Raw genomic sequence first — 116,428 nt, forward strand, 5'->3', positions numbered from 1 at the left:
TTAGGTCAAAACTTTAAAAACAAAGTCAGCCACACAGTTCTGTCTTTTCACTACTACAACCTAGTACAAGGATTACTCTTCAGAAAATAACATTTTGGAATGATAACTCTTATTTTTGTAGTACAACAGACCATCACTCAAAATACTGACAGGCACATCTCTTCAAGAAACAGATAAAACAAGTGTTTTTTTTTTTAACGTGGCCAGAAATGATCAATTTCGTGCTCCAATTCGAATAGATTTGTTTTATAATTAAAAAAAAACCCATAGCCTGTTTCATATTGTTTACCACATAATGGTGTTTTTAAGCCACATAGTTAAATGGTATTCAAATATAGGATTTCTGCTTCAAGACTAAATTTAAGAACATAAGAAAGATTACAAAAGAGATGAGACTGTTTTGCCCACCTTAGCCATGTTGGTAGTAGTTAGTAGCTAGTTGATCCAAAAATCTCATCCGGCCATTTTATGAAAGAAGCCAGGCTATCAGTTTCAAAAACAAGCTTGTTCCATACTCCCACAACCCTTTGCGTAAAATATGCTATTGTTTTATCTTCATGTCTCCAACAATTTGTATTGTCATATTTTACAAGGGAATATTTAAGGTAGCATTTCATTGTACTCAGGCACACATGACAATAGACTTGAAACCTGCGTAAAAAAAAAAAGCACATCCCCTGATATCCTCTGATAATTGGGCCTCTCAGATTTTAGTTTTCCAGAAGTTTGTTGCAAACTGTTAGTGTCCCAAGTCACCCCCCGTTTTCTAAAAATTGGGCTTCACGTGGTTGCACAAAAAGAAAGGCTCAAAGGCCTCCTATAACAGCTGAGAATCCTTTCCGCGAAATACCACAGATTCTAAAATTAGATGTCAGTTTTGAAAAGGTTGCATTCAAGCCTCGACTGTACCCGGACTTCCTGTCTTAAGGAGTGACAAAGATTACTCTCGAGTCTCGGGGGGAAGGGAATGTGGTTCACAGCAAAGGAGATGCTGGATTGTCAGCACAGACGCCATTCAACGGAGGAAAGCAGAGCAACAGCCAGGATAAGGAAGCGTCTTATTTTTCTCATTTTGTTTATACGTTATCTTTTGTTGATTTTCCTCTACCGAGATGATTTGCCCTTTTGTTTATCCTTACAATTTAGAAACCTCTCAACAGGTTTTTGTGTGGGTGACAAAGCATGCCTATGCTTAAGGACTGTGGTGGTGCTTACTTTACTGATCCATCTTGTCGGAGCTTGAGTTGTGGGGGTTGTCACAGGGCCTTAACCAGAGAAGGCACTTGCACTCTAGTACAGGATGAGCCTCATAATCCAGAAATCGCAGCTGTTCATGATCCCCATTTGTGGTAGCACAACTCCCTGCACAAAACCAGTCCAAATGGAGAGCTGGGGCTGCTGGGACTATGTTGTCATCCCCATCCATGTTCTAACTATTTAATCCAGACCCATGTCACAGGGGAGCCAGAGCCTGTCCCAGCAAGCATCAGGCACAAGGCAGGATACGCCCTGGGTGGGACGCCAGTTCATCACAAGGCACGTACTGTACCGACACAAAGAGGCACGCGCTCACATCAGGGCCGATTTCCCCAAAAGCATCCGAGGACACAGGGGCACCCAAAAGAAGCCCCTGCAAATCCGTGGAGAACATGCAAACTCCACACGGACAGCACCCCCGGTCCGGAATTGAATTCAGGCCCCAGCGCCGTGAAGCAGCAATGCTAAACTGAGACACTGTTCCGTCCTCGTGTCAAATCGTTATTATTAATTTATTGGACTGACACTATTATCCAAAAAAAAAAAGCTGATAGAGAACAGTCTACAATGTATTTTATGTTTCTTGATAACGTATTACGTCTGAAACGCATTAAAGTCGTATTACTTCGTTTCAGCTCTCATTACCTTTCAAAAAGCAATTCTTTAGAGATTTACCATAAAGATGAGGATGTGCTCATATTATTATATTATTTTACCAGGTAAGTCAGTTAAGAGCGTATTCTCCTTTACAATTACGGCTCTGCTGGGGGGAAATTGGCGATTGGCTCAGTACTCATGATGAATGGACCCGTTTTGTGATCAAGAAATCAGAGGAAGTGTCTAAGATAGTAATTTGGTTGAGCCAGAATTCATTAGGACTTCGGCAGTCGTCAACTTACGGTATTTCCCAGTCGTTTAAGTTAAAGGACGCAACGGGTATTACTGGTATTGTAAATCAATTGACTCCATATCGGCCTTATTTTCGTGTTCATCCAGAAGACGACATGACCTGCACATTCTGCGGAGGGTGGGAACTGCAGGCTTGTGACTATTTGACACCAACAACTAGAGAAGGAGAACAATCTCATCCCACACGAGAAGCACTGCGGAATCAGCTGTCAGTGAGGTTTGGCAAAAGAAAAAGCCGAGCCCCGCTGTGCATGAAATTATGTCAAGACGCGTGTCTGTGTACAGTCTGTCCCGTGAAGTCAGTTTTTTTCCCTCTGTTCGACGACGTGCGTGCCCTGCAAATCATGATGTTTAAAAAGGCTCAGGTCTACGAGACTACATCTCCCAGAACTCAAAGCGAGACTCCTCGACAGCCAGCAGAGTCACACCCCCCCTCGGATCTCGCTGGAGCAGGGAGCCGGTGCCGAGGGGAGCAGTAGGGTTGGTGTATTCGGGGAATCTGCATGCATGTACATACTGTAGTGTATCGGGCGCAACTCTTGAGATTGAAGACGAACCCGTATTAAGAAACAAATAAGCACCATTTGTTTTTTTTCCACTGGCGCTATTGCTTTCTGCAGTCCGGCAGAATTCTCTGAGCCAGGGAAAAAAAAGAGACGTGGAGTTTGAACTTAATAGCAGCCGACAGCAATCAATGGTAAGTAGCCCTTCTCTCCCCGTTGATAAGATGCAAACTTTGCTTTATGAAGGGATTTTTAAAAAAATCGCATTTGTAACGAAACGGGTGGTTGCCATAGAAGCACTGATAAACCTGAACTCAAGTGGTTTGTCTTTTTTTTTTACTACTGCTGCAGTCAGTACGGTAGGTGAGGCTGGGTTTTGCTTGGCAGCGGAGGTCTGTAGGAATTCGGTATCATAAGGACGAGGTAACTGTGATCATGGTGCCATTGGGGACGGTGTTGGCACCACTACACAACCGTGCAACCGTGCAATATAATCGGAAAAAAATAAACTGAGCACACGATGGGATACTGTTAGATCCTCCCCGAACCCAACTCCACACTAACCATTGATCCATATGTTTAGAAATGCACTTCTGTGGATAGTTTTGGCAACTTTTATCGGGTAATGGTACTTGGATTATGTACAGTGATTTCATTACTTCTCTACCTTTCTCTATTTGTGTGTTTTACTAATTAGGTAGCGGGTACTGTATTGGTGCAGAAAAACCCAGTTGCTAAGGCACCAAGTTCAGCAGCGGTGTGATGATTGGTGTATTAGAAACAGTCGCACGAATCTGGAGGAGAGGATTAGCTATACAACAGCGTGCTAGCAGCATCCTTCTGCCAAGACACTTTAGAAATAGTTTCGTTGAAAGAATGCATTTTCGTCAAATACTAATAGACGCGTGTAATCTAGTTTTTTTTTTGTCTTCCGTGTACATTTTCTTTCATGGCATTGGGTATTTCTGTTTAGGACTGAAACAACTTTTTTATTTCATGAGCGGAATTAAGCCAGTTTGCGTTTTTGTAAAGAACACGAGGAAAAGCATTTCATGGAAAACGTACAGTAAACAGAGGGTGAACGAGTGTCATGTGTTCGTGTTTGCTTTCTTTGCGTGTGATGTGCACAATCGCTTTTGTCTCATTTCAGAATGTAAGCCCATATGTAATACTGAAAGCATCTTATTCTATTATATTTTAGGATTCGTGCGTTGTTCATTTTTTGTATAATCTCAAAACGATTGTCGTTTTTTAGAAACAATTGCAAATACTAGTGACACAATGTACAAGATCAAATCAAATGAAATTGCACAAAGTATGACAGGTTTTGAAATACAATACAATAAGAGACTAAGAAAACATTTGATGTAAGATTGACCCACATATTCTATAGGTTGTGCTCCCAAAAAGTGGCCAATTCTGAATTCTTATCCATTTCCCTGACTAATGTGTTTGGATCATACTGTATGTATGCTTTATTGTTTTATACCCTATATTTTTCTATACATCCTCTTATATATTTATAGCTTTCCTAAACTGTCTAGGATAAGATGACAGTTATTTACCCAATCCTTCAATATGCCCTCCTTCATCACATTCAGTGCCATCCGCTGTATTCTAATCTATATCCAGATATAAGGTTTTATTTTACTCATCTTTGTGCATCTAGAGTATCTTAGCAGGGGGCAGTAGCTTCTATTTAAGTCATTTACCATGTTTTTTTCTTTTCCCACACATATTTCATTTGGAAATGAATTCAATATTTACAATTTTCTAGCTTTAGACATACATGATATACAGTATATATCTTTGTTCTCAACCGGGTACTGTGTCTTGTTACAAAATGGAAGTGAAAACAAGCTACAGAAGTAAAACAGCCCAAAACTGATAGATCTACCTGAATAGTAGACACAACATGAATACAACCCAATGCCCCTTGCATGGCAAACCATGCAGACACGATTCCTGTACTTACTAAGGGCAAGTTCTCCAATCTAAGTTTACTTTCAGTCACATGTTTCTGCAATAGAAACATTTGTTCTTTCAATCTGAGGTAGCAGAGATAAACTGATAAAAACAATATATTCTAGCTTTTCCTTTAAAACAGGGAGCTGTTGGTAGGTCCTGTTTAAGTGCGTCTGGCTTATAAAACAGTAGTTGAAAAGAAATGTATTCTAATAAGATAAAAAAATAATAAGCTGGAGATCTCTAGTGCTATTTTACGTGCTGACTGTCTCTTGACTGTTCTTGATTTTGTATATTTGCATACACTGTGATTTTGTAATACCATAATCTTTGTGATATTGTTACCAATAAATATTTTGAGTTAGTGCATTGGTGTCCAAATCTTGCCCCTAAGTCCCCAAATCCAGGGAATGCTGAGAAAAATGCTAACGATGATGAATTTGACTTAAGTAATGTAATTCAGTGGATTATGTCAAAAGACCTCCACTGGTACGAAAAACAGATGACACTGTTGCCCTTGGGGATTGAATTTAGGCACCACAGAGCTACTGGCCTCTGGCACTGATTACTTACAGCTTTTTAGGACTGATGTTTATTGACGAAGATGATGTACTGGAAGTACATTAGTCCATGGATGCGATCAGTTCATGCATTTTTCTTTTAAATTTAGGAATATATGTAACTAGGAAGGAGGCTTTTGAAAAGCAGGGTAGGCACTCCCTCCAAGTGTGTTTTCTTCCGGTTGAGTTCAATGGCCAAGATGTCATGGGTATGAGTCCATGGCGTTAGCCAGTTGTGATTAGGATTCCCCAAGTGGTGGGGTAAAACCAGTAAGATGCCACTAGGGTAGGGCTTGGATTGGTAAAATGCCCTAGGGCAGGGCTTGTATTGGTAGGACGCCACTAGGGCAGGGCTTGTATTGGTAGGACGCCACTCGGGCAGGACTTGGGTTGGTAGGACACCACTAGGGTAGGGCTTGGGTTGGTAGGACGCCACTTGGGCAGGACTTGGGTTGGTAGGACACCACTAGGGTAGGGCTTGGGTTGGTAGGACGCCACTAGGGCAGGGCTTGGATTGGTTGTCCAGAACTATGTTCTCCTGTGACTTGCCAAGCACCTGCAGGCTTGGGTCCTCCAGTTGGCAGTAACTCCTCTGCAGGGAGCTGTAAAACTTGCAGTCAGTCTAAGGATGAATGTCTGGGTCTGAGGAGGGCCAAGGTGTGCTGGGTCATCCTCAATCTTCCTGTGTAACTCAAGATTAATTGTTATGAACTGACATAAACAGAAAAACTGTTCGTTTATAAAGGGGAGTTATAGAAAAAAATATTGATAACTTTTTTGAAGGCTGTTGTAACCAGTTAGCCATGCTGTAAGACTTGAGAACCTGATATTTTTTTGTTTAATATATTTACAACTTGAGTTCCAGAATGCAGCAAATCAAAGAGAACATGTGAATGCAACATTATTATGGAAGTGCTAGGATTTATTGGTAATATTTAAATATTTATGATATGGTGCTGCTCAGTGTCTTTTTGAGAAAATCTAACAAAACAAACAGCTCCAAAATATTTGTTTTCAGTTTGTCTGTTTGCCTCTGTGTTGAAGGTGTCTCCCGCTGGAAAGATTTACAAGCTAATAAAAAATAGCAAAGCCAACAAAAACACCCAGTTAACCTTTAGAGCAGTGCTGTCTTTGAAAACAAAGGAGCAGCAGTCAATACAAATTCCATCATTATCCAGTGTACCTTGTATTTGTAGCAGTAGGACACATGTTCATTGTGAAGTTATTTCTGGAAGATTGTCCTGCATTTTGAATAATGCTTGCTAAGCACAGAGGTTGTGTTACTTTGGGTGGTGCTGCTAATCCACCCTTTTTATCTTTAACATTTTTAAGTAAATAGAATTGTATTAATCAGCTGCAGAAGGCTGCTGTTTTTGGTGCTTGAGGCACTGTGAGAACTCTGGGTCTTGACAGGGTTGACTGATGCTATTTGCGTTATGGTCTTTTCACGGGTTGTTATCTTCGCATTTTCCTTTGGTTTTTCACGCCTATCAGGTCACTATGAAGTCCAATGCGAGTCACATGTAGTAATAACACAGTGTGTTTGAAATGCAAATAACAGAATGCAGCGCTTCAAAACTTGTCAGCCATTGCAGCAGTGAGAAAATGAAGTGCTGGACTGAACAGAAAGAAAGCACTTAGTAGACTCGTCTGTTTGTGCTAGGAGTCATGGGATTTATTATTTCCTTCCATAACTCTTTCTTGTTGTCAGGCTTGTGAAGCAGCTCCCACTGCTTAAAATAAATGAGACACAGTGGGGGACGAAGGTTACAGGGTAGGCTACACTAAAGGTCTTGGATCTGGGATTTGATGGATGGGGTCATGTGTTCGTTTCCGGGCAGTTTTCTAAATCTGGGCTGCAGACGTCAAGATTAAGGAGATAATCAAACATACAGTGCTCCCCTAGAACGCAGGTGAAATGTAAAAGGTACTAGAATTTAAAACAGTTGTAGCCTCTGGGAGTAGATTCTGTAGATATTCAGGACTGACTTGTTAGCAGCTCTTTGTCCTGATCGAGTTGTTGAGTTGGAGAGTTTGGCCGTGAACGTTTCACAGATCAGTGACGAAGGACAACAGCTGACTCTTGTGTGGAGATTTTCTGCACAGTGCCCTGCCTGTCATATTGGAATGAGCTGCCCTGACACGGAGATAAAAGAACTGCAATTCAACACCGCCAAAAAATGGGGCTCAGCCTTGTGCGCCATGCAGAGCCTAAGGCAGATGATTCGTGCAGAGGGCAGCTACTGTAGCTACAGATTTGTGCAGAAAGCTATTATTTACGGCATAATAATTGGTACCTGGCATCTGAAAACAAGGTGGATCATCAACACAGAGCAGTAAACATGTTCAACTATTACTTATTTCTCACACCCCATGGGAATAGATGCAGGTGGCCAGAAACCCTTGGTTTCAGTGCCTTTGGCATCAGCTGTAGATCATTGCCCAGCGAGAACAGGGGAACATCAAACCCTTCTGCAGTTTACTGGTGTTGCTGTGAATGACTTGTGTGCTAACGCCATATCACGGGTTGCCAGATGTACTCTTGTGATTTTGGTCATTTGCGTAAGTCTTGGGAGACACATGCCCTTAAAGATGACTCTGAAGTGTTATGATTGTCACATTCAGCCGACAGATGTCATGGGCGCTTGCAGTAGTAAAAGTGCGATCTGGAGGACCACCTGAGTGTCTCACCTGCTAGAAGCACCTGCTGGGATGTGGCTTGGGCTCTGGGAGTGCACAGCCATGCGTTCGGTGCACGATTGGTTGGACACCAGTGAGGGAAGAGGGGGATTAGGATGCAGGGCTCTCTGGGTTGTCAGCAGTATTGACGCCTGTGGCCTCTGGGTGCTTGCAGGCACATGGTGCTGTCAGTGAAGGACTGCTTCTGCAGCATTAACATGATGATGGGCAGGAGGAGTCTGCCGATATATCCGCCTTATCCCAGTGCGTGGAAATTTGGAAAAATCCACGTTCTTCCATGTGGGGGGAGAATTTAAAGCCTTTTGACTCTTTAAAAAAGTCTCTTTTAATGGCCCTTTAATTTGAAATATTCTGCGTACAGAAACCCTACAGAATTTCAGAACTCGTCTGTGGGCATAGATCGCGTCTAAAAACATTGTGTCTAGTTATCTAAATATGCATGATTTAGATTTGATTAAATCCTCCTTGTCATATTTAGATAAGTCATGATTAGTGACTTTCATGACAGTATGGTTTGTTATTTTTTAAGAATTCTAAAATATATTAGTACTCGAAAAATGGTTTTGAAGTATAATTAGACTTTTGCACAGGGGAGTGCTTTAACTATAGAGGTGTTCGTTTGCTAGTCACGTTCAACACATTCGGGTGTACCAAAACTAAACAAAGGTGGTGCTTTCTCACATGCTTGTATTCTGGTACAAAATACAAAAACAGAAATACAGGAAGTGTTCTGTGGCATGTTTACTGCGAAGCTGATAATTACTGTGCAAACTTGTCTTATCCAACACCTGCTGCTTGTCCACGCTTGTTGGAACAGTACATGCTGTTGGCAAAGGGCCCTTAGCAATTGCCAGAGTATAAGAAGGATGTTTTAATTGCACTCGGGACTTGCAGAACTCATGCCCTACACTGCTCTAGCACTAGAGAGGGGCTGTCCTGTGTCACGCATAGGAAAGAGGGATGGGTCAATAGTTTCAAAAGCCCTTCACTGATACAGTTAAGATAAGATAAGATCACTTTATTAGCCCTATACAATTTCTTGCATAAGGAATTCGTCTTTTCGCACACCCCAGCTTGGTCTTCATGAGACACACAGACAGGGAGAGAAGCTGGGGGTCAGAGGGCAGGGTCAGCCATTTATACGGCACCCCTGGAGCAGTTGGGGTTAAGGGCCTTGCTCAGGGGCCCAACGGAGTAGGATTCCTCTGCCGGCAGCGGGATTTGAACCAGCAACCTTCCAGCCACAGGCGCAGATCCTGAGCCACAGTGCCACCACTTAAGTGGTGAACCAGTTTATTCAGTCTATTCAGTTTATTGAGGCACTCATTCTCCTTAAGTGATTTTGTTTTTAATAATAATTGCTCTGCACTTTTCTGGACACTCCACTCGAACCACTTTACAGGTAATGGGGACTCCCCTCCACCACCACCAGTGCGCAGCCCCACCTGGATGATGTGATGGCAGCCATAGTGCGCCAAGACTGGTAAAGACCAGGGGGGAAATTTGGCCAGGACGCCCCTCCTCTTTTTCAAGAAACGCCCTGGGATTTTTAATAACCACAGAGAGTCAGGACATTGCTTTTACGTCTCATCCAGAGGACGGTGCCTTTTTTACACCATAGAGTCCCCACTAGTTATCATTTATTTTTTGTATTTTTATATTCTTATCTTGGAACTATTTTTAGTCAATAACGTCTTCATCCTGTATTGCCAGTAGCTCGACCAGTTCAGGTGCTGGCTTGCACATTGTGCGGATTGAGCCCTGTGGCTCAGACGCTGTTGCCTGCTGCCTGCGTCACGTCACTCACTGGCAGAGCACCACCGAGGCCGGACGGGGCTGAGCGATGCCAGAGTCCTCTTGGCCTTCAGGGTCCTGCAGCTCATGCTGCCACCCTGATCGCCGCAGGCTCTCCCGTAGGGTGTTGGGAAGTCTGCCGTGTGTGTGGGTGTGGGAGAGGAATTCCTCCAGGGCCTCATTCTCCTGTCACTCCTGTGACTGCGGTACAAACAAAAGCATAATGCATGACTTCAGATTGAGGAATTACCCCAGATGGCAATATGCTATCTGTAATTAAGATGGTGCAAGATCTGATTTAAAAAAATTAAAAACTTTGTAAGAACATGGTAACTGTATGTTTGCTAAAATCCCTTTAACTAGAGTGACATGTTTGTGGTACTGGATGGATATATGGAACCATTTTGTAAGCAGATCTATTTGTCACACCTGTGATTGAATCTATTATAATACATTGTTCATTAACACTCTACAATCGTGGGGGAAGTCACTTTATCCCCAGTGTCTTAGCCAAACCCTTTCTCAAACATGACAGATGAGGATCTTGTTAGCATATTTGCAAGTAATCTTTCTCAATTGAAATAGTCTTGACTGTGAAAAACGTGTTTCTCATACAGTATGCCTGCAGTCAGTGGGGTGCTTTGAGTTTTTTTTTTCCCACAAAGCAAAAAAAAAAAAGCATTTATTGTGCTCTTTCTCTACAATCCTCGAAGAAACTTGCCGTTAAATTGTCCAGGACGTTTCTGAGTGCTGTTGGTCTTGGTCATGGGCATCATCGCCTTAAATGTTTCACACAGCAAGTACTTTATAAATAGTTGCTCCCTCCCTCTTCCGTTTCCTAGTGTGTTGTAAGGAAATGGCTCTGTTATCGTGAGAGCAAATCTTAATGAATACTACAAACAAACTCAAGAAACAGTAGGCATGAAGCCAAAGACCAGCTTTGTCCGTTAAATGAAATGATCAGCAGACAGGCACAGAGAGGGACACTTTCTCCTGTCATCATACCTCCTACTGTGACTCGGAGAGAAAACTTGAATCAGGGAAAATGGTAACATATCTGCCTCACTGTCGCATAAATATTAGCAAAATTATCACCTTAGTTGCTGCAACTGGAAAATGATTGCATTCTTTAAGATCACCACATTGTTTCTTGAAATAACCATTAATGGTTGGGATGGTTTAAAGTGACAGATTCCAAGCTGGAAATTGAGTATTAAACGGAGATGCAGTTTCTTGTGTGATTTCGATCTAAATTTAAAAGCGAATGTAATGATTGCCAGTGATTGATTGTGATTGATCTTGCACAGTAGTTCACGCTCGGCTGGCCACAGAATTATTATTAGTTGATTGGGTGCGTCTCTCCCTGCCCTTAAATGAGAAGCTGCTGATGAAAACTGCAACTTTATTAGTGATTGTATGGGTAAATATTTGCTTGTCTTACCATCATTTGATACAGTTAAGCTGGTGCGTCTGTCGTGCAAGAGTATCTCGGTTATTAAAGATCATAAACTCTGGACTCCACTTTGATTCCAGGAAGATACTGGCGCTAACAGTGCCATCACTGAATGTCTGACAGTCCTGATAGTACAGCTGAAAACCATTACCAGTGCTTATTTCTGGAGTTTTCCCGTACCCCAGGGTGGTAATCAGTTTATGTGTGATCTGTTTTCAGTCAGCCCTAATGCCAAACGTGCTTTCTGCCGACGAAAAGGTGACACCGTAACTAGAGCTTCATTTAGTACATTTCCAGGCTTAATCGTTACCGAATAGGTCGTTCATTAACTTAACATTACATGAACATAACGTTCATTAACAGGTTTGCAGACAGTCTGGTTCACCATTATATGTCCAGAGAAGCTGCCTGTGTGTGTGCTTTCCTTGTTTCTGTCTGTGTACATATGCAAAGTGTCATATTCCACGATAAAAACAGAAGCACAAGATCTCTGGAGGTCTGCCTACGAGTCGGGTTCTGTTACACTGGAAGGAAGATGCCAGTGTTCTCATTGAGTTTATCATACTTCTCCTGTAAAGCATTGAGTTTATACCATTTTTTACATAGACCCTCTGTCTGCTTTCCGTTATGTGTACAATGAGACATTGGAATGGCCTCTGTCTGACTCAGATTAATTTCACAAAAAGCAATTGAAAATAAATCTTTTTATTACATGTTTAAATAAAATTATTAGCCCACCGGGGAGGCCTGTGGCTTTGTGTTGACTCTAAAGGGGCGTGTTGTGTTCAAAAGGCTGGGGACTACTGCATTGGAAGGAGCTCGACAACAGTAACCTTAAATCCTGTCCAGATCGACCAAGACTCCTTGGTCTTTTTGTTGTTGGTATTATTTGTTGTGTTAAGGGAGCAACCTGAAATCCAGTGTTACTGTCTGCTACAGCCAAGAGAATGTAATGGTTTTCCTAAGTGCGAAAAAGAAATGAAGTTACATTTCTCACTGGGAAGACTGGATAAGCTATGAAACGTTCATAACCCCCATCAAACGAAGACTGAAAATGCTTCTTTTTCACTCATTCCCAACATCTGCTACCAGGCAGTGCTCAGTTTGGAACACTTCTGCTGAAAGAAACAAAGTGAACAGAAGTTAGCAGTAGTTAAAGTGACTTTAGTCATTAAATAAGGATGGTGAACTGATTTATTGAGAAGTTTCTCCTTTAGAATCGTAATCAGGGGTGACTTTGGTGTAGTAAACTAGCAGTTTGTTTCTACTCTTTTTCTGGTGGGTACCTGATTTTTAGGGTATCATGTCCATGAGCAATGGTGAATTACAGAAACTAATATCATGTACGGTGCTTGCCCTTGTAGTTCAACTTGGTCTTCTTGAACCAGCAGGACCGTACGGTATGTTAGTAGACATGGAAGTTACAGTGAGAAGAAAAAGGGAAGGTTTGCAAAACAAAGAAAACATTTGAGCAACACCATCACGAGTTTCTGCAAAACCTGTCAAACCCTTCAGTTCTGCATAACATATTTTGCATAATTCATCCCACGGGGTCTCCCAGCCAGCTTCCTGATGAACTCCAGTAAACGGATTCAGAACAGTTTCCCTTCTCCAGACCCTGTTCCCTTCTCAAGGTACTGACTCTGTTAGAGATGTGGTAACTGGCATAAGTTTGTAAAATGAATTTGTTTACTTGAGAGCTGTATCACATGTATATTTCCTGTGAACTACAGGGGTGAAGTAATGATGTTTTATTTTTAACTCAAGTACATGTACTGTGGCCTTTTGTAACCAGAATGAAGTCAAATCTGGGTGCTAGGGTATTTATATGAGTTCAAGACAAGGTGCTATCTGGTTCTTTAGTGATGCCACTAAGTTTTTTGTTGCTTCCTGTTTACATTTATGTTACATTTGAGAATGCATGACATTTGCTCCCAGCGACATTGATAACATCATGTCTGACACGGCTGCATACATAAAAGTCCCATCCACATATCGTAACTGGTACGTTATTAAAAAAAACACTCATTTATTTTTCATTACATGAAGTCTTAAAAATGAAATATTGCTCAGAAAGTTAAAAAAAAAAGCTTTATATGAAAACTTATCGGAAGCGTGTGACATTTTAAAAAATATATAATTTGGCTTTTGTAAAAATTGCACATTGCCTTTAATATAATAAAATCTTTGCATTTTGTTTTTAGATATTTCCATAGAGTGAGAATGTGAAATACTCCCACACATGCTTATCAAAAATGTACCCAAAATTTTCACACCTCATTTTCCCATAAAACTGGCTTTTTATCGCGACTTCAGATTGAAGTACACGTGCACACAAAAAGAGAAATGTCGGACACCTTTACTGAAGACGAGGGGGTTATGTTATTTCATACACGATGAATCTGTCACATGCAACCTGTGCTCACACAATTACATTCCAGCTCAGAGTGACGTATCCTGACTACCAGAGCAGACAGAGTGCAACGCTCATGTCACTGCCTGTTGAAGAAATAATAATAATAATTATTATAATAATTGCTTACACTTATACAGCGCTTTTCTGGACACTCCACTCAAAGCGCTTTACAGGTAATGGGGACTCCCCTCCACCACCACCAGTGTGCAGCCCCACCTGGATGATGCGACGGCAGCCATAGTGCGCCAGAACGCTCACCACACACCAGCTCTCAGTGGGGAGGAGAGCAGAGTGATGAAGCCAATTCATAGATGTGTGAAAAATGTGTGAATGAAGCCGTGTTAACGGCCTTTCTATGCCAAGCAAGCAATTCAGCAATCTTTTTAAATCCTCAGCCTTTAAAGATACACATGTTTCTTCCCTTCTATGAAATATGGGATGAATTGTGTTTTGGGCATTTGTGCGACTATTTAGGAAATAGGGCGTTTTTAACATCAGAGCACATAACGTGCTGCATGAGTGAAACATTTCATTACATTCAACTAAGAGACATTTAAGAGGAGGACAAAGCCATGTGTTTATTCCACATGTTATTCTGTCTTGTGACAGCAGTGTTTGTGGATAATAGTGCTTACCAGTTTTTAGGAGCATCAATATTCATGGATTCTTAGTGGATTTGTAAAATACGCAGGTCAATACTCAAAATGTTTTGCTCCAAATAACACTATGGTAAAGAAGTAACTAATTTCTTATTGAGAAGTGTCATGACTAAATGTGACTAAATTGTGGCTTTTGTGGTGAATATATGAGTCCATTTCAGCCAGTTGGTTCATTACAAGACTTAATATTTCATATTTCATCACAATGTTACTGTATCTCTTTGTGAAGCAGGAACTATATTCTTTACATAGTTTTCATACTTCATATAGAAGGGCAGATACTTGTCTATGACTGTACAGTCGAATTAGCATGCAATACATTTTTTGGGGACAATTTTTCTTTTATTACTGCTAACAGTTGAGAAATTGATGTGTGCAACTGAGCCTTTCCCATAACAGACTCCAGTACTGCGCCACACAAAGGAAGTATTTATTCAGAAGTGGGTGCTCTTTCACAATATGGAGAATCACCCGGGCAGCACGCTGTATATATTAAGCAGAACTATTGAATCTACAAAAAAAAAACAGCACAAAGACTAATGCCAGATTTTCTTTTGCCACTTACCTAAATTAATTCTGACCTTATGGCCTGTTTGAAGTTTGACAGCTCAACGTTATGCGGTACCCATTTATCTGCGTGTACTATCATGATTACTCCAAATATACTGTATATTGGCCTAAGCATTAATATGTTTATATTACATCTTGAATGTCACTTAGGGTGTTGTCAAAGGTATGTGGCTTACTTTCGCTCAAGGAGTGCAACTGGAATTCAAAAGATTTTTTGGGGTGTGTGTCTCATTCATAATAGCACCCGCCCTGCTGCTCCTGTTGTGTCACTCCCTCTCTGTATCTGGCTCAAGCAGAGCACTTAGTCATTGTGAGATTCTGCTGCACTCCTGCTGTGACGGCAGACAGCTTCCACATGATTCTGAAGCTCCCGATTGTCTTCTTAGTGGCAAGTGCTGCGAAGGTATGAAACTACTACACATTGATTTAACAAAGAAAACTCTGAACTATTGTGTAGGCCTGGCTACATTTTGCTATTCTAGAGGAGCTGTAGGATTGAAAGGCGGCAATCTTGTCCTGTTGTGCAAAGAGTTTCCCACGGTAACAACTTCAGAGGAGCAGTCATTCATATGGATCTGCTGTGATTTGGGATAAAGGATTCAATCGTCTGCATGTTTCAGCCACACAGTACATTGGAGGGCTTTGTAAATGACCAGGCTCTCTTGTCTGTAGGTTTCAGCTATGGTACCTGAATGAAAAGGAAAGCCAAGGACTGATTAACCAAGACCGTAAAATCAAGTAAGTGTTATATTAATTTTTACTCCTAACTCCGTTTCTCCTTAATCAAAACGTAAACTAACTGTGACATTTCTCTCTCTTTGTCATTTATTTATCGTGTCACTTACACACGTATCGTGTTGTCAAAAGTACTTTATGATTTTGTTATTCATTTTTGCCTCTTTTTATAAAAAAATTGTAATGTATTTTTAAGCAAAGTGTTAGTACTGCTGTTAGCTTTGATTAATATATATCATACATAACTACTGAAGCACTAAAATGAGAGGATGATTAGTCTTTTTTTAGTTAGTACATGGCTTGTTTCCATGAAGAGTGTTTTAACGTTAAAGGAGGTTTGTTGAGATGTTGTGGTTCTTCCTGCTAATTAATTTGATTGAGGCCTCCGTCCAGAGTGACTGAAATGCTGCTCTACACAGCTGAGAATTTTACTAGAGCATCCAGAGTGACGCCCCTTTCTCAGGAATACAACATCATGGGTCCGCCTGGGATGTGAACCCAGAACCTCCCTTGTATCAGTCCCGAACATGAGTCGTTACTGCACCCCACTGCTCCTGATTTTTTCCTTTATTGGGTTTCATTTGGGTAAGAGAAGTCATTCATTCGATTGAATATTCCCAGAGTGAGCGAATGTCCATTTCGAAGAACTTTTTTTCTAGACGAATTGTGTTATTAGAAGTATAGAGAAATGAGCTGAGCTGAACCGCACTACAGAAATAGGAAGTGAAGTTGTCAGGAACGTTTCTGAGGGGGCTTTCACGCTCCACTGTGCATGGTATACTTCCAGAGACACCCAGAGCTGTATGACAATGATTCTGTGGAATAATCATGACAGGAAGTGTTTCTCTATTTGTTTTATACGCATCTTTAAGATGTCCAGCGATAGGTTTTGAGTTGAGCCATAGATAGAGAGATTCCACTCATTATAGTCAACCCTTCTTTGCCAAAAGCATTGCTGTACAGGTTTAGTAACTCGGCTTCGGAAATCTTTAAGCCAGTTTTAATGTCCCTCACAAGTTTATAAACATCCCCACTTCAAAATTGTAAAATGACGGCCTAACATATTAGAGTTATAAAGGCTAATAGCGCAAATCCTTTGCATTCATACCTCTGCCAAGTTCATAGTCAGTAATTAACGGTGTTGAATTGTGAGTGTTAATAAGTTAACAGGATTTTTCTGAGGCATACAGTATGTAACATCTTTTCTTTGACGTCTTTATAACGAATGCTTAAAAAAAACTGAAATAGAAAAAGGCAGGTTTAAATTGCATTCCACAATGACTGAGGCTCGGAGTGTTACCATATTGGATATAAAGTTGTCAGAGTTGATTTATGGCTTTGCATCGTGGTTATTTTTTCTTAATGGCAGTTTTTGTATAGTTCCAAACTGAGGACGTGTTCAGGCAACTTTTGTTGATTTTTCTTTTTCTCATGGTGAGGCTTCTGCGTGGTTTCTGTGTCTGGGTTTCACAAGAGGCTTCAGTTCGTTATTCTGAAAATCGCCGCACAAAGCTAAAAAGGGACAATTGTACTTTCATTTCTCATCAGCAGTGTTGCCTGACAACTAAAAATAGAGCTGTCAGGCATGTGGTGACTCTAGAAAGTGGAAGCTCATGTATTGCCCATAGACTTGCTAAATTTCCAGAATTAACCTGCACCTTCAAAGTGAGAGAAGAGTTTGTCATGTACATTTGCAAAGTATTCGATCTGTAAGTGCTCTAAATATGGCAAAAAAGAATTCTTCTGTATCACCAGGCTGAATTAGCCGAGAGGAATTAACCTCAGTAGCTGTTATAATAGCTCATTATGTTATCATCAGAGCTAAAATGTTAAACCAGCCGTTTACTGTGCAGTCATGCCCTTGAAAATTGAATTGTCGTGTAAATCTGGAATGCTGAAACGATTGCACACAGTTTGCACTGCTTATAGGCTTATGTTCCTGTTTCTCATGAATGCTTCGTAATGACATTTTTCTGATAGAAATACAATCTGGAGGCTCTCTCTCTATCTTTCTCTTGCTTCCCCTCACCATTTATCTGTACTGATTATCTGTCTGGGTATTGTAGATATTATTCATCAGCCTTGCATTGTATTAGGTAGAACAACATACAATAATAGGTCCTAATAAGTGTTAATTACTATATATTCTAAGGTAGAATGTCTTTTTTGTTCTAATGGCTGAAGTTTAATATCGATTAACTAGGCCATCATAGAAAGTAGAGCACTGCAGAACTGTGCACAGAGGGCTTTCTAGGTCATTGTGAACAGGTACAGAATCGCCACTCCGGAGGATCGGCCTATATGAGTAACAGGTCATTTTTTAAATGCGTTTCAGCGAAGTGATTATGAAATGTCTCCAATTTTGAACCGAAACGTGAGCGATTTCTTGCCTTTTGAGTTCTTCTGTAATGGAAACGAGAAGACGTTCTTCGTTTCGCTATGTCTCTGTTAACAAGTAAAGGTTAACCGCGCGCGCTGAGTTGTTGGAAGAAACACCTGAAGAAGTCTCGGCACCCGAAATACTGTATTTCTTCTACTCTGACAGATGATGTCAGGACCATAGGCCTACACCCGTGTCTCCTGCCGTCTTGACACTTCTGTAATATATCAATCCATCCATTTCGTATCTGCTTCATCCAGGTAGCTTCTTCAGGCAAGCAACAGGCACAAAGCAGGGTCACCCTGGACAGGAGGACAGTCTCCTGTCTTCATAAACATTCCTTAGAAGAATCTTCTATAGTGAAGCTTGTTATTCTCATGAAACAGTGCTCGGTTAAAGGCATATTAAGAGCTAAAAATAAAGCCATACTACAAAAGTGAAAAGAAGGTAAGGTTTAAAAATAATTTTTCACAAAACTCCAATAAATCCCTTAATATACAGTACAATCAGATTGTACTGTAGCATACAGCACCATCAATAAGACCCTGGCTAGGGTTAGTACCTTCTGTACTTCATCGACTCTGCCTGATACCAATGCCTTCTGGTTTTCACTGCGAGCACTAGGTCCGTCGGTCTGTACTCCAGACCCCTGTGACTGGAGCTCATCATAACCGTTCAGTCCCATGTGTAGTTTGCATCTGTTCGATTCAGCCAGGAGCCTTAGATCCAGCACCTTACCACCAAAAGTGATCACAAGAAAATACAGGGAAAATGTATTTGTTGAAGACAAAAATTGATTTTTTTCTGGTTTAACCTGATAGGTGGTTTAGTGGCCTGATCAACCTGATCAGCTCATGAACTATTGATAAGTTATCGGCTGATTACGTCATATAGCCTTATCCGGAAGGAGTGTTACGAATTTCTTTGGAGCATTCCCTTACTGCAGGGAACAGCACCTTAAAAAATGATGGCAACTTCCTGATAGTTGCAGCTTCAGATGAAATTCCAATTTGTTGAAATGCAGGTTTGTGAAGACCTCATAGTGGTTAAATCTAACTGAATGAAATAAAATAACAAAGTGCCCTTTTAATTTCTGCAAAACAGAAAGGGGGCTTCATTGTGGATCTTAACATCTTAAAAGTCTTTGCCAACACCCCCAAAAAGCAAATGTGCAAAGAATTGTTGCATAATTCTTTTGAAACAGCATATGCTCTTGTTCTGTAGGGTAAACACATCAACACGTTTTATAGTAACAGTAAGTGAAATCCAAATTATATCCAGTTGAGCTCAGAAAGTTCCTTCTTGTTTTATGTGTGCCTTGCTTTGCAAAATTTGTGAATCTTTTTTTGATAACTTCTAGGTTTCAAGGTTACCACCTCCAGACCAATACACTCCATTCCTGTCTAAGGATATTCATTATGCAGGAACATTTCCTCTCTGTTGCTCAGTTAACTCAGTGTTTCCCAGTTTCTGTTCTTGGTGCTCTGCTGTGCAGTACAATTATTTTCTTCTGTGGGTTCTAGTATCAGTGTCCTACAGATTTTCTAGTTCTCTTTTTTTGTTGTTGTTGCTTTAATCTCAAACAGGCACAGAGAGATTCTTACTTCCATTTTGGGGGTGTGGACGTTTTTCTTGTGTTGCGAGCAAAACGAATAAATTACTTTTTGAACAGCCTTCTGATTTCGGGAGGCTCTGTAAATTTTGCTTTAGATTAAAAAAACGCTTTGCATTTGAGAAACTTTCCCAATAAATGGAATTGCGTGTAATTGATATGTTTTCAGGTATGCAACATCTATCTTCTGCAATCATAAGTAGAAGGTTGTGAGTTTGAAGGCTGTGTCTCCCAGGTGAGACACTGCTATTATCCCCTTGAGGACGGTGTTTCACTTGAATAGCTCCAGTGCCACACCCAGCTCATGGGTACATGACAAATATTTGCTCCTGTTTGCATTGGAATAAATACAGTACATTTTGGATTAATGAGACCCTGCCATGCATTCTTCAATGTCTCTTTGAGTTGAGAAGTTCCAAACTTTTAACTACAGTACACATTCTGAAATTCAGCCTTGGTGATTTTTCTACAGCAGTGTTACACTATAATATTGCTGGAGTACATGAATTAACCATATTGAACCCCTTACTTGATAATTTGCTTTATCAAATCTGTTTCAGCTCTTGAAAGTGAAAGACATTAGTGTCAATTCTGTCCCAGAGCCGGGATTTCACATTCCTCTTGTTGACGGTGGAATTTAAGCAGTAGTCAGAGACAGTATTTGTGTTGGTAATCTGAGCATCAGACAGAGTGTTGTTCTGTGTCTGTATATCACTATTTAATAACAAATTGTTTTGGAAATCTATGTGAAAGCAGCAATTTTTAAAAAGTTGTTAAATAAAGATGGTTTGTAACAGTCCTTGGTTACAAGGAATTCAAATAAACAATATTATTTATGAAAATAAGACTGGAGTGCAGAAAATGATTAAAATCAAAGAGGTGACTCATTTTAACCAACTCAGTATTCAACTGGAACAAAAACCAACGACAGGAGTACTACAGGAGCAGACTTTGGAAACGATTTGTCAATACAAGTCTTTTTCATAGGCATTGGTTTTTAAAACTGCCCTTGTCTTAAAACTTACTTTTATCGAGCATTGGGGAAGGAATGTCACAGCACAACCACTCAACTGTAAGAGTGCAACTTGAGTCACATGCAATTTAAAAGCAGGTATTTAAGGGTGCTGGTTTACAATTCACACTAATGAAAATCACATTTTTACTAGTCTAATGAAAATACGTTTTGTTCCTTTCTGGATCTGCATGTATCTGGGAATTAAATAAATTTTAAAAATCCACTGAAGAATGCAATGCTTTTCTTTGTCTCTCCGCACTGTAAAAGCGTACCAGGGCAAGCCCAGAAATAATAAGAGGAAACCATGTTATAAAAGGATACTGTACAGTTATACCTCAGTAATCTGTCATAAGGGACAGCAACACAGAGCAAAGTTAATGCTTGTCACTGTTACACCAGACACTCCTTTCCCCTGGGCTCTGTGAATGCATTTGTCATAATCACTTGATCTGGGCTAATTAATGCTGAGGCATTAGCTGTTTTTTAACTATTCAAAAATAATGTTCTTCCTGCAAAAATCACAAGCATCACCCTGTCTTTTTTAAGATGAAGAAAATATACCTCATTTGTACCTGACGATGTGGACTGCCCTTTGAAGTTGACAGTACGTTAGTAAATAATTAAAATGAGTCATACACCACTTTATACATTTATTAACTCCAAAACATTCTTCATTTATCCCTGCTGATCATTGTATAAATGTGTTTGTTAATGGACAGAGAATAAACATGCCCCCACAAGTAACAGTATATGGTCAAAGTCCAGAAGAAGTTTAGCAACCAGTTCAGAGAACATTTTATCTGTTTCATCACTGTCCCCAGCAGTTTATCAGCAATTGTATTATATGTTTTATTCTTAAGGAAAAGGATATGGAGATGAAGATAATCTCAACTACACCAAGACAGAGTGAGTCACACTTTGCAGGTAACTGGGAAGTTACAAACAAACTTCACCTCATTTAAAACCCAAAATGCAAAGAATAAATTACAGTCTCAACTCTGAACTGTGATCATGTAATTCAGCAGAAGGAAGGACAGATCAGTGGCTAAAGAATTATTAAGTCTATAAATAATACAGTTTATTAGTGTTTTGTGCTGTCTTTAGCATTCATATTTCCAACGTTGCTCATATGGCTTTAGGAGGCTTTGAGAACGTTTTCTGTCGTTTCTTTGTTGTTTTCATAATATTGTGCTTACTGTGAAGAAGAAAAACATCTCAAATCATAAACATATGTGTGGTGCTTTTACAATTGTCAGACGGTTGCTTTAAGCCACTTGCGTTTTGCTTAAGTTCATTTTTCTGTTAAGTACATTAGTTACTTGATTTTACTTGAGCAGATATCAGTTGTTTTTAAAGAGTATGGATTTAAGCAGAAAAAAAGAAAAATCACACCTCTATGACTGTTAATAGTTTTTCAGGTATCTTTACCATGAAAGGGCTTAGTAGCCAAAACATGTTTTTTTCGTTCCTTCTACTTTTCAGTGTGGAATTAACTTTTACTTGTTCCTTTGCTGCCAACGCATACTGTCACTGCTCCACGCTCGAATTAATTGTTTTTATATGCGGCTTCTCAAACACAGGATTTTGACAGGAGTCGCTGAAAAACGGTCAAGCAAGTCGATCCACTTTCTAACCATATATTCAGTACCGAAATAAAAGCCCAAGGAAGCTTGTCTTGCTTTATAAGTGCTTTCGATTATCCCTGCTGGAAATGCCACTTCAGTTTATTTCTGTGTTGTGCAGAATGCTTTCCTAAACGAAGCAAATGCATTCACTGCTACAGGAATAACAATTCCATCCGGAGGTGGAGCCAGGAGCACCTCTTTAAAGCTGTTCGTGTTGAGCTTTTGTATACTTAATAAAAGATTAAGAGATTTCCTGATTCATGTTCAAACTGGTTAAATAACCAAAGCAGATACCGTTATTGATTTCGGAATAACAATTACTACTGTAATGTTGAGGAGAGGGGTGTTTAACTAAGAAGACATCGCAAAAGTCTACTTTAAAAAAAAAGACTCCTCTGCCTAGAAAAACATGTTTGAAATGGTCTAAAATAGGAATCCAGTCGCACAGTAATCTGCACAACCAATAAACAAATTCTGAAGCAGTGGGTAGTCTTCCTGACAATATCCTAGAAAGACACAGTGTCAGAGTCAGTCTGTCCAGTTGTTTCTTGGGGTGTAACCTTCAAGAAGAATGAGCAGGGGCATATTTAAAAGATCTGTGTTTTAAAAAAAGTGTGTATTGACTCGGGAGGTGAGTCAGCACTGGAATAGGGATTGCTGTCTGGCGAAGTAGTTGTTTTCTTTCCCGCTGTAAATGAGAGACTTTAGATCAGTGTTTGTGTGAGAGAGAAACGTATTTTGAGAGGGAGACATCACAGAGTAAGCTAGATAGTACTCTCTCTCTGAAAATATTTTCCTCTCTCACACACTTACAGTACATTCAAAGGTGTGTGTGTAACAGAAATTCGGTCTATGAGAAGTCCTAAAGTGTAGAGGAATGAGAGTGCGATCAGTGACTCGGGGGAAGAGAGTCGTGTGTGTCTGTGTGTGTCTGTGTGTGTCTGTGTGTGTCTGTGTGTGTCTGTGAAGATGTCAACGCCTAGAGGGAAAGGGTGTGATTTCTAAGGCCAGGTGAAAAAAGGAAAATCGAGGATCTCCTTAGCACTGGAAGGGGACAAAGGTCTATGATCATGGAGGGGATCAGTAATGGTCATAGCCAAGATCGTGTGGAAGCAGTTATAATGACACTTTGGCCTCAGGGCACTAAGAACGCCAATACAGTAACGGGACAATGATTTAGGTCATGGATCATATTGTTGTGGTAAGCTAGGGGCTGGTATAAAGGCCTTTCAAATGTATAGTTAGAAGCAGGACCAAAGGTTGTGTCAAACATAGCACTTGACTCTTCTGGTATACCTGGCACATGTGTAGCGGATATCCGTAGGCCTCGAACATCAAGTGGGGTATGACGTCGTGAGAGAGGGGGCTGCCAGAGTTCATACCCCAGAGTCAAGGCAGCCACCTGTCAGTGGAAAGAAGCTGCATTATGTGGGCTGAGCACTACCAGTGAGCAGAATGTCACTTGGCAGAACGGAGCTGTCAGAATACACCCTGTGTGGAAGCAGCCTCTCTCCGGAAGGTAATTAAGAGGTGAGAAGAATGGGATTCGGTCGACGACTAGGCTCCAGCGGTGAAGGAGAGAGAGTGGGCGAGCTCCAGTGGGGAGCTCTTACTGGGCAAATGTGAAACACGGCAGCATACAAGGTAGTCTAAGGAAGACGGAGCCTAGGCTGTACTGAGGAGGCACACAGGCGCACGACGCAGACGGGCTGCTCGGTAGCTCGTCAGCTGGGCCCTACGGGGGATGACATTCGCTGCCAAGGAACAGGGCTGGCTTCCTGGACCAGCGCTGACTGGACACATGAGCACCCGGAGGAGTGGGTCAACGCTTGGCAAGGTACCTGCTTCTGTTCTCCTCACGAGTGAGAGAGTGGAGCCTTGACAGCACAGGCTGAGTCTCCAGGGCTCCCGGCGCTTTCGGAGCCACGGGCTGATGGGCGGGCTCTGGGAGAGAAAAGGGCAAGGCCCTACCAGGCTACAGCAACCACCACAGCGGCACCGAGACGGGGTTGCAGAACAGCACCCCTTGGCCTAACAGGACCAGCTAGGAGGAGAGAGGCCAAGAGAGAAGAGAGCAAGGGCGAGCGCTAGCAGTTCAGGAAGAGGACAAGGAAAGAGCTGCGAGTCGCTGATGCGTGGGGAGGGAAAGCCGGGCGCCGCGGTGTGAGAGGGAGCGAAATGGAAAGGAATCCCTGCTCGTGAAGAACTGGTGAGGAAACCGAGAGGGAGAGAGCGTGTGACCAGCACCAAGCGAAGTGTGTGTGTGTGTGTGTGTGTGTGTGTGTGTGTGTGTGTGTGTGTGTGTGTGTGTGTGTGTGTGAGCGGACGTTATGCTCCAGCAGCCTTACAATCATAGTATTTTCCTTTTAATTTAACTGCTTATCACAGGGGGAAACGGAGAACAGAGCCGATCTCAGTGAAATTACAAGAGCTTGTGGAGGCTGGAATTGAACAGACTGGCTGATGATTCGGAACGAAACTATCGGACCAGTTGGGGTTTCCGATAGGAAACAAAAGGCAGCTACTGTAGACTCAAACCGATCTCAAAAGATTCAGAGGCATTGTTGTCACCGATTATATCTCCCAAAATTGCGAAGAGACTGAATTAACCTGGGGGGCTGCGTATGTGAACAGAAAATCTAAAGGTTAAATAATGGAGTGGGTCACCTGAGGATAGAAACACAACTCTACTCTTGATTTGTGCTTCAATAGAGCAGGAATACTCCCTGATTCGTGGTTATCTGATCTGGATGTTTGAGAGGCAGAGCACTCTGTGAATGTATCGGGATTCCCTTGCGTTCCCTGGAGCGTTATGTGTAAACTTTTAGGAATGCTACAGATCCCAGTCCTCCTCTGGCGTTCCTCAGTGTTGAGTGTATTCACAGACCATTTTTTGTGGAGTCTAACCTTGGACTAATTCCTAAAAATAACCTTGTCTGTGTTTTGTAGGAATGTTGCTTTAATCACCTGCGAGTACACCCTGTTGACAGAGGCTGTGCAGGCAAACTCATCTTTCATCCTGTTTATCTTTATGAGTTCAATTCCTACAGGAATCGTAATGCCTAAATATGCAAGCTAGCAGCTGGCCACACAGTGTACTTAATCCAATCAATATCTAGCTGTCACAGAAACAGGACTCTTTTAAGGTGGTATTAACCATTTTATTTTGCGCTGCCACTGCCTGGGAATGTACAGTAGGATTTCTGTGTCTACGAGACATTAATAAAGGGATGAGCTTCAATCAAAAATTGTAATACAAATGTTGAGGAGTACACAGTATAAGCATCTTGGTTTGTAGATGATTGTGAAATATATTTAGTAATCGATTTTTTGTGCAAACCACCTTTCTGCTCCACCAGTACATTGCTACTTGTCTAGTGGGAGGTCCTGATGCCTCACCTCCATATGATTTAAGGGGCAAAAAGTAATTTTGTTTTATTCCAGTTGAGTTAAATCTTACAAAGGACCCGTTTTTCTTTAATTTTCCATGTTATTTCAGGAACCCGTCGAACTGGTTCCACTAGTCCGTGAATCACAAATGTATGCATCTTCAGCTATCATCTAGTGGGCTTTTATAAATTTTAGATTTTTTTTAAGTGAGGAATATTGTGTATTTTGTGCTGCGGTAGTAATTTACACAAGTATTTCCAGCACCATCTTCAGCTACAGAAAACTAGAGCTGTTGTGTTCTAGAAATGGACTGGTCTTTTTTAAGATTCATGTGAATTTCAAAATTTACTTTGTATGAAAATATGTCCTACTACTTAAGCATTAATAATTCTCCGGATTTTAAATTAGCCTTACATCTGCAAATCACATTTTAACCTCCTGAGCCGAACTGAGAAACCTCCCACCAATGTATTCCACAGCTGAAATTTTTAAAGTACACTTCTTTATATATCCCTGGTTAAAGAACTCACAGTTAGGCCCCTCTAATCTCTTATCTTATCACATTTGAGTGTTTCACTGTTTATGTACTCAAAATGTAAAATTACCACTTTACATAAATTTGTATTCCACACAGCCCACCATTAAAAGATAAGATATAATCTTATCATTATCTAGATTATTTCAATTTTTCCAAAACCAGCTGTGAAAATCATTGTGTGAACAGTGTCTTGCTGCTGATAAAGCTTAAAGGAAAGTTATAAATGTTGGGAACCAAAAGACTTAAAAATCGGGTATACAGAGTTTTGACTTTGGTTAAATGTTTCCTTTTGTTACTTTGATTAAATGATCTTTTTCTGACTTATTGTGGGGCACATATGTGTCCTTGACATTAAATAAGCATTACATCACCTGTAGCATGTCAAGCCTGTTGAAAAGCCCATGTGCTCTTGGTATCAAGAGAGCTGTGCTTTCATTTCATTGCTGTTTTGGAGCAACACCTCACCTGGAGTTCCCCATAAGGGGAACCAAGTTCTCTTCAGTAGTTACTCAAGGTTTTATGTCGACCACCCTGATCAGCGTCACCAGCTGTGGCACAGTCATGCAGAACACAATGTAATGGTTGTGTGCTCCAGGCCCATCTAGGGGCAGGTCTGACTAGGAGTGAAGAGTCACTACAAAGCCCCACAAGTAGCGCTTGATGGCAGGTTGACTCGCTGACTCCCTTCACCTGGGCTTTCGTTGACGTAACCGTCAGTGACAAGGCAGTCCTCGTGCTGCTCGTGTTAAGTACTGTAGCTCTCTTGTGAGGTGGGACAGTGACAGCGTCCACACCAGAACCCCAGCCTCGTTGAATATGCAGGACGAACGCGGATGATGTGTGGTGTCTTTGTTTCGCGGCTGACCCCTGTGGATGAGTACTAATCGGGAGTACGGATTTTCCTGTGTTGTGCATATTCAATGAAAAGTCTGTGCACCTGCTACAAAAAGCTGGTCACCTTTTCTTGATATCTTTATGAATTTGATGGGATTGTAAGAAGTTGGGTTCTTTTATTATTCAGTATAGTTTGTTTTAGATGCACGTTTCACGTTCTAAAAACAGAGAAGAGATCATAGAGGCCAGATCTTTTCAGTCTTTGATTTCAATTTAAGCCACCAGAGAATTCTGCTGTTTTTTCTTTTTTCTCAGTTTTTTGCATGTGCAGGACACTGTAGCTTTCCACTATAATAACGCAGTCATACATCATTACAGCATTATCATTATTCAGATGCCCCCAGACTAACTGAACATGCTGTGAAAACTGCTTTGTTCATCCAAGACAATATCTGGGGTGACTTTTTTTGCTTTAATCATCAGAGACAGAACATTCTTCAGTGGATATTGCATATGTTGGACAATAAGCCCTTCTACATCTTAACAAGCCCCACCTCGAACACATTCCTCACCCTCAGCATTTTCCTGAAGGGTTAAACAGTTGTCTCTCTCTCATTGTCTTGAAAAAACCCCCCGGCAATACTCTATACCATGACAAAAGCTCCATGTTATGGGGAGACATCTTGTTATTCTGCCACTGAGCCATAAAGACTGCTGTGAGGGCATTTTACAATTAAATAAGTTATTGTTTTTTTATTACTGTACATTATATTTTGAAGGTGGCATAGCTCACAATGATGAAGAGCAGGAGATGTACAAAGGTGTGCTGCGTAATTATACTAATAGCATATAAACCGACTAGAGATGGACTGTTTTAATAGGGAAAAGCAGGCAAATATTGAAACATAATGGCCTTTCTAATGGGAATATTTCTCGAGAGCAGTTAACGCAAGGCCTTTTTATGGGTATAATGTAGGCACTTGGATGCAATAAACTGATTCAGAAAATGAGATTAGGCAATATATCAAGAGCAGGGCTGTCTCACGAGGGCTGTAAATTTAACAGCAGGCCACTGCAGGAATCAGCTTTTGTGGTCCATGAGCACAACAAAAATCAATTGTTGACCTCCTGCGCCACCAGCACCAGGCTGCAGTCTGGGAGGGTGGTTTTGCCTTAATTAATGTACCTCTGACTGCATCACCCCTTCAGATAAGGTAAATTATTATTTCTACGTGTTGCACACCGTATCTGGTTAGCCTTAATGTTCGTTTTCTACCCTTTCTAAAATGCTTCGACACCAATTCATGGTGCTCGCTGTTCTCAAAGCCAGTGTAGATACAGCTCTTGACATTTTCAGGCAAGACCAAATTGAACAGCTCATGGCTTGAATAATATTTTTAATTTGAAGGCTAGACAAAGGAGATATTCTGTGCAGCATTACCTAAGAAAATATACAAGAAATACATGAAAGAAAATGCACTGGAGAAGAGAAGGAGCCAGGGTATGGGGAATGCTGGTAAACCAATATCTTTGTAGCTTTTTACTTTCTCACAAGGTTTCAAGTGGATTTCAGGAATAGAGGCCTCAGAACAATCAAATGTGTTGGGTCTCCTAATCCTGCAATGAGCTAAGCTACTCTGTGCTTTTGCAATCCAAATGAATTGTACTGGCAGTTCCCAGTGATTAATTCTTAGCAGGCAACGCGTTTCCTTTTGGAGAATGGCCTGTCAGACCTGCTTCTGTAAATAATGGCTCTTGCAGCAGCATGTTGTCATCGTACTTGGAATGCGTATTTAATGGCGTGATGTTGCTGTGGTTCATCAAAGTCTTATTAAACAGCAGTTGCAAAGTAGTCTTAGATCAGAGCTGTAGCGGCTACTATACTGTATATCAAATCATTTTTACCTCTGGGTTTGGCCACCTTTCATTTGCAGTACATACTCAGGCTCTGCACGCAAGGGGAATGAAGACAAGAGATAAGAGTCCAATAGGCTCCTGTTCCTTCTAGTCTTTTAGTCAGTAGTGGTTAATATCCACAATCCCTCTCCCGCAGGTATGAAAGCTTCTTGAAACCCTCCATGAAAAGTGACAATTTAGACTAACCAGTCATTGTCAGACATAACCTGCTTATCCCTGGGAGGAAGGAGGAAAATCATGCAAGAATGAAGATGGGCATGAAGAAAATAACACCTCTGTTCAGCCAGGCACTCCGAGCCACACTCCAAACCAAGATCCTCACCCATTTGTACAGGACAGGAATAGAAGCAAACCCAATAATCATCTCCGAGCGCCTGAACAAAGAACTGGTCTTCTGCATGATAAATTCTGCCACTGTGAAGCTTAGGTAATAAATTACACAACCCAAAGGTCAGTAATCACATCGGCATAGCTGCACAGTGTCTATTTCTTCTTAATCAAGTATATCGCCGGCCTGGCACAGATACAACCAGCAGCATATAGAACAGCTACATTTAATAAATCATTTGCATGGTAATGGAGCTGAAAGAGCCTCATAAAGAGGTATCCTTTTTACATTTAATTTGTCTGTGGATGTTCTCTCCCATTATTAATACTTAATTCATTTTTAGGTTATTTTGAACTAAGAAGCTATAGTGCACAAGAGACGCTGGGACTAGTCAAAAGATGCATAACTGGGCAGATCTTTCCTTGGACTGACTGCAGTCATTTTCAAACCTTCAATTCACCCATCAGTCACAACCACTGGTCCTTCGGTCACAACAATGCATGATTATCTGACTTAACCAAACGCCTTAATTGCAGTTGTGCAGACTGTATTACAGAGGATTGTATACTGTGTCTGTCTGAAAAGATGCACTAACCTTCTGCAGATTTTGTTTTTCCTCAGAGGAGAAAAAAAGGCTCATTCTCATTATGTAAAACAGTCGTGGCGAGAAGCTCAAGTCAGTCAACATGCTTGTTTAAAATGTTCGCAACTGCTTCTAGTATCACTGTAGATGTGAATGATGAATTTGAGTGTTTCCTGGGACAGTGCCCTGTTAGAAATAGCATATCGTACTTGATATAAGGGGTTTTCTTCGTTGGTGACTAACATTGATGAGTAACGGTTTCCTGTGACTAATGTACAGTATCATGCTCATGTGTGCGTAGAAACTATTTTCTCTACACATGCATGGAGTTAGAGAGGTCCTCTTGAAAGTAAAGGTCACTCACAAGCCAAGAGAGGCAACGAATTGTGCAGGTGTTCGTGTTGACAGTAGGGCTGAGATGATGTTTTTTACCATCAGTACATAACATTTTTCTTAATGAGGCATTGATGTATTTTTTTTTTCCATAAATCTCTGAGATAAACAAAGGGCAGCCCTGGTTCTGCTTAACTCTCGGTCCTTTGCTGTTGTGCCGGAGAAGTGTAGTATCCCAGCAATTTCGTTTTGTCGCTACTGCAGCAGTGTGAGGACATGGCTGTAAAATCATAACGATAAAAAGGACAATACATCTTGCTGGATGACATGTTAAGTCTATAATATATGAAACAGGGAAGCTTTTTTATTTATTACTTGTCAGTACTCTTAAAATATGCATAATGTGGAATAATCATAAAAAAGACGAGAACTTGCATAATTCGGCTGACTGGTTATGCATCCCAGACAAAGCAATTGGATGTTGCAGCTTTTTGTTCTAGATAACTGAGCTACTGCAATTTTTTTCAATGTACTAAAAGGGAATAAAAAATAGTCATAAAAGGCTCTCTGGTACTAATTTTATTGCACATGCTTTTCTCTGCTGCAAGGAAAGATTTGCTCCTTAAAAAGCCTTTAAAAACAACTGGCAAATTTTGTTCAGATCAGTTCTTACTTGCTTGAAATTTCAGAATAGGAGATGAAGCAGCAAATGAAAAGAACAAAATATTTCCCCCTCCAAATCCACAAACATGTGAGTTGCTGGGTAGAAAACCAAACTAGATTTCCGATTCAGTATTTAGTAAAGACTAGATTTATGTAGTTGTGATGCAAATGCGGGAGAATTTATCTTTAATAAAGCCCTTACCTGTGTCCCAAAGAATGAGAGGTCATTGACCCTAACTGTGGCTGAAATCCAGAAACTCTTCTATGAAGATTTATCAATAGCATATCTAATGACATCTTATTGCAAATGAGACTCCAGTATCCTAGTAAGATCTGGGTTTCTCCTTCACAGCAAATCTGAAGAGCTCATATGTTTGCCCACTTCGTAAGAGAATGAAGTCTGCGTGCATTTCACTTCTGAATAGAAACCTTAGTCCAGTGTTAACGAGGAATAAACAGTGTCTTGAATGGAGTGTGTTTAGGGATACAGTGAGAATGGAGAGAGAGAATAAGGGTGATAGTAAAAAGATCTTTAAGTTTGCTTGGGCTGCGGTGCTCACAGTACCCCATTCCTCCCTGACCCACAACCTAACAAGAACATGAAGCCCTTCACCCACACAGCCCCAAAAATGAAACACTGGAAGAGAGGGTACCCTAACTTCAAGACCCACTAATCCTCTCGTAATGTCAAAGCCATGATACAAAGTTGAAATACTGAATGCCCTGCCTTTAAATCAGTCAAAAACATCAAAAGCAAATACAAACCGATTAAAAAAAATGATTAAAAGAAATAGGAAGATCTCACTCTTCCTACCCGTTGGAAAGATTATCTTCATATACTAAAAAATTAATGACATGCCGTGAAAAAAAACTGAAAAGGGTGTTTCAGAATGAATGCATGGAGGGTCTGAACCGATTAACACTGGAGGTGAAGTCACAGAGTTGACTGTTCCTGATGAGAGTTGCCAAAACCAGTCCTACCAGTGGTGTCCACACACCTTCAGACCAAACTACAAGTCAGCCTGTCTCGACAACGGCATGAGCCAGTCAGGAACAAGAAAAAGGTATCTTATCTTGCCATCCTGATTGGCTACAGTACATTGAGCAGTAACGGAAAGAGGAGAATATAGGAACTATATGAGAATTGAACAGATAATCAGAAATGCACATATAAGAACACAAAAAATAGAAACAGGAAAAGGATTTAGCCGATTTTGTAAACAAAAGAACAGATCTGCACAATAGGGTCTAGCCGTTCCTCTTTCTATAAGAGCAGTTTCTGGAAATGACTGCAGTCAAGAGTGGCTCAATCTCCACCCAGACTCACAAAATAGATTTTCTTGGCTGCAGTTAAACCTACCAGCAAAAGGCATTGTGCCTGAGGATTGATAACATTGTGGGAGTTGTCACTGAGCAGGGGCAGAGCCTGTCAGCCACATTCAGCAGTGCTCGGTCTCAGTAAACGTCCACAACTGTGTTTTATTCGGAACTGTCGATATAGTGTTCTGTACATGCTGTGTGGAAATCTGCAGTGGATTTGCTGGAATGTGACATTTTTGGTGGGGGAAAAAATATTGTCCCAGATCACATCAATCCCAGTGAGGACTGTTAGCTGGTCTAGTGCTGTGTTAAGGTAACTGGGAGAGGACTGAAGCAGGAAACCAAAATAGTTTCCCCAATTTCTCACTGAAGGAAAGTGCTGAATCTGCAACCGTGACCTTTGTAGTAAACAGCTGTGTGTGAGTTACCTCATTTCCAATTAATCCCATTTCTCAGGGGTGTGTACAGTGGAGTGCAGCTGTGCAAATCCCCTTCAACTGAATTTTGTCCGGTTTGTTTTTTCAAGAAAATGGGGTTTTAAGTGCAAGAGCATCTTTATTACACCACTAACCTACTCAGGGGAGAAAGGAAGTCCCATTCTTTTTCTAGACTTGAGTTCTTTTATTTAGACAATTCAGAGCAGATCTAGGTGTTGCCAAGGCATAAGCATTTGTACAGTATAGCCCATTTTCTGTTTTTAAAGACTAACAGGTGAAGATTTATAGAAGACGGGCAAAAACTGAAAGGACGTAAATTCAATTTAAGTGGTTGGATTGTCTCACCGAGAATCCAGCCAGAATGTAATAAAGGACAAAAGTTATTCATGCCTTGTAGTATTGGTTCCATTTACTACCGCTGTCATAAGTCAGTCAGAAGAAATAAACGAGAGCTTGCTGGCGTACAGGAGATGTGTTTTTATACCAATTTTTGACGAACATCTGAAAGGCGGTTTAGTGTTTAAGTGGTATCAGTCTGATGCAGTGCAGTTAAATCATCTACAGCAGCAAGTTACCTTCTGAAGTCACTCGCACTGTGGAGCTGTCACCCGAAAAAACAACTTTTAATTCGAGGGGACACTGTGGAAATGAAATAAGCTTCTCTGGTTTCTCCTGTTTAAATGTCCCCTGCCATCATCAGGTGAGACACTGAATCGGGCCGTTGAGTTTTAAATTTTGTCAGACATGCCTCAGTAGCTGTAGTTGCTGCTGGTGGCCAAGAACAGTCCTTCAGATGGTCTCTCTAGGGGAGATACATGCTGTTGACCAGGGATGGCCCATAATGGGAACTTTGTACTTTGTACTTAGAGCCCATGGTGGACGTACATGTATGGGCTCTAAGTACAGTAGCAATTTTGTGCCATCTCTCTCTAACTGTAACCTCATTGCATTATTACTGAAACTGGCAAATGACCAATGTTATCCTCATTTTTACAAATTCGCAAGCATCTTTCCAGGCATGTGATGTCACAACGTGCTGTTGCGTGGACAGAAGAAGAGAGAAAGGGTGTGATCTGTAACATTTTCTCAAGGAATACCACAGCTTTTCATAATGGGCGATTGAAACGGGTTAATAGTGGCAAATAATTAACAAATAGAGGTAAATGTTAAGTGATAATTTTATCTACTTTTTGAGAACTCTGGCAATAATCACAGAGATCAGCGTTAAGGACACTTTCAGAAGACCAACTCGCAATTCTTTAACAAGGGCAGTGGAAAACTGCTTCTTTATCAATCCTCATGGCACATTGTCAGCAGAAGTGACTCTAAACTCACATTTTGTAGCACTGTCCAGCTCTCTCATGGAAGAGTAGGGTCTGGTTTGCAGGGGTTAGAATAAAGTGGGCACAGTTACAGTTAAATTACAGTTAAATTATATTGTAATATTGTAATTATATGTGTAAAAAGTAAGTGGATACCAATGGGATGTGCATTTAAAACTGAGAACAGGAGGCACTTTTAGATTTTGATTCAGATGCTTCCAGAAGTTTCAGATGTGGACTGACTGTTGTTTCTGTTTTTCTACCCTGGTAAGGATTTGCACTTAGTTGCAGTACTGTCCATCCTGTTCTCTTGCATGGATTAATCTGAAGCTGCCTGACCTTGAAAAAGTTATTTGTTAACTTTCCCCTGGTTTTCCTGCAGAAGAAGAAAAATGGCAACTCCCGGTAGTATTTCAAAGCTTGACACAGACAGCATTGTTCAGTGAAAATAGACTGACAGGAGCTGCTCAGTGCTTTGCATACAGAAATGGTAGCTGGAGATAAGAGCAGGATGGAAAGAATTTTCTATTTGCAATTTTGGTGATCTAAAAAAGTAGATGGTGATGCTTCAAAAGTTGTGCTATTAGGGGGTAACATCTGAAGTTTACCTAGCCCGCTTCAGTTGCAGCTAATGCTTTCTACATGTACGCTAAGTGTCGCGCTAAGATTAGTGTAACCAATAAAAGAAATGTCTTGAGTCAGGCTCGCAGACAGATATCTCTTAAGAACCCAGAAAGCTTTTGCTCCAGTGTGTGAGGTGTTATAAATGACAATACCGTGTGAATGAGAAAGAGTATAGACAGTGTGGTTTCCCCCCTGTGCTAGATTTAAATAGTTTTCCTATTTTGTATGCAGTTCAGCGCTGCTGTGGATACATACTGTATGTGCTTTTGTCATAGTGATTCTTTACATTTCAGAGCTCAGAAGTAAAGACATCGCAATGATGGTGCAATTTCAAGATGTATTCTTTATCACTCTATTAGTATTAGCGTACATTAATGAAACTGCACCTTTAAAACGTTTAATTTAAAAGCTTTTGCCACAAAATTGCCAAAACAAGTATTGAACTTGTTAGAGTTCTTAAGTACTTTCATCTCAAAACACACCCTGTAATTTTCACACCTCTTTGAAAATCTTTGCCTTTTCTGTTGACATAATTATGTAAATTATCAGGTATGCTGTAATTTTTCCACAACATTTTTCCATAACTGAATTAGACTTATCTTTCAACTAGTTGATTAAATGGTGTCTGTTTACTCCATTACTTGCTTGGAAACGAGGCTGAGAAAACGGGTTTGCTCCTCATCCGTGTTTCTGAATCATTCCTTATCACTTGGCTGAACGTTCTGAGGTGCCACTTGATTGAAATCGTCTCTGCTAATTGAACTAACTCCCGGCTGCAAGCTGGTAACACACCCCAGTGAGCACAGAGCTGGCAAAATCGACTGATACAATGGACTCAGGGGAAAGGGGCAGATTCCCTTCAGCTGCTTTTAAGAGTATTAGGGAAATAAAATTAGTGGCAGTTAATTACATGCCTTGATCATGCTCTGTCAGATGGCACCTGGAGCAAAAACTGGCCTTTACACAGAATTCCCACAGGGAAGATCCGAGTCGCTCTCACAGGACTGAGGTAAAGGATTATCCATGCACAGACCTTATTGAAATTTTTACTAATGGTGTCTCCATGTTGCCATAAACACATGATGAATTGCAGGGCAGGCGACTTACATGTCATCGATTAGAGATGCTGACCGACCTCGTAGAACTGCATTTCAAGAGCTCCAGCAAAAAGGATTGCAGCATGTAGTCGTCATGTTTGTGACGGACAACGGTTGTAATTCAATTTCAAGAAAAATCTGAAAAAAAATATTTTCCATAAACCCTCGTCTAAAATCACTTGGAGAGGTAAACAAGTGTTAAATGTGAAGATACAGGTCCAGTGTTAGGAGCTGGCCTGGCAATGGACAGATTTTTGAATTTGTATTCCGAATCACAATTAATGACACACTGCATAGAATGTAATTGATTTTCCGATCTGAAGCATCAAATGCACATTTGGAGGTACAGTACTCGTTAAACCTATTCTGTATGTTGTGGCTTCTTTAAGCATGGCCTATTTTTTTTTTTAGGAATAACTTCCCTTCTGTAGTCACATGAGAATCAGGCTCTGGACATGTTCTCAGGGTCTTCCAGCTGTGCATTCCTAATGTTCAGACATTCCCTTGGTTTTCTTCAAGATCATTTGGGAGACACACTCTGTGCCAGTGTGCTTAGCACATACAGAGTCCGCCAGCCACAATCGGAGGTTACTGACACCCAACTCTGAATTGCCAGTTATTGCTAGTACAGTAATTCATGGTTCAGCAAATGATTTTTGAAGCTGGGTATATATTCGGTATAAATGTGGCTCTATGACTTGCCTCCAACTTTCTCTATCCATTTTCCCTTCAATTCTGACATGTTTCCCTTGCCCTGTTGATGAAAAGCAGTCCTGTAACACACATAATGCTTGGCAGTAGGGTGTTTGCTTTTTCATTTTTTTGCCACATATTGACACTGTGACGTAAATGCTTTATTGTGAACTCCACTGGTTTTGAGATTGACTTTTTTCAGCAATGTCCTACTGTAACTTGTGAAGTGACTGGGATACTACTGACTCAGAACAATTGGAAGAACTGTATTGCTCTTGGCAGTTGTAGGAAGGTATACCTTCCTCTTCTTAAAGATCGACCTTGTCATGCTCAATCGAGTACTTACTGTCTTTGAAATTATTTGATGCTCTTCCCCTGATTGAGTTCCACTCCTCGTCTTCTACAGTTTAACCTCCGAGGTTGTTTTAAAAGCTCCTTGGTGTTCATGGTTAAATCCTTGCTTATAATTCACTACCTCACTGACTGTGTAGAGACTGATGTGAATAACTGTTATTGCAAAAAGACAGAGGCCTTTCAAATAACCGAGCAATTTTGATGTTTTTCCAGTTTTTGCTGACGTATTTTCTTTCTGTAAAGAGAACGGTGTAGCATGAATATACAGTAACGCATCCATTCATACACTCCTTCATCAGTGGTTCAATATGCCAACCGGTAGGTTGTTCTGCAACATGTCAAACTGTGTGTGTGTCTCCAAACATGAGCAAGTGATCTGTGTTAGCGTGAACTGGAATATACTAAGAAAAGAATATTGAACTTGAAAGATTTCGTTCGCATTAAATTTCAGAGCTGTAACTGCGATGATTATGTGAACACCATGTACTTCGTGTTAGTTGGACAGAAAAGTACAGTATCCTTTATCCCAGTGGGATAACGGTAGTAGCTGTATCTCTTTTATTTTTTCTTCTCTGTCTGCCACTTTAGGGTCAGGGTTTAGCAGGTCATTAGATGAATAATTTAATTAGATTCGCTGTAGAGATCCAGGCCAGAATACACAGCAAACCAGCTTATCAGCATTCACCGAGAATTCAATGGGATTGTTTCTGGTTTGCTTAATGCTTGAAACAGATTTGTTTTGCAAGAAGCAAAATAGCTTTGTGGATGCCAACAGGAGTGCAGTTAGTAGTGAGGAAAGATGATCCCCTCACACACTGGGATGGCAAATTAACAGTAACCTCCCTGAAGAAAATTAACTTGTTCCTTTCAAGAAGTGCCTGTTGTCTTTTGAATTAGGGTGGGGCATGTCTGCGATGATATCATGCAGAATGAAGTCAGCATTAGCACACTGGGCAATGAAGCACGAGGTGTGTAATTGTGCACTGGGACACATGTTCAGTAGGTGGCCGATATCTGCAGTGTAAACTGCTGGGATAACTTTTTTTCTTGCTGTTTCTGTATTTGCCAGCAGGAAGAGAGGTCAGAATCATTTTAGCTTTCAAGGTAAGACTGTGGATTAATTGAATTTTTCTTGAAATCAAATACAGTATTTATTGCTGAGATGTTTGCATTGGCATTTGTGATACAGCAGACGGATGCACAAGTATAATCGAGTGGTATTCATAACCCCAGCCAGCGTGCACTGAAGGCAAAATGATTTAACGTCTCATGGTTTTTCGATTATTTTTTGAAGGACATTGTCACTTTATGTATAGAAGTTGACTTTTGTAGGCAGTCCCATGATTTTGTAAATAAAAATGTATCTGCAAGTATAAAAAAAGGAGTTCTTGATAGATGAGCTCTCTTTGTACTGCTAGAGAAAAGATTTCATTTTATTTCACATTCACAATAGTTGTCTTAACTGCTTTCTTATCTTTGAAAAAGCAACATTGTCACTCTAGAAGACTAGTATGTTGGTTTTCTTACATTTGATTAAAAATATTGTATTTTATGATCTTATTTAGAAGACCAGCTGCTTAGCAAGTTTGGGTTGTTCCACCTTTTCTGCCATTTTCACTGTTCTTTAGCAGAGAGCTCGCCAAATGTTCAGCGAGACTTGTAAATAAGCTCGCACACAATGATAGCCCAGCACATAATAATCGTTGAATATCTCCACAGCAAGAAGGATCAACTAACCCCCTGCTTTGCATAGATGTACTGTGAAACAAAAGACTTCTCAGAAACGTGCAGAGGAATGACTGAACTGCACAACTACAGACCGTCCTCGTGTGATGAATGCAGGTTGTCTGTCGCCCTTGGCATCATGTCTGTTTAGTTTGGAACGCTGCTGTGGTGATTTTCACTCAGGCGAAGTAGCCCCATCCAGAATGGGAGGCCCGGGTGGGTCTGTCTTGAGTTTCTGATCCGGTGGTCTTAACGAGACACTCCTCGGTTACAGGACATCAGCCGGTCTCAGCTTCATCATTGCTCTAAGTTGTTAGGACAGGCAGTAAATTGCCCCCTCCCATTCTCGGCCTAAAAGAAGACCTCATCTCCATCCTGTGAATTTGCTTGTTTGGCTGATTTTTTCAGTAACTGTGCCCGCCACACACACGCCCTCCCTTAAAATAATTGTCTCTGAAGACCATTTTATCTTTTGGCCACACTGATACTTAGAATGACAAGCTATGGGAAAGCAACTACACTGTGTTCTCTGCATGTAGGTGGAGCTATGCAATGAAGTCCGTAATTAACTGAGTGATTTATTTTATTTCCGTTGTATTGTAAGCCAGTGCAAGGACTCCAGGATTGGAATAATATAAACACTTGCTCTAGACCTGGTCAGTTTTCTGGCTGCCGAATTTCGGACATTGTTTAATGCAGATTTCGATACCCCAGCGAGTACAGCATTACAGTTGTCAATTCGGGAAAACACAAATGTGTTGATCAGCTTTTCAGCCACAGTTAGTGATAGCATAGGGCGCCGTCTAGTGATATTTCTGAGGTGGAAAAAAAGATGTTTTGACAACATGCTGCACAACAACTACAATTCAGTTGTTAAATAAGATACTCACATCTTAAGGATAGAATAGTTGACTAAAATCACAAAAATTCTATATACTGTTGTGTTAAGTGTCAATTAAAAACTATTTTACAGTGATGGGAGTAAAATTTCAGTGAACGATACCTGTGCTGCACTGACCTCTAGTGGACTTCTTTACATACAGTATGTAAAACCTGGACGAAACAGGACTGCACCTACCTGTAAATAAGATCATGCCAAAAATAAGAATGTGTTGCTTTTATTCAAGCAACTGTTGAAGAAAGAGAAATGAATTCACTATCAATACAATGAAAGAAAGGGGGGAAAAATGTGCTTACTAGCAACCACCTCTAGAGGGTTAATTCTGCTACCTCTACTGCTCTTTCTTGTGTGGTCTAGTACATCCACACTATAGTGACGTGAACTTTATAAAAAGTTGTTGGGCTCTATGGCAGAAGGAAATATTATTGTATTAAACAACAACTGACTGAATTTGAGTTTGCGGTGGCCCTTAAAGTCCTCTGAGTGGGGTGTCCAGCCAGATTCGTTCAAGCAGTTATTATCACTGGGTTCGTTTTTCTGTTTTTAGTACTTGAAGCAATTTTAGCTGTAAAGCTGTAAGCTGTGAGGATGTTGCACGCCACTTCTTTCTTACATCAGCATTCCGTTTGTGAAGTTCTCTCATCTGCATGTTTTCTACGCGAGGAAACCACACTTCGGGGACTTCACAAGTGCTCTGAATTTGGTCCCGTTCGCTGATTATTCAGCCTCTCCTTTAACCTTCACATCCCTTCCTGAGATCCGCTGACAAGAGGCTGTTGCTGTGGAAACATGAACCCTGAAGGCTTATTTTGCCCTGAGCAGAATGAGAAGGCCCGGGGAAACTAAACCTCTGCCTTCATGTTTTCCGACTGAACTTTGTATTTTCCATTCTGTCACTGATTAATTAACTGGTTAAAAAAGCCACCTCAATTCCCTGGCGCTGGACTGAACTCCAGGAGTCGTGCCAGTAACTGGAGTAGGAGATTTTTCCGCATGTGGCAGGTAACGGCTCTCGCTGTTGTGGGTTTCTAAGTGTCATTTTTTTTTTTCTGCAGCAGACCGCCTTCCACGGATGTCTGCGCCCCCCAGCAGGCGTTCCCCAGATCTCTGATGGCTCCCCTCCTGAGCGATGTGGTTCTACCAGGGTCAGGGGTCACAAGCGGGGAGCATGCCGCCGTGGTAGGCGCCCTGACGGCAGTGGGCGCCTTCCTGCTCCTGTCCCTGCTCGTCTTTCTGTGTGCCAGCTGCCAGGGGTAAGAGCCGAATCCAGGAAAAATCCGGGGGGGGGGCGGCGATAAAGGCTCTCTCCGGGGCACAGGCTGGGCTCGGGTCCGAACTGGAGCTGTGTCACCAGCTGACTGGGGGCACACAGTTGTCTGGTGGGCTGGCGAGAGGACGGTGGGGTGAGTCTGTCAGTGAGGGGGGCGGTACGGCGCGGTCCTGCCTGCGCTGGGTCTAAAGATCAGTGGCTCGACAGCGGGATCAAAGGCCTCAGCCTGCACTTCCTCATTCTCTCCTGTGTGCGGTCTTAGGGTTCATAGCTGTGAGGCAACTGGCTGTTCCATATCAGGTGGTTAAAGACAGGTGAACGCGTGAGTACTTCATTGGTTTTCAGTGCAGACTGTTATACAACTTAAACAGGCTGTGCTGTATTACTGCTATTATTGTTAATGTGTTTAGCAGATGCCCTTATTCAGAGCAACAGACCGTATTTTACGTTAAGTATTGTAACAAAGGTGAGTTGAAATGAATAAAATGACAAAAGGCTTGCACGAGTGGGCTATGCAAGGAAAGCATCACAAAATCTTACAAACTGAAACAGTAAAAAGGACAGTGTGGCTATAAAGCAGGAGTGTGATCAGTAGGGTATGTATTCCATGATGACAGGGATGAAGTGCAATTAGCACTTTAAAAGTCCGAGATTTAAAAACATGGTGCATTGTAGTGTGAGGGTTACTAAAGAAGGATGTAGCAGGAGAAGAGAGATTACAGGTGTTGTCCAAACACTTCAACCAGGAGCAGGGCACCAGGAGGTGGCTGGGAGCCGAGCCGTTCTGGTTTCTGTGGGTAGTCTGTACTGCCGGGGGTTGGAGAGTGAATTCTGGAGGGGAGAGAGCAGTCAGGAGAAACGGTGCTGTGCTGCAGGAGAGAGTCACAGGGGAGGCCCTGGAGTAATGACATAGCTGGAGAAAAGGAAAAGAGAAAGGGAGCAGCCGAACTCTGGATGACTTGGAGTGGGTGGATAACAATAGGGCACAGTTGTCCAACCACATTCCGAAAAGAACATACACAACTAGGTGTCCCTTTTAATACTCGTTACAAATGATTTTACTCAATGATTACTGTTGTTGAATAATCCACTTCTTAACTCATTTATCTGGGTGTGTGTTGTTAAAGGACCAATAAAACTGGTAAACAGTATTCATGCCTTTCAGCAACTTTCAGTGTGACATTGTATTTTTTAAGACGTTCAAGTAGGCAGCTGTGTCAGCATGTGTAGGACGCAAAGGAACAAGTCACACACACCCGAAGAAGGTTCTACAGCTGAAACGTTGTCTCTCTTTTCTTTGCAGAAGGGAATAAACCTTTACCTGTTCCTTTGTATGTTTTACCCAGTTCTCAGCCAGGTTAAGGAATGGCTTAATTATCAACACAACTTTAGAGCTATTGAAGTTCTGATGGATCCTTTCTACTATGCTGAGAAAAGATGCGACTCTCACACTTGAAGCAGGAAGATTAGAGAGAACTTAACCTGTGCTCAGCTGTACATTCTGGTTTCAAATTATAGGAGAGTGAGGCTCAGCAAGTTGCAGTGGTTCTGACCAAAGAATCACTCAGCTCCTTCATTAGCGCTGCACAATATTGAATATAGGATGTAATAAAGGTCCAGACCTTTAATTTTATTTTTAAATGTATAATATGTATTGTATGTTAAATGTCTTAAACCTGTATGCATATGATCATATAAAATGTTTAAAAATGTACCACACCAGAATACATATGTATATTAATGTCATTATTTTAACCCTCGGGATATTCATTTGATTCATTTTTTTTCTCCTGTTAGAGAAAAGAAAACCTCCAAGTCCAACGGAGACCACGAAAATCTGATAAATGGGGTGAGTTATATTCTATGCATTTTGTTTTTCAGCCCTGAGCGTGTCGAAACTCAAGAGCATCTGGCCAGCGTGTTGCATCTGTTATTTGCTCTGCGTTTCCTAGTTGATCGATATCCTGGTGTCTGTGGCCTTTTCTGTGTTTTCAGTGTACAGTGGGCACTGTTCCAGCAAAAGCTGTAATACCCATAGAGGTAAAAGGTCAGAAACTAGCGATCGTGATGTTTCTGAGAAATGGAGACCAATTTTAAGACCTATTACAGAGACGGAAACTGGGGGATAATAACATTTTTGCTGCTTGGTCAAATATTTTGTGTTTTGATTGGGATAGTTAAAGTAAATGTACTAATTAATAGTTGATTCTTTCTACCTGCTATTTGAAAAGCGATATCCACAAAATATTTGAAGTGTTCTCGTTTTTTGCTTCTGAAGGGATGTGTCATGTTATGCACCTGCTGTCAAGTGCTTGACAGACCTGACGGCACATGTCCAGTGGTCACACCAGGGACCAGAAGGTCCCGGAGCTGTGTTGTGTCTTAAGAGCAGCAAGCCACTGTGTGGAAAGAGAAGAAATGACATTTTCTGGGGGCTCGAAGACTTGGGTGGGGTGGGGTCAGACTGGCACGGCTCCTAATGTCGTTCCTCCTAGAAGGCGTTCTGTTTCGGAATAATAATCGGAAGCAAAAATCTAAACAGACAACACAAATACCAGGAAAACCATAAGAACACAATCAATCAGGACTGAGACAAGTGAGAAATGGCAGGAAAAGGCAAACGACAGGAAGGCAGCAGGGGACTCAAATTAGCAGCGCAGATTAGATGACTTTGACCCCCCCACACACACACAGCTCCTGCTCCAAAATTCAGCCCAGCTGAGAATTTTCAGAAGCTCCTGGAGAAACACATGTGAGGACACCCTCTTCAGAAGAGAGATGTTTATTGACTTTCTTTTATGGCGCCATTAGGAGCTGCTGTAGTAAAGATGTGCCGGGATGTAAAAGGAGGGTTTTATTTGTGTACCCTTGCCAGGAAGAGCTGTGGTGATGTCTGGCTGGAGGTACTTGCGGACATTTTGAAAGCCTAGCACAATTATTGTCAAACATGTGGCCCTGTGCAAGAGTGCCCTTCTGAGGCAGATGGGTTTTATGATGGGTCTGCAAGATGAAGTGATTTAGCAGTTTGATCTCTGTGATAATATCCTATTATTCACAATGTCCCATATACATGTACTGTGTATCCTGCAAATGCACTATTGGCGATTATGTTTTCACTTGAAATGTGGCTGTCAAGTCGCAAATGGATGCCTTTGTTGATATTGTAAGGCTATAAAAGACCCTTTTCCCTATATAGTTTTTCACAATAATAATCACATCAGGAAACTTAAAACGCAAAAAGGAAAACCTTGCAATAAAAGGTCATCTTTGGTGTAATAAACATCAATTTATTACATTGTGCTGTGTGTCCTGTCCTTAAGACCGAGACAATCAACCCAGTTCACGATCTGATTAAACCACAAGGGGGCGCCAGAAGGCTATGCTAGACTTACTAGTTTGGAAGAATTGAACTTTCGCTGACCTAGCATGATGAGCTTCAGATGCGCGGTCAGACCTTTAACAGCGTTATCAAAGTTGCACAGAACAAAGTAATATTTGTCACAATTGACTGTATTCCAGAAAACAAGAGGGACACATGTATCCACTGCTCTAAGTATCCCTTTAAAAAATGCATCAGTTTTCTAAAAACTTTATCCAATTCAGGATCCCAGGGGAGCCGGGGAGCTGAACACCCATCAGTGGCAGTTTTCCCAGAAGCCAATTAACCTACCAATATTGTGAGAGGAAACTGGACCCCAGGACTACAGTATAATAATAATAATAATAATAATAATAATTGCTTACACTTATATAGCGCTTTTCTGGACACTCCACTCAAAGCGCTTTACAGGTAATGGGGATCCCCTCCACCACCAGTGTGTACCCCTGCCTGGATGATGCGATGGCAGCCATAGTGCGCCAGAACACTCCCCACACATCAGCTATCAGTGGGGAGGAGAGCAGAGTAATGAAGCCAATTCATAGAGGGGGATTATTAGGAGGCCATGAGTGGTAAAGGCCAATGGGAAATTTAGCCAGGATGCCGGGGTTACACCCCTACTCTTTTCGAGAAACGCCCTGGGATTTTTAATGACCACAGAGAGTCAGGGCCTCAGTTTTACATCTCATCCGAAGGGCTGCGCCAGTTCACAGTATAGTGTCCCCGTCAAGCCCATATTGAGAAAAAAAAAACTGTGAGAGACTGTGATCTTTTAAGTATTTTTGGGGTTGTTTTATGTCCAGGATGGTTTTGGACAGATACCTGTTTTTTTTTTTGCAAAGAAACACAAGTTTGGCCAAAAATTTACCTTGAACAATTTCCTTCCTGCAGTGCCAGAACCACATAGAAAACTACATGAGGTGTCTAATCAATGTATTCCCTGCCAGAGGAGGATTTACAAAATACTAACTAGTATTTTGTAAATCCTTTTTTTGTAAAACTAGCTGCAGATAATTGTGACCCTTGTGTTTTATGACGAATATGACTTTGCTTTGAGCAATGTTATTAACATCACCTTATGACATTTTTAGACCTTTAAAGCAAGAAACATTATCCAGTCTGTAAATCTTTGTTGTAGAATTTCCTATTCCACCATGGGTATGAATACATTTGGCATGCACTGTAATATTGTTTGCACATTACTGTATGTAATGATGAAATGTCCTGTGATTTAAGTTCTGGAGCACTGTTTCACATAGAGCACAGCCTTTATTCACTTTAACAAGGAACTCATAAATTGTGCACGAACTGTAAGCATTTGTTTGAGTCCAGGTGACGAGGAAATGTCTTGTTTTGCAGGTGTCTGAAAGAGAAACACTTCGCCAGTCTGCTGGCAGTCATGAGCACATCATATCAAGAAGTTGCTCTCAAAATGGGCCGCTGACCAGTGGCACTGGTGAGTTTGAAAATTGGAAGCTTCTACAAGCTTAAAAAAAGAGATGGAAAATTAGGCGATTATTAAAAGAATGGCCATTTCAATTTAAAAGGGGGCTGGAAGTGATCATGTTATTCTTATTTTTAGATCGAGCTGATAATGTTTCATTTCACAAGTTCGACAGGATAAAGGTGCTTCTGAAACCTTCCCATTCGGACCTTGAGCCACGTGTGACTGATCCACGCGCTTACGATGTCTTCTGTGTAGTTCTTTCAGACAACTCTGGAGACACCAGCCCCCAGCCATCTGAAGAAATGTTGTCCAGCCAGGAGGAGGTCCAGGATAGCCAAGGGAAGTTCTCCAAGGGCCATCAGGATCGGGAGCTTCCCAGCATACCCCCTGACAGCGCTCTGAAGTGTGCCCTGGACGCTGCAGGCGCTGCTGCGGACTCCCCCTACGAGGTGGTGAAAGAGAGCACCTCCCAGGACGCTAACATCGAGGACTCGCTGTACGAGACATTGAAGGAGATCAAGGGCCAGGACCCTGTGCCTCACAACTGTCCGGCTCCGACCCGGAGCCAGGCCGAGACTGCTCCCACCCAGGGGGACGAGAGCCCCGGCGCCGTCTCCGAAAGCCCGGCCGTCGAGTACGCCTCCATCGACTTCAAGAAGAAGAGCCGGCGCTCCGTGAACGCAGAGCCCCCCTCCAGCCAGACGGAGCCGGCAGACGACGCCGCGCCGCCCCTCCCCCACAAAGCCCCGGACGAGCACGAGAGCCGGGCCCGGCCCGGCGCTGAGGGCACAGAGCACGAGGGTGGAGAGCCGGAGAAGGTGAGTGGCTCTTGAAAGATCTGCGAAGACCACAACAGAGCTGTGTTGCCCTGTGCCCGTTCTAAGTAATTATCCAAGTTGAAAAAGGTTGTTCTTCTGCACCTAAGGTGCACAGTGAACTCTTCGCCCCATGAGTCGTATTGGGTTCCAGTTATCTGCTTGGTTTGCTTCTGAAGGTTTACCGGTAGGTGCTCCGTGGATCCAGAAACTGGCACTGGGTGCAAAAATGGGCATGGAGCCACTTGTTTGCAGGAAAGCATCTAAGAAGGAGATACAATGTAGGAGTCCGTTTCCGAGTACGGAATACTTCTGACAGCTACACGTCCTCGAGGACAAGTCCGTTGGGCATTTTGGGAGGACGGATTCCAAGTTCACCAAATTCTCCAGGAGGGCACTTGCCCACTCAGATGGGATAAGCAGACCCTCTGGCTCAAAGATGAGCGTTTCTGTTTATGCGTTTTGATTTTGCCAGCAGCCATATCACCCTGCAACTCACAACTGGCAGCCCACTGAAGCCCAGCAGGTGTGAGCCTAGTCAGTACCTGGATGGGAGACCTCCTGGAAAAAACTAAAGTTGCTGCTGGAAGAGGTGTTAGTGGGGCCAGCAGGGGGCGCTCACCCTGCAGTCTGTGTGGGTCCTAATGCCCCAGTATAGTGACGGGGACACTGTACTGTAAACAAGCGCCGTCCTTCGGATGAGACGTAAAACCGAGGTCCTGACTCTTACATTACAGCAAAAACCAAAGCCAAAGCAAAAACATTAAATACAAATTAATAAGCAAAACATAATGCAATAAATAAAACAGATTTAAAAGCTGCTGTATAGACACAGGCTTAGGACAGGATTTAAAGCTGCTGACAGACTTCCACAACCTAATATGGGCTGGAAGATCATTTCACATCCTTTTGGTAACAGAACAGAAAGCACAGTCTCCCAGGGCCCAGACCCCGGTTTTGGAAACTGAAAGAAGGGCCAAAGAGCACAGACAAGGTTCAGGTGTCTCGGAAGGTAACTGCTCATGGAGGGCCTTAAAGGTGAACAGCTGTATTTTAAATTGTATTTTGAAATCCACAGGGAGTCAGTGCAAGAAAACGTGCTGTGTTGTGTCAAAAGTAGATTAAGCTCTTTTCTGTAGCTTGCAATATTTTAATTGGTAAAAAAGGGCCTTCTTCTGATTAGGTAAGCAAGGTATTCTCATCCTTATGTCTGCAAAGAGCTTCGATGGGTTGATTGTGAATATTGTTCAAGTATAGCAGTCCAGCCTGCCCTTGAACGGTAGTCTCCCAGCAGCCTATGAATTAATGGAGGTTACTGCAGTGACCTCTCTGAGGGAATCAATCAGTTAATGACTGATGCTTTCTCTTCATGCAGCTCTGACACACTGCTGAATCTTAAGCACAGAAAGTCTTGTCTCTTTCTCATAGTGGACAGCACCTCCCTACAATACATTTCTGCTATTGCATACTAAGAACAGGTGGTGGGGTGGAGAGATCCAAGTCCACTTGTGTATCTAATAATAATAATAATTCTTTATTAACCCTTTACAATTTCTTGCATTAGGAATTATCTTTTTGCATACCCCAGCTTGCTCTCCATGAGACACATAGACAGGGAGAGAAGCCTGGGGTCAGAGCACAGGGTCAGCCATTTATACAGCACCCCTGGAGCAGTTGGGGTTAAGGGCCTTGCTCAGGAGCCCAATGGAGTAGGATTCCTCTGCCGGCTGCAGGATTTGAACCGGCAACCTTCCAGCCACAGGCGCAGATCCTTAGCCACAGAGCCACCACTCTGCCCAATTTATACAGATTATTATATAAATTATTTAAATTAACTACAATAACCAAAAGGAAGCCTGTGACCTTTTGGTGTGCAGTGGAATGGTTGCTGACAGATGTGTCCTTTATTGGACTCATAACTTGTTCTGACTATTGTCCCACTTTGCGTTACTGACCCTGCTGGGTTAAACATGGGCTTGCCATAACCTTCCTTAGCATTAAGTGGCTTTCTGATCATTAATGGATTACTGGAGGTGTTTAATAGCTGCGTCTCGATTTGCATTTCTCAATGACAAAAGAAATCTACTCAATATCTGTACTCTAATTAGCACTCAAGTTATGCAATTACCCAAATTAGCCAATTTAATTGAACAGGTTGGTTGGCAGCAACGGATTGTTTCAAAGAACAACTCCCCAAGGGATGAAATATTTACACAGTCGTTTTTTGGGGTAGCTGAGGTCATTTTAAACAGCAGGCAGACCTTTGGAGGCATTAAGTTAATTAGGATGCTAAGATAGAAAGGGAATTACAATTGTGTTTGAAGACCAAGCTGTCAGCTCTCTTAATTTAAAAACAAGTAAAATGCTTTGAGAGAATAATGGCGTTTTCAGAGTAACTGTATGTGAAATAAATAACGAGGGAAGAAGCAGCCTCCTCACTGTCCTGAACTTCAGATATCTTCCTCTAAAGTTATCCCAGCTTCTCACAAATCTCTTCAGTCTTAAGAACCCCTGGTCTTAAATATTCAAAAAAGATCTGATTCTGATCTAAAAGTACCTTCAACCTTCATGACTGGTTTTCAGATTAAGTGACTTTTTGTTGTGGTAACTGTGTGGTGTTTACCAGAACCATCTTCACTGTTTGAAAGAACAAATCAGTTCATTGAAGACTTGGAAGGCTTGTTTAATATATTGCTTGTAATCTAATTAATTTATGGTGACACGTGATTGGATTCGTATTTTACAGGTAAAGTGGAACATGTGAATATGTTTTGCAGAGGTCCTCTTAACCTCACAGGATTGCAAGATAACTCTTTTCCACAGCAGGCTGGCACAGTGTGGCATTTTGCCCACACAGCTTTCTGGCAAGTCGATGGTGAAGGAGAGGGCTATGATGATCTTTTTGTGAAATGCAGAAGCACCACGAAGGATTTTTCAAATTCAATTTAAATTTCAGATGTGGTTAATCTGCACTTGTAGGTGTACTTTACTGAGAAAGGCTTCCTTATTTAGAAATATTGGTTTCCTGTAAAAGTTGCATATTTAATAAACAGTCCGAAAGAAACTGGAAGATAGTCCTGAATTCTGCCCAGATCATCCCCAGCTTAACTCGAGAGGACAATACTGAGGTGCCACAGAAAGAAAAGAAAAGCAAAATATGATCACTTTCCAGCTCAATATCTGCTTTGTGGCTAGCAAAACTGAACTCACCTCTTCATTTGCAATTTGTCTTCTCTTTAACTGCACCTGTCTTTGTTTGCAGTTTGTCAGGCACCAGAATATACCGTGTCGAAAGAAGCATAACCTCAACCTTTCTGTGAGCTCTCTTTACTGCCAACAGGAATCCTGAAACTCACGAGTCCTGCCTAGATAGGAACAGAAGCAGTATTCTATTTGGTGGCAGGAATGATGTGATACACCGTGATGGTGCAGGTGACCACTGTTGTTATCCATTCAGAAAAGAAAAATATTCCACTGTTTTAATACAGTATCTCAGCGTCTTTAGGGACCTTCAAATAGTTACTAAGTGTGAAGTTATGGTTGTGATCAGATATTTATTAACAGGTAAAATAATGTCAGACTAGTAGGGCTTAAAAAAACTGTTTTGTTGAGACACAAATACAGTATTGAGGGAGCATGACTTCCTGTCTGAATTAATTAGAAAATTTGTCCAAAGGAGAATTTGTAAAGGGAAGGGACATTTTTAGAATTCTTAACACACTGTGCACAGCTAGTAAAAGATTTAGCTATGTATCAAATGAATTCTCTTTGTAGAAGAGCTGAAAACTTTATATATTAAGATGCTCTGATAAGAGTGAATGTTTAAGCAAAACTGTTTAAAAATTTAAAGTTGGCCTTAATTCTACCCCTGCAGAGTTCCAGCTCAAAAGATGACTGAATGTCAGTATGTTTTTCTGTTATGTATCCTTTCTAGTGTAGAAAAAAAACCCCAGTATAAAATGGTTTTGACTGGTATGCAGAATTGGGGGATTGTTTTTTTTAATGTCTTACACAGAATGTTGTTTATTTTGATTTTGGGAAGTAAAACTGTACCCGCAGTAGAACCCGTGATTTAAATCAGTATTCCATGTACTCCGGAAACTGTATTAACCTGACTGATTTGAAAAGACTTCAATGAGAGCTGAGGAGTGTGGAAGAAAAATAATTCCAAGTTGTTTTCTGTTGTTTGCAGTTCATTATGTAATGTTCTTATAAGACATATTGTTTGTAAAAGAGACCTTGGTATTGCTTTTTACCTTGGAGGAAGTATAAAATATTGTCAATTATAACCGTTGAAAAATATTCGTCTCTCAAACACTAAATATACACAGAATCCTTGAAAGAGCTGGATATCCATAGAAATGTTTGTAAGGTGTCTGTGGTCCTGCAAGGTTCCGCTGAGGTCCCTCCTGTGAAGTCAAACACTTCAATATTGCAGAAGAAATGCTTTATCTGTTACTGTAAATTAAAAAGGGGGAAATGACATGAGACAAACTTGCGAGGGGTTTGTTAAATAACGAAAGCGCTTTGCAAACGAATCTTCCTCTCTGTTATTTTGTAGAGAGACAGTACTTCCAGCTACAGATCTCGGCAGGAAAATCCCTCCCTTTCAGAAGATGAGGTAGGTTTTTTCGTGTCTTACAGTAGCTCGCGGTGCGCACTTTCAGCCCGGAGCGGCTTTAAAACAAATTCAGATTCTCCAGATTTGTTTCTGACACCTGCCTGAGTGGAAAGCCCCACCCCTGAGGTGATAAAGACCGCACACGCACGACCTCAAGCCTTCTGGCTCTCCTCGCACCGTGAGCTCTGAGCCCAGAGAGCATATCTGTCGGAACAGGAGGAGCGACACAACAGAAGATTTCCTAATGCGCAGCATTCTTCCCCCAAACCTGCCTGGCAGCCCCTACCCTACTCCCCTCCTCAAAGTACTCTGGGTTTTTCGACCAATCCGTAACGAATTATTTATTGCAGATTGTATACATGACTCAAGCACACACCTTTTACAGTTCATCGTGTTGTGATGTACAAAACGCTAAGCCCCGTTCATATTAAAATGTGATAAAGCCGGTGAGATCAAAAGCCCGCTCTCGGAGTAACGCCCCTGAGACAGATTTGGGGAAAATCCCAAATGTGCTAAAGTCATTTTCACCCAGATTTGACAGTTAACCGTGCCCTGTGTCCCTGAGACCTCCCGACAGCAGTGAGCTAGATGATATTTGTTAGATTTGAGTTGGCAGCCTTCAGGCTACGCGGCGCGCACTATACTCCAAACTGTGGCTGTTCAAAAGGCTGTCCCACTACCTGAGCCACCACTCGAACACTAATCTGTCAGCATTCATCGGAGAGCTCATAGCAAGCTCTTTGTGTTCACGGAGGTGACCCTCACCAGTGAGATATGGATCTTTATTCCGTCTGATTTTTCCGGCTGTCTCCCGCTCTTTTTGGAAATGCTAATTAGCAAAAGATTTGTCTAACGTCTGAACGCTCACACCACTACGGACGCGATGAACACAACACTCACACACCCTCCTAAATGTGGTTCTCCCTGCTGTATTCCCTGATTATAGCCATGGGGGTCACGGCTGGGCAGCAGAAACAGATAGACGCTGGTCAGCTTTGAGCTCTTGGGGATCCTTAATCACGGCTCTGATGATATATTTTAATCACTATAATAATAATATTAATAATCTTACAATTAAGAGTTCTACTGTACACTCAGTTGTAAAGGAAAACACAGTAAACAGTAGAGCAACATAAATGTCAATTTATGCTTGAAAAATAAAAATGAATAAAAAAAGCTGTAATAAAATAAGAACAATAAAAGATAAAATAGAAACACGAGTACAAAAAACAAAGAACTATTTTAACTAAAAGCTCAGTTAAAAAGATATGTTTTCACATGTTTTTTTCACTGCCTTATAAAAAGCGGTAGTGAGTTCCATAATTTAGAAGCATAAAACCAAAAAGCGGCCTCTCCACTATTTCTGTATTTCACATGTGGTGTTTGCAGAGTGTTTGCAGAAGGCCAGTACAGAACGACCCAGGCAGCACCCCAAAAGCACGCCTCTACTGCGTGAAACAATCACGTGCCTCCTGATCTGCACTGCTTTCCAGTTCCCCCTGTTCAATGCAATTGAAATTAGAGAAATAAAACAAAAGCAATGAAAGGGCAGACATGATATTTCTCCTTAAAGGAATAATACAGTTCACGTACTGTACATATATACAGTCCAGGGATTCACTCGGATACAGAAATGAAAGAATTGTATTCAGTTAGCCAGTATAGTCAGCATGACATTCTTTTTAGGAACATAGATAATCATCACTTCTTTAAAGACATGAGAATGAAATACATCTTTAAGCTAGGCTACAAAAGAGATCAAACAGCAGCAGGCATTGCTTTGCTGAAAAAATAAGCATCCGAACAAGTTTTATTGGGTGTGTTTTGTGACAGTTCTGACCTGGAAGACATCACCTGACTTTCTGTCATTTTTGTTTAGATATCGGCTATGTATTCCAGTGTCGTTAAACCGTCCATTAAGCTGAAGGATCAAGACTGCAGCTGTGCTGGCGGGACGAACAGTTCGGGATCTTCCGCTGTCCCCGGCGATCTGTACGCCTCGGTGAACGATGTTTACCAGGAACCCACCCCTGAGGTTCCACCTAAATCTGAAGAAATGGTGGCAGAAAACACGGACCCTGGCTACGAAACAGTCAGGATTTTAACAAAGGGAGGTGGAAGGACAGGGCCCGAGTCGGAAACTGACCAGTCGCCGGGCGTTCAGGAGCCCGACTACGAAAGTGTGGGCAACTTGGAGTGTTCTCGGTTGTGAAGGTCCCACAGCAGATGTCTTGGACTACGGCTGAAAGAAAGGACTGGGCTGCAAACACTTTCCCCCAATGTGATAAATCATACCTTCTGTTTTTGCTGTTTTATCAATGAAATCCAAACCTGTGTTTCTTTCAGAATCTGGCTTTTAGTGATGTTGCGGTTCCTACAAGGGCTTTTTGAACTTCTCGGAACCTGGTTTAAACTTCACGAGTTTAATTTTTTTTTTTTAGAGAGAGATTTACACACCCTTTTCATGGCGCAGCTTCTCCATTCCTCTCATATTGTGTTTCCTGGATGATTCTCATCTGGTTCTCCCTGCCCAGGGTGTTACCATTCCTACTGCTGTTCCCAGAATGCCAGTTCTTCAGAAACAGCTCTTCATAGCTGGGTGCTTGTATATTGATGGTGTACTGTATGTATATCAGTGGTGCACCTGTGACCTCAGAGCTATGTCAAACTGTAATCGCCCTCCCCATCCAAAGTACTTTTGCTGGAGGAATTTCAAAAGCAAAAGCCGAGAAGAAGCCCCACAGAACGATCTTTAAAAAGCCGCGGAAGGGACAAGAATGAAATGGCAGTATAACTTTGAACAGTCCTGTAATTGTTCATTCTGAATTTGGAATCTTCTAAAGAGGCTATTTTAAACTTTTTCATCTTGGTACGCTGAACCACAGATCGTTTTTCGTCCCCGAGGAATTGCAGTCTTTATGACATGAGTCTTAAACCACGAGATGAGGTCCTCAATAACCTCAACCAGTTGTCATCAGTTAAGTAATAGAGAGTTGGGATTGGAGAGGAAACCACAAAGCCTTGTGGCTTTTCAGAACCAGGGTTTAAGACTCCTGTCATGGATCATAAAAGGAGAGGAATTTCTGACTTGCTTTTGCAGTGAAAACTGTGCTATGTAAAGGTTTTAACAACCTCAGTTCTTCATATCTCAAAATGGCTTTTTTGCATTTTTTTTCCAATTAATATGATTTTGCCAAAGTAATATGGCACTTAATATGACTGGAATGGTGAATCTGGTTGGCTTATTCAGTGCTGGTCAATGGCTGGCTGTTGTGGTACTCTAATGGTAACATGTAAAATTGTATTGCTTTTTAAATAATGGATCTGATTCTTGACGCCTGATGTCTGATGCCAGTAGGGAAACCGCCCTATTGAAACTGAGACTCCAAGAGCTTCGGGCAAAGCAGAAGAAATGGCAGGTCTGTAGTTTTTGGTGGGTACTGTAGTACAACTCAGGACCTGTACAAAATTAATGTAACATGCACTTTACTTCAGGGATGAAATAGGTACGTCATTACACTATCGCAGTGATTACAGTAAACAAGGTTCGATATGTCTTTTTAAAAAACTCAGTGGAAACATCTGTTGTTTTGCAGAGTTGTCCAGAAAACAAAGCCGTCCTATTTGGACTACAACAGGAAGAAAAGTAAAGGTCCTAGAATTTTGTTTGTTTTATTTTGAGCCTGCTAATTAGTTTTCTTTACACAGATGCATGTAGTCGCCCAGAATGATAAAGGTACACTGCACAGCGCTGTAACCGTAGAAGGGTAATATATTAAGTACCTGCAGATCCAGTTCTGTTTTGGGTATTTGTTCTCAGTAACTCACAATTAGGGCAGTCCTGTGCCCTCAAGAAAGGGGCTTTTCTCTCACTTCCCAGCAGGGTCCCCAATTAGGGACACATGAGCGATTGATTCTTGTCGGTACTCTTTTGTGTGTTTTTCAAAAGCCAGCAGCAGCAAACCTCAAAAGATGCAAACATCGGTGACATCTGTCACCACTTTAGTCTCAGTCAGCAGGCAAAAGGCATTTGAAAATACTAAAATTCAAACTGGGAAATGACTGTTGAAAGCTGATATCATCTGCCTTATGACTCATAAAGTATTTAGAATATAATAACATTATGGAGAAGCACTGCTTCCTAGTTTTGTTTTGACAGGAATGCCATTCTTTAGACAAATAGTTAAACTATTAAAATCATTGTTTTGTCTTGGCACACTATTCTTGGATATAATTCAAGTGCACTATTGTCTTCATTTGTTTCTTGTAGGGCTCTGAATGTTGGTCAGCATAATACAGGGTTGCTCTTGCTGTCTTAAAATTCTTAATTTGCAATCCACTGTCAAGTGAGCTTTTGAAATCTCATGTTAAATTTAGGTACTTATGTTCGCAGCAGCCATTTTGACTAATGCAGAGTTCTTTCAATGTAAGGTACTTACATGTAAGTGTCAAGTTTTATTTTATTAACAAAAATTGTATTGATGTTTTATTGCCTTTTTTGTTCTTTGTAGATATTGGCGTTCCAATCTTTTTTATAAGATCACATAATGTTTTGTTTAATACTAGCCAACATACTGAGAGCATAAAAGCAAATTGTAGCTCCTGCACATAGTAAAAAATAGAAAGAATTTATATTTATGTCTCAGATGATAAGTTATATTAAACTTTTTTTTCTTTAACCTCCACTTTATTTTATGCTATGCACTAAATGTTTCCATTTTAACTAAATGTTTATATACAGTAAGAGCCATATATTGTCTTTAGTATTGTCCACAATTTGGTCTCGGAACTGATCTAACATTGATGTCACAGTAATGAATTGAGATGTAGGAAAGAAAATACTGTAGGAAAATCACCTACACTCCTGTATCTACAGCAAAACCACAACACATAAAGGTCTTAGTAAGAACAGTGAAGTCAAGCACAGGTATTTCAGTTACAAAAATGGAGGTCTGGTTTTCCACTGTGGGCAAATAGCTTATGTACATAATTTCAAATGAAGTGGGCAGTTTTCTCCACAGTGGAAAATAAGTGTCTGTCTTGCATGTTTTCAGTTTTTAAATTAAGTAACTACGAAAAATAATATGCCTGCCACCAAGCCAGAAATGTTCTAAAGGCCTAATGGACGAAAAATTGCCTTTTTTAAAACTCCCTGTTCAAGTGGATTTTTGTAAAGAACACAGCTGTTGACTTCTTAAACAGCTCTTGATAACTCTGGAAAATTACATGGTTTAGAAAGGAACGTAAGACCAATTGTGTGGAGCAATTGTTAATGTTTGTTCAGTATTAGCAAGCCAGCAGCTATAAATGTAATAGTTTACAAATGTGGCTGGAAATGATTAAACTAAAACGGGTCACCACCTAGTTAATGATAACGATATTTTCTCATTCGATTTTTCTGACAAATTGTTTTTCCTCTAGCTTTTATGTAAAGAGATTTTAATCACTATGTTTTTTATTGATCTAATGATGATTTAATGATGATCTATTGCTGTTGCTAGACGTTTGTCATACATTTCACTAGAGGGGAAACCCTGAGAGACTGGCATGCCAAGTAGGAGTTGGCAATTCAACTTAAATTGAAAGAAAATCGAACATAACATGTAAAATACTTTGCACTTAATTAGACCGGTAGGCTTACTGTATATCTTTCTGTGTGAAACCTGGGATAAATGTTTTACTCCTTCAATTCGATGGTGAAACCTTAACCAATATGAATCTGAGAATTTGATGAAAACACTTTTCCGATTTGGATATCACATATCCCATTTGCAGGCATTGGAGACTAAGCTCAATTCTGACGAATTTTTCTTCCAATCTTGTAACATTTTTGGGGGGTATTCATGATAAAATCTCCATCCACGTTCAGTTACTGCTTTAACCTCAGGAGGTTAAGGTGAGCTAGAGAAAAACTCCACTGGCACTGCGGCGACATCCTGGGTTGGGGTAGAAGCCCATCAGAGGACACACACACAACTACTTAGAAATGCATGTATTTGGATCATGGGGAAAAAATCTTGAGTTTGCAGACAACACCCACACAAACATAGGAAGACCATGCAAACTGTTACCCCAATCTGGGAATTGAACCCAGAACCCAGGGGAAGTGAGTTGGCCAACTGCTATTCTCTTGTGCTACCCCTCATTACCGATATTCCATGAAATTTAAAAAGGATTTCAATGCACCTATTTTAGAACTATTTCTAAATTCTTTTTCAACACCCTTTCTGTGATTGCTGTATTGAAAATAGCTTCTGTATATATTGAAAAAGGAAATTTTGTGTGAAGATTAAGATGTGTTACAGTGTTATGCTGAGTGTGAAAAGATTGTATTTGTATATGATTGTATTTTTCTAGGTTTTGTTGGTAATTCCATAAAACGAGAGATGATAAAAACAGATGTTTGTAGTGGTACATTAGTATAGTTTAACAGCAAGGGTTATGATACAACTTTAAGGGAAACGTAATGTTCTGTGAGTATCACAGCAAGTAGTGTGTTAATAGACAAGTCTGTCAGAAATGCCATTTTTATTGAAGGCTCATGACCAGTGCCATTTTACCTGTACATGTGGTACGTTTTGCAAACAGTGCACAACTGGCTTCCTGAAATGAGCTGATATGATTTTGCAAAGTCTCAATTCCAACGAGTCAGTATTAAAACAACGTGTCAGCAGAAACACTATGGGTTGGTTGTTGTTGGGTTTTTTTTGGTATTGTTCTGGTACACAAAGGGATAAAGGGAGGTCTTTTCAAGGTGCCGTCCCATTCTTTACTTCATGCTGTGATTTCGTTTGTCAAACGACACGTCCTTGGTGGTACTGTACTTCGTTTCAAGATGGGGGAGCTGGAAGGTACTGAAATGAGGGCACAGTTTTACCAGTGTTCAGACATGACAGTTGAACATCATCAAAATGCTAGGGGTTTTGTCGATAAAAACGGGTATTGTTGATGAGAACATCTTCAGGCCCGTTAGAAAGACATTCAAAATATCAGTAGTCTCTTTATGACATCCTGCATAATGTGCCAAATTACGTTTCCAGGTTAACTAGAAATTATGTCGGACTGTATCCTGTAATCTGTATTGCAATGTTTCAAATGGTTGTATACAATTATCACACAAAATGTTTTATGAACATTTTAATAGTACTATTTTAGTTTACTTTTTTTTGCATTTTTGTAAATCACTTTGCAGTGACTCTTTGAAAATAACTGTACTACCCATAAAATGTTATTTAATTTTAAAGTTGCAAGTCATTTGGATCTTTTCATATAAACACCTCTAAAACAGGAAACTGCTGTGTTCTGTCCAAATCCTTCTCACATGAGCACTTATAGTACAGTATGTTCCATTCAGAATGTATTAAACCTATAAAATAACTTTTCTGAAGTCAAAGTTTACATCTGAAGCAGCTCTACTGTATGCTAGAAAATCTTAAAAGTCGTTTTTATATATATTTTCGCATTCCTCAGTTTCTAGCATTTTCAAGCTGCTCTATGAGTAAATACATCTCATTGCATAGCAGTTTCAACAACTTCGAATTTCAGAAGTCACAGGCTCTCACATTGACCAACACTAATATGAGTTCCTTCATGTTGCAGGCCTGCTATTGCCCAGATCTGTGAAAGTTAAATAAAATTGAACGATACCCTTTCCGTTTCTTTTAGACACATGATAATTTCTTTCTAGCAATTAAATATAAAAATGCTTTTAAATTGCTTTTAGCAGCTCATATATATGAAATGCAGTGTATTAAGTTAGTGTAGCATTTTTCTTATCTTTAATATATAAATATTTATATAATATTTTATATAATAAATATATTAAATATATAATATATAAATGTCTTAAAGCACAGAAGATTTTAAATCCTGAATTTAGGTCTATGATTTTGAATATTAGGAAGCTTAATAATTAGTTTTTTCTCCTTTATTCTGGCCTACAGTTTTCGCTAGCTTTTTTAACTGGGTCATGTTTTCTAAATACATTTTCAATGCACTCATTCGCAAATGATACTTCAAGTAGTGAAAGAGCTAAGGAAATGATTTCATAGATACTGTACGTAAGAGTGGTTATAATTGAGAAGAGACCATTAAGCCCAAGCAGCTCATTTGGATGCTCCCAGATTGATCTCCTCCAGCTGTTTTTTGGAGGAAGGCAGGGTTCCTTTCTGAAGACTCCCACAATCCTTTGTGTAAAAACTGCTTCCTGTCCTTAAAGAAAATGCATTTCTTCATTCCCATTTGTGACCTCTGGCACGGTATATGAAACCTCAAGAGTGTCACTGGTGAGCCTGAAGCAGTTCATCAGGTAGACTACAGTAGGTCAGTTGCCTTTGATTTTGAACATGAGAATCAGGTCTCCTTGCAATCGTCACGGTTCACAACTAAGGATATTCAGCTCCTCTGGCCTGTCCATGTAGGGCACTCCTTTAAACCCCCTAATATATCTGGTTGCTGTACTCTGGACTGATTTTCTGAGCAGCACAATCTATGTATAACACAGACAGCAAAGTAATATAGAGTGTTCTAACATGAGATCTTACTGATGCATTTTACAATTGTAACCTAACATCCACCTGATTATGGAGTATAAACTTGCTATGATTTCACTGGGTGCAACTGTGACTTGCAACCCATCTGCGCAATGAAGCGAGGTTTATTTTCGGAAGCCACACGGGAGCAAAAAATCCCTGCGATCCCCGTTCAAGAAGGCAGCCATACAAAACTTCCGACAGGTAGGAGATTTAGAGCCCTCGTGTACAGAAAACACAGCTCTGGGCTAAGGCTTCATACAAAAGCACAGCAGTTCCTATAGAAAAGCACTCTTGGTAACAGCTGTCTCCAGACCGGTGGTCCGCTGGCTGAAGAAGAGGAGTTACAGTATAACAAGGCCGTGTGTTGATCAGTCTGGGGATCTACGCCGAGCTCTCCGCTGTCAGTCCGCCGCTGCCGCTGAACCGTTCAGCCCTCGTCGCCTCCACCAGCCCCGTTTGGGATAAAAGCTCTAGCTAAATGATTCATTCGTACTGCCGCACAACTTTTCACGATGCTGCCATCGCGGAGGAGGTCATCGAGGGGAAACAAGGGCTCGAATGGACATCATTGTCACCGTGATGCGTTGCTTTGTGCATTTATCTAACATTTGAACATAATGGTAAAGAACGACCCATTCCCAGTCACAATAAAGCAGGTAAGTCATAAAAGCAGCACATACAGTAACTGCATTTATCTGTCTAAACTGACTGACATTTGCAATGATTTATACTGCGTGGCATTATAATAGAGTAATCCGAACAACATACGTGCTGAAGGATACAGGAGCAGTTTCAGGTCCAGACCCCCCAGACAGTGGCCAGAGACTCCATGTCAGATAAAAATACGAATTTAGTAAAGACGTGTAAAGTCGATGTGAAAAGTTTTATTTTGTGATGTACAAGAACGTGCATTTTTGGGGGCGCCCCCCCCCCATACACGAGGTCCTGGCAAATATTAAGGAGACGCGAACTGGCCAGAGATGTGTATTTGTACAGTAATTAAAGCTCGGAAACTGAATCCTTTTTAAAAAAATAGAAAACCTGTCAGACGCATGACGTTAGAGTTAAACGCACCACCTTCCTAACAAGTAATAAGGTATGTCGACAACAATGACTATAAATACATCATTCTGCAAACAAACCTCACCTGTTCATGGGAGACCCGATAGTTTAGCTATGTCGTACGAGTGCCTTAGGTGGCAGCTGAGGTGTTAATGGCCGGAGGCGTCCGTTCCACATTTTCATTTATACATCGCATCTTTGATTATTACAGCAATTCGATTCATATTCTAAAAAAAAAAACAAAACAATTTCAGCCAGATAAGAGCCCGATCTTTCGATTCTGCGTTTCGTGATCGGTGACAATTGTTTAGCAGTCCCACAACAAAGGGGGGGGGGGGTTAGACTCTTATAGTGCAAAAGATTAAAGTTCTCACTGTTATTATACTCACAGGGGTAGGCGCGGAGTGCATTAAAATATATATATATACCTGTTTGGTTTTTTTTTATCAGCGTAGAGAAAAACGTGGTGCACTCAATACCTTTTCTATTTATGAAAAGGTTCCCTACCCAGTTTTTTTTTCTTTTTTCAGTTTCTAAAGAAATTAGTGTCGTTTCCCCGGCTATGTCTCAGCTGCCGAATCTCGCTCGTACCACGATCACAATTTGATGGTTTTCACACGCTGCCTCTCGGCGCGTCACAGGAGCGGCGGCATGCGGTACACCTCGCCTCGGACCTTTTGTTGTGTCTCCCCTCCCTTCACATCTATCCTTGCGTCATTGTTTTGAATGAGCGGTCCTCCCCCGTCGCCTGCCGGCCTGCTGTTGGCGGAGGGAGGCTGACATCTCCGCGGCGAGGGGAGAGAGGGGAGACGGCGGAGGCGTGTGCGCCGCCGGCCAATGGCAACAGCCGACGGCCCCGCAGATCCGCACATGTCTAACAGCCCGCCAGTCCGCCGGCCGGGCTTGGCAAGGCGAGCTGCAGAAAAGCCCGACCCGGAGTTTCCCCGGCTGACACGGTCGCCCGGGCCGGACAGGCGGGTTCACGCCCCGCAAAGGCGCATCGCCTCCGCTGGCCGGGCCGGGTCGCCGGAGGCATTGGCGCCGAACTCCCCCGCGGTCGAAGCGGGGCCAGGAGCGACGCGGGGCGGCTGACGGAGCGGTACCTCCCAGTCCGGGATTAAGGAGGAGATCTACGTCGCGTTTTTCCTCTCGCACTGTCAGGGCTACAGGGAACGGCGAGGAAAACAAACAGGTCGAAGGCAGGGAGCTTGGTAGCCGGTCGCATGAAGGGGCAGAGCCGTGCATTGATACATCGTTTCTCGCAGTCTGTTGCACTTCGGTGGCGTGCATGCTGTGGCAGAAACGGGGGCTCTTGTTTTTTTTTGGGGGGGGGGTCTTTTTGCAACCTCACTGCCCGTTTTTTTTTTAAGCGAGCTCGCAAGCCGTTCTGCGAAATAAGAACAAAAAAAAAAGGTTAAGAAAATGCTGTTTTGCGCGAAAGCGTTTTTGGACCGAGTCTGATCCGCGGTGTTTTATCGTTCCGTATCGATTAATAAAAGCACCTCGTCGTGTGTCTCTCCCTCCCCCCCCCGGTTATTGAAGGGCATAGGTGTAGGCGTTCGCCAAAAGGCAGAAAAAGCGGGCATGCATTCCCGGCGTCTGGTGAAGCGCTCGGTGCCCGGCAGCCGCGTCTGTGCGCCGAGCCCGACCGGGGACGGGGCAGCGCTCCCGGGGCTGGTCCAAGCTGTCAAGCCGGAGAACAGGGACCCAGCCGCGGGACCTCGCCGCAATGTTTACACGGTGCTGATGCAGGACGGCAGCGTGAGGGAGTACTCGGAGGAGGAAATCGTCGTGAGCCCCGCGCAAATGACTGTCAAGGGAGCGCTCAAATCCCGCTTGAAGGTGTGTATGCTTTTTTTTGTGTGTGTGCGTGCGTGTGGAGGGGTGTGTTTGTGTTCAGTATTGAATGATTTAGCGCTCCAGATTAAACGAGGGGGACGTTCACCCCGCAAAGCTGTGCTTTCCCGCTACAGAAGCGGACGAGCCCGGCCCGTGTGAGCCACGCGTAATGCCTCCGTATACCGCAGTGGCGGCACAGGAGGAGCCGACGGAAGCAAAACATAACAATAACTCAGGGCTCCCGCTGAAGTATCGGTAGTCATGCGTTCGCAGTTGTTGTCAAGATGGGCCTGCGTGCTGTATGTATGTCCAGGGGGAGTACCGTCAAACCCCACCGCAAGGGTCGTGTTGCGCCGCGGCACTGCCATCGCAAGGCGCACTTGTGGTAACCTCACAGGGGTCCTGCTTTTACACCCACCCAGCAAGGCATGTTCACAGGTGCCCTGCATTGCTCTGCCAGCCGCGTAATTCTGTGTAATCTGACACGGGCGTTGTGATACTCGCCAAAGACCGCTGGACTGCGTTGTACAGCACCAGCAGCCAAGCGAAATGTAACAAAGGCAATAAAGATTTCTTAGAGCCGTGTCGAGGTATTAGGTTCCTGTGGCTAAGGTGACGCTATTTGTTTATTGCCACAAAAATGAAAAAAAGGCGGGACATGCAGACTGCCAGGGAATGAATAAGGGTGTTATGATGTGGGTGGCAGTATTGTTTGTTTGGTAATGTTCAAAGCTACGTGCGTTTTGACAGGTGTCATCTTGTGCTGTTGAATCTTGCAGCGACGTCGCCGGAGGAGCTCAGTATAAGGGGACAAACATGTCCTGTATGGAAAACAGATGAAAAACGTTTTTGTGTGTGTGTGTACGTGTACTGTATTTACGAAAGCACATGTGGTGGGGGGCGGGCGTGCAGAACTCGAAATTGAAGTTTCCCTAAAAAAAAAAACAGCTTACTGATATAGGCGGCTTTGTGAATTTCCTTTATGTCGACTGTTGCGGGCTTCATATGAGGATCCTATAGCTGTGTCGTGATTGTTTTCATCATGCATCAATGCGACTCTTTGTTTCCACGAAGCAAACCATTCAGAGAGGTTCCTGAAGTAGAAAAGTGTGTTTTTCCCCCGCAGTGGTTCGTTGGCTTGTGTGCACCGACTCGAAGCACTTTTCTAGGCGTCGCGCTGCAACAGGGCGGGCAGGAGGAGGAGGGGAGCGACCGAGGAAAGGTTTTATGAATGAGCGTGCTTTTACAAACGTCATTGCAGATCAAACGAATGCTGAAAGACGTGAATTTGGGAAAACATGTGACCATGAACTGAATAACGTAGATCGAATCGGTGTGAACCTTTGATCATGCTCACGAACCTGCAGGAGCAATATGTTTTACTGGAAAAATAGAGAATCAGTCAGAATCTCTTTGTTTTCTTGCTGTGTGTAATGGTTTATGTTTAGGAAACCGCAGTAACAGGTACTGTACGTTTCAATTGGTCACCTTTGGTGGGCATTTAGAGAACCCGAATAACTCATTAACAGGTTGAGAATAGCCTCTTAGGTCACTGAGCTAATTCTTCGTATCCAGTATGATTTTTTTTTTTGCTGCCCAGTCAGAGGTAATGTAATGTTGCTTTAAAGCATCAGGTGCATTTTCTCTTCTGTTGTTGTTGAAGTGATGCTGTCAACATGTGACAAAGGGTTTTGCCGTCGGGCAAGAGAAAATTGTTGGAACATTTGGGCCAAAATGCAGAGCGTCACATCCGACACAAACCCAGAGCAGTGCATCACACGGTCATCATCGTCCCTGGTACATGACAGGCATGGTAGGGGCTGAATTATGGCCTAGTTCTGCTTCATATCTGTATGTATAGGGAGGCTTCTCAAGACTAATGAGACCATAGGTGGAGCAAAGAGCTGGCAGATGTCAGACTGGAGTGGAACACGAATATGAAAGTGAATGTCCTTGAGTGGCCCAGCCAAAGTCCTAACTTGAATCTTGTTGAGAATCTGCTGTCCATAAGCGATCCTCAAGCACCTTGAGACTGCTTGAGATAATTACATCAATTAAGGGACAAAAAGTGCACCTTCCTGGTGTGTAAAATCAGTGGAGACGTTTTCACCTGCTTCCACCACATACTGAGTTCAGGGGGCTGAATACTTATGCAATCAACCTGTTTCAGTTTTAGCTGACTTGAGCTGTACAGTAACTTATTTCATCTGTAGAAGTCTTCCGTTTGATCGCTGTGGATTTAAATAAAACGTTAAGTTTAAAACCACCTGTGCATCATTCTGTAATTTCACCAAATGGGACATCATTGGAGGGGTTTGAATCCTTTTGCAAGGCACTCTGCGATGAAGAATTTAAATCAAGGGATGTTCATTTAAAAATTGTATATTGCCTGAATTAGAATATTGTGTGAAGTTTTGACCACCATGTTATAGAAAAGATATTTCTGCTCTGTAACCGGTCCAGAGAAGAGCAACCAGATTTATTTCCGGGCTTGAGGGAATGTCCTACCCTCACAGGCAGGAGGAACTGAACCTTTTTAGTTCTGAACAGAGAAGATTACAGAGACCTGATAGAAGTGTTAGAATCCCCAGGGGGACTGACGAACTCAAACCCCTCAGATTTCTTCAGAATGAACAGTGGAACAGAGGGCACAGAACACAATTGGAAACTGCATAAAAGTGCATTTAGAGCCTAGGACAGGAAGCACTCCTTTACTGAAGGTGCTGTGGGAATGTGGAAAAAGCTGCCCAGTCATGCTGTTGAAGCCGAGACCCTGGCTCTATTCAAGAGACGACTGGATCAATTAGTTACTAACAACCAGATGAGCTAGACAGACAAAATGACCGATTCTCTTTTGTGGCTCTACATACATTCCTATGTTTCCTTGGACCAACAGTCCATCTACAGTATGTCCGAGCAAAGCGGATATTAATAGGGGAAATCAAGGTTTGAAGGCACAACAAACTGTCCCGCCATGTTGTTACACCTACATCCTGTATTCCTTCAAGAAGTGGCCAGATCTTCGGATCAATAACTTGCAATCAGCGGGATGGACCACATGGGCTCTTCTTATTTGTAATCTAGTTATATTCCTGTTGAGAAAAGTAGACACTTATTTACAAGCTGCTTCTCAAACAAGATCACCGAACGGAGTGCCCACAGAATGCTAACATGTGGGTAAATCAGCCTCATTGACATCTGAAAGTATCAAATGGGCTGATGAGTCCACAAATGAATTATTAATAAGCTGCAAGTGTCGACAGAATTACTAGAGGATAACTAAAGCTTTTCTTGTCGGGTAAGGGTCTCTGTTCCGTTTTCAGTAACTACAAATCTTTTTTTTTGTGTGATTGGAAGACATTGAAAACAAGCGAAGTACTAAGAGGTACTGCTGTCTGGAACAATACAGACTGGGCATCAGCTTCTGAGATGTGGCCTTTTTCTGAACGCCAGTGATCCATGGCGCACAGACAAGTTGGCACAGTTTCAAACTGTGGAAAGAGAGGAGTCTTCAAACTCTTGGTAAAAGACAATTCCCGTACTGGAATTACTTACTGATTATTTTTAAGAGTCTTTCCAGACGAAAGGGACTTGGCTTAGTCTTTGCCAGTAAAACTGTCAACCCTATAATTGACCCACTAACCTCAACGGGGCCGCCTTTTAAAGTGGACCAGTACTACAGTTAGTGTTCAAATTGTCCAAAGGTACATTCTTAGTGTACTTTCAGAATTCAGCAACACAAATGGGGCAGAGCAGTAGCTCTGTGGCTAAGGATCTGCGCCTGTGGCTGGAAGGTTGCCAGTTCAAATCCCACAGCCGGCAGAGGAATCCTACTCCATTGGGCTCCTGAGCAAGGCCCTTAACCCCAGCTGCTCCAGGGGTGCTGTATAAATGGCTGACCCTGTGCTCTGACCCCAAGCTTCTCTCCCTGTTGGTGTGTCTCATGGAGAGCAAGCTGGGCAAAAAGAAGAATTCCTAATGCAAGAAATTGTACAGGGCCAATAAAGTGATGTTATGTTATGTTAATCTGCTTCATTTTGGTATTTACATTTCAGGAGGATGATACCATTCAGCCGTTAACCTTTGTGTAATATTGGCAACCTGAACTGAGTCTCTCTTGTGTTTTTTCTAGTTGTGCATCATTCCATATCTTTAGTAAATCTTAAAGAACTGTGCAGTAGCACGTTCCTGTGTACGGTGTCACTATCTTTGTGTGCACATACTCAGAATGGGAATAATAAGGCTGCTAATCGCTGAGAACAGAAAGAGGAAGAACTGAATGGTTTGCAATTTCCATTGTTATACCTAAGGAGTACATATTCATTTGGCTCCTTTGTTTCTTTTCGTTAGACTTGCTGAGAACAGCATTTCACACTAAAGCTCTCAATTATTTTTCTGCATTAAGGCAGGTTTTTCTCTTCCTTAAAAACTTTAACAACAACAACAACAATAATAATATAGTATAAGGCCCTATTAGCTGAATAAAAGAGTAAATCTGCAGCATTTCTACGAAGGTTAAAGCTCTTTTAATTGTGACAGTGCCCATAGCCCCACGCTTTCAGGTGAGGCTTTCAGATGAGCTGATACAGGAACAATCAAGGCACAGACTTTAAACTATGAAATCAGTGAAAAATATTAAACATTAATAGGGTTATTTTCTAAGGTTCTCACTTCTAAAACTGTATAAGTGTTTTGGAAACAGTGTTAGAAAAACATTTGTAAGAGCCAACTGTCTTCATAGAATCACAATGTGAGCAATGAGATATTTCTTATCGGCAAGCTGCAAAAATAGCAAGTCAATTCTATACTTTTTGACTCTTCACATTTACCGGCCTTCTGAATTTTACTAGATGGTCTTTGTTTAACACCTTTCCTCTTTTTATGCTTAGTAAATCTAGATTTTGTAAGGTTGTTTTTGTGCATTGGTTAGAGAGTGGTGTTGGCTTAAACCCTTTAAATATGTTGGTCACCTCTCCTGTGTTTCCACTGGAGAAACTGAAATCAATTGCTGCCTGCATTAGTCTTTCAATAATCACAGACGAGCATGATGTTGCATCCATTTAATGTACTGCAGTGCTTTCTGACAGACTCAGAATAAGTCTATAAATAAGGCAGCTCCAGCAATCAATTGAGCACATAAAAACTCACAATAACAGTAATTTTACAGCGCAGGACACTTTACTGAAAAAGATTTTACAGACTATACCAAAAAAAAGACCATGAAACAGCCTTCCTACACTGTACTATCCTTGTGAGGACTTTTGTATCCCTCAAACGTCACTTATCACACCCATGTGAGAGTGTGCATTTTTAACTCATCACTGTTACCTAATTAACTAATTACCAACTGGTACCTTAACTAATTAACTAATTACCAACACCTCACTTGAGGCCACACTTGTAACTGTTCTTGTCATAGTTTGGCCTGCTAGATGGTTAAAGCCAGCCTTTTCAGCTGAAACTGTCCATTACCTCAAATGGTCAATCTGGGTCTGAGCACTTTGCATAAAGTTTGTCCTTTAGGGTAAATGTGAAGTGCGTTTGAAATGCATAAAAAAGTCCTTATTGGTTAAAGAATGTCTAATTTCAGTTCCTCTCTCTCTCTCCATTTTTATACTATGTATTTTCTCACGGTGATTGATACAAGTCTCACTAATAGAATTGGATTATGATTCTGAAACAGTACAAGCAAGCCGCCAACATCCCCATTTGACAGTTTCACCTCAATAAAACACATATTTCTGTAGACCAAGATATTTATAAGTCCTTATCCTCCCCAATGGAGAGTGTTATTCACATCATAGTCATTGTGTTGGATAAAGCAAGTTGCCCCATAGTTTGCCCACAAGGAATGTGATGTGAAAGTCAGTTGCTCTGACATATTACATCAGCACTGCATTTTATGTGAAAAATGTATAATACCTTTTAACGGTTGTAATTCATAAATGTAAAAATACATTGTGCTGAATCAGTCAACACAATCTTGGTGCTTTGACTTGAACCAGCCTTACTGCTTTAAGATACCAGTGCATATAGGTTGATAGACAGTGGAAAGATGTAATTTATTTTGGCAAGAGACTTCTCGTCTTATTGTACATTTTCTAATGACTAGTAGGCATGCCGTCTTCCGGGCAGTGTTCTTGTGCACAGACTGAGGCGCAGTGCTATTAGGCCAGGTGTGATTAATGAATGTAGTATTAACAGTGAAGCGCTGTTGCCGTTCTGTAGGGGTGTAATTGCACCGCTGTCGTCTACGTGATCTTTAAAAAAAGAGAAACGGGCAGTGCTATCTAAGATACAGTAGATTAGGGGTCTCCAACTCTGGGCCCAGAGTTCCCTGTCCAGCGGGGTTTTATAAGTAGTTTTTAAATCATCAATTTTCAAAATCCTGGAGCAATGTAACTGTGATTAATTATACAGGGGCTGTTGTTCAATTAAGTAAGTTAGAGATGGAGCAAAAAGCAGAATATCCTTCAGCCCTCAAGATGACTTGCTTCACCGAGCAGTTGCTAAAACAAGTGTTCCTCATCTCTAATTTACAGTGACCTACTGTATAGGAATAACCGGATTGTGGTTCTCCAGGACCAGGCTCGGAGACCCATGCAGTTGATATTCCATCCATCCATCCATTTTCTTAACGCTCCTTCCAGTTCAGGGTTGAGGTAGAGCCGGAGCCTATCCCAGCAAGCAACGGGCACAAGGCAGGATACACCCTGGATGGGACACCAGTCCATCACAGGTCACACACAGACACAAACATAGACATGTACACAGTCGCACCGGGGCCAGTTTTCCTAAAAAGCCAGTTAACCTACCAGTATGTTTTTGGACTGTAAAAACACGTGAACATGGGAAGAACATGGCAACTGCACGCAGAGAGCACACCAGGTCTGGAAGTGAACTTGGGGTCCCAGCGCTAACCACTGTGCCCCCCGTAATAGTTGATATTTGAAAATTTTCCCAGTTCTGTTAAACTTAAAAAAGACAAGTGATGCAATGCTTTGTAAAATATATTTCAGATATTGAAGGCATAGTGTAACATTTTAAGAATATTTGAAGAATGCAATTGATGGATGTCCTGTTGAAATATCTGCGTTTTCAAAATATAAAAGGTAGACGACCAGTGGTCAGGAACTGGTTTCATTTTAGATTTCTTTACAGGAAAAGGGCTTATCGTCAGACACCGATAGGTGGAATTATTTGAAAACCTGCATCTGTTGTATTGTGAAACTCAATCTAGTTTAACTGTGAATTCTCTGGAAGTAATTAAGATTTTGTAAGTGGTCCTGTGTTCAAAAGGAAATGGGTATTGTAGACAATGGAAACAGCTGTTTCCAACTAGGCTTACTTTAATAAACAGGAAATTTTCTTTTTCCTTCCCTTTTTTTTTGTGCAAAATTTTATTACACTTTTGTGTATAAATGTCTTTTTGTTCAGAATCGAGACCTTTTGACCTTTAAAGTGACCTCTTGCATTATTTGAGTGGGAGTAGATCATATAACTAATCGCACAGAATGGAACTGAGATGGGGCAGGATCCTGGGTGCCATTATTTTTTATAGTGTTCTCGATGAGTTTGGGTGAAAATATTTGCCTCTTAATGCATCGCGGCACATTCATGTTAATGTTATTTTATTAGGACTATTTTTTAATCATTTTTCCATTTACTGCGTCGATGCCTTTATCCAGAGTAATTTAAATTATAAACTTATACTTTTGATCTCAAGGGGCATAGACTGTTTCATGTACCCTCGTTTGTGGATACATCCCTGTTATCTGTTATCTACATAATTTGCTAATATATACAGTATAACCACATTTCCCACATAATGTAGTTATCTTTAACATGTTGTTACAGATAGAAGACACTTTTTAATAGAAAACAATAATGGTTTTGCAATTTTATAATGAATTGTAATATCGATATCACTAAACATTTGCTGATAATTTAAGGATTGCAGTTGTGTCATATTGTCATTCTAGCATCTTTCAGTCTTCAGACGGCCAGGTACAATTACCACCGAGAAGGCAGGTCAATCTCAACACAGTGCTCAGGTGCTAATGAACACTTAAATTAAAACGCTATTTCAGGAAGCATCTCATCGCGTGCAAAGTGATCAGATGCTGAACAGAGCTCGTAGCTGGTGAGCTGCAGCTGCCAGCCCGTGTCCGTCTGAAACAAGGCACCCAGCGCAGGAATGTAAATGACTCATTCTGCACCGAGTTCTCCCTACCTCTGGTGGTTGCTAGGAATTCAGTGGTGCAGTTAGGAAAGCATTTTCATTAATTAACATGTTATCATGTGTTCCTGTTAATGAGTATAAATAGGAAGGGGAGATAATACAGTTACAAACGAGAGGAATCCATTTAGCTCAGTCGGCCGATTGGTTAGCAGCTAATTGATCCCAGGATCTCATCCAGCCATTCCTTGAAAGAAGCCAGGGTATCTGCTTGAACAGCACGGCTGGGCAGCTGAATATTATACAACTTGATAACCACTGATGTAAAAGTGGATAAGGGGCTTTTCGGTAACTGATTTAGGTGTTGGACTTTCCTCAGTGTGGTTTTTAGCAGGAAGAGTTTAGTAGTCGAGTCAGTGACCAGGTCTTTCCGGGGTTATTGCCGAGTGGGAGCAGCAGGGGGGATTCTGCCTTGAACTTTAAGCAGTCACACCAGTGGCTGAAGAGCTCTTCCCCCTCCCCTCCGGGGCGAGAAACAGAGAAGCTGGATTCACGCCCATGTTGCAGTGGTGGCTGTTTGTCTGTTTTTTGTTCCTCTGAGTCAATTCGAAAGTAAGAGCGCTCAGCTGCCAAGGTGGATCGAACAATGACTTGCACTTCTAAATGATCGAAACGGAGAGACAGATCATACATTTGGGAAACCGTAGATATCTGTATACACTGTAGGGGTCTGGTTCTTCTAAGCAGTTTACTGCTGTTTATCTTCTGGATCACATTCCCCCTTTGTGACCAAGCCACTGCCAACAGAAGTTGTTCCCAACATTAGTCCTGGGGAACCCCTGTACCTTTATTCCCGCTAGCATTTAATCACTGTTACCGATTGCTGCTTTTAATTGGTTTACTGCTTGTTTAGACTTTTGATTACCAGCTTCTGAGCTCACTCTTTGGTTTCGAAATTGCCCTACTTCCAAGTGTACTGTTTACACTGGCAACTTTACCATACAGAACTTATGCAAAGTTAGTGACATGGTAAATCATTTTTCCTTTGTGCAGCGATGATCGAATTGGATGCATTTCAGGCAACGAAACCTAATGAAGGGGAGTTCAGATGCTCAGCAAGGGATATACTGTACAGTAGGGTTACCGCCAGCTACAAATCCAAATGACACATTTTAAAAAAACTCAAAGCAACTTTAACCTGCATCTGAGAATAGGCATCAAGTAGTCAGAGGTTTGCAACAAAAACAGAAGACTGGAGGGGTTCCCCGAGACTGGAGTTCCTGTTGAGAACAAAGCTTTCGACTTCCAGTAGGAATTAAAGCTGATTAATTGGGGGTACATTTATGAATTAATATTTTTCCTTGGGGTACTAGATGGTCAGGCTCTTCTGTTTATGCAGTGAAATTAAACAATTAAAGTCATTCAGTCCGTCTCAGTCAAACGTTCTTTGGAGATAATTGGATCGTGCAGCTGAAATACATTAAAGCAACGTTTTTCTCCCAGTTGCAGCTGGACCGCGCTGGGAGGCCTTGTGTTCAGTTTTGCCGTTGTCGTTTTTTTTTTTGGACAGACCTGCAACGGTCGGGAGATCGCTCCCGCCGGCCCGCAGCAGGACCAGCGGAGCAGGGAAGCCGAGCCGGCGTCCCCGGAGCGGCAGGAGGACTTCCCGAACCCCGACGGGCCGAAGACGAGCCGAGCCCCGGACCCGGAGAAAGACCACCCGCGCTCGGTCTCCCTCCTGGAGCAAAAGCGCAAGGTGGTGTCATCGAGCATCGACGTCCCGCGGGCCAGGTGGGTAAGAGCGCCCCGGAAAAAAAACACGACGGCCCCCCCCCGTTTAACAAAATGGGCATAAACTGTATCCTGAAAAATTACAGCCCCTTCGCCGCATCAGTGATGGGCGTTAATGAGGCAGAACCGAATAAGCTGAAACCTCCGGCTGTTAATTGCGGACGCTGTCCTCGCTTACCGCAGCCCGAGGAAAACAAGCAGCCAGTGTCAGGGTTTTTTTTTCCTTCTTCTTTTTTTTCTACCCCTCACGCTGTTAAACTTGCAAACCAGCGCGGAGCTCCCAATTCTCATCCAGTCGGTGTGAGCAGAAGCGGCCGTGCAAGGACACTCGCACGTCTCGCCGGCATGAGTAGAATGGGACAGTGCTCTTGTCCCCTTGCCGCCCGACTGAGCTGTCCTGTCGGGGTTTTCTAATGAGAGAGGGTTTTTTGCCTGTTGTTTGTCTGTGTTTGTCTGGGCAGCGCTGTAACAGGATGTCTGCGTGCAGTTCAGGTGCTGGGCTTTGGCATTCCAGCAGGTTGCGGACTCCTTAACAGCAGTACATGGTTTTGCAAAAATAAAAAAACAAAATCAATTTTTTTTTATATCCTTGAGTCCTTGGTGCAAAACTTTATCGACAAATTTGCCGTTTGCCATGGCAAGCCCAAAGTCATGAACCTTATTAAAAGATCATAATGAAATCGTTTATTATACTTTCGTAATGCTGTTACAAAGAAAACGTGTTTGATAAGATCTTTTTTTTTTTTTAGACAAACGTAATTGGTGTCAGAATAGTCCTTCTGGTTTGTGTAGCTGAGGTTTAGTTCATTGCCGTCTCCTGTAAGGTGCATTGGCTTTGGGCTTGCCACGGGTTTTTGCCGGGGTAGAAACTGGAGGTGAGAATGAAAGCCAGCACCAGGCTCTCTTAAATACTAATTTGCCTGAAAATAATCCAATCTGCAGATTAAGGCCTACTTACTCTCCCCAAGAAGAGAGAACTCGCATGTATTGGAGACTCAGCAACTGTGTCGTTTTTAAAAGTCACTTAAAGACCTATTACTCAGTTAATTGGCTGAGCTTTTCTTTTTTCTTTACTCTTCCTTTTAGCTGGAGTATAACACGAGTGCAGTTGCACAGCGCTTTGAGTTTCTTGAAAAGCTCTCACAAAATAAAATTATGATTAGCTGAGGTAATGTAATCCGTACGTGCAAAACATGTGCTAATAAAACATGTCACATAACAAATGGGACAGCATAGCAGTTGATAACAGTGCAATAACTCAAGATTACTTGCACAGAGAACAACATAAACAAAATCCGATTTAGAGTTTAAGAACAGCGGGGAAATATTTTTGTGTGCAACGAAACGGAAGCCACAAATTCTATTGCTCGGGATTAGGAAATGATTTTTCCAAAACTGCCTGAGGAATGTAAAAAATTCTGTTGTCCAAGAATCGGATTACATCCCCATTCTGGCCACCTAAACATTTTCAGTGCTCTGTAATGAAAGTATTTCATTGCTTTATTGTTGTCAATTCAGACAGCCGTTGTTGTTCCAGTATTGCTCATCTTGTTATATATTTTCATTCTGGTAGACACACACCTGCCCCCCCACACGCTACTGTGGACCACAGCGATTTCCAGATTGCCAGTGTCTAAATACAGACACTTCTGTATTTGACTGAATGTCTTGCCTCTTTTTTTGAAGGTATTTGCTTTCAACCACATGTGTTGAGCTATGAAAACAGTGTGTGTGATTAAAAAACACGTGACCCAAGAAGAGAACTGTGAGCAGTAAACTGCTGTGTGCAGAATCATGCACAGATCGGTTTCTTCAGTCTGCTGCGCCTGAGTGAACTGCCAGAAAAGAGCTGCTCTTACAAATACTTTGCAGCTTGGTGCAGCAAAGTGCATACTGAGATGTCCTGCGATTAAGAGCTACAGTGTTATTGTGTGAATGTGTGTTATTGCTGGCTGTTGCCACAGTACAGATTTGCTTGTAGGCGTGAGTCAGAATGAAGTCCCTTCCAGTCCCTGAAAAGAGGTGATGTCTCACACCACAAACTCCCTTTCATGCCTGGTAGTCTAGGAATTTTTTTTAATAGAAAAAGGACTAAGGCTGATTTAATACATCTGTCAACAGATTTCATCACTGTTGATGAACAAAATCACTATTTTGATACAGTCTTTCTGCATATAACACAAAAGAAATATTCAGATTGTGGTGCTGGATGTATAAGCACGAACCTTGTGGTGTTGCACCCTGTAATGCAAGGCTCCCCGTATTGTTGATGAGTGTGTTGTTTAAGCCACTCATGACATGGGTGCAGCAAGTACCTCAGCATTGTTTCGTGGAAAAGAGTATGTAAAATTATCTTTAAAAAGGGCAAAAGGCCATTTTTTTCTGAATGAAAATAGATCGGTTGAATCAATATATAATAGATCATGTGTATTGAGAAGGTCAACCCAGTTGACTTGTTCCAGGTCAAGTGAAACATGAACCAGAAGACACAAGTAGAAAATACAGTAAAATGCATGTAATGACTGAGAACAGAAGGCACGTCTTTAGCAGGGGGGAGGGTGGATCCTGGAGTGAACTGTGCTGTTGTTGAAACTGATATCCTGGGTTGGTTCCTTCGAGGTACAAAATAAGATCTGTAAGCATGAAGTAAAACCTGATACGGTTTGTTTTTATAACCTTTTTTCCGGATTTTCCTTCTCGGGATGCGGCAGCATACTGTTTCGGGTGTTTTCGTTTTTAGACGAGAGCGCAGTCCTGGATATAACCGATCTGGTGAACAGCCGGAGCCACACAGTTCAGTTGGCACAGCATTTCTAATACAGGAGCAGGGAGGGAGGTGTTTGTGTATGCAATACCATGAGGCAGGTGTGGGCTGGTAGAGACCTTGAGAGAGGCGTCACGCTTTGGTTTTTATTCTACCTGTTAACGTTAATTGATCAATTATTGGAATAACCGTTAAATCTACTGTTAAATCTGCTGTTTTCTACTGCTTTCTTCCAGGTTAAACCCTGGAGGTTATAGAAAGGTACCTATTTCTTCCATGCGACTAAATTGGAGGACAGTTCTTGCCTTTGTGTGATATTAAATACCCGTTTCTATGAATAGTTGATGACGTCTTGAAATGTCTTGCTTTGTCTCCGGGCCAATTCGGTCCCTTATTGACAATGTATGGCATATGTGACACATACATTATCGTAGAAATCCTTGTGTTTCTTTATCTTTGGAATTATTTTCTGTGCCTACAGGATAATGTTGGTTTTCTTCAGGAAGCAAACCAGATGCTGTTAAGGGGTAATTCATCAGCCTTTTATTAAGGCTGAGCTATTTAAGCAGCAGGCACGTTTAGCATGTTAAGCTGAATTTAAAATGACCTGACACTTTTTTTATAGCTGAGGAGAATAAAAACCACGCGCATTAGCAGACAGATAAGTGACAGCAGCTGGAGGAATATTTGCTTATTATGTTTTGTTTGTTCACAAAAGTATAAAAGACACTTGGCTACTGTTTGTCTTTGTGTTGAGGTATCTTAGTGTGTTTACTTCAGAGTGACTTTCAGAAGCTCATTTTCTATGTGCCTGTGGCTACCCAGTAGCACCACTGCTCATATTTCTCACAATGTTGTAGCGAAAGTCATGCATAATGTGTCGATTATATAAACAGAATTAATAACCCTCTAAACACTACTCTGAAGAATCAAAAAGCACTCTGGTGTTTGTTTTCTGTTTCTGTCTCATGTTGCTAACGACTCCATTGGCCCAGAGCCGAACAAAATAGTCAAGGTCAAGTGGCACAGCTGTCATCCAAGCACATGAACTAACACAGTCACTCCCAGCCAGTTTGGTACACTATTCACTTTTTTGTACAGTATCTAGAACTGAACATCACAAGACCTGGAAGAAATTGCAAGCATGCCGTTGTTGTCAAGTTGTTGCAACACGTTCAAGTATTTTAGTACAGATGTGAAATGAAACTTTGGAGACGTGGCAGACTGAGGTTTAACAGTGCTCTTTTACAGCATGCTGTGGTAGTACAGCCCCATAAAGATCTGAATAATTGTATGAAACCACACCAGCTGTGTATATTACAGAGGTGCACAAACGTATTTGCGCTGCAGAGCATGCAAGCACTTCAGTAATGCATCTTAAACCACCAAGCCTGCAAAGCTACAGTATGTGCCGGAACGAGAAACTCAAGAAACCCTTTTCGTTCTCAGTTCTTCTGATGAATTTACAAACGTAGAGTGGAGAAGAAGAGTCACCCGCTGTGTTCTATTTGTATTATAATACTTTTTTTTTATTGCTGTATGAGAAGTTACAGTACAGATGCTAGATCATCTTTTGACTGTAAGTACACCATGAACTTCCCATTACTGTGTTTTCTCCTTGTTGTCTTTTCTTGTTGCTGTAGTTAATTTCTTGACCAGGCAGTTGGTATTTCGGGCCACTTGAGCTGTAATGTTGCAGAATTAACACTTGCCTGTAGGAAAGCACTCTGCTCTTTTTTATAGGGTAAACTCAAATGGGGTCATAGTTGCATTATTTGAGATCTCGCAAGGCAAGAACCGTCAGCTTTTGACTGCAGTCATCCTTTCGGCATTTCTGGGGGAATCCCTGAGATAAATCATTGCAGAAGGCTGTGTGCTTCAGAAATGAGGGCACAAGGGCTTTGTTACGAGAAGGTGAGGCTGCTGAATGTCTGAAATTGTCACGGACGTCCAAAGGGACTAACCGTGGGGAGCAGGAGAGCGGAAAAAGACCCATATGCGTAGCGGCGAGACGGGGAAAAAGGCCCGGGCTCGTTTGTGCAAAGAGTTCGGGAATGCCGTATAGAAACCTGTGCCCTCAGGGAGCGGACGTGGGGCGCCCTGGTGCTAGGCGGGTCTCAGGACATCCGAACGTCAATGCTGAGCCCTGACAGAGTGCAAGACACGGAAATCTATAGCCCAAGGGAAAGAGAGGGACCGGAAGGACAGCAGGCAGGAAACTAGGGACAGGACAGAGAAGGAGCGCCCTCTGGCTGCAGAGGGCGTGACAGAAATCTCCAAGGTGCAGACTGTATTTCTTCTGTTTTTTTTCAGGGGTGAATGGCATTGTGCTTCACACTGTAGATGTTTGGAGCGGTCTCAAAATCCATAGAAAGTATCGTCTTTGTCTTTGCATCTCTTTAAAAATCCAGTTATATGTGAATGTGCTTATACCACATTGTTTTCTGTTTCTCCGCAGTGGGGGACAGACTGCACACTGTGAAGATTACACACTCAATCTTTATTATGTTATCTGGGGGAGTTATTATTCATCAGGAAATTCCATGTTTTTTTATCTCATTACACACACAAAAAACACCATGTCTTTTTTTATTTTTATGCTTCATTCTTTGGTGAGAGTCTTGCACCTTGTGAGGGTTTTCCGGCCTGCACATGTATTTTGGGTGCACTTTGTGCACTGTAGCCAAATGATAGTGTTTCTGGCACAAATCTCTTGCACAAGGTAGACAACTATCTAGTGCTCCATCCGTTGCTTGAGACATACAGTATTGTATGCAGCACTGTAGCAGTAGTTGTTGCTACACCTCCTAGTCGCTTTAGATAAAGGTATCTTCTGACCAAATTATGCTAATAATTTGTATACATCTGTTGCCAGGTTCTTTGCATCCAGATCGGAAAAGGTTTTTCTTATTCTCCAAATTTTTATTCTTCACCCACAGAGCCACCCATCTCTAGTTTTCTAGCTGTTTCAGTGATACTCTGGCCTCATGGCCTGATTAATCCAGAGATGGTTATATATTGGGGTGCTGATTCTCTTGGTCATTACAAAACAGAGTGGGGCCTTGGACCGGAGTGGGCTTTTGTGGATTCAACCTGATTCTGCTGTTATACCATTGAGGAGGTAGCCCAACTCTAGCCCAGTTGCAGCAGCAGTATAAGTGGGAACCAGCATTTCTGGGGGGTCAGTGCTGTGATGGACCACTGTCACATGGTCTCTAGTCCATTTCCTCCAAAACGCCTCTTCATACGTCTTCATACGGTTTTAAGCTTCTTATGTCTCTAACAGTCTGTAAAGAACTGTGGTAGGTTACTGTATAGCCATGGAAGTGCACTTTCCCAGTTTCTCTGGTCCCCAAGACTTTCTTTTCAGATCTTCTGCCAAGGTTTGGATCTGTTCTCGCTGTGGTCATCCACAGGACACCTCAGGGTGAAGGGGTGTGACGGCTACACAAATTCCCCCAGCTCCGGAAATGTCAATGATCTTTGCAGATCGGCTCTTTGCTGCAGTATTAACACATCCGTACGTCTCTCTGTGTATTTTTAAACATTAGGACAACAGAACCGAGTGCAATTTCCAAAGTGTTAGGATCCTGTACCTTCAAATATCTCAAAGTTCAAAACCAAAATATCTACTTCATATACAGGAATAATAGTATTCCTTGTTGTACTCTTGGGACTGATTAGTCTTTTTGTTTTAAGGCTTTTGAACTGTCATTTGCTTTTGAAGGGTTCCAATGTTTTTGTCTAATTGTAATAAAAGCTAGTCAGGAGTCTTCTGACTACCTCTGATTTCCTCAGATCTCCTTAAGGGTGACAGGTGACCTCTGTCGACTTGATTGCAAGCAGAGGAAGTTGAATGGGTTCAGAGTGGAACTATACACAAGAACAGGGTGACCATGACTGAAACCTAAAAGAAAAAGTCTGCTGGATCGGACAGAACTTTACTTGGACTTGGTTCCTTGCTTTCTATTGGTCTGTTTTACCGTACAGGTCAAATGGTCTCTCTCGGATCAGTTGAGATTCGAAGGGCCATATCTGAAATTGGTTTGTGGAGCCCGAGAACAGTGTTTTTCTAGGGGGGCAGCCCATTATTGCCAAAGAAAACAATGCTTTTCAGCAAACTTTGGAGCTGCGAGTTTACAACTGTTTGATTAGCATCAGAAAAGCCCTCGTCTCGGCAGAGTACTGAAATCTGCTGAGTTGGATGGCTTCCAGCTAACCCACAGTAACTTTTATTATAGTTTTCGGTCCTCTCAGAGTCCTGCTCTTAGTTATCAGATTGGATGTAGTCATGAACTGGCTTCCTTGAACTTTAGCTGTGTTTAGTTGTGTTTTTGGAATGTTTTGAAATGTGTATCTGATTGGCTTGTCTGCGCGCTGCTAAAAATGTTTAACAGAAAGCACACGTTTCCTTTCTGTCCAGGAGTGAGCCGACGTTGTTAAAGCTTTTTCTGTATTCGTTGCTCTTGATGGTTTTTGCCATCTTTATTTGATTTCGGGATGTGTTGCAACGCGCTTTTCTTTTCCCAGGACTAAAATGGTGCTGGCCTAAGCAATTCAGTCTCTACACCTGCGTAAGAAGTTGATATGAGGCATTCTTCCCATCTGTGATAGTTTTGGCGGCATAAAAGTTAACACTGCGACCTCATCACTCTTGTGTCCTAGGTTCGACTCTGGCCTGTGAAGACGTCTGTGTGGGGTCTGTAAGTTTCCACCTCATGATATGGGTCTCTTTTAGGTCTTCCCACAGCTCCAAGGACTTGGGGTGTTACCAGGCCTTTCCTAATGGCTGGCCCTACATACTGTATGTGTGTGTCCTGTGATGGGCTGGTGTCTACCCAGGGAGTCCTGCCTTGTGTCCTGTATGTGCTGGTTAGAACTCTGGCACACAGCACTCTGAGCTTTTAGACTAACTGAAAGTAGGTGGATGAATTGAACAAATGAGGCCATTTTTTAAGCCGTTAAGCTCGTTTATTTTCTGTTCTTGTGGAAGACCTTAAAGCACTGCTTGTGTGAACTGTCGCCCTTCCCTTTATTAGATCGTGTGGAGAAATGTCGTGATTTGTGAAGTGGAGCCTGAGATGTCGTAGCCGATATCCCATTTTTGTACATGTGGAGTCATAAACCTGCCCATCAATCTGCCGTGTGCTGAATGTGTGTTTTTGTGTTGCGGAAAGTGCAATCTAAACACCGCTAAAAAACAGCACTTGTGATGCATGAATACAGATGTCACCTGACATGCCCACCCCATCCAATGGAAGAGTTAATCCTTCCTTGACGTTTTCAAAGAAAAGTGATTTTTGCCTACTGAAAACTGTACTTTAGTGTCAAACCTGTATAAATGAGACCTACTGTGACCTTGCAGTGAAGCAGTTCCCATTATAGTGATTCATATTACATTTTGTTCTTTCCTAATTACACTCATCAATTTGATCTTTGGGGGTTAGAGGTGTAAATTATGTAATTTCTGTCATGCTGACGACAATTAAACTGGCGACACGTGCTAATTCAGCTCTCCGTACGAGAGGTGTTCTGATCGTTCCAGTTTAATTTCCATGCCCCTCGTCGCAGTTCAGCGTGGAGAATCTTCCGAGCTGTCGAAGGTTAGCGGCCCTTGACGTGAGGCTCTCTCACCAGGGTAAAGGGGACTGAAGAAAGCAACCAAATCTGACCCCTCAACTGAAATAAAAAAAGTAAACGGGGCCATCAACATTGAAAACTGTTGTTGTGAGGGATGACACTAGATGTGGAGAGCGATCATTCACAGGAAAATGGCACAGGGATGAGTCCTCCCTTGCCCTGGTTTACACAGAGGAAAGTGGAAGACGGTCACAAGCAGAAGTTCAGACTGTCCGAAATCCTGGAAACATGGAATGGATTTCTTCAGATTTTAGATTGTCAAGAGCTGATTGCGGTATGCTCAGGATTTTCCTTCCCAATTTTTTGGCGTTTTATATACGGTACAAGTACATGGGCAAGCCCATAATGATAATTCCTCATACTTATATAGAGCTTTGAGTGGAGTGTCCAGAAAAGCGCTTTACAGGTAATGGGGATCCCCTCCACCACCACCAGTGTGCAGCCCCACCTGGATGATGCTCCAGTACTCTCCCCACACACCAGCTCTCAGTGGGGAGGAGAACAGAGTGATGATGCCAGTTCAGAGATGGGAATAATTAGGAGGCCATGAGTGGTAAAGGCCAATGGGAAATTTGGCCAGGACACCGGGGTTACACCCCTACTCTTTTTGAGAAACACCCTGGGATTTTTATTGACCACAGAGAGTCAGAACCTCGGTTTTACGTCTCATCCGAAGGACGGTGCCTGTTTTACAGTATAGTGTCCCCGTCACTATACTGGGGCGTTAGGACCCATATAGACTGCAGGGTGAGCGCCCCCTACTGGCCCCACTAACACCTCTTCCAGTCAGCAACCTCAGCTTTCCCAGGACGTCTCCCATCCAGGTACTGACCAGGCTCACCTGCTGAACTTCAGTGGGCTGCCAGTTGCGAGTCAACAGTAGCTGGAATAATGTTCTGCCAAAATGAAAGCCTGACAAGTGTAATCGTTTTTACAGAGCCGCTTGTCGGTTGTGTATTTGCTTTAAACCCTTGACATGAGCAGACACAGTAGCACTGGAATGACAGCTGGCTCACAGTCACCAGTGAATAAAACAACTGCAGCTGGTAACGTTTACATTCACCTCCGCTCTGGAAGGATAAGGAGATTCCTGAGCATGCTCTCATCTTCTTGTTTCTTTAGGATTCCTGCAAGTCTGAATCCACCTAATACAACATCTTTATCCTGTGTGTTCTGTTATTCTTTCAGAACACTTTTTGTCTTCACAAGTAACACAGAAGAGCAGATGAGTTCATGCCACGGTCGATCCTCAACTTTCTTTTTCTTGTCAAGCTTCAGGCTGGACAGCAATCAATAATGTCTGCTTTTTGAGTCTTATGTTTTGAGTCTTACTAGTGTGGGTTCTCTCAAATGCAGCCCTTGAGGTCTTTGTGGTTGCGTTCCACTGAGCCCAGCATTAGTTCATTGAACATATTGTGCTTTAACAAAACCAATTTAAGATCCCCAGGATCAGAGCAGGTAGCTATTTAAAGAGGCACACACTGTATACGTATGGTGAAGGAGGAAATGGGGGGAAAAAAAAGCTCCTTTGCTGAGCTTCTGAACCTAACCACAAGAAACAGGAGAACTGGTTAAAACTAGCCTCCGGGGGGCTGTGGGGTAGGTGCTGTGCTTTGGGTCCTTTCGAACACAAATCCCTCCGTTTGCTTGACGCTAGTTGCTGTAGCAGAATCTAAACAATATGAAGTCCACGGATTTGGGGCTGCAGCACTGTTTGTGGATGCTTCTGTAATTCTATTACACAAACCTAACTCCCTCCTCTGTGCCAACCTTTCAGGACTAAAACCCACCCAGGACAAGGGGAAAGAATCGTCCCTAATGGCAGTCTTTTAAATCGCATTACACCGCATCGATCCCACTGCGGAGGGAGGGGGCCGGTAACCGGAGACGCGAGTCGTGGAGGGATGCGGGAGAAATGAGCTCATGGTGATTCTCAGTGCGGGGAGATGAGCTCATCGGAGCTGCGCCCGCCGATCTCTGCCACGGCCGCAGTCCGGCTGTCTTTCACCGCCTCGTCCCAAGCGCACACGGTTAATTGCGGGCGGCGGGCTGAATTAATCAGCGCGGTGGGCCGGGGCTCCGCGGTGATAAATATTATTGAGAAGGCAGCCTGTGTGCTCCAGCCCCTCTCATGGGAATCCTGGAAGAGCGCTGTTCCGTAACCTCCAGCAGGTTGTAACAATAAATTAATCCCCCCCCCCCAGTCTTAGCAGAGGGGTCCACGAGGAGAGAGGCTTGTTTTGTCTCTTTGTCTTGCTTTTCGCATATTTTCCTGGTCGCCTCCCTTACTGACAGAGACATTATTCAGGGATTGTACAGTGCGCGGCTACCCAGCCCGATTTACATGATAAAAAGGTTGTGGTACATCAATCGTAGCGCAGAATTTTCTAGGTATGTGCTATTGTTCTGAGATGGTCTATCTCCGTTGGCTGACAGCAGGGGTTCCAAGAAACCATGATGAAATGTTTTGTTTTTTTTAGTTGAAAGAAAATTTTTTGAACGGAAGAATAGGGATTTTTCAGGATTCACTTTTAAGTGGGTTAACAAATCTAAACTGATCAACAGTTGCGTGGGATGATGGGATTGGTTTTGTGTCTGACGGCTCTTGGCTCTTGGGTCTGATCTGACCTGATCTTGCCCTGTGTGTGGAGTTTGCACATTATTTTCCGGGAAAAGTCAGGATAACTGAGCAAAACCAATGCATTTTAGTATTTATTTCTTGCTTACTACAGATCAGATAACATGCACTCTCTGATATTAACTGTCAGTGAAAATTGCACAAATTTGTTTTTGGTTGCATTCCAAGGTCTCAGGACTTTTGCACAGAGATTGATCAGATTTTAAGTGACCTTCGTATCAGGCATATAATACTAAGATCATAGTGCAGGCACTGGCTGCTCAGAAGCAGAAATCCAAAATACAGCATAGTACAAAATAGAAATACCTTAGAAATTCTATTTATGTAAAGTTCTATTATAGAAATAATAGAAATATATGCTTCTGCGGCTGAGGATTACAGGACATTTTCTTTTCAGGCTAATCCCTGTTTTACTAATATCCCTGAACAAGTAACTGTTTCCTCCTTAAAGAGTGCTGGAAGATGGCAAAGAAAAGCCATGTTAATCACGAGGCAGATGTTTTGTTTTTCCAAAAAATGTTGTAAGATAGTATCTCCTCAGTAATAATACTTCTAGGCTACAGATGCAGGGCGGTGTATGGCAATTAGTGCAATTCAAAGCCTTGATTCTTCTGTCTTATCTCTCTAAACTGTGCCCAGGAGGGCCGCAGACAGGCCTCCCAGTGTGTCTGGTCTGCCGTTATCGCCCCAGGATCTTCAGCTCTGTGAGTGTTCTCTGCGCCCAGCCCTCTTCACTGCAGCTGCTGGGAGAGGTTCAAGGCACTGGGAGCCCATTTGAGCCACATAAATGTCACTGGGTGAAGAGCTTAAATGATATTTGATGACTTGCAGAGGCAGAAGCAAGAATCTTCCCCTTCCCTCTCAATTATTCAGGAGGTTTTTGCAAAGTGAGGGGTCCATCGCTTTGGGAGCTCCTCTCCATCTTAAGGTGTAAATGGAAAAGACATAAAATATCTCATTTTATGTTTGTCACGTACCCTTTATAGAGGCTCATCATTGGATCCTTGCATTGAATCCTTTGACATTCGCTGCACTGGTTATGTGCTGGAAGGAGCTTGCTTTGAGAACTCTTTAGATTCGTTCAGGGAAGCGTGTGTTTGGATTAAGCATTTGTTCATAAATAGAAAACAGAGAGTACAGGTAAATCCTGAATGTTCCAGTTGCAGTGAAGTAATTAGTGGAGTACCACAGGGATCTGTACTAGGACCACTGCTTTACCTAATTCATATCAAATACAGTATAAATGACAAGATTCTGGTCTTTAGATTCTATCTTTAGTAAACTAGTCAAATTTAGATGATACTGTACCAAATTAGGAGGACTGCTAAGCACTGAAGAAGCAGCAAATTAAATTTAAAAAATGTTCTCCTGGTAATTGGTTTTTAATGCACACAAGTGCAGGGTTCTGCATTTAAGAGGCGTACCGCAAAGTGAGAGGCAAACACACCATAAAACAGGAATGGCAGAGCATGACACACCATAGTAAAACTACCAAAAAACTCACCACACCACTACAAACATTGCAAGATATTCTATGAAAGTGCTCTGCTATTTTTAATTTTGAAGGTGTGAGGGACCCTTGATTTCCCTGAATGTGCTCTCGTGCCTGGAAGCTAGAAATTCCCAATTTGAAAGCACCAAAGGTCTGAGTCATTTTTGTGCAGAACCTAAGACGGTTCTTGTTTCTGTGTGTGCCCAGCTGTTGTTGGAGGTTGGGTAGCTGAAGGATGCAAGTTATTGGTCAAAGACCAATATTTCCAACTCTGGATGGTGAAGCATGTCGAACTGAAAGTAATGAAGTGATGACAGCAGATGGCACGGCTTTGAACCTCAGACACTGTATCACTATGCAGGTCATGCCGGCAAGCACAGATGTCTTAATGTCACACAAAGCCTCTTCGTCCACATGGGAGCAAGGCACAGAACCACATATAAATATAGTAGTTGTGGGCAGCTGTGTTCAGTTATCCGTATAATGTTCAAGAATAATAACATGAACTGTTAACTCTTGCTGCTGTACCTTAGACCTCTTCCCCACGTGTTTGAATGGTCTGCTCACATGAGGTCACACAATGTCTCACCCTTAAAAAGGATTCCAAACTGCTTGTGCTGGTGGAAACCCACTAGATTCAGATGAGATACAGTACTTCATACACTCACACGGGGCCATCAGCCTTTAGCTGGGGGCAGACATAAGACGCTGGGGTTCAACTGTGTGCGAACACGCTTTGTGTAAAACTGGTAATTGGAAAAAGATGTCTTTACACTTATGGGTGATGTGAAATCTAATCTCTGAAGCACTGTCGGGTTATCTATACACATGTTTGAGTCGGAGTTTGATCAGAAAAAAGCTCACAGTGCGGTCTGTACCCTAGCTGACTGGTGATTGTGGGATTGCAGTGATATGGATAGTGATATCTGTTTAAGCTATTGTTACTTCCTGAGGATGATCAGTGTTACTGCAAGCTGGTACTTTTTACATTTTACCACATCTTTGAACAAATTCTGGAGGAATTTAGGAACATATACATTATCTATAACTGCCCCCCTGGTCTTTTTCTTTTTATAGTCATGGTAACATTTTTCATCGCACAGCAACCATCTTCATTTTCTCCTGTGTTTTTTTTTTTTCAGTTTTGTCTTGACATTGCGTCAGCAGACTGCAGCACCTGGATTGTTTTTTTTTTTCATCTCTTGGTGAATTTAAAAGCTCACACAGACCTGCCTGCCACTTCCCGCCCTCTTGTTGTGATAACACTTCTCGTTTGGCGAAAGACTCCACGCTGCTTACTGCTCATCTTCAAATTATGTTCGTTCACAGAGGGCCCGATCTGGCATCTGTCATTCCAGATCTGGATTAGTCTGCCGGTTGTTCACACTGTCAAATTAAGTAGAGTTGCTTGATTTCACAGCTTTTCAGTTGTCCTGTGACTCTTCTTGCAGTTATTTATTAAAATAATGTGAGGCGCTCGCAGCTCGAAGCAACAGGAAGGAAATCATTCTTCAGGTAACAGTGAATCTCATGATGCATTTACTGCCGAGTTAGAAAAGATGAAAATACGTTGCTGATTATTTTAAACGCTGATCAAATGATAAATTAACTTAGTTATAGAATTCTCAGTTCTAGAGAGTTCTAAAGAGTTCTAGAAAATAACCAAAAACATCTAAAAATTAACCAGCATACAGCAGCTAATATTACTTGAAGTGAAGCTGGAATTTAAAGTCTGTTGCAAACGACTGAAGTCACTATGTATAAAATGTACACTTTATGTCCACAATCTGCTTAGTAGAAACTGAAGGATTTACCTTTTCACAAAGCTTTGATAAAGATTTTAGCTTTACTTTTTCCTTGCTAATTGGATTGTTTTCCTTGTCTTAGGGTTTACATGAGTAGTGTAAATGCCTGACCTCTGTAGTTAAAATGAGATATACAGAGTTCATTCTGTAAACTGGCTGTATGCAACTAACAGTTGTCAGTCTGTTTTCCCTCAGTTGTCTGTTCTCAAATGATCAGCGAACAGTTTGCTAGGTTTATACAAGGAGCTTCCCTGGTAGCTCAGAGACTTTGTAACTGAATTGAGCCTAACAAGTAAGGCCTATGAAGGCACAAGTAAAGGTTTATTCCATGCTGAAAAGAGAAGAAAAGAAACACAACGTTTCGGGCGTGGAGCCTTCTTAACCCGAAGTCTCAGCCAGGGAGACCTCAGCTTGTTGGGTAACTCTGATTGTCATCAGGAGGCAGAAGCTCACAGGTTTTGAACGAAAAGAGTAGGGGTGTTACCCTGGTGTTCTGGCCAAATCTTAGTGAATCCAAAATGCGAGGGTGTAAAATAGAAAAATGATGGGTGATGACAAATCGAATTGTTTTCCTTTCTGTTGAGCGCGACTTTCCGGCGCTTCCTGCGCCGATGTCCAGCGTGCTACACGCCGTACTGAAGCAAATTGGACTGGGCTGGTGGGCGCGCTATTCTGTCTGTCCTCGGGATTAGAAAGTAAACAGGACTGTCGAGGAAAGTATTAGAGCAAAATGATTGTCTGGCTGGTTGCCAGCCCCTCTCAGCCTTCGTCTCTCTTTACCAGAGGGAGCTGAGTTCTGGGGATGGCGTACTGCCAAGCGCTGTGATTTTTGCCGCGCTGTGCTAGTGACCGACAGTAACCCCACTCCCAGATCTTCTGTGTGCTAGCGCTGCCCAGACGAGCACAGCATCAAGTTAAAATGGAGGATATTTTACAGGGTGGAACCAGGAATAAAGGCAGCTGTTACATAACGTCAAAAGACAGAGCCGTGAAACCCGACAATTCAGAAATCCAGAAGCGCAGCGCTGTAGTACTTTCTCACCTCGGTAGCTAACCGCTACCTTTTGTGTGTGTGTCTGTGTCCCATGTGGATGAACTTAAAAAGCTCTCATCTAATTCAAACCATTTTGGGGGAAAAAAAACACTCTTTTTTTTTTTCCCGTAGCAACACAGAGGAAAGGATGGCAAAAGTATGTCTTGTGCTGGTTTTATTTTTGAATATTTTGTTCTGCCAAGAATGGTTGGTTTTAGCAAGGGATTAGCTGCAGAGAGATAAAAAATAAAAAGATGGAAGGTGATGGTTTTTATGCACGTGCTACAGCAGCTGAAGACGGCACTTGTAAGGCTGTAAACGTCCCAATTTAGAATTTAGAGGGACTTAGAATCCTCCAGTTCAGCTTTCTCAGGTCAGAATATCGCAGCATACTTGTGTATTTGTGTGTCTGGTGGGGGGGAAATAGAACTGAGGCCTGGATTTTATTAACACAACCTCTCCCCATTCAGATGAGGCAAGATAGCTGGTCAAACACGGGAAGATACTTGCTGGACAGATCAGGGGTCAGCAACGAGGACAAGCCTTCTGACTGACCTCCAAATGTGCACGAGTGCTAAACGAAACCTCGCACTGGACAGACGGGACAAAGGCATTAGTAATGCATGATTTAGAATGAGATTGCCCATCCAGGAGCAGTTTCATACTGTACCGTACTGCGCGTAGTTTATTTTTTACTTTTCTTGCGTACGTGTGCGCCTTTGCTTGTTTGTCCTATGAAATAATTGTATTTTTTTACTTATCTCTCGACAAGGTTCATTTTCTTTTAAGGTTGTTAGAATGCAAGGATGGGATCATTTCAAGTACAAAAGAGGTTTTTGGTTTTACCCCTAATACACAGAACAGGACTCACTGTGGCTTACACTACACTGAATTGAGGGAACATGCCGGTAAAGGTGTTCTCCATGTAGATAAATCTGAGTTCTTTTTGCAGAACATTTTGCACAAATAAAAAATATTAGGTACAGTTGTGTACAAAATACAGTTTATGTTCTTGCTGCAGCTTAGGGCTCCATAGGAAAGAAAGTCCCAAAAATGATAAAATGTTGTTTTGTTAGCCATGCGGTCTTCATGAACTACACAAAGACATTCTTTTGGCTCTCTACTTGCTTTTTCTCAGCGTATTCATTTTATAAGGGAATAATTGTCATAATCACATTTTTAAAATGATCCACACTCACAATTTAAGTGCATCCAAATCATCAGGATGTAAAATAAAAAAGCAAGCGTTAAAGCCAAAGTTGATCTCATTGTGTTTTCCCTGTTAATTGATGGAGATTTCCATTTATTTACCTCCTTTTCAGCCCCTTCTCAAGTTTCCTTTTCCGCCTTTAATAAAGCAGGCATAACAGACGATCTCACGCATCATTTTCTTCTCACCCTGAGAGAAAGCTTTTGTTAAGAAACTTTATTATTTTTATTATTATTTTCTTCTTTTTGCAGCATGCAAACAAAAATAGCGTATACATTGTACGTGTAGTTCAGGACCCTGTGCAGAGGGTATAATCCAGAGTGGAGAAGAACAACAGGATAAGGTAAAGCAGGATACAATGGGTTGACTGACAGGGGGGCGTGACGAGGGTGATCCGGTGCTCAGGGGGCGTGGCGCAGGCAAACAAGTTCAGACAGTCCAAGGGGGAGATCCGGGGCACAGTCCGAAGTCCAAAACCGGGGGGTCCGTCCAAGACGAGACAAACGAGGTTAAAATCCGGAACGGGATACGGAACAGGGACAGGGAATTAAACCAGGGTAACGAGGACAGGCGCTCTGAGCCTGGGACTCAGATGGTCAGGATGCCATGATGAAGCCTGTGCCATCGGGTCTCTCCTGGACCCTCTCCTGGTAGGTGGGCCCCAGGCTTAAATAGTGAGACAAAACAGGAGGCAGGTGCACATTATCAACTAGAATAGGTAAGGGCTGGAGCGTCCTTAAGAGGAGGGGTGACGATCGTGACATACATCCCTTTTCCCGTGTTTTTAGAGCTTTTATGAGTGACTAAGCTCAGAAGTTGCATGTGGCTTCTCATTCTACATTGCACCATGTGGATACCTTCTCTTAACTTGATCTGAATTTCAGTTTAAGGTTGTGTGGAACCCCTATGTGAATTGGAGATTGCCTGTAATAATCTACATGATCTTGTAAAAAGTGTAAAAAGAATGAGCGCTACAGTTCAGACGTGGCTGAGAGTGGAACACCAAAAATTGCACTCACTTCCTATGAGTGTGGCGCATTTTTCTCAAAGTATTACCTTTCACCAGCTGCCCACAAGACACCCGTCTTCAAAGTTCAACCATTAAACGCAGGTACATCTGGTTGTTTAAAGGCAACAGATGTCTGCAAAATGACTTCTTTTCAAACAGCTGATCTTGGACCATAACTAACTTTTACGAAAGAAATGGGACTATATACCATACTGTATATGTGCATTGAAGGCAAACAAGTTGGTTGTAGCCTTTTCACAAAAAATAATTAAAATGAACCAAGTACAAGGCTTTCTTTGCTTTTGTCTCAGTGTAATACCGTTGTGAAAGAGAGTCCAACCTCATATCAGTGACTGTGGCCTTGGACAGTGAAAGTGCTGGTAGTGACACAGGCCTTTAAAAAGCTGAAGTCAAAATGTGACAGGTGAAAGCGAGTTATCTCGCTAGCCAGCCGTGACTGGGACTCACCAGGCAGTGAAGCAGAGCTGGACTGGACCCCTGCTGAACTTCTCCAGGTTTGCAGTGGTGTCAGCGAAGAGATGGTTAGTGTGTCCTGCCGGTACTATGGTGACTGCAGAGTGTCCAAGATCAGATTGGGTGGTTGTGCGGGTGGGCGTGGCCAAAACATTTCAAAAATAAAACGGCCGAGGCCTATTAATATAATGCATATTTTATCTTTAGAAAGAAAGCCTTAAGTTCTAAAAAATGCCAATTTTAATTGTAAAATTATTCTGGACCATATTCTATACAAGGCAGACACTCCCTCTGGAGCTACAAAGGAACAACATCCATATTTTTAAAACTTGATACCTTGTGTTGGAAGATATGTGTTAGGTCTTTTTTATAAAATATATACATCCACATATATTTATAAAATATATACATCTCCATAATATTTTGAAAGAGGAGAAATAAATTCCACTTTCCAAAACCCTAAACAGGGCAATCACATCTCGCAGCGATTATTTTTATCATAATTCTCAAGCTATTAAAATGTAACTGTTACTCTTTTGTCTCTCTTGCACCTTTTAATGTAATTTTTCTAATCCATTTTAATTACTTTCTTTTAATAATTGCAACCTGCCCCTGCGCTACTTTGGTTTGATAAGGGACATTAATGATAAATGCGATTTGGGGCTTTTGGACTTTGTGGTCATACATCACATCTTAATTACACACAATCTAAAGCTTTTCAGATTCAGGTTATTTAATTAATATGCAGACTGTGATGCCCAGATTTGCCATAAAATCATTAGGTCCCTGTATCTTTATCATATTCCAGCGTACAATATCACACAACCTAATTGCCACCAAAAATGAGATCAGCAGCACAGCTACAGTATCCAGGGAGCGTTGCTTCTCCAGTTTAGACAACCCGTGCAAATGAGCTAGTAAGTGCATGAGGTAATTGAGTGATTTATTTAAAATGCATAATGACATCATTTCTCTTTGTTGAGAAGCAGTAAATTAGGCCCTGACTCTAATGGATATTGAGGGAATAGCCTCTTTTTAATGGCTTTCCCTAGAAACGATTTCAGCTGGAAAGATAAGTTACTGTACGAACACCATAGTCTCCGGCGCTCATTGAGGTGCTGGTTGTTAATTCTGGGAAAATGACGGGCTTTAAGTGTTGAATGCTTAAAACTTAAAGTGAAATTTGACTGCGCAGGCTTGGGACAGTCCTGACCATGTACTCAGCGCTTAGGTCAGGACCCCTGGGGTCTCTCGGTCCGTGTACAGATGTGTAACTCTAGCACCTCCTAGGGTTGTAGGAGTGTGGAACTGCTAGCAGCCATGTGTTTCAAGCGGATGCCCTGGCTTCTTTCAAGAAGTGGCTGGATGAGATCCTGGGATCAATTAGCTGCTAACAAAGAGGCTAGTTGGGCCCAATGACCACCTTCCATTTGTAGCTGTTCGCATGTCCTCCCTCAAAACAAAGGATTTGACTGCTGAACCCCACTTTGAGCCAACACACCTGAACTGTTCTGTCTTCATGCGTAAAACATTCTGTCCTGTATGCTTTTGAATCACTTATGAGAAGCTTTGTATCTGGTCACGGTCATAAATTAAAAATAATATTCCAGATCTTGTGGCACTGGGACTGTACTGGTGCCGCCTGTTTTTCTTCACACCATTCGTGTTATTTTTTCAAAATTGCTTGCTGATGGGCAGGGTTCATTTTTCCTTGCCTGAATGACTCGTTGTAACGAAGCGTGGTTCTGGACCCTATGCAGACGGTACAATCCGGAAGTAAGTGGAGAAGGACGAAGGGGGAGGAGACGATGAGGAGCAGGGGTTGACAGACAGGGGGGCGTGACGATGGTGAACTGGTGCTCGGGGGGGCGTGGCCAGGGCGACAAGTCCAAGGAGTCCAAAACCGGGTGATCCAAACGAGACAGGATAAAACGGAGTTAGAAACCGGAACGGGATCCGGTACAGCGACAAGGAATAAAAACAGGATGATGAGGCCAGGCGCTCCGAGCCACGGACTCAGATAGTCAGCTCCATCTAGGTTGTCTTTTCTCTCCCATCTGACATTCAGCTGTACAGTATGCCTTGATCCTGACTAGTTTTGATTCTGATTCTTTTCGTCTTGTGTGTGAAATCTTGGTCTTGTCATTAAAGTGTTGTGACTGTGTGTTGCAGTCATCAGTTTTGTGAAAGATCAATTTGGTGTCATAAACCCCACACTCACTTGGACATTATTAGGATTTTGTGAAACTGTGTTCTTTTCTGACTTTACCTGTTTGTACCTAGCAATTATGATGTACAATACTCTGCATGGAAACTCTGCAAGGTTAGTTGAAACGTTCTGTAGGCAGTGTAATAAGGTGTTTTCAATTTTAAATATTGGGAGTAGTTTTGTAGACCTAGATTAGCAATGTTCTTGACACGATCCCCTGAATACACTAGCTCTTTCTTAGTTATAATTAGGATAACTGAAACTAATGGCAGGTTTTTAGTTTTCCTTTTTCCAAAGAGGGGAGGTTGTGGCAGGAGGACTCTTAATTATCGGACTGCTAGTATCCTAGGAGAATGCAGGAGAATGTCTACATATGCCTCATTGGTTGCCCATTCAGTTAATTAGATAATTGGCTGCTAAGCAGGTGGCCCTTGAACCAGGACTGCCTTACCCTTAGAGAGCAGTAATAGGGAGAGATGAGCACATTAACGGGTCGGCATATTAGTTGGTGTCTTTTGAGTTGTGCTTGTTCCCCAGCTGCATTTTCTGTGCTCTCGTTTATTTTTCATGTGCTAATCAAGCCTGCTGTCTTAAAAACGTGGCCATCTCTTTCAGACCCACACAGGGTCCAGAACAGCTCTCAGGTAGCTTTCGAGGAGCGGTAAAAGCTTTGCTTGCCGGCTGTGCTTGCTCGCTGGAGTGGTTTCAGCGGTGTGACTCCTGGCTCCGTGTGTCTTTGCCCCATTTCAGGAAGTCTGCAGAGGAGGTGGACATGGATAAAGTGACCGCCGCCATGGTCCTGACCAGCCTGTCCACCAGCCCGCTCGTCCGCAGTCCTCCGGTCAGACTTGGTGGTGAGTAGACTGCAGCGTTCAGGAGCTCCCAGGGTCTGGTCCTGTTGGCCGAGCCCTGTCTGGGCTCAAGTCCGTCGAACTCGCTGTACATGAGCGCTCCTTATCACTGGTGGCTCGCACAGAAGCTCAGAGTGTAGTGACCCTTACTCTTCCCATCCGTAAGCTCTGCTTTTTGCCCTTTGGCGTTGAGTGGGAAAATAATGCCCAGAGTCCTCATCTGCCCAAATGTGTAAATCTAAAATGTAATTGTAAGCTGGCTGATGCATTTATACAGCACTGATGAGTTTTTCCCCTTCATAAAAGTGGGTGCAAGAACCATGAAACCAGTCACTTTCAGTTGCCCTTGTATTACCCCCGAGGGCCAGTACCTCCTACCTCCTATATAAGACAAGTGTAATGTCATTTGATACCTAGAGACCCTGCAGTATCAGGTGCTTGGATCCCCAGTGTCCCAGCTAAAGTCTAATTCAGAAAGTCGTCCTCCACAGGTGCAGTGAAGCACCTCTAACTTCTCCACCTTGTCTGCGGTCTCTTGTGTCGCCCCTGCCATCTTCATTTTGCAGCTCTCCAGTGGTGCATGATCTGCCCTGACTGTATATGGAACCAGCGGGAGAATGCGAGGAATAACCACAGTGACTGAGAATTGATTTAGGTTTCGTGCGCCAAAGGGATTCAGTGGTATCTTGGTCTCACTTGGTCGTTCGGTCCTTTTGTGCACGCTGCCTGACGGCGCACGGGCACGTCCTCAGCCGCTCGGCGTTGTGTTTTGTTTTGCCTGTGGGGGATTTCCGCAGAAGGCGCCAACGGCTCCTGGAAGGAAGGGGGATTCATGCCCTCCAGCCACAGCAGCAGTGGCTATTGGAGCTGGAGTGCCCCCAGCGACCAGTCCAACCCCTCCACCCCCTCCCCGCCCCTCTCCGCCGACACCTTTAAGCCCTTCCGCGTCCCCAGCGTCCCCAGCCAGCCGGATGACGGGATCGACGAGGCGGACGCCGGCAGCCTTCTCTTTGATGAGCCCATTCCCCGGAAAAGGAAGGTCAGCGTCTTTGGATAACCTGGATTCCACTAACAGTGCGGTAGTTTTCTTGCTCTGTAAGAGGAATATTTCTTATTAAAGTCGACTATGGGGTGGTTTGGGGGGGGGGAGGGAGGTGAACTGCTGTGTTGCAAAGTCTAGAGGTTTCGAGGTTATTGAATCCTAGTGGAAAACCTGGTAGAACCTGAAATAATGAGGTTCGGCAAACCTGGTTTAAGCTTTCATGTTCTATATAGTCTACGCAGTGTAACCACAGAGACCTATCCGTCTCGGCTGTAGCTTCCTGTCCTGCAGGAGGAAAAAGTGGAGAGATGGAGGAGGTGAAAAGAGCTTCTTTTTACAGGAAGAGTGACGTGCCCGGGCTGGGAGCAGGAGGTACAAGTGCGTTCAGTTGCTCTATTCTGGGAATTGATCCGCTTTTCGCTACAAAGTGTTAATGAATGTTGTGCCTTCTGACGTGAACCCACATGGACTTCCACTCTCTGAAGGCAAAGGTTAGGATACGGTCGCTTACGGGCACTAGAAGGTTTAAGGGGTACGGTCTCCTGGTAGGTGTTCATCTCTGTAGTCTCACGCAAAGACTGTAAGCAAACCCGTCTTCCCTTCATGACCAAGACTGATTAATGCCATTTAGACATCTTGTTTCTGGTGGAGTTCAGCTGTGCTGCCATCTTCGCAATTCATCAACCCCTGTTTGTGTGGTGTTTTTGCATGTCTTGCGTGGTATTTGGAATGTGGGAATGTGCAATGGTAGCCTACTTCAAGAACTGATTTTATAAAACACAACCGGTAATCAAATAGTGTGAAAGGGATTTACATTAGTACCCGAACCGTGGCCTGTTTTCTTGATGATGTACTCTTAACAGGAACCTCTTCCTGCCGGAGAGTGGGGTGGACTGGAGCAAACTACCCAGCCATGTTGAAACCGATAGTTAACAGAAGCAAGGATCTCAAAACCTACTGGTAACCAAACAGGCTTGATCTGGCCATGTGACCTCTTTGCATTTGTAACCATTCTTGTGAAGTACCTACAGTATGGTGCTATTTTTTTAAGTCGCATAAAAAGAATCTTGCCTATTATGAAATGGCTATTTTTGGTGACAAAAAGGAAACAAGCTGAAATGCGATGGGAGCTTCCACTTCTGCTCTCCTACAGGAAGCAGAACAAAGACGTGTGTCGATTGTACTTGCCGTGTGCATCGCTGATCTGACCAGTCTTGGCTGTATCTGTATGAATAAATGTTTCCTTCAGCCTATCATCGGCTAGCAACCAGAGTTATCGGGCTTGCTGAGCCTTCCTGTTGTCATCTTCCTTTACAGTCATCTGTCTCTGAAAGTAATTCATTCAGGTTTTTTTTTTTACTTTTTTTGAGGCTTACAGGGAATAAGGCATTAAAATGAATGCATTTAATGTCTCAAATGAAAAATCTTAAAATCAGATCTGCTTAGCAGAACACTAGCGGTAATCTGATACACAGGGGGCACTTCTCTGCTCACATGTTCCTGTAATTGCTGGCTGGTCCTAAAGAGAGGGTCATGTGGAAGCCTTGTCGGTGTTTGTTCAGATGCCTGTGTCGTCTAACAATGCAGACGATGCATATTCATGTTCTTCGAGATGATTTGCATTGCTGAGAGCTTATTTACAGTTTGTGTGCAAAGAGTGGCGATGACCATAATTCATACAAAAACGACTTGCTTCCTGAACTGTCACCATTGCCTTATGAAAGCCCCCATGTTTTCTTTGGTGTTCAGGGTTCAAACCACCGCATAGTTCTTTTACGACCTCTCTGGTTCTCGGCACACACTCAGTCTTCTGGTTTGGGGGCGGTTCATTAGATTCATTTCTTTGCAGAAGCAAGAACTTGTGGACGAGGTTTAGCCCCTGATGGCTGTTTTTTCTATCTTGGATCTAAGGGGCTCCGATTAGCTGCAGGCTGTGTAATCTTGCCAGGTTGGTAGGTAGTCGGCTAATTTATTTGGAACATTCCTTCCTGGACCTGAGGTACAGTAGTAGGTTTGACAAGATGGCTGGGTAGCTTGTTCTATACTCCACAACCTTTGCATAAAGTTCCCCCTGTTCTTGGTTTTAAATGCACTTCCATGTAGTTTGCATTTGTCTCTGCTTCATACTTGTAGACGGCGGGGCTGAAAAGACAGTTGGGGTTCGTTTGGTGATGTTGTTGTTCCTTGGTACACAGCATTGTACGTGTACATACATCTGTGTATTCAAGTTTCCCAAATGCGGTCATTCAGGATGGATATTCTGTGAACTTGAGCGCCAAAGAAATCAGACTGTTCAGTGTCTGAAGAATTAGACGTGATCTGTTTTGTGACTGTTATGATTTAAATGGAGTATTTCTAGTATGCAGGACTGCCTGTGCCAAAAACAGTTTTGGCAGCATCTCACCCTTATTTAGGGGACAAGTTGCATGCTTTTTAACACTTGCAGAAGAGCAAAGCAGAAAAAAAAACTATTATATTTACGTTTGTACCGACTTTGTACTTGTGCATTTGAAATAGTTGCTCAAAACAGTGCACGGCTTTCTGAAAAAGGCTAGTTCCATTATGTCCTTAATAGAATATTGTGACCATTTTTTTATGTGATTGAAACTAGACTTTTTTCTACATCTGTATATTTGATACACGGGGAAGGGGACAGCTATATGATTTAAGTGTTTCTAGTAAATGTGTGCAGTTAATTATTCAACACATCTGAAGACTTTTACTGAATTAGTAACAAGTGCATCTCTCAACCAACCTGAATAAGTTATTCAAGGTGATTTTAAAATTCAGACCATCTGAAATGAGTAAATTAATCTATCATACCTGCTAGGTCTTTAACCAGATTAACACTTCCTTGGCAGCTGTTACTGTATTTCTGTGTTCCCAAATAGACAATACTTACTACTACTTTAAAAGAATGTATTAAAAACCTATACTTTGGACTGCCCTGTCGAATACTAGAGAATCCCATCAATAGCATATAAATTCACCTCTTGTGGTGATTACAAAAGGGACATGTAGCATTAGTCTTCAGTGATACACCATATGAATGTGTACTGTATCTACTGTATTATTCCTTCTGTTGGCTGACCCTATATCTGTCCCATGGCACAGCAAACTGAGCAAAGGCCTGCTCTGCTGCTGCAATTAGGAGACTTTTTAAAGGCTTGTTTTGGGATCAGACCATGCATACAATATCCAAATATTAGAATGGTGTAAGAAGTGGGTAGCTCCAAAAACTCGGGCATCGAGGCTTCGGTTTAAAATCCTGTTTTTGTTTTCCTTAGAACTCCATGAAGGTGATGTTCAAGTGCTTGTGGAAGAACTGTGGGAAGGTTCTGAGCACAGCAGCTGGGATTCAGAAACACATTCGTACTGTACATCTGGGGTAAGATAGCTATCCAGCACTGCTCAGCGTTCAGACGTCAGTATTTAACGCACTTCGTAGTCTTCCCTGTCCACAGTTCTGCTAACAAACTTGGCGGGGGGGATAGTTAGCTCCCTACTTAAGAACTACTGAAAAACCAAAGACGGCCAACCTCAGTGTTGTCTTTCTGTCCTTGTAGTATTTCTTTCTCCGTTTGCTTAGATTGGAAATTGGAAATTGGAAGGCTGTCATTTCCTGTGGAGATCATAATCTACCATATCTTTAAGTGCACGTTGAATGACTTGCAGTGGAAAGATTTCTACCAAGCCCTGCTAAAAAAAAGTTGATATAGATTGACAAGACTTGTTGGCCACAAAATGAATCCGTAAAGCACAATATACTTTTCTGTTTTTAGTATGTGTTGCACCGTGATCGACTTGTTTAAGGCATCTTAAGAAAAGGGTCACTCCGACTCGTCAGAGAACATCTGTACTTCTGAAGAGTGCAACGTCTTGAAGAAGAGGTCTTTAGAAAACTGGGGCTTGCCACTTTGGAACTGCTAATTATCCTAAGACCCCCAAAGCATGTCCTGTACCCGTTCTGGAGCGTGTGAGATGATATCGTGGTGCTCCAGCTCCTACTTGTACGTCCGTATCGCCGTTTAGTACATTCCAGTAAATGACTGGAGGAGGTAAATGTCTCTTCCTGGTAGGTGCTTGACAAGTGACAAGTTGCCATTAGGCTTAAAAGATCCTGCCTGGCCAGTCTAAACCAGTGTGTACATCGGCACTTGGAGAATCTCAGCCACAATCGTTAGTGATGCGATCTAGGATCTGGTAGAGATCTGCCTGGTCTCCCAAAGAGAGCCTTCGTTGATTAGTGAAGGTCTTGGGGCTCCATAGGGTTGCATCTTTCTGATCTTGTAACCAAGTATCTTCACAGTCAAACTCCTTTTTTTAATTTCCACACACCGTGCTCAGGGTGTCGTAACCAGGCCTCCTGTTCCCCCCCACCCCACCCAGGCGTAACTGTGAGTCGGAGTGCAGCGACGGTGAGGAGGACTTCTACTACACCGAGATCAAGCTCAACACGGACTCCGTGGCCGAGGGGCTGAGCAGTCTCTCTCCCGTCTCGCCCTCCGTGCTTTCCCCCTCGGCCGCCCGCCCTGGCGCCCCCGAGCCGGGCCGCCCGGAGACCGCCAGCGCCAGGGGCGAAGGAGGCAAGCTCGCCACCCCCCTGAGCCGCTCGGCTCCCAGCACCCTCTACCTCGTCCACACTGACCACGCCTACCAGGTGGGTGCTGCCTGGCGGACCTGTTGAAGCGATCCCGCCGTGGCGCTTGAGCGTGTGTATGGGGGGGGGCGTGGGGGGCCGTGTTTCGAAAGCCCCGCGCTGGAGAATTTGTTGAGAAGAGGAAAATTGAACTCGTTAGAGCAGGTCTAGCAGCGCGGTGCTAGTCCTCCAAAATCGGGAGCCGCAGAAAGCAAGTTGTGTTTTGCAATTGGAGCAAACCATTCTGTCACGCACACGGGACGGGTCTGAATCGTTTTGTTTTGTTCCCCCCCCCCAGGCAACTGCACCTGTTAACATCCCGAGTTCAACCAACTTCACCCCAAATGGCAACGGCAGCTTCAGTATTTCCTGGCAGTCTCCTCCGGTCACCTTTACTGGCATACCTGTGAGTGTCCAGCCCTTGTCCTTGCATTAGACACAGTAAAACCCAGAACTGAAGCACTCAAGCACTCGAGGCAGGTTTACTGACTGAGACTTCTCTTTCTTACCGAGTGGTAGTTGTGGATGTGCCAAGTCTTCTCTTACCCTGGGGTCCAAGTTAGAGGCCGTCTGCCCCTCAGGAACCAAACTCTGGGGGCCTTGTTCACTGAAGCTAGCAGAGGGTTTAGGTGTGGTACCTCATTAACATGCTGATATGTAATCTTGCTGGTTAAAGGCATAACACAGTGTCAGTATAAGATTACTGAACACGGGTCTTTAAATTAGTAGGGGTGTAACTGACTTCAGTAAAAGGGGTCCTTACTAAGACTAGTTTTTACTGAGACCCTTACTCATTCATCTGATGCCAAGTTGATTTGGATATTTATTTGTTTATACAATGAAGGATTTAACTGGAGTGGAATATCAGGAGGGCACCATACTGGTGCAGTGGTTAGCGGGTTTCCTCCCATACTCCAAAGACATACAGTACCAGTAGGTTGAGATAATTGGCTCTGGTGTGAGTTTGTGTGTCTGCCCTGCAAATGGACTGGCGTCCCATCCAGGGGGTATCCTGCCTCGTGCCCATGGCTTGCCGGGATAGGCCATGGCCCTGTTGATGATAAAGCAGTTGGAAAATGGACGGCTGGAACAAAGCGAGTAACTTGTTCACAGGTTCAGAAAAGGTGAGTGTGTCCCCAGAATAGACCCTTAACCATTACTTTGCACATCTGCTGTAAACTGAAGGATAGATATTAACTGGCTCAGCAGGTATGGAGCCCGGATGTGTTGTTCTCTCTGTGGATTTATTTGTTGCAGTTGAATTCTAGACCGCGCACTCTGGAAGGCGTCTGCTGATGTTCTCGTCCTTGTCCTTAGGCCTCGCCAACACACAGCCGGTCACAGAGCTTTGTGGAGCAGCGCCCCCAGGCCAGCACTGTCCTGTCCTCCCCCCCGAGAGCTGCAGGCGGTCTCAGGTGTGGTTTTTTTCTAACCCCAACCATCCATTACAAGCGGTATGCTGTTTTAAGCGTATTGTACCCGTGTTTCATCGGTCTATGCGGGAAAACCATGAATACCCAAGGGACAAAGGTAGTGAGGGCATCATGCAGTGTCAGTGCTTTGCATGCATTTGCAACTTGAGTTTGTGTAAAATTGGGAAACGGTTTTATTTGCCTGTTTTTCTCATTCAGCTAATAGCACAGATTTATTCCAGCTAGACACCGTGAAATTCCCTTTGTTTTGCAATTTCTTGTTAATCATTCTATTGCAATCCTTACAGCTTCCTCAGGGCTGCAGACAGACCTGTGATTCCCACTGGTTCAGAATGATGTTTATACCACCTTAACCTTCACTCCCGTGTCCGTTTCACTGGCACTAAGACGGTTCTGAAGAAGGGGGAAACGCATATTGTGCAGTTAAACTGCTATTTCTGAATTTGTGTCTGTTCTTTACTTATTGAAGACTAACTTCTGAAGCTTGTAAGTAAAACTGCCGGCCCTTCAGAGTGACTGATGGCGGTTTGATTTTTTTTCTTCTATGACGTACAAGAACTTACAGTTTCCGTTTTGTCGAGCTTGTATCTGCCTGTTAATCTGTGAAACCGCCTGCACTCCAAATGCGATGAAAACCGTGGTACAGTGTCCAGCCTAGACCAACAAGGATTCAAAGCGTATTGGTCTGAAAACGTAATGCGTCAAAGGGAGAAATGGTGTCATGGTAGTTACAATGAGACTTCATACGACTTGCGTGTACATGGCGTTGCAGGCCGATGAGCTGTTTGCATTGTTTGTTTTTGTCAGGAAATCCCGAGGGGAGGGAAGGAAGTGCCGCAAGGTGTATGGCATGGAGAACCGGGACATGTGGTGCACGGCCTGCCGCTGGAAAAAGGCCTGCCAGAGGTTCGTGGATTGAACGAGCGGCTCCCGCGCTTTGGGAATCGAGGAGAGTTCCGGCAGCTAGCGAACACACCAAGGCGTCCCCCCGCACGCGAGGTCGTGCCGTTTGTCCCCTGTCCCAGGAGGCCTCAGCTGAGTCCACGTGGAGTAGCGGCCGCCGCCTTTCCAGATTGAAATGACAACCGTGAGACCCACGACGTGATCGGCGAACTTTTGTTTTTGAAGGAATGTTTTCTAACTTGGAGGCCAACGGCCTGTCGCGCTGGCGGAAGTTCACGTGCTTGACTTCTTCCATTTTCCCCTCTAGGAAGGAGAAGGCTTCTGTCAGCGGTTCCGTTGTTTGCTAGGGGGAAATACGGTTTTCTCCTTTTACTATCTTCTTGGCAGTGGAGGAGAGACGACGGAAAGGCATCCTCTTCAGTGGGAGTAGGAAATGCTCCACCTGGTTGAATTGATCCGGACGTTGGAGTTAAGGATGAGCCGAAGCAGAGTTTACACTTCATGGAGGGAGACCACCTGCAAAACTGCTTTCTCTGCTACCTTTCTGGAACTGATTTCACAGAAAACCTGAGCTTTTTTTATGTCCATTTTTATATGTTTGCTGATGACTTTTTCAGGGATTTGCTCTAAGAAAACCAGCAGCTATGTTTATACGAGACTGATCTCAGTGACCATCTGTTTTTATCGCGTGGAAAAACTCAACGTGTTGCAACCAAAAATATTAATCTCCTTTTTTGTTTTTAAACACAATAGCTGTCATTTAGCACCGGAAATTTGTAAGAGTTCAAACTTTACAGGCAGTATTGAAGCCAATCATTAAAGGGCCATATTTTTTAAAGGTGGGTGTTTCTGCTGTAGGTCTGGCTACAACCAGAATTTACATCTGCTGTTTTTCTTTTTTTCGTCACAACACATGAACAAAACATGACTCATCGGCTAAACAAAGGTATTGAAGCATGCCCAAATGTAATACTTGTTTTTTTTTATGACATTGCACTCTATGTTGTGCTCACCAGAAGACATTTCTTAATCTTGTGTACAAAAAGATAGATACTTTATTAATCCTGTAAGAGAAATTGCTGAAGGTATATGAATTAAGGAATAGACATCTGTGGTTCTTTCTCAGCCTCTGTGAGAAAGCTGTGCATACACTCTTTTTACCTGTACCTTGTAGGCTTTCTTAGCGACTGATTTTTTTTAAAGACGTTTATTCAGAGTGTTTGATTCTTTGTTTCAAATGGAGGTGTGAAGTCTGAGAAGACAGACAAGTGTTAGAAGCACAATATCAAAGGCAGAATTACAAAAGAGCCCACTCACCCGATTATATTTTTGTTTTCATGCGAAGGGAAGAGTTTCCCTAGTGTTATAAGCTATTTTTTAAAGCGTTCCAATGTTGCCACCATGAACCTTCAAATGTGTCGTCAGCATGACGTCTTTGCCAGGCTGCTGAAAAGAACAAACGATTGGATGAGGAGTGCTTTCAGTATTGCTGCGTCATCATATTTCGACTGTTCAGAAGGAGGAAGATTGTCATTTAAAAAAATTCCAGTCCTGATATGTGCTGGGGGTTTAAAGTCTATGGATAAGTTAGTCATTTTCAATTGTGCACCTTGGGCAAGGGTAACTGGCTCACACCAGACGATGTCTTTGTAGACGCCGGCTTCAAAACGTAGATGTTGGGCTGTTAAGTCACGCAGCTACCATTCACTTTGATGGAGGGGGCCAAGAAATTGAATACCGTGTTTTAACCCTGCTACTGCTTTTGGATTGATCTTGGCTACCAACACTCACAGTAGTTTTTTTTTTCTCCCAGTGGTCCTTGGTTTTTTATTATCAGTTAATCCAGCTGCTTATTCCAGTAGAATCAGAAGGCAAATTTAGCTGTGTGTGTGTGTGGGACTCGAGAAAATGGGAGGGGAAATATCCAACTCTCTTCTACGATGAGAAATCCTGTTTTGTGACTTGTAAATGCAACTTGTTGGGTTGATCAGGAGCTTTCAGCAGCACACATTTGAGAATATATATTGAAAAGGAGGCGCTTATTTAGCCGAAAAACATTTGGTCAACTCAAAGAGTGACATAGAATGAACACAGGGAAAAAGATCTGTGGAGAGACTGGCCGTTCTGGCACCGTCACCTGTTGTCATCTGACAGTAGGGTTAATTGGATTCTAAACTTTCCATCTGTCTATGACGGCCTTGTTATCTGTGCGAAGTGAAACTTTAACACCGCCACAGTCCTTCGGTTTCGCTGCCGGATGGACCCCTTGGCCTTGTCTTCACCACTGGAAGTAGACTTGTACTGTAAGTGAATGCTGGGACTTTTGATAGAAGGTACTTCAGTGGAGGAGAAGCTGGATGTGCAGTACATGGTGTAGCTAATGAGTTGCCGGATGACACTCTTAACTCTGAACACCTTAAAAAACGCACACAAACGTCCCAGTTCACTTCCCCCAGCAGGACGTTGTGTTCTGCAGCAAGGCTCCTGTCGCCTTTTGCTTTTTCCACAATTCTGGAATATTCTGTGCCCTCCTCTTTGCGCTTAATGTATACGTTGACTTTGTTTTGAGAGTGATAGTTTTCAGTTAGTCCCATAATCAAAGCACTTAACGAGCTCCTTAGCACTTAAAAAGAAATTTTGTACATATGTGAGGGGCAAATGTTAGGAGTCTCCAAAATGACACTTGTAATGCTTTTTTATTCACTTAAATGATTTTCAAGTGAAAGAGTGAATTCAAAATAGAGCTTTGGCAATTGATACAGCGTAAACATCTCACCAAGTCTCGTGAAGTGTTTACTTTAGTAGTAGTCGGTTAATTTTGAGGATTTTTGTGCTCTGCAAGATGGAACAAAGAAAAAATAACACTTGTTCTTGACAGAAATGTCACCTTTGTGGAAATGGGAACAATTTAACCACAAAATCTAGGAGTATGAAGCTCTCTTTTTTAGTTTGTGGAAGTAAGCTGGTAGCTTGTTCTCCTTCTGGAGAAAACCAAACTTACCAATGGGGAGTTCTGTGCTGCACCTCAGGACAGCTTAAAAATAGTCACACCATTCCTTAGATTCTGTTCCTTAAATGTACTTACATTTAGTTTGGTACAGGTTGGAAACAATATCTTCAGCCAGTGTGGAGTATCTTTTTTCCTCCAGCTACATTTCCTGCTCTTCCTTTCGGTTTTGCTCCACTTGGCTTGCTGGCACAGAATTGGTGAGCTTGTAGTTTTCAATGGAAGAGCATTGGTCTGGTGATGGAGTCTTGAAATTCCCAAACGTAGCTACATTTACTGCACCATTCCGTGGTTGCTGTGATTTTTCAGAGCATGACAATCGCTCCAAATCAAATTTGGAAGTATGGGGACAAAATGTCTGCCATTAGCATCTCGTCACTTGTGGTTTTAGCTTTTTTTTACCATGGTGGAGGAGACTTATTTCCCAGCAGTCTTGCCATGAAGCTACACCTCCAAGCACAGAGGAGATACTGTATTCAATTTCTCTCAGGATCTGCTCAATACTTCTTTGTATTTAGAGGTAACTACATCTCAAGAGATGTGCTCTTGTCACTCTTGCAACCGAAGAGCTGGAATGCCATTCTTTAGAGTACATCTACAGCTCTTTTTATTACAAGGTGGGATTTCTACCGAGATCAATATTAAAATATTGGTTTTGGGTTGAGTTATTAAACTACAAAATGCTGAACTAGACCTCAGAACAATAACAAAGTGTTACAGCTGTCAAAACACTACTTCAGTTAGCAGCAAACCTAAATTCTGTAGGTTGGAAATTGCATTCAGAAAACATTTTAAAAAATGCTGTAAAGGCCCAGCGTGAATAGTACATTAAGGGTTAATGATTTTTGTTTGCATTATTGGTGGCGTGCATTACTTCTGTTTCATCAGGCAAATTAACCATCTTTTAACTTCCTTGATCAATGACCTGATCTTTTCTGAATGTTTTCAGCATTCAAATGTTTTTATTCAAAAGGAAGGAAAGCATCATCTAGAGCAGATGCTAATTTTGGGTTTGGCAGGGTCTCAACTCACCTTCTTCACTGGGTCTTTACTGCACCAATGGCAGTTTGGTTGAACTGTGCTACGTTCTTTGTTTTTTCTAAAACACACGCATGTTTAAGACTAGGTTAGTCTTTAATAAAGCGGGAATAAGTGTATAATAAAGATGCAATTGCTGTATGGTAGATTTAACCATGACCCATGCAGCTTCCATAAAGCCGTCTTTTGTAGAAAGGTTTTCAATCCTCAGCTATACTTCACTAGACTTACAGTAAATGGCGACACTTCAAAGGGTCATAAATATGAAAAATGAGCTTAAACTGAACTACATGCTTAGAACTATGGCAAGCCCTCAAACTCGATTCTCAAAGCCATGGATCAGTGAAATTCTGGTTAACTTCCAAACTGTGCCAGTAGGAACCCCTTCTTCTGCAGTTCTAGTACATGCCAGGAGGGCTATGTTTGTGCAAATGTGATTTTCTGTACTTCCGGTGGCCTGTTCAGGGTGCACGTTCTTTAGTATTCAAGAGGAGCAAAATAATATCAGAGGGCATCTTTGAGATCTTCCATGATTGCTTTGTTAACGCCTCACCACAGAATGGTCCCTGCTGAAGGCTGTTTCTCTGCCTATGCAATACTATTGGCCCTTTTGGGTTCACATATTACTGTAACAGTGCTGCACAACACTGTTCTTGTTTGTAAGGAAAGCCGTTCCAAGCCTGACTGCTGGTGGGGATGTTGGTGATTAGGAACACTTTGTGCTCCCTCTGGTGGACGCTGGTGGTATTAGTGCCTGCTGGTGTGTACAGCGATCGTCCATGTGGTCTTTATGGTCCCTCTTGTACCACATTTCATTGCTCCATGGTCCACAGGTTTAACAATACAATAGTTTAAATAGGCCAACTAATACATAAGGTCCTTGTGTAGCAAACTGAGCAGATCTGAAGCAGTTGTTGCTTTTCTGTTGAAAAATATGTTTGTAGTTTGCAAGTTAGTTTTAACCTTTTAACCACTTAAGGGGCTTCTTGTACTGGGCTTGGAAGAGCCAACTGGTAGCCTTAACCCCTGATTTTTAGACTCTGCTGTGAGCCCGTGGACTGCTCGTGACATCATGTCCCATATACAGTAGACTTCCCGCAGTTAGCTCAGGGACAGCATAATGCTTTGATATCCTGTCCCTTTTTCTGAGTGGCGAAAGAATGCATGTGGTTGAAGTGCTATTGTAAAATAGACAAATAGCACAAGGTTTCAATCAGGTAGAGCAGTGTTTAATGGGTCATGTTGATACAGAAACAACCTTTCCTTGTAAGCAGATATCCTATCCAGGTGGGATACTGGGGGACTCCTAAGGGTACAGATTTAACATGATTATGAATATACTGTATGACTTCCCCTTGAGGGATGACGAATTCTTTCTGGAGAGCTGTGATACTCGTATGTAATTTCTACACAGATTAATTAATGGATAGTATTCAACGTCCAGGGAGATATAATAGGATGTTGAGTAATGAATAGCCTTTCAGCGCTGAAAGGACTTCATCCAGTGTTTCTGCGGATCCTGGTGCTAGACAGTGGTGAGTACACGTTGTATGTGAAAAACTGATTTATTTTCCATTCCATTGTGATTAATACTAGTCATCGACAGAAGGGGCTTCTGGGAAAGTCGCAGGTAGTAGCATGTGTAGTCAAAATTGTAACCCGATGAGTGCTGTACATCTCCTGCATGTTCTATCCCCCAAGTTGTAAGTGCTGTCTTGTGGGATAGTGTCCTGCTGGATTGTTGTCTTGTCAGGAAGATGAGATCCCAGAACTGGATAATGTAGGGTCAAGCCATCTAGTTGTCATCTGTTACTACAGTACAAGAGGGATCTCCTGCCCAGATCTGGTCTATTGGACATGACAATTGGTGTTTTGTTCGACACAAAGCCTAGATTCAGGGCTAAAGAGGACTTTGATCCATCGTTGATGAATTTACAAGGTGTTGCTCCAATAACCTTGTTCATTCAAGACATTGTTCTCTTGAAAGGGGGAGTATTGCTTCTTTTCTGTGTCTATCATTCCTGACTGCTTTTGTCACATATGAAATTCACCGGGTGAAATGGCCTATCAGCTGCGTTCAGTCTAAATCATGAGGAGATTTAGTGCTCTCTCCATGACCACATCGTCAAAGTGACTTAAATGGATCTGTCACGATCACGATCCACTAATGAAAATACTGCCAAATCAAAACCCAAAATTTGTATTTGTATATCTTTTTAATAATAAAAATGCAACACTTTTAGTGATAGTTTTCAGTCTACATACAAATATTTCACTTCTCAGAGCTATGGAAAATGGTTAAAGAGGTGTCTGGTGGAGCTTGGAAAAATGGATAGGGGAGTTTGATGCAGTCCTTTAAAAGAAAAATTAAAGATTGAGCCAATTTAAGCTTTTACAGTAACAATGGATGGTGGCCAGTGTCATCACCTGTCACTGTGCAATCAAATGTAGGAGCATAATGCATAATGTGCTTTTCCAGAATGCCAAAAAGAACTCCGAAGCCTAATATAGTTGTTTTTGTGTAGGAGGAGTCACAGAGTGGGTGTGTTCACCACAATTACTTGTTTTTAAAGCTGTATTGCAATGGTGTTTTGTACTGTCTGATTTTAAAAATTCTGGAACTGTCTGCACAACATGGTAAAAGAAGCTGAATATCTCTTGATATTCGGTTAATCCATTGAATTGATGTCTTCTGTGGGAACTAAGTCTTTTTACATTTCTGAGATGTCTTAAAAGAACCGAGTCCCATTCATTTCCAAACAAGCCTCCGGTGACTTCAAGTTGAATGCTGTGGAACACGGACGGTTTTATTTTCCTAAGGTAATTCTTAGGAAGGCTTCTGTGAGTAAAGGAACGTTCTGGCACGTCCTGTTTGAGGCGCGGCTTGTCCAGAGGATTAAATTGGACGAGAGGAGGGAATGTGTTTTAGCATTCCTTTGTTTAAAAAGGAACGGGCGAAATGTATAAAAAAACCTTTGAAGCAGTGTGAAAGCAGAACTGGGAGAGAAGGGAGTCTGTGTCTTGGAGGCTTTGTAAGGGGTAACGGTACAAAAGTCAGGCACAGGTGGTGACTTTCCAGGGCTCAGAAGGCATGCCTCTACCCCAGCGCTCACCTCATGGGGCGGGTTTGTTCTGGTGTCTGGGGGCGGCCGAGTGGGCTCACTGAGGTTGTGACGGGGCAGACACGAAGGTCATTCGCCTCTGTGGCATTCCCTGTCCCTGCTCTGCATTGAAATGGGCAGACAGTGGCTTCTCAGTGTGACCTATAACGCCCAGTTCAGGCTCTTTTCATTGACTCTAGCACCTGATCCCTACTGAAGCCTTCGTGTGGGAGCAGAGTGTTTGTAGAGGTGGCCTGCTCAGGGAATGCCTGGTTGTCAACGCCGTTCATGGGAGGGGTGTAGTCTGGTTTCCCTGGAGGCTGGCTGGCCTACCCCTTACCTCCTATCCAGCTCAGTTGGAGCGAATCAACCCGGCAGGCTGCCTCAGAGGGCACGCACAGTTTGTGTTAATGGTTCTTGTATTTGAAGTGCAAGGTTGCAGCTGTGAGCTGGGTTTTAATAGAATAGTCGACTGAAAGGCATGGCAGGGAAAGCAGGGAGCTGGAGGTTTTTAGTGTGGTGTCCCGAGCCTGTGTGTGCCAGGTCACTTTGGAAATTGCTTTTCTCGTGCCACCTATTAAGAAGTCAAGTCTGATGTCCTCCAGCCTATGGCTTTTCGCTTAGGCTGGTGATGGATTTAATGAGGCAAAAAATCCAGACATGGTATTTAGTAGCCAGTAGCTAAGTGAAAGCCAGTGGATACCCTGCTCTCATTTACTGTGTTTCTAATTTGACATCCATCCATTTTCTAACCACTTCTTCCAGTTCAGGGTCACAGGGAGCCAGCGCCAATCCCAGCCAGCAACGGGCGCAAGGCAGGGTACACACACGCCTAGGGCCAAATATCCCAGAAGCCAATTAGCCTACCAGTATGTTTCTGCACTGTGGCAGGAAACTAGAGCACCTGGAGGAAACCTGCATGAACGCATGAACTCCATGCTGTCCTCTTACCTAGCAAGTCACCAGTTTAGTTGCAAACATTGAATTAATGACCCACTCGTGCAAACCTACAGTATATTAAGATAGATACTTAATTGAATCCCGTGAGGGAAATTGTAACATTAAGTATTCCTGCTAATGTTCCGCTGTGGAAAAGGAAAACCTTTCATGCAGATACCGTACTTCAGAATGCTCTGCAGTACCTTCAAAAGAGCAGAACTCGACAAATTCTCTGTTGTAATCGTCTCCGTTTTTAGTGTCTTAAGAATGAGTTATCTCGCTGCTTATACCATCAAGTACTGTGCTCTCTTGATTCAAGTGGAAAAACAGCCGGTGTTGTTCTGGGTTGAACAAACGCCAACTCTCTGTGCTTTTTAATACTGCATGTGCATGCGAAATAAAAACGAAGTACTCGATGTTTATTTTATTACAAGGTCTGAAGGTTTTGTTCCGGGAAAACATCGTTTTTTTTGTGACAAATGTAGTTGAGCTGAATTGTGTGCATTCTCGCTGTGGTGATCACCATGTTCCAAGGTCCTGCTGTGATACAGTTGAAAGCTGATCTTATTTTATATGGTTTCCGCACTAAAGACATGCCGCTGCGATTAGCACATCTCCATTCGTGCTGTCGAGGGATGGGAGGGTGAGGAGACAGGTGAAGGAAGTTGACTGTTGAAAACAAAGCAAAACAAACAAAACACAATGCTCAGGACCTCTTTCTGGTAGGCTTGACAAGCAGCAGGGAGATTCAAAAGTTTAAGCCATAGCAGAGAGCACTGTGTTTTTTTTCTCTCCAGAAAATGAGGTTACTGATGTCTCAGGATATCAATTTCTTTTAATGACAGTGGAAATTTCTCGAAATTGCTCGCCGCTTGTTTTAAGGGTGCAGAGCAAACGTAGTAGAGGGGAGGGGAGGTATTTTCAAGACATTTTCCCTTTAAGTGCCTGAAACCAGGCCTGTTGTTATCTTGACCTTTTTTAAGTGTCCTACAAGTGAGGAGTCTGATGCTTGCCGTGTAGTTCATGAGTTATGTTTGTCATTTGTGTTTTTGCTATGTCAAATCATTAAGATCGTCTTCTCTTGTGTAAGTTGCAGTGGTGAAGGAGGCCATTTTGATAGATTGTAGAATGTAACTAATTGGCACAGAATATAGCTAATTCTTCAAATAGCATCCAGCTTAAGCGACAATTAGTTATTTTTCCCTAGATAAATTGCCAGGGATGTACATCCAGAAGCGAACAAACAGAGTTGCACATTTATAGCTTTATGCCCATATTTCTTCAAGTATTAAATTGTTCCGTATATTTCCGAAATTAGCCGTTTTTGTTAATAAAAAAGAGCACATCTCATTTACATTTCTTGATTCCTCCCCCCCGTTCTCGTCGTCTTGTTTTTCACACTGAAAACGCCATTTCAGCCCCAGCTGCTCATTTTAAAAAGGCGTCCGGGTTCAGTGTCAAGGGGATGTAACCTGTGCCTTTCGACCGCATTGCCAACCACAATGGTACATGGCATTTTACAGCACAAGTAAGCTCAATCGCAATTGCTGTGAAAGATACACGTGTGTAACGCAACGGGGGCTCAGGCGGGCGCCCTTGCCGCATCTGGTCGGCCCCTGCACCCTCCGGGGCTCGAACCCGGGACTTCCGCGTCTCTCTGCAGCGACCTAGCCCCGTGAGCTAAAGAGAGATCTCTCTACAGCCCAGTAGCTGTGGTCCTGCTATCACAGGGAAGGGCGGTGACGTCACCCGCTCTGGTACGCCGGCTCTTACACAGCGCCTGTCGGCCGTAAGCGTTACACGTGTAACATTTATGTTGTTGTGGTTATTTAAAACAAAAACAAACTGAATGAAGTGAAAAGAGACCTGAAGAACCCATAGCCCTGAGAGTCTATAGTGGGTGTAGCAGAATCTAATAACATACACGGGTGTCTCTAGAATAGATGGCTGAAGTCGGGGTTAAGTCGCCAGAGGGCGGGGTCGCTACATTCAGCGAAAGGCATTCTTCTCCTTCTCACTATGAAATCAATGACCTGGTTGCACCTGGAATCGCCAAAACCTTATAAAAGCCGTGTCTGACGAGCGAAGGGTTATCTCGCAAGACCTTTAGGGTTACTGAGAATAATGAGCACTAAAAAAAATAAATAAATTGAGGAACATAAAATGTTTGCGAGAGAGTGTTATACTACTCTTATACTCGTAAGAGTAGAGTGTAAGATTAGGCTACGACCGGATAATATTGGTAGCATCCCCGGTCGCTTTCCGCGTCGGCACGCCGGTAAAGAGAAGGCGGCTGATGAGCGCACCCGGTCAAACGGAATCTACCAGGTAAGGAAATTGTTACTGCTGTTGAAGTAAAGCTAGGCTTTTGGTTTTGGGGTTTTCGTGAGCTAGACCCCCCTGGCACTCCATCATGGAAGCGGCATCTTCCCCAAGAGGCTTGTCCGTTGACCCTTTTAATATCCTACTTGGAGACTCTTGAGTTCTTCAGGGTGCCTCGTCGCTTGACGCAGTCACCATCCGAGTGGGACGAAATGATGTGCGTGTGCTTTCAGTTTGGAAAGAGCTTTTAGAAGTCTTGTATTGCTTTTCAAAGCCCAATACTGGTAACTGCGTGAAGTAATCTAGCACGAAGACGTAGTATCCGTTTTTTTTTTCTTGCGGGGAAAGTGGGAGCGAGGACACGACCTGAGCAGTTAGCGCACAAGAAAACGCCTTGAAGAACACGTCTCTATATTTTGCTTGGGGAAAACGTTTTGTTCAGAATCCCATCTGGTAGACCCCCCGCATTTTCTGTCTGAATTGCACTTTTGTTATGGTTGTCTATCGGAAATAAGGTCTGCATTTTTAGAGTTATACTATAAGATTCGAGTTGTGTGTGTGTGTGTGTGCGCACCTGTTGTGACCTGGGCGGCCAGGTGTAGTGAGGCTGGAGTTACGAATCCATAACTGAGACCAGAATGGGCCGCCAATGTTGGAGTCCATGTTGATATTGAACACGGTTATCTCCGTTAGCTGTAAGCTCTCTTTTGCTCACGTTTTGTTTTGGTAACTGCTTTGTGCTCCAGTTTTTATGTCTGCTGCAAAACCGAAAAACGGCAGTCTTTTGTCATGCTAATTTTACATGCGATACAATGAGTATAATTACAAATACAAAGAAAGTTATAATGTTGGGGGTAGTGACTCAGTTACAAGGGTACCTTCCCAAGCGTTTTTCCCACAAGACATTTATTTTTATGTCGCTTTGTTTAGTATGTAGGTGAATAAAAGAGTTAGGTGTTGAGGGGTCAGTATGTACAGTATAGTAGTTGAATTTTGTTGACGGGTTCAAGTTTTCTGCCCCGTCTGAAGGTGTGGTTCTTCAGTGCAGATATGAAATTGCAGAAAAGTGTTTGCATGCAGTTGGAATAATCTTATTCATTAATTAGATTCATTAATCTTTCTCCACCAAAATCTATGTGCTTCCTGATGTTTTGAAACTCCCTCCCCCCAAAAAATAAAACCCATATAACCCCTTAACAAGTCCTTTCTCACACTTGGTCTGAAAATCTGAAAATGAATGTATTCTTGTCAGTGACAGCTTTTCTGTCTCTGTCAGTAGATTGGTTGACAATGAGGAGTTTGTCTGCTCTCAACTGCTTAAAAATCCTTATTGCCAAATATAGATATCTGAGTGCTGTGCACATTTTGAGCAAAAAAAAAAAAGTTGTGGGGTCTTGAAACCTTCACAAAGAAACTATGGTCTTATGCAGTAGATGCATTGGATGAGTTCAGCTGTATTTGAGAATTTGCATTATATTAATGTAAAGGAATTGTTTCCTTCTGAAACAGTCAGAGTGTTTTCATGGTTCTAGGTTCTAGGTGTCCCTGAGTCTTTGCAGGCCAAAAGCCATACCTGGTTGTCAGTACTGACCCACTCCACCGCTGTGTCAAGTGGACTCGCTGGACTTCCCCCTCGAGGCTTCCAGAATTATCCTGGTCATTTAAAAGAAGTGTTTTGATCCAGAGCTTCCTTTTCCCCTTGGTGGGGGAATGTTGTCGTTCAGAAATTTAAAACCATTACAGATATGTACAGTAAATAAGCCTGGATTGTAATATTTCTATAGCCACTTGCTTTCTTTTACTTAACATGTACTCATGCAGTAGTAGCGATCGTCTTTGCAGATGTATCTTTGATTCAAAATGCTGAAGATTTTGAAGTGGCACCTGTGGATTATTTCTAGGAATGTCAGGTTCACAATTACAGTATGTAAAGAGCTGTTAAATGGCAATGATATGAAGTGATCTCAGGTGAAGCATGAGCTGGGATAAGGAAAGGGACACGGATGAAGGAATTAAGTGACTCATCTTCCACAGCTTTACACACTCTTTGGTCAATAAAGCTGTTCATCTGTTTTTCTTGTGCTGAGTGGCACAATGCAGTGCAAAAAAAACAGGCTCAGGAGAATGAATTAGCTCTGGTCTTACTTTTGGGTGAGTTTTTTTTTTGGGGGGAGTGGAAAGGACTCCGGTTCATGGGAGAAAAACAGTGTTAGGCAAATGTTGGTCCTTGACTTGAAATAACCAAACACAAACTCAGGAATCTGGCTTGTAATTTAATGTAAAGAGGAATGAGATGGCCTTTAAAACTAAGCAAAAAAAAAAGTCTTCTTCTCTAGGGCAAAGGTGCTTCATCTCTTGATTGCAAAAAACATTCTAAAAAACAAACATTTCCCTGTCGGTCTCTGTGCAGAATTCCTTTTCTTCAAAAGTGTTGAATTTCACCATACTTATAATATGCATACCGTTATATTCATACTGTTGAGGAAGGTGTGTATAGAAAGCAGACTGTACTTGGTTGCATAATGTTCACCACAAAATTACCTCAAGCAGGGGAGATGACAGCATGGTTTTAAGAAACTGGTGACAAACAAGGTTGACTGCTAAATACTGTAAATGCAAGCGTCTCAAGTAGATCAGTGCTATACTATACAAGCACTTTTTTTAAAAATTTTAAAACTGGGTGTCCCCCACCCTCTGGGAGTCTTACCATCAGAACATCTGAACATTCAAGGGGTTCTCCAAAGCACACGTGGACAAATGAGATTTTTTTTTCCTGGCACATCCTTCTTTTAAGGCCAACCCCAATAGGTTGACAAGCTTGCACAAGCCACATTGTGCTTAAGATGACCTTTACTGCGTGAAACCGATATTCTCGTTTTCTACGTCTCCCTGCTACAATATATATCCACACCAAGGCATCAGGGTAATCTGGATGGGCTTTTATAAATGTACCTTTTTGGTTTAAATAAATTGATTCAGTGTCTTTTGTTAAGTCCCTTTATAATTGAACCAGGAGAACAAACAAACAAGCGACACTATGCTACAGTGCAGGAACGATATCGGGGTTTATAAAATGATGCTTCGAAACATTTCAGCACGTCATGAGCGTTCACTGTAAATCACAATCTCTGGCAGAACCAGTGGAACCTTTGGGAGATTTTGCCTCGGAGGCATCAAAGAATTCCGATTTAATAGAACTATCTGGGCTGTGAAAAATAGAAAATCGCACAGAATAACTTCTATGTTCTATTGTAGGCAAAGTGGTGTTTCAAAGGTTTTGCCGTAGGACGTTGGCAAGTCAAAGTACCACATCTCTTCCTATTGTGGGGGTGGAAGCCATTTAATCACGAATGCTGAACTTGAAATCTCTCGCTTCTCAGATGTCTGAAACCAAAGCAGTGTCTTTTGGAAGAGTTTCCATCCACAGTTGCTGAAGTTAGCAGGGGTCGCATTTCGGAAGTTGCCTGCGCCTGAAACGGCTTTTCGTGTTCCAGTGTCTCGGTAAAAGGAAAAAGAGTCGGTCCATCTGATCGCTGCAGGGGCGAAATGCAAGGCGGTGCGAAAGAAAAAAAAAAGCAGTTGAGTTTTTATAATCTACTAAACAAACATTTTACATGAAATAAGTGTTTTACATGATGTAAGAAAAGTATATAAAAAGCTGTTTTTAAACAAAAAACTACTTGCTGAACGCGATGTTTCACTTATCCATACATGCCTTTTCTGTTATACCATGAACTGTAAAAAAAATAGAATGTTGTGCTTTTCTATTAGAAACAAACAAAACTGACTGTTAACTTTCAATTGCTGGCCGTACTAGTTATTTCACAAAGCAGCTGTATATACCCACTGTATATAACTCCGGACATGGTATTGTGTGATCTTGTGGTCATGTCTTTATGATGCTTGTAAGTACAGCGGTTGTTTTCTTTCGGTGTCGTTCTCTTCGTGAGGCTTTCTGTGTCCTGATCTCATAAGCAATCGACGGAAATAAAGATTTTTGGCAGCTGTTTCCCATGTTGGGCCAGAGTGGTGTTTTAATCTCTCTCCGCCGAGGTGTTTCTTAAAGAGCAGGAGTCTGCTTTGCTGTGGGACAGCCTGTACAGCAGATCATCGTGGTACCTTGTAGCACATTAGGTGACCACATCTCATTTCGAGCATCCCAGAAGTGATTTGCACAATGCAGGCAGCCGTCATGCTTTACTATAAGTGACAAATGGCTTCACCGGTTCAGTTCAGGGAGACTTTTTGGAAAGGCAGATTGCACACGCCTGGAGTGGACTAGTGGAGAGGAGAAGACGGGGCTGCACACTGCTACGCTTTTGCAACAAAGTACCCAGGGGTCTTGGAAGACCACACGGTCAGTACCTCAGTTGAAGCTCTCACCTGAAGGACAGCAGCTCCTGGACCAATGTCTCTGGCCACTGCACTCGGACGTTGGCTTGGAAATCGTGGTTCAGAGGGTGGGACATCTCTACCGTTTGTAAGAGCAGCCTGGATTTTACACTGAATTTCAAGTAGGACTTTTTATTTTCCCCCAGCATGGAATAAACCTTTACTTTTTCCATTGAAACGGAATCAGTCCAGCAGGGCAGTCAGGCTGGAGTGCTGTTGTGGTGTTCAGCAGAGCTGAACCGGATTAACCACATTACATATCTGTCCCTCATAAAAGCATCGCATACTGGCTGCTTCACAAAAAAAAAATAATTCAGACAAGTCTATTTTAAAAAATG

General features: G+C 42.4%; 2 protein-coding genes across 22 annotated transcripts; both read left to right on the forward strand.

Annotated features, from left to right (window-relative positions):
- The first annotated feature begins 2,586 nt into the window (after nucleotides 1-2,586).
- Nucleotides 2,587-58,036, forward strand: pag1 (phosphoprotein membrane anchor with glycosphingolipid microdomains 1). Of its 15 annotated transcripts, none has more exons than XM_088601954.1 (9): nucleotides 2,587-2,863; nucleotides 15,459-15,524; nucleotides 28,969-29,259; nucleotides 40,268-40,465; nucleotides 42,280-42,331; nucleotides 45,221-45,317; nucleotides 45,564-46,126; nucleotides 50,685-50,744; nucleotides 52,624-58,036. In XM_088601954.1, exons 3-9 carry the CDS (start codon nucleotides 29,078-29,080, stop codon nucleotides 52,954-52,956), a joined length of 1,485 nt encoding a protein of 494 aa, XP_088458080.1. In that variant the 5' UTR covers nucleotides 2,587-2,863; nucleotides 15,459-15,524; nucleotides 28,969-29,077; the 3' UTR covers nucleotides 52,957-58,036. The 15 variants fall into 15 exon arrangements, with proteins under 15 accessions (XP_088458080.1, XP_088458084.1, XP_088458082.1 ...); XM_088601955.1 differs by lacking the exon at nucleotides 2,587-2,863 and adding an exon at nucleotides 15,059-15,189; XM_088601958.1 differs by lacking the exon at nucleotides 28,969-29,259 and having other exon boundaries at nucleotides 15,459-15,528; nucleotides 40,271-40,465.
- Nucleotides 58,037-61,070: 3,034 nt separating this feature from the next.
- znf704 (zinc finger protein 704) lies at nucleotides 61,071-109,803 on the forward strand. Of its 7 annotated transcripts, none has more exons than XM_088601977.1 (10): nucleotides 61,072-62,182; nucleotides 71,929-72,149; nucleotides 93,174-93,277; nucleotides 94,072-94,313; nucleotides 97,604-97,704; nucleotides 98,706-98,976; nucleotides 99,254-99,361; nucleotides 100,273-100,409; nucleotides 101,196-101,294; nucleotides 101,599-109,803. In XM_088601977.1, exons 1-10 carry the CDS (start codon nucleotides 61,925-61,927, stop codon nucleotides 101,636-101,638), a joined length of 1,581 nt encoding a protein of 526 aa, XP_088458103.1. In that variant the 5' UTR covers nucleotides 61,072-61,924; the 3' UTR covers nucleotides 101,639-109,803. The 7 variants fall into 7 exon arrangements, with proteins under 7 accessions (XP_088458098.1, XP_088458103.1, XP_088458097.1 ...); XM_088601973.1 differs by having other exon boundaries at nucleotides 61,075-62,182; nucleotides 100,273-100,370; XM_088601975.1 differs by lacking the exon at nucleotides 101,599-109,803 and having other exon boundaries at nucleotides 61,074-62,182; nucleotides 100,273-100,370; nucleotides 100,676-101,288.
- The last annotated feature ends 6,625 nt before the right edge of the window (nucleotides 109,804-116,428 follow it).

Source organism: Lepisosteus platostomus, chromosome 12 (assembly GCF_059453375.1).
Source record: "Lepisosteus platostomus isolate fLepPlt1 chromosome 12, fLepPlt1.hap1, whole genome shotgun sequence".
Classification (NCBI taxonomy): Eukaryota; Metazoa; Chordata; class Actinopteri; order Semionotiformes; family Lepisosteidae; genus Lepisosteus; species Lepisosteus platostomus.

Coding starts and splice junctions, on each gene's coding strand:
- pag1 (XM_088601954.1), top strand. CDS start 29,078: ATGAAGATGGGCATGAAGAAAATAACACCTCTGTTCAGCCAGGCACTC. Junction 40,466..42,279: donor CTGTGTGCCAGCTGCCAGGG/GTAAGAGCCGAA, acceptor TTCTCCTGTTAG/AGAAAAGAAAACCTCCAAGT. Junction 42,332..45,220: donor ACGAAAATCTGATAAATGGG/GTGAGTTATATT, acceptor CTTGTTTTGCAG/GTGTCTGAAAGAGAAACACT.
- znf704 (XM_088601977.1), top strand. CDS start 61,925: ATGCATTCCCGGCGTCTGGTGAAGCGCTCGGTGCCCGGCAGCCGCGTC. Junction 94,314..97,603: donor CCATTCCCCGGAAAAGGAAG/GTCAGCGTCTTT, acceptor TGTTTTCCTTAG/AACTCCATGAAGGTGATGTT. Junction 98,977..99,253: donor ACACTGACCACGCCTACCAG/GTGGGTGCTGCC, acceptor CCCCCCCCCCAG/GCAACTGCACCTGTTAACAT.